General features: G+C 39.0%; 2 protein-coding genes across 10 annotated transcripts in view; both read left to right on the forward strand.

Moving 5' to 3' along the window:
* The first annotated feature begins 11,555 nt into the window (after nucleotides 1-11,555).
* ITGB1 (integrin subunit beta 1) lies at nucleotides 11,556-53,452 on the forward strand. Of its 3 annotated transcripts, none has more exons than XM_058831628.1 (17): nucleotides 11,556-11,765; nucleotides 31,225-31,294; nucleotides 31,554-31,639; nucleotides 33,126-33,348; nucleotides 33,985-34,155; nucleotides 34,462-34,700; nucleotides 35,901-36,056; nucleotides 37,061-37,156; nucleotides 37,968-38,057; nucleotides 38,701-38,841; nucleotides 38,968-39,170; nucleotides 40,161-40,399; nucleotides 41,832-42,054; nucleotides 42,808-43,040; nucleotides 45,157-45,323; nucleotides 46,058-46,138; nucleotides 52,200-53,452. In XM_058831628.1, exons 1-16 carry the CDS (start codon nucleotides 11,757-11,759, stop codon nucleotides 46,130-46,132), a joined length of 2,421 nt encoding a protein of 806 aa, XP_058687611.1. In that variant the 5' UTR covers nucleotides 11,556-11,756; the 3' UTR covers nucleotides 46,133-46,138; nucleotides 52,200-53,452. The 3 variants fall into 3 exon arrangements, with proteins under 3 accessions (XP_058687611.1, XP_058687612.1, XP_058687613.1); XM_058831630.1 differs by lacking the exon at nucleotides 11,556-11,765 and adding an exon at nucleotides 12,290-12,308; XM_058831629.1 differs by lacking the exon at nucleotides 46,058-46,138 and having other exon boundaries at nucleotides 11,559-11,765.
* Nucleotides 53,453-90,952: 37,500 nt separating this feature from the next.
* The window catches only part of EPC1 (enhancer of polycomb homolog 1), a 64,436-nt gene continuing 11,209 nt past the window's right edge, over nucleotides 90,953-144,179 (forward strand). For 2 of the 7 annotated variants that reach the window (XR_009276792.1, XM_058830835.1), the window contains exons 1-10: nucleotides 104,904-105,343; nucleotides 131,720-131,879; nucleotides 133,848-133,993; nucleotides 134,079-134,285; nucleotides 134,673-134,821; nucleotides 136,097-136,253; nucleotides 137,559-137,735; nucleotides 137,847-137,936; nucleotides 138,022-138,170; nucleotides 139,282-139,634. Coding sequence is in view for 5 of the 7 variants with exons in the window: in XM_058830835.1 (XP_058686818.1) it covers nucleotides 105,191-105,343; nucleotides 131,720-131,879; nucleotides 133,848-133,993; nucleotides 134,079-134,285; nucleotides 134,673-134,821; nucleotides 136,097-136,253; nucleotides 137,559-137,735; nucleotides 137,847-137,936; nucleotides 138,022-138,170; nucleotides 139,282-139,634 (1,741 nt within the window). In the remaining 2 variants the exon portion in view is untranslated. Of the gene's footprint in view, nucleotides 91,099-91,840; nucleotides 91,945-104,901; nucleotides 105,344-131,719; nucleotides 131,880-133,847; nucleotides 133,994-134,078; nucleotides 134,286-134,672; nucleotides 134,822-136,096; nucleotides 136,254-137,558; nucleotides 137,736-137,846; nucleotides 137,937-138,021; nucleotides 138,171-139,281; nucleotides 139,635-144,179 lie in introns of those variants that run through there. The other 5 variants (XM_058830838.1, XM_058830837.1, XM_058830840.1 and 2 more) reach the window with 4 other exon arrangements.

Consider the following 144,179-nt stretch of genomic DNA (forward strand, 5'->3'; position numbering starts at 1 on the left):
AGAATAATGTATTTACGGTAGTCGAAAAAAGTCAGGTTTGTCATGTGAAATAGAATTGTTTTAAAGTACTCACATTTCCCTTTTTTTTCTTTATACAGGTATTATATTAAATACATACTCTGACTAAGATACCAAACCTCACAGGCAACTCTAGATTCAGCTCAGAATAAAATGAGCCCATCACTTTCAAAAAGAGCTGCACAGGATATCTTGCAAAAATCAAAACCATGCTTGATTTTGACTTATTTCCCTTTTTAGTATTGCAATTTAAGTGAGCCTATGAGGCCAATGGACTCTAGATTAACAGCTTTACCAAACCATTACAGCCAAATTGGTAATTACTGATGGTCATCCCTTCTGGATAAATTTCATGGACTAGTAAAAGACCTAAAGAAAATTGTCCACAGAGTAGAAATGTGAAGGAAAAGACTTGGAAGTCTGTCAGGGAGGAAACCACAAGATTTACACTTTAATAGATCCACTGGTTACAATGGAGATGTGGATGAGGACAACAGCTGGAAACAGAGCTAACAACCCCACAGTTTCCATGGAGTTTCCACCACATCCTATTATTTATTCAGAAGCTATTTTCCAGGAAAACAGCCAGCCAGCTCGCAAAAGTGTTTTCAAGAAAATAATTTTCAAAGGATGGTGGAACAACAGAATAAGCAGGCCACAAAGAACAGGTGGCTGGGCTTTTCTTTTCGGTTACCCAATTTGCACATTGAATAATAATTTCAAGTGGGTGGTAGTATATTAGAAAGTACCATACATGCAGTATCTCAATTTTGCAAAGCCAGATTACGTTTTTACACTACTGGCTCATTTTTTAGCCCAGTTAACATAGAAACATGAAAGGTTTTTCATCACATCACTAGAAACAGGTGTGTCTATGTGTGCCCCAGAGTGTTTGGACCCCCACTAGTGGATCTCCAGCAAATGCAGAAAGAGATGAGATGTGAATATTTTTGGTTGCCTGGGGAATATTTTTAACAGAAGAATGTATTTCAAACTGGAGTTGGCCAGCAGCCCCAGTAGCCAAAAGTACTGCAGCAGCTGAGCATCTGGAAAAACACTCAAGGACAGGCACAATGTTTAGAGCAGCACCAAGGCTGAGAGCAGCAGCCTGGGATGAGGGTTTGTGGGGAGACTGACCTGGGGTGGGAACTTGGGGCACCCACAGAAAAAGGGTTGTGAAACAAAAAGCTTTGGCAGTTACCATGGGACATTTCCTTGCTAAGGTAACTCAAACCAGGGGCCTAAAATGAAGCAAATGGCATAAGCCCAGGGCTGCTGAGCCATGCCAGCAGCACAGCACCATCCTTCATGCTGTCAGGAACAGGGTGCTGCAACCATAAGTACTGCAGTCTGCATGCTGCTGCCCAAACACCCCACAGGACATGGGAAGAACAGTTTAGTCGCACAATAAATTTTGATATCAAATTGAAATGTTACCATAGCTCACTTAAAAAGCAAGGAAATCATAAATTTACAAGTACTTAGAAGAGGATCCACTAGTTTCTCATGAACTCACGTGCTCACTAAGTTTCATGTTTTCCCTAGAAAAATTGTGAGCAGCAGTAGCATCTCAGTGTCATATAGCAGCAGAAGTTAGAGCAATTACACATCCAAAATAAAGAGCAACAAATCTTACTTATTTCTAGAAGAATAGGTACACCAGTGGGGGAATGAAACATGAGAACTTAAATGCTAATATGAAACTTGTTACTTTTCTCAGAGAATATTGTAATACCACTGCTAAAGAAAGCAAAAGCAGAACTATTTTTATCCTGAATTTAGTCCATACAATTTAGCCTATAAAGTTTTAAGAAATCAGTAAATAGGTACTTCATCTAGATGAGTTATTTAAATGTTCTCATCAGTATTAAGACCAAACAGTATAGAGAGTTGATACATTGATACAGTTTTTTTAAAAGATTTTTAGTGCAGAAGGGAAAAACCTTTATAAATCACATACCCTTGTACACGTACCGGGAATGCATCTGATCATCATACATACACATGTATATGTACCTATGTGTATGCATATATATGTACATAAATACATATATATGTATAAAGACATAAATAGATCAAGATACAGATTCCACTTACACAATAATTAATTTTTCCCTCACTTCAATAAATAAATATATATTTATTTATATATATTATATTATATTATATATATAATATATTATATTATATTTATATATATATAAAACAACATAAATTTTTGTCTTTTATTTACCAGTACTGGAAAGAAAGATGACAGGGGGTGACATCTAAAATTTAAATAGCCAGATACCAGAATTCACCTTCCTTGCTCAGCTAGGAAAGCACTCTGCATCATTGACAGGACACTCTACCACTGGATATAAGTTTAAGGATATGAAACCCTAAATACCACATGAGAGTGCCACGTGAGAAAACTGTCAATGAACTCCTATATGAAATTAACTGCATATTGTGTAGTTGGTGGATGAGATCTCTGTCATACAGCAAGACATTTAATAAAACCATCCTGGGATTTTCTTGTAGATGTAAATTATCTCATAATTGAGTATTTCTTTTACCAGGTGATTCAATGACATCTGTGAGAAGAAAATGTTATTAAAATGACCAAGTGAAAAAAAAAATATCTTTTAAATTAGCTCACTTTTTTGTATCCCAGGAAAAAAGCTTATTTCCAGAAATACCATAGTGCTCTTAAGACAGTAAGTCCAGTAAGATAAAGGGAGCAAGGTGATACAAGTAGTTCCGTATATGGATTTATCAGTGCTGTGTCATTCGGTTTTACTTTAACAACTGAATTAGAGTGAAGGACAATCCTTCCACTGCAGGTGAAATGTCATAAGCAAGTCTGCACCTTTTCCCACAAGTGACTCAAGTTCCTGTTTGCACTTAGAAGTCAAGGCTGAGAGTATGACTAAAGCAAAGATGTCCAGACAACAAGAATGACAACCTTCATTTTCACTTCAGTCCCATCCTTTCCCAACAGAAAATAAAAAAGCCTCCAAACAAAAATGGTACCACTTGTGTTCAGTTTACCTCCAGTAAAAGGATGAGGGGTAGCAGATAAAATTATTACATAAATAGCCAGGGCCTGCCCGGTATAAAATTAAATTTTAAATAAGGAAGAACAAACAAGTCACTTGGAAGCCATAAATAACCAATCTGATGCTATCCAGAATCAGCTGAGCTGTAAGAATCATCTGCCCCAGCCATGAGTCAGCTTGAGTCAGTTCACTGTACTTTTATGGTACTTTCAAAGACAGAAAATACATTTCCCAGCAGCATGAAAGAAATCTCTGCAATGTGAAACAATTATTTGGTGGGAAGGTATTCCCTACTATAAGATGGCAGTGAAATTAGTGGAATAAATAAAATGCCAGTATACTTAATATTTCTGTCTCCCTATTTTTAGCCCAGAGGACTGAAATCAAAGCATGAAATGAAAAGCAAATCATGTGTTCTTGAGGCCAAACAATTTTAAACTCTTTGTGAACTGCTCCCTCTGCACAGCGATTCTCCAACTGTGCAAAGCAGCACTATGGCAATGTGGATTCAGTAAAGAGGGAATGCTTCCAGCTGTTTGCATCCCTCCCACTCCCAGAGTGCATAACATCCTGGCTGGTAGAAGTTATATTAGTGTTTAAACATGATAAGGCTGATTTACATTAGAGGAATGTTTCTGATCAATCATTTGCGCTGAACAGCCAGTGAGTAAGTGGAAATGTTTCACAGAAAGTTCTGCCGAATAAGAACTGAGTAAGAAGTTTATAAAACTTCAGGACGTGGTTACAGTCTCTAATCTACTTAACAGAGAGCTCACAACTTCCTGCAGCTGCTTGCTCTGGGCACACACACATTGCTGCCAGTACTCAGATCCGTTATCCTTAACTGTGGAACGTGAAAGGGAGGGAGGGCTCTCCACACTTCACTTTGCCCATGGAAAGTTAAGTGACAAGTACAAACTGGTTATTACACTCAGGGGAGAGAGATGCAAGACTTTTCAGGCACTCATCTTCAGGCAGCATGAATCACTCTGTCCACTGGCTGGTATCAGTCTAGAATCCAAGGAGCTGCCTCTGGCTGAGACAGATCTCAGGGAAGGTTTGGTGCTGGCTGAGTGCAGGATGGATCATGGGGCTCCTTGTCAAGCTGCCAATAGCGATGGGGCCAGTGGAGCTGTGGAAACCAGCAGAGAAGAAGAGCTGCTCTTGTCTTTACCAAGCTGAGAATCCACTGGCCTGAGTACACCAGATCTGTTCTTCAGGATGCCTTGCAGAATAGTTTTATAGTCCACAAATAGATATTTACACCAGTATAACATTTCTGCTTTGGTATTTGAAAAATAATAAAAGAAAGTAAATTAATTTAAAATAAGGTGTTAGCTTTTCATGATGTTTTCACAAAGAAAAACACTAAAAGGAGGGGGTTGGGACAAAAATGCCACAACTTTTTTTTTTAACAACTTATGCTGTCAAAAGATAAACTATCAAAGTGGATATGTTTCAAAGCTAATTTAATCTATGTTATTAATAATGGCTTTTAAACTTACTCTGTCAGATCTGCTTAGACAAGGAAATGACACAACCAATTTTAATTTAGGATTTACAGGTTATCTCTCAGGTATGTCACCTAAGAGAATATTTAAATTGAACAGCATATTCTTTTTCATTTTACAGCCTTTTACAAATCTCAGTTCTAGGAAATTTATTAATATGACTTCAGCAATGTGTCTGTAAATGTACAAAACTAGTGTGTAAGTATTACTGCCTTCAGTCAAGGCCAAATTTCTGTTTATAACCCCATTTTACCTATTATGCAGCTTTTCTATATTCATGCATCAGGCTGAAGGCATCTAAGAAAATTCTCCTGTAGTTGTGTGCTTTCCTTTGGAAAGTAAAAGCCTGCCACTTTCAATAGTGTAAAACTGAGATACAAAAAATGAAGTTAAAATAATTCCTGCAACCTCCCATCCTCAGGGCAAAGGTTTTAAAACCATTAGAGACATCCCTGGCCTTTCTTATGACAGCTTTGTAAATCAGGCTGCTTTATGAGACTGGACACATAAATTTGATAGAAACTAGAATTTGATATTTTCCAAAGTTCTGTTTATAGTACGCAGACTCCAATCTGGAAAGCAGTTTGGTGGAGTTTTCTTGGAACCTGCAGGTTGATTTTCAGAGGATACTGTGTGTCTCAACAGCTCTTGGAATTCATCTTTTCTGAATGGGACCAGGGACAGATCATTGCAGCAGGAATGTGTAAGCATGAGATTGTACATGCCACTGGCAAAAGGAGCAGCCCAGAGCCCACACTGAAGACCAGAAAAAGAGGACTGTTCAAAGCAGGTGAGGAAATCTGAAGGATCACAGATGAAAATGGGGAGAATAAAAAGGAAGGACAGAGTAAGATGGAGGATGGATCATATAGGGTATAAGATTTTTTGTCATACAGATACCAGACAAGCAAAAGGAGTTAAGACTTATGTTTACTAGTCTGAAGACAGTTTAATTTTAGCTAAACCTCAGCTACAGCAGAAAGCTGATGCCACATACTCAAATATGTGGTTACAGGAAATACCACAAATCCCAAGTAAGCTGTGAAGCAAAAGGCTGAAAGCCAAATGCCTTTCTACCACCTGAGCAATGGGACATCCAGGATGGCCTACATGTGCATTTGAATCATAGTAACTTTAAAATACATTTTAACCTCTACTAGAGTGATCAATTCACCTCTTTGCAGTGTTCAACTTTCTTCTTTTTGTGCTTTTCTCAAAATTGCTTGTGAATCTCTATTGCATATAAGTTCATCAACAACTATCGTTTCACTTTCATTCCTTGTTGGTTCATTACACCCAGCTAAAATCAGGACTTTGCGTTTTTAAATACATCAGCTGTGGCCAGAATATGCTATTGCCAAGGATACTAGCAAACTAAAACACTCCCTACTTGCTGATGAATTTCATTTAAGAGCCTGCACCTGTAGACTGAGAAACTAAGTTCTTTGCTTGATGAGTCCTGTGAGTTACACAGATTACTGCTGCAAAATAACTGCAACTGCTGTCAGAATCATAAAGAAGTCAATAAAAGCTGGGTGAATAGACAACAGAAAGTCAGAATTGCTTTGTACAGACTCTGCTTAGATGACAAGGTAGTGGGATAAATCAATATTCAAGCAAAACTGCTATTAACATCCATGCATAACCTCTTAAGAAAAATAATATTGATGACACTTGTTCCAGAAAGATGACATTGTATGACATTGAGAGTGCACAAGTGAGAGATTCTGGCTGTAAATCTCCAGTATCTTCATCCAAACATCATTACTGCCAAAGCATTTTAGATATGAGCCTTAAAAAAACCCTTTAATTTAATTAATTTATTTGAAGAATCACAATCATGAAAATAACTTTAGGTGTGTAATAATGGGGAGGATAATATGGGAGTTTCAAAACAATTTCAATATAGGACTCTTCTACTTGACAGAAATAGTATTAGAAAAATATTCTGTTCTGCATTTTTGCCATTGTTTTTTACTACAACAGCCAATCACCTTTTACAATAGTGATTCTATTTGACCAAATCTCTTTTCCCAGTGGTATCATTACTATTTCCTTCAGACTATTTCTGTCTTTATTCTTGCCTACTAATCTTGCTTAAAATATTCTGTTTTCCACATGGCTCCTCTAACCCCAATATGTCAATGAAGATGAAATCTGTCCTTACTCCCGCTCTCACGACAGACTCTCAGTACTAACCGACTGCTACCATCTCCTACTTTTCCTGCAGCTGATGATACCAAAATCTTCCTTTCTCATTTCTATCCTTCCTCTCCTCTGCAAAAATCTAAATTTCAGTAATTTTATGCACTAATAAATACTGCATTGAGCTTAAAATATTGCAGGATGTCCCTCTGGGCAAAACCAAAGCAGAAGAGTTCTTCAAGGAAAGCTCTTGTAATCATCCTTGTTCATTTCTTTGGGAGCAATGGAATTCATTTTTCCCCCGAATGAGCATGAGCTGCTTGTCTAAACAGTGGGAATCCCCTGAGAAGGAGGAACAGAATATGTAGGCATTTGATCTCAGAGTCTCACAGAATAAAAGCAGCACATGGTAAGAATTAACTAACTGCTGAATCTCAGAAATTTACTGTGCATTCAGAATTATCATCCTTTGGGGATATTTTTAATCTCCCATAGGCATCTTTTCTTGGGTAATTAAACACTAAAATATCTTCAAAACCAAAGTTTTAAAATCTAGTTCTCTAGAAAACATGCTTCATTTCAAGCAACATAAGGAGTTGGTGCAGAAGTTCTCTGCCCTGTGTTATCATGAGTATCAGTGCTTGAACACAAATCTCAAAGACTTCAGTCTCTTCACTTAACTCCTGCTCACTTCTTTACTTTGGAACACAGGAGGCATCCTTAGGCATGTGGATCATGTGCTTTTCTCAAAATTGAGGCATGTGGATCATGCCTACGGATGAGAAAGGATTCCTGCCTTGCTTATTGAAGATCAAAATATCTTACAGAATTTCTGCATAAAACAAACAATCTTCACAATTACATAGGAATCCCACAAAAGTGCTTTGGAAGATACAAGTCCATGTGACAAACAAAAAGGAATGTGTGTGCTAATGGCAGCAGGGATTTTAACAGCGACAGCTCAGCCTACCCAAACATACGCACAGAGGGGAGAGCCGCTCTTCAGCTGAAAGAAGTACAGAAAACGAGTCAGAGGAAGGATCAGAAGGCACAGTGCAGCTGTAACAAAAGCTGTCCCCCAGCCCTTCTACTCCAACAACCTGCTCTGTGCCAGCAAGGGCGCAGTCCCACCAGAAGGGCCATGTGCTCTGGTGACCTCTCCTTTCTTCTTGCCTGACAGCCACAAGTTGCTTTTTAAATGCTGGAGAGATGAAGGAAGGGCTTGGTGGACTCTGACCTTTTCAGGCTCCTGTTAAACACAGGACTGTTGACTGAACAAAGCAGAGATCTAAGCGTTGATCATAAACCAGGTGTTAATACATCAGTGTTATTGCCCCTAAGTGCTGCCCATTGCTCCTGCGAGCAACAGGCAGACAATCTTGCACAGCAAACCTTTGCCCGCAGGATACAATCTATGGCAGTCTCCTGGCTGAACATTTGTGACTCACTTCACTCCTTGTGTGGGGCAGGAGAACATGGCTCCAGTGTAAACACAGCATTCCATATCCTGGGCACGCTGTACATGGCTGACAGGCTGCCAGACTTGCTCCCTGCCTGCCTCAGAGAAGTGTTGCTCGCTCCTCATGAGGAGTCAAAAAAGAGGCTGTTATCAAAAGCAATGACCACAACCACTTAGCACCATCACTTCCTGTACTAAGTGACCCTTCTAATAATACTTTCTCTATGAATCTTATGTCCAAGCCCTAACACCTCCCCCATCCTCCACACTGGAAGCCAGAGCCCAGTGCTGACCAGCTGCCAGCGAGGTCTCAGTGCTCACTGTGCCCCTTGGTGACTGCACAGCAGCTGCAGCTGGAATAAAACAGCAGCTGCAGCTGCTGCTGCTCTGCTCCAAGGTCAGGCCAGGAAAACTGGGTGCTCCTGCAGCCAGCTCAGCCCAGGTGGCTGCAGTCAGATGTGTTCCCAGGAGACCTGCTTTCTTTTCCTGGCTAAATTGCTATCCTTGGCAAAATTACTTTGACTTTCTGTTTTCTCTCCCACCCTTTACCTATCTTTTGTGATTACAGCATGATTTTTTTACCGCAGGTTTATAATTTGGTCTTCTTTAGTTTGGAAAGAAAAAAATACCTTAAGTAGGGCAGGAGCATTTTGAAAAGTCAGGGAAGGAAAAGAAGAGGGGTGGAAAGGGAAAAAACTCAGTAACAAAGTTTGTTGGGAAAGTGGAGCAGTACAGATAAATTATCACTCCCTGGGGCAGAGGTGAGCAAGATATCTAATACAGTATGAAGAAGTAAAGGTGGAACTGTTAGCAGCTGGTGAAATTATGAAGTTGCCTAATGGGTGCCCTTGACGGGAGGCATTTGCTTTTAGGTATTAATGTGTACTTAACCATGGCACTCCTGTGCTTGTTATCACTGAGGCCCCAGCTGAAAAATATCCCCCTCTAAACCCTTTGGAAGCTGCAGAAGTGGAGTAGATGTCGAAGAACAAGGTGACAGCTCCCTGGCTGTATGGGCTTTAGTAAGACAGAGTTCAGTGGCTTGGCAGCAACGTGTGGCAAACTGGAAACTGCAGCCAAGGAAATACCCTGGTAAGTGGTTAGGAGCTGCTGCAGCTTCTCCTCCCAACCAGTTCCTGCTTCTCTGGAGGCAGTGGCTCCCGAGGCACCCAAGTGACCCCTCACCCCAGAGGTTCCCAGCCAGGTCCTGGGAAGGACTGCAGTAGAGCTGCCTGGCACAGGGATACTCAGCTCCAGCCCTGGAGTAGCAGCTGGGCACCCCTGATTTACAGAGCTAGCTTCTTTACTAAGGCAGCACTGGACACACCAATACTTGGTTTGGGATTCATATTTGTGTAAAAGTTATAATAAAACCTGTATCTGCAAGATAACTTAACAGTGAACCAAACACTTCCCAGCTTCCCGCTCTATCCATGAAATCCCATCTTTTCTTGAGCCCTCCTGTGCAAAACTGTTCACTCACTCTCCCAGATGTCATGTACACTGCAGTACAGAGATGCTACATTAAACATTTTGACATCACCTACAATTGTGTCTCCTGGCTCAGACTCCTGCAGCGCTTTTTTTTTCTCCTGATATCTTTAGTACTTCAGAAGTGTTGGAAAAAAACAAATGATTTTCATACCCATCTGTGCTCTCCAAAGGAGTCCAGAAAGCAGCCAAATAATTCAGTGATTTTTTTTTTTTACATTTTTTTGGTGACACCTTTTCCTGTCAATTTCCTATTGCTCAGCACAGCCAGCCACTGGCTATTTGACACAATAAGATCTGAGCTGAGTATTTGGTAGCACTTGAACCAGTCTGTTGAGCAGTTTTATTTATTCCTCACAGCCCCAGTGATCTTGGTAACACATTTTTGCCACCACTTCTTTGTGATACACTATAGTGGACAGCTGCTCACTGTTTGCATATTCTAGCAAAATCACAGAATCACAGAATATTCTGAGTTAGAGGGAACCCACAAGGATCATTGACTCCATCTTTTAAGTGAATGGCCCATACAAGGATCAAGATCCACAGCCTTGTTGTAATTAGCACCACATGTGCTTTTTTCCCTTGCAAAAAAGAAGCAGAAAAGAATACCTTGGATAAAAGTAATTTTTATCTTCCAATAATTAAATTGCTCACATTTTTGGCAGATCACTATCCTTCCGGCACTTACTTTTACTTTGCATGGCATTAATTTTTACCATTTCTAAAACTGGCTTTTCGGTGGCTTTCTTCTTTCCTGGTAGTATTAATATTATATATTGATTTACCTATTAAAACATATAGTCCCTGCTGTCCTTATCTCTGAATGCAAAAGTTATTTACCTACCATTTCATTTGTCCAGTGTTTGCTTTTGATGGAACTGCTAGGAGCAGCAGTCTGTCATTTCAATCTCATTTTCCAACACCCCTAAAACAGCTTTGCAATTACAGCTGTACCAGCATTAAAAGCTTCCGCTAAAACAGCTGTTATGAGCCTGCACCCTAGACCACTGCACTGCCCAAGTGGAACACAGGGTTCAATCACAGGCCACACTTAGTAAAGCAGAAACATAATTCCTTTCTTATTTCCAAATGCAGCCAGAAAGCAAGCAGGGGAAAACTGATTTAAACTATGAACAAGCTGCAGCACTGCTGGTTAAGTTAACCATACAGAAACAAGAACTGACACAAGCTCCAATAGCCACACATAAAGGCACAGTGCTTCGAGCTCTAAGCTGTGAGTTCATAGCTTAAGTTTCCCAACACCTTACCTTCAAAAAGGTATTGAATGGCACGGTTTTAAATTTTTTTAATCGGTAATTTCCCAAGTACCTACTTTAAGGGGCACTTTAAAATACCAAGGGCGTGCTCCGAACACCAGCAGGCTCCGGCCGAGGGACTTGGAGAAAACCACTTTTTAGCTCGCAGCATGTGTTAGCATCAGACGAGCCCACTTATCGCTTAGTGACTTCCACATCCATCATTCGCTTAGTGACTGCTTTTGGAAACAGCTGCCAGCGAGAGGGACGGGCGATCCCCCTTTGCGCAGATCGCCCGCTGTCTCCGCGCGTGGAGCCAGGCAGGGAGGGGAGCAGAACTCAGGAGAAGGGCTGGGGTTAGATCAGCCTTTCGACACCGGCGGGGGCAGCCCCAGCCCCGTCCGCAGGCACCGGCCCAGCCCAGGGGCTGCAGCGCTGGGGCCGGGCCGCTGGCAGACCCCGCCAAATAAGGCGCTGGCGGGCGGCACGGATGGGAGCGGGAAGGGAGCGGGAAGGAAGCGGGCACCGAGCCCCGCCTCAAGCACGGTTCTCCCGTCCCTGCCCGCCGCGCCGCAGACGCCTCCCCGGCCCGCTTGACGGCAGCGGGGAGGAATGTGTTTCCGGGGCGGGTAAAGCGGAGTGCGGACCTCCCCTCCCCTCCCCCGCGGGCCGGGCTCCCGCAGCAGCTCGGAGCAGGCGGCGGCGGGCAGCCAGCGAGGAGCGAGCCCGGGCGTCCCGCCGCGCCCAGCCCTGCCCAGCCCAGCCCAGGACGCCGGGGCAGAGAGAGCCGCAGCGAGCCGGGCGGGCCGGAGCGCGCCCGCTGCCCAGAGCCATGGCCGAGGTAACGGGAGGACGGCGGGGGTCGCAGCCGGCCGAGAGCGAGAGGAGCGGTGCCTGTGGCCGCCCCGGGGCTCAGCGCCTCGGGCGAGCTGCGGCGGGCGGCGCGGGACTGCGAGCGCCGCTTCCCGCGCCGGGAGCTGCCGCCGCCCCGTGTGCGGGTCGCTCGGCGCCGGTCCCGGGCGGAGGACGGGGCGCCGCCTCCCGCCGTGCCCGCCCGGCGCTGTGGGCGGGAAGGTGTCGGGCCCAGCCTGCGGCTTCCTGTGGCGGCGGGACGGCGGCCTCGGGCCTCCCGTGCCGCCGGGGCCGGCCGGGCCTTTGTCCGCTCGGCGCCGGCCCTACCCTGGCAGCGCCCCGACCCCCGCTCTCCCAAGGGACGGAGCCCGTACCCTGTGCCGTAGCCTGTGCCGGCCGCCGCCTCCCGCCGGTGGTGCCCGGGGAAGGGGCAGCACTCGGCTGGGAAAGTTTCGGGCGGCTTCCCGGCAGTGCGGGCGAGGGCGGGTGTCCGGAGGGGGAAGGTGCCTTCCGCGGGAAGCGAGTGCTGGAGGTACAGGAGTGGGAACGAAAGGAGCGAGGCAGTGCAGGACCTTGAGCACCCAGGGTTTTGACCTGCACGTATCTGCAGAAGGCGAGCGCTGAGAGCGGGCTGTGTGCAGTTTGAATGACGGCATGGTCGCAGTGCAGCGTTTGGCTGCTCCATCCGTCCAAACTGGCTCTGAGCCTCTATAGCTTGCTATAAACTTGTGTCGGGATGTGAAGCCTCTCTGCCATGTCCCACATGGGGATTTCTGAAAAATCTTACAGCAGGAGTGCAGTGCTTTGTCTCCTATTATTGCCTTTATTTACTGGTGGTAAAAAAAGTGATGAGAAATTAATTCTGGCTCACCGTTTAGGCCCGTGTCAGATGTCTTTATGTTATGGACTAAGTATCTGAGTGCCTGTTAAACTCAGTAGATAGTCTTTGTGACTGTTTATGAAAAAACGTTGATCAGCGTTCATGTTTGCTTCTTCATTTGTCCTTGATAGAATACAACAGTCCATTCATGCCAGCACATGTGCACATACTTGTTGGGTGAAAATGTTGATTTTTCTGGTAGATTTGCCATTGCTGCTACAGTCCCGTTCACGCCAAGATACACAAACCTTTAGGAGTAAGGATTGTCTCCATTTAGATTAGTGGAACTCATGGCTAATGCTACTTGTGTGCTAAGGTGTTGAAATGAGGCAGGATTTTATGTTTGTGGAAACAGATTTAAATAACTTGTACTCCTGGCACACAGATAATTTGGTAGGTGATGGTGGTAGTGTGAGAAAAATTAGTTTTGAGAAATGTGACAGCTTGGTAGCAGTGAGGACTCTGTAGTTCCTGGTTGTATGTAGGGTTTTTAAGTAGTATTATACTACTAGAAAGAAGTAAGTTAGGCTAAATTAAACAAAACTAAGAATAGCAAAGACATTCATTGTCCACATCCATTTCAGCGACGAAACCAATGATTCATTCTCCTGTCACAAAAAATATTACTTGCCTCTGGGGAATGATTAAGTAACATTTTGCAAGCTTGCCTAAGGCTCTATTTATAAGGGTTGCAAAAACAGTGAGCCATTGGCAATAGGTTGGCAAGACAAGACAAGTTTAAGATGTGAACACCTTCAACTTTTGTCCTTTTCAAAGATATTTCAGCAGAAAGGTGAAAAGCTGACAGGCATGCATAATATTACCTGAATCAAAGTTGGAGCTGGTAAGTGCTGTATCTGTTTGCCAGCCACATGATAAATGAGCCATATTTATTTCAAAATGAAATGTCAGCAGTTAAAACTGGTGTTCTTTGTGGGTGCAGCCAGGGAGTTCATGCTGCACTCTGTGTTCAGAAGTCTGCTGTCCATGTCCCTAGTAATGCCCACCCTTGTGAAAGACTGATTTGGAGGGATGCTTGTTTCTCTGAGAATATGCATGAATTTCTGATTGGAGTGCAGAATTTTGTCTTGAGTGTTTTAAATGACTCAAGAGGTTAGCCTTACACCACTTCCTTTGGGAAGTGATTCCCAAAGCTGCAAAAAAACTCTCTGAGAACTTTTCCTGTTGTTCTTTCTTCCTGATTCATGATTTCATTCCTCTCTCTAAACCATCCTCTCTATAACTCTCATTGGGTAGCTATGCTGTAGTTCAGATTTGAAAAAAGCTTGTTTGCTATAGCAGCAGCTCAGGAACTAGATAACTTGGGTAGCCGAAAGGCAAACTTGGGGAGAGCCATGCACACATGGGCTGGGCACGAGCTGTGGTCTCCCTTGCCCTGAATCTAATTCCCTTGCTGCTGCTGGTATGAGTGCCCTCAGTTGTTTGTAAATAGTTGTCATGCCTACCTTTCCACCCAGTCTCGATTTAGTTGAGTGATGCACACTTAGCTTGTGGTTCTCCCAGCTTCTCATCTGCTTCAGGCTTCGTGGTTGGCTATGGCTCTTGGTACTGAAACAAGGTACAGCAGCTGTGATTGCTCAACAGGCTGTTGAGTACCTTCTCTTGATGGGACCCTTTTAGTAAGCAAATGCTCTAGTTCTGCATCGGGCTCCCTTTCCTTCTAGTGGACAGCCATGCAGAGTCCCTGTTGTTCCTTGCCTGCACAGGGTCCAGGGGGTTGGGTTTCTTCATTGTGGACCTGCTCATGATGCCTGGTGCAGCCTTTGCTCATGTCACCTGCCACTGCTGCACAGGACATGGATGTGTGAGCTGTGCTGCTTTCTCTGGTAGTTCTCACGTGGTGTGGGGAGTGGGTTTTGTGGAAGAAGGCTGGATGGAACTTGGTGGTCATACCTGACCTTCCTCTTCCTCCTCATTCCTTTACAGATGTGTTTGGTACCCCTTCCACGTAAGACAGACTATTGTAATCAGTGAGACATTGCACAAATGAGGTTCAATCAGTATTAATCACTAGCTTTAAGGTTGCTCATGCCACCTCATGTGACACTTGGAAAAGACATTGATTTGACAGATCCAGAAAAAGACAGAATCCATACTTTACAATAGCAGAGCCTATTCTGCCTCCTTTGGTGCTTTTAGAACATCATGTGATTTATTTTTTCCAACTTTTTTTTTGGATGGCCAATCCCCTTGGCATCCTTTTAATTCTTGGGAGCTGCCGTCAGCCCTCTGAGAGGGAATCCTTGTTGTGAGTGCCTTTTTTCTACTTTTTTTTTGCTTTGCCTTTTAAGCTGCTTGTATTGGTAGAGCTCATAAAACAATTACATAAATTAAATCAATCCTAAAAATGTAATTAAGGCAATATGTAGTTAGATTTATTTTGGAAGTGTCATTAAAAAGTGCTTGCCAGTATATGTACTGTTCCCCCATGACTAGATTTTTAAGTCAGCTGCTATATTCTGTGCCCAGTAGAAAATTTCCGGTCTCCCCGCAGCAGAAAACTCAGAGTTCAGTCTGTGTTTTCCTGCCTCTCGTCTCCCATCTGTCTTTATATTGCTGATTCTACAAATTGTTTCACTCGCCCCACTCACCTTGCTTTGAAGTCATGTTCTAATAGCAGTGTTCTCACTGCCAGTTCTAACATTGCTGGTTTGATACTCAAGGCTTTTCAGGCTTTTACTCCAGTGTAGGAGTGCAGGGACGTTTTTTAGACAAAACACATCTCAAAACTGTACATGACAATAAGTTTTTTTTGTAGGGGAGCATTAGCTGTTTTTTTTCTGAAGAGGAAGTTTGTTTGCTTTTCAAGAGGGAGGGGGTATCACAGATTTGAGAACAAATGAATAGATGAACAAATTCTGCAGTTCTGTCTCCTGGATAGATACTGGCAATATCTGTGTCTGATTTAATTCTCCTTTTGTGTTAGAAAATATAAATCTGTTGGATAGTTCTAATGCTGCTGAATATTGTCATTTATGGTGGCAGATATGTTCTCTTTTTTTCTGTGTAGTTCCTCCTTGCTCTGCTCTGTGGTGTATTGTGTTGCAAATTTTCTAAAAAGGATGCTGTTCCTTGTCATGCGGTAACCAGAGGGGACCACAGTATTGACCAGTATCTGTCAGTTGTTGTGGTTATGGCATTTCTGGGGTAGCCTACAAAGCCATTTTTGTGTTTACCCACAAAGACAAATTCTATTTTTTTTTTTTCTTTTCTAACTTGTCCTGCGTAGGTGTGGTCCAGTAACCTGAACTCCTAAAATTTCAAGTCAGAATAAATTTATGAGAAGACTTTTTCTCTGAACTTTTTTCTCTCCCACCATGTGAATTATTAGTGTATGTACCAGTAAAAAGTATATACAGCTTCATTGTAAGAAATTGTCGTGTGCTTTAGCTGTGTGAGTTTCTAGCCCGGTTTAAGACATGTAAGCTTGCTGAAAAGATTCTCTTGGGAATATTACGCGGAAAACGAAAATTCTAACTTCTGTGAATGAAAAATGAGACACTAGGAACCTCTTTATACATCACTAAATAACATTGTCTTTTTCAGTAGTAAAAGTTCTCTTTAGCAGAACGTTGTTATTAAACACCTTGTATTTTTGTAATAACCACCTTCTCTTAGTTTTCTATTCATAAACTAATCAGAGTGGTTAGTGGACTTCCTGGGCTATTGTATTCTCTCATTAATGGATTGGATATGTTCAGAGAGATGGTAGAGTCTCTAATCTATAACAAAATTTGCATATAACCAAGCACATGGTAGGGGAATTAGCCTCATGACATATTATAATATTGTTTTCTTTTGCAAAAGGTAAACTACTTGTAAGCATCTTTGGGGTGTCACTGAGCAGAGGCTCTTTAATATATCAGTGATTTTTTTTTTGCTATATCTTTCTCATTTCTCTTTACAGTCAGCTGCAAAATGGGTTATGAAACATGCTTTCTATCTTAAAAGCAGTTTCATGTGTTTTTTTTCTTTTCCAACAGCAGCAACAAAATGCCACTATTATTCTTGTGGTTTTATTAGAGGGGAAAGTTTTGAGTAACAGAGCTGAGGCTGGAATCTTAACTTTGTTATTGCTCGTAAGAGCTAAGAAGATACTGATCTTCTCTCACCATCCTTTTCATTCCTTTATATCACAGAAAAATGTTTTGAGAATCTTTGTTAAATTAATGCAGTTCTCACATTTTGTTGGCAAATCATTAGACTATAAAAGTTGCTTTCTCAAATATTCTAATCGGTAAGACCATGTTTAAGTGCAGACTCCTCTTTATAATGCTCATAAACTGCAGCATATACAATATCTAATCCCAGTATTTCTGCCCCTAAAATGATTGTCATATTTGTAGTTCTCTTATTTCTGCTTTGTGTTTTGTATGAGATCACTTACTTATACTTAACTTAGTCCTAGTTTTGACTTACTTAGTTTTAACTTCTGCTCTTCATATATTCTTGTGCAAAAGCAGGAAGAAGGGGTGTTTATGTGAATTCTTGTTGTTTTAAACTGTAAATTTCTCTGTAGCATTTATACTACAAGGAAGTATTTACATGTAGTTAATTTTCTGTTATAGCTATTAATATTTTTTTTAACTTCATAGATAGACAAGTAAAAGCATTTTTTATATGGAAGCTAAACAGAGAGAGAAATCTTTGTTTTCTCATCCTTTGTGGTAGAATGAAAAACAGTAATTATATATTGGGCTGAACTGAAACACTGAACTTACTCTCATTCAAAGATAAGTGATTTGTGGTTATTTAGAAGAGAAGAAAAATAATTGTATTAGATTAATTTAGAAAGAGTTGGTATTTCACTTAGGAAATGGTGATGAGTCAAAGGTGGTATTTTGGATATCGGTGCATACTTGGTCTCTGGAAAACAAACCTGAGACTGGGATGTGTAGTTTGGCATAATCTTGCCCTTGAAGTAAATATTGAGATAAGGATGTGCCCGTTCTGCAGGGGGAAAAGGGAGATAAGCTGTCATTCTGGTGTTTCTTAATTTTCTTTGGTGAAATTGTATTTTAATGTGTCTTAACATGTGATAACCTTGGGCAATGGCACCAAGAGTCACATCTTCCCCCTGTGCAGGAAGCTGCTCTACAAAGCTTGATCTGTCCATCTGGTCTGTCCTCATCTGCTCTGGGTCCTTGTAGGCTGGCAAGACCTGCTGGGAATGATGTTCCACAAAGCAGAGGATGCTCTCCCAGCAGCGGAGTAACCAGAGCATCCTGGTGACCATGGGAGGTCATTTGAAAGACCTGGCATTCTAGTAGCTTGGCGAGCACCCTCCAGAAATCCAGTTGCTTAAGTATTAAATTGGCAACATCCAGCTCTGCCTAGACCCTCAGCTGGCTGGTTTTCCAGCTCTTGGGTAAAGAGGTTTTGTATAACGATGAGTTCACCTAAAAGGAAGGTCTGTTTCTGAGGTGGAGATAAATATGAAAGAACATAATATTTTTTATGTTAAATCAAAGCACTCTTCCAGGTGTCAAAAGATGACACATTTTAGTAGTTCGTTATCGATAAATTTGGAATAAATTTTGTATCGGGATGACGTCTAATATTGCTAACTCATCTTTGGATATGTTAGCAATATTATGTGAGAATGAAGTGGCTGAAGGCTTGTCCAGTCAGCAAGTGAAATGCTCCCTCTTCTGTTAATGAAAAGGAGAAATGAGGAAATCTTTGCTGTCATTGTCTGCAAGGTTGGCTAGGGTGAGCATGGTTGATGTGCTGCCAGTGAGTTCTGGCTGGTCTTTTTTCTTATTACACTGATATTTTATTTTATTTTGTATTAGGAAATTAGTTTTAGTGAGCTGAGGATAAAGTCAAGAATTACCTTCTCAGAGGTTCCTTTTGCGCTTCTGCAAGGTTGTCTTTAGTATGTATTATTGTGCTGACTTTGTGATGCCAGGTGAAGATTGTCCCAAAGCTGAAAGGCATGCTATATCCCATCTGCATAAAATACAAGGTTTGACAGTTTTTGAATTGTCAATTTGCTGCTTTTGTGTCAGAACAGATTAAAAATCTATCTTTCAGTAACATGAATATAATTTATGTGCATTCTCAAAACATCTGAAAGTATAACATTTTAGAAAATAACACTTGTTCTTTGCTTTTACTGTGCAGTTCAAAAATGGGGAGTGATTTTTTGTGTTGTTTTGTCCCTTCTATGCAAATACCAATCAGTGTGAGAAATTAATGTACAAGAACTTCAGTGTAATTTTTTCTGGGTGTGGACTTGAGCATAAGAAAGGAAACAGCAAATTTCCTTTTTTGGAAGAACATGCTGTACATATCAGCTATAGGTTAAATACGCATCATAAAATCAATAAACAGTTTTTTCCTATGTATGTGGTATCTCCCTCCACTACACATGTTGTTTACATAATTTTTCAAAGGCTAGACTAAAATGATACACAGCCATGTTACAGATATCTCACTTCAGTGAAAAACTCAACTTCAGCTTTAAGGAGTAACCATACTGTGTAAGATTGCTGCCAGCATTTTTACCATTGCCAGCTGTCCAGTTTGGGGAGTGTTTGGGTAGTAATAAGAGTTTGCACAGATACTGTCTCTTTTTGGTGCATAAATCACAATGCAGTTTCACTTTCTGAATTAATGTCTGTATTTAATATGATTAACATTTGCTTGTAGCTGGAAGCAATTTTAATGCTGTGTCTCTGCAGAATTAAAAAAAAAAGAGCTCACTCATTAGTAACTCAAAACTCTGCAGCAGATGATTGGTTTTCAAATTTACCTGAATTTCATTGTTTGTAAAATGTTCCAGTGGCTTTTGAACCATGAATTTAACTAAAATTGTGTTTAATTTTCGCAGGAATGTGGTTCTGCAGCAATTTATACCAGCTGTAGGTCTCACCTGTCCCCCCTCCCTGTAGCTGTGCAGTTTTGCCATCTTGCTTGCATCAGCTGTGGAAGTTATAGTGCTATACATTTAATTATTAAAACAACTGTTCTGGTTGAAAAATTGTTTGGCAAAAAAATTAATTTTCAGTTAGATTAGCTGTTGCATCTGGAAGACCACATGCATTGCAACAGATGTGCTTCAGAGTCTGGGGAGGAACGGGAAAACCTGCAACTCATAGCGAGAGCGTGTGGCACTGTGGCACTCCAGAGATAAGTTGGCATAAACTGCTGTGGAACCTCACAGCATCTGCTCAGTGCTCACTGCCTGCTTCAGTGCTCTTCTGACTTGAGTAATCCATCTTAACTTGCTAGATCAGGTGAGAAGTCACTCAGCAGGCTGTTATTGCTCAGCTTGTTCCACTGACACAGCTAAGAGGTGAAAGTATCATCCGCAGTTGGCACCAGAGAGATAAAGGGTGCAAAGTGGGGAATTTTAGGGTCTGGAAGAGTAGAGCTGTTTCCTGGATTTCACTAGTAGCAAACTGGTAGATGTACTTGGCTACTATAAGAAGCCACATCTTTTATTATCTTTTGCAGTGCTCTTATAAGCAGCTTGTGGACTCCAGGCTTAAAATCCTGCTCTGGAAAGCAGCAGAAGTGTATGAATAGGCAGATTGTTCAGGCCAGGACTGCTTTTTATGAAATACTTTCTGATGTGTCTGGGTGGTTTTGGTTTTGATTATTTTTATTAAAAGGTCTTTTAAGGTTGAAGTTATCTTTTTCCTGAGATTGATGAGCTTTTTTGCAAGTGTTCAAATTTGCATTAAAATCTGGATGAAGTCCACTGTTTGTTTCAGTTTGTGCTTCTGCCTAGCCAGTTATCACTGTCATTGAATTAACAGTCACTGTTAGTTATGTACACAAAAATATATAACATATGTATGAAAAATTAAATACATATAGAATCAACTTATATTCAGAATCTCACAGATACAGATTATTAAGTCTGTATGTAGTTCTGTGGGATGACCAGTTTATTATTTCTGCATAATCATTTTTCTGGACACTTACTTGGCATTAAAAGAATGCTGACGACAAGAGTTGTTTCAGTACAAGTCTCATTCTGAATTGTGTTTGAATAGTGAATATATAGTGAATCTTTTAAAAACTTGATGTTAAATATTTGAATATTATCTGGAAATATTATTTTATGTTTTTGCTGTTCAAATTCTGAACTAAAATGTGAACAAACAACTACAACAAACCTAAAATCCTTCAGTATTTTGCTCTTTGCTTGTGTTAATTTTTTCAGCCAACTAATTTATTCTGATAACCTGTAAAAATAAAATCAGAATAGTTCCCCAAACTGGCTGGCTGTGTTACAGAACATTTATAGACAGTTCATCTGAGATCAGCTTAGGATGGTTGGCCTGTGACCGCCTGAATTTAGGCTGGTTTAGCAGCAGAGAGCCCAGTGTAATTTTGAATGGCAGTCAGTCTGACAGCCACCTGCCCCTTCTTACAAGGTGCTTCCTCAGCACTCATCTGTCCATGTGGAGGTCTGGTTTTCACTGAGGCTTACAGAAAATGGCTTTAGACATGGAGAGGAAAGGGATGGCTCAAGATCCAAGTGGACCTGGCTTGGGATAAAGGTGAAGGAGGTCCCAGAGTGCTAATGCAAGGTCAGAGGTTGCTGTTTCGGTGATGCTGCAGCACTGCTGATTCTTTCAGCTGCAGTTAGCTTTCATCTAGGTTTTGGCTGCCGAAACTGTACCCTGTGTTAATGATAGCTCCTGGTGGGTGAGCTCTGCCATGTAACGACAGACAAGTTTCCGCTGAGTTTGCCATGTGCCAGTTGCTGGCTTCCTGCAGTACCCGCAGCAACAGCCAACAACACATTTGCAATTGTTTTTTCTTAAGGAAATAGATGAGTAAGATGTTGCATTTTTTGAAATTCTCTAGCTTTTTACTTAAGAACATACTTGCTCTGTTCTGCTTTTCCTTTAACAGAAAAGCCTGGATTAAAGTAAGGTTAGCCAGATGTTGTGACAGTCATGGAGGCAGTACAGCCTCGGAAGCATCAGTTACAGTCAGCTGTGTAAGAGCTATATTTATATGCTTAACTAAACTTTTCATTTCCCCTTGTGGATAAATGTGAGGTTTAAGTTGCACAAAATTAAATAGTATTTTTATGGGAGTAGTAAGCGGTGCAGAGTGTGCAGGAATATAATACTACCACACGGAACAGACCCCCATGTTTTCTACTAGAATGGATTAAATCATTATGTGGCATTCCTGATTGTAATCTGTCTGATGGAAGTGCTAAACTTAGCCAAGAACTCTTGTAGGCTGGAAAAAACTATGTAATCAAGCTAAATATCCAGTTCACACTTTCTCCCACTGAAAAATGGTGTTACATTTAGACTAGAGAAGAAATTAAGTTATTACAGCGAAAACAACTCATGATTCTAAAAGCATTTGAAAAGTATTGAAACAACAGATTCTTGAAATTCTGTTTTAATCACAGTTGTGTGAAGAGATGCCTGTAATAATGAAAATCCTGAAATATTTGTTACAGAAAAATACCTACTCATAACAGCAAGATTGAGTATGGTGATAATTAAAAATTTCTGAAGAAAACATGCTTTGAGTCAGTAAGTTTGTGATGAGCTCTTAGAAGCTTGTTTGGAAGAGTATGGAAAAGGTATATTTTTGACAGAGAGTTTTAAGGGGAAAAAAAAAACTTATTTTTGTTATTGGAACATGTCCACATTGTATATTTATCCTTAAAGAGGAAGATTTCTAGGTGTTCATGTATGGGGATGTTGTAGATGCAGCCAACACTTTCAACCACAGTATTGATAGCAGTGGGCTTGGTGTGTTTTAGTGGTTTAGGCTTGGAGAGGTGCTGCCTTTGCAGGGTGCTTGCATGTCAGCATAAGCAGCACAGGAACAGGTTCTATTGTTTTGTCCTTTCCTAAAATTCAAAGAGCTTCATAGTATCTTCAAAGGAATCCCTGGGTTCTGTGGGCAGGATGCACCAACATGGGATTTCATAAGCACAGCAGTTTGAGACGTGTAGAGCAAGATGTAGTTGCAAACTGGATTGTCAGAGATGTAAATGTTATAGCTTAAACTGGATATAAGCCATTGGTAATCAACACATAAACACATTGCTGATCTTTTAATGAGGTGTAGCTGCAAGTCTCTGCGTGCTCTGATGGAGAACATGCAGAGTTGTATTTCTCTCCTAATTTAGTGTTGAACATTAAGCATAATACACCTGTTTGTTAGTCTAGTTTTCCAAAATACAGCTGTCAGAGTGCTGTGAATTGCAGTTTGTGGATAACTGCCTGGTAAAAAATATTTAAATAGAAAGAAACATGTTCATGAGAAAGAGTACCTGACTTGAACAGTCTGGTATATGTGGTCATCATGTGCAGGTTGCTTGTTCTTGTGAGCTGTGTCTGTCTTTCAAGCATTGAGATGCTTTCCAAAGCAACTCCTGAACTGTGGAATCTTAGCTTCAAATTATGATTCAATAGGTCAAGAAAGAGTTATACAAATACTGTCTTCATGTGCATAAAAACCAAGCCAGGGACAAGGATGGTTAATGCAGCAAAGTAGTGTTCTTAAATTGGTAATTGATTTGTGGTATGGTAGTACTGTGAAGATCTTGTCAGGAATTACAAGCTGTCTGTGCATGGCAGTGTGTACACACGCTGTTTGAAAAAAAGTCCTTCCTTCAAACATGATGCTGACTAACCAGTGTTAATCCTGCCTGCACTGCAGTGCTCTCCAAAAAGCCTGAGAACAAAGGGAAGAGATCAAGGTTGCACTTGGGGTTTGCTGACTAGAACGATGTAGGCTCTTTGTCAGTAGCTGCATCTTTTTCCAGTTCCTTTAGCTTCTGTCACCATCATCAGCATGAAATTTGGACATGTGTGGGTTCTGAAATAGAAATATTTCTTGAAAAGACAAATCATGGTGTGATTCTTGGGACTGTCCTGTGCAGGGTCAAGAGTTAGACTTCAGTGATCCTTGTGTGTCCCTTTCATCTCAGAATAGTCTGTGAATAAATTGAGTAGGCTTTAGTAGCAGTAGGCTTCTTTACAATTTGCTATGGCACTTGTTTTTCTTGTGATGAGTATTACTTAGGTGTGGAGCCAATCACAGGAGTTTGTCATTAAGAGAAATTATCAACAGATTTTGCTAGTGAAAACACAGAAATACAGTGCAACACACATAGAAATATGTAATTATTATTCACACATAGAATTAAATCAGGCATGGTGTGTAATTTACCCTGTCTTAATAGGTTTACTATGTTCCATAAAAGTCTACATACTGTTGTTTTTTCTGTCTTTCCAGAAACTGTCTTTCCCTCCTTTTGCTTTTAACTTAAGTCCCTAGAGAAGTCCATACAGTTTGGATTGGTCAGGTCTGCAAGTAGAGAGGGATTTCAGCCCAGTGTGCACTGGTCAGAGTGGTCATCCCCAGCACAGGAAGTTTGCAGTTGAGGCTCTTGTATGTGTCTGAATATGAACATACATCTGTTTCCCTTCAGTTTCCTTCAGGGTAGAGCATTTGGTGAGAAAGAAATAAGGTTCATACTCCAAATTATGAACCCAAATCTCTGTTTTTTGTCATGGACAATATGTGTGAATCTCTAAATATTGCAGGGAACAGTAACTGGAACCCCACTTACACCTTTTTATCTACCTCCTGCTATATGAGCCCTTCAGTAGGTAAACTATCGACAAAACTATCAGCTAGTTTTTGTCTCTGTGTCTTTTCTTACATGTAGCAGCTTTGGTTTCACTAAAGCTCTTACTAGTGTGTAGTGTAGGATGATAGAGCATTCCCAGAAAATGGGAATGCAAACCCTTTGGGGCTGAGGAGGGGCTGGAGCCCAGTTACCTTACTTCCTCTGTATGCCACAGTACTGTAAAATATCTGGCATCAGTTACCACCTTCTGTCATGTCCCAACTGGATCTACTGCATTTTATCTTTCTCATTGTAGAGAGATGTCAGATACCAGAAAACTGTATCATTTTCAGTTGTTTTGAAACCCAGTATCTGTATTTTTTCTGATTATAGAGGAAATTTATGTCTTCCATTAAAAAAAATCTTCCCCACTGTAATTCCCTGCAGCCAGACACCTATCTTGGGCAGATTTGTTTCCACTCCATAATTCAAATCAAAACCAAAAAATACTTTGCATAGAAATGCCCAGTTGCTTTTCATTCCATTATTTAGAACCATCAGAAAGTTGAGAGCTCCTGTGAAACCTAGAAACAAATACCAGCAAATTCTATGCAAAAGCAATAATCTGGTCAAACCATGTGAGTGCTTGTGAAGTTAGTGTTGCAGTCTTGAAGCAGCTGTGTCCAGCATAGTCCTATATAAACTAACAAACACCCCATACTCTGGGGACAAGATGATACCATGAATAGCCTTCCAGCTCTGTTCTCATGAGCTGTGGCCTCAGCCTGCTCATACTTGTACATGAACATTTTCATTTATTCTGCAGAAGAGGCCATGTGATGTGAGTGCCCATGCTGGGATTTCAGCAAAAGACAAAAGGTTATTTTAGAATCTAACACCTACTGAATTTTCCCACTGCATTCACTCTTTTTTGGTGAATTTTAAACTACTTGATTTTGTGGGAAAATTTTTAGAGCTGCATGAATAAACTGTGGGTAGTAATGTAGTGTAACTCAGAGTCTTAGCAGTTGCCTTACTCTTCATGTTTGTCTACCTTACTGGGCACAGGAGCGGGGCACAGCAGTTCCGATGTCAAACTTGTGGAATTATGATATCTTTTTTCGTGGTTTGGGCATGCAGAAATGTGTATTTTCATTTGTTTTTGGAATCCCATCCCTGCAGGGGAATCTCCTGAACTGACAGTGATATACACTACTTGTGGGAGGTGACCTTACAGGACCAAACTAGATTAGAGGAGCTAGTCTCCCTAACCTAAGCAGAAAATGAGTTTTCTATAGATTTTAACTCTTGTAATTGAAACTAAAGTCATAACTGGTTTATTATATTTTATTTTAATATATGATGCCCTGCTAAAACAGTGTATATGGAAGTAATTCTCACAAGTATTTTGAGACTTGTTTTATTCCATTAACTTAAAATAGTTGACAGAAGTCCAATGTGAAATACTGTTGATTCTTTTATGCTGTAGGATCACGGTAGCTGAAGTGATTATGCCTTTAACATTTCTCAGGAGACATTTTGAGTAACAGTCCTGATGTGCTGAACTTTTTGTGTAAAAGTTATTTCAGTGCTAAAGAATTTTTTATTTTGCGCTTCAGTCTGGGATAACATCCCATTCTTTCCATATTACTGCAGGCAGTTCAAAACCTGCTGTGTTCATGTCTGAAGTTACCAGGGGCAGAAGGAACACCGTGGCCTTGAGCTGTGCTGTTAGGCTGGTAGATAGATAGGCTGTTGAAGGAAGGCTTACTTCTAGCATTCCCATTTGGATTGGTGTGTTGCAAACTCCTGCTCTTGGGACTGCACTTCTGTTGTCCATCTTGACTTTTCCCATCAAATTCACTTTCCCTACATGGGGGTGCTCTGCTAGCTCATCCCTGATGGTGCAAGGTCAGGAGCTGGGCCTCTGTGAAGGGCAGCCATCACAGGGCTGGTCTGCATCCAGGGAACAAATAGTTTTGCAGGCTGAGTTTAGGATTGGGTTCTTTGATTAAAATTGCTGGCAATTCAAGTGCCAGTGTTTATCCCAAGTCTCTGCTTGTTTAATGAAGAATGCAGCACGTAGTTTCTTAATGGTGGTCCTGGAACTTACTGTGCAGTGTATTCCAAGTATACTCCAGTATCACAGTAACACTGATTAGGTAAATAAGATAGCTGTGAAGGTCATAAATGAAGAATTACCAATTTAAGATTTATGGGGAAATCTGTATAACAGGCTTGAAAGCTTTAATCAAAGGTAGCTCCTTCATGTAAAACCACTTTTTTTTTGTTTTTTTGGTGCCTTACTCAGCAATATGCTTCTCTCAAAACAGAACAGCAAGATACCATTTTACTGCTTTCTTTTATAGTAAATTGCTTCTCTACAGTGAATAGATGTACAAGCAGATATGTTTGAGTTGTTTCATGTGCAGGCAACTTGAGGATTGTAATTAATGACATCTGTTGTGGGAGTTCTGCTTTCAAGAGTATTTGCAGGACATTGCTAGAGGTTTGTAGTGTCTGTGTAAGTGCTGTCCCATGTCACTAAGGTTGTTTGGTTCTTCAGTTCCTTCTTTTATCCCCCCACTTTTTTTTTCAGAAGTGTCAGTGGGATCCATTCTGCCAGTCAGTCAAATTCACACTGAAAAGTATGGCTCTCAGCTAATGCCAGGAGCCCTTCTGGAGGGAGGGAAGAAGGAACTGTTTTAGCAGGGTAGCCATCAAGTTCTGAAACAGGCATCTCCAGAGACTATTTCATTTTGCTTATTTTAGAAAAGTGTCTCTTCCTGCTCCTTTTTTAACCGGAGCCTTCATGCCTGGGGGTGGGGGCTTGGCTGTGTGACCAGTGTAGTCCAGCACACAATCACAGCCTCTGGCTGAGCAGCAGGAGCTTTTACTTCCCCACCCACCCCAAGTGTTCTTTTTCTTCATCCTCATCTCACCACTTCTGCCACACCAGGATAAATGGTTTTTGTACCCAGGTGGAGGAAACAAGACACTTTCTTTGTTGGATTAGTTTCAGACAGATCTTTTCTTGCTCCAGCTCTCCTGTCGGCCACAGTAATGCTGGCACTGATCAAAAAGGAAAGCAGTAAGAATAATCAGCCAGGAGGCTGATTAGCAAGAGTGAATAATCAACAAGGAGGATGGGGCAGCTCTCTTAAGTGACTTTCCATCCTTGCACTACATAAAAATGGCTGTAAATACAACATCATCTCTGGGAGGAATTAATTCTGTGCAGCATTTCTGAACCAGGATTTAAACCCATGAAAATACACCTCATGCTAAGAGGTATTAGGCTGTGAGAAGCATGAAAGCGAGTCCAAAAGTGTGAGTTGTGTATTCATTTCTAGGTTTATAAATGCAATTAGAGCGGGGTGTGGGGATATAAGTTGACTTTGTGGATACTGCCTCAAAAAGGTGGCATCTGCACAACAGCTCAGCCTTTACTGCACACTGAAATGTTTCCCCTGTGGTCTGGTTGCGTGTTTCAATGGAAAGCTTTGCAGTAAGGCACAGTTCAGAATGCAGCAGGGGCAGATGTCATGTGTTGTTTTCCTGTGTTTGCCATCAGCTTGGTGGGTACTGGGTGAGATGAGGAGCAGCTTAGTTGAGGGGAATAATACTGCAGGAACCTAACACATTGTTGTTAATATTGCCTTAATATCTGTATAAACTGTGGCAGTGCTGAGCTGGAGAGTGATGAGAGGAGAGCAGCATAGCCATCAGTATTTAATTTCAAAGGAATAAATGTGTGTATAACTCTTACGTTTCTTCCTCAATCCCATTTGCCCTGTTAATTTTCTGCAGGGATGCTATTGCCATTCTAAGAAATAAATTTTAAAAGGCTTCAGTACTGTGGAGTGGTTAATTTCTAAATATCTTGATGATTAACAGAATGTAAAGGTTCTAAATACTTAATTTACAAATTCAAAGTTCTGTGGTGAAATAATCCTTCCTTCTTTCTGTTGTCACTCAGTGAGTATTTCATTTCAAATTAAAAGCTCCAGAAATTTCCATCAAAGCTGATTTTATAAATTAAAAATTTTCTTCAAGCATTGCTGTTTGTCAAGACAGCAAAAGAAAGCAACTTGGAAAGCATTGGATCTAAACATTTAAGGTTGTGTCCATGTTTGTTTTCCTAAAACATTTAACAAACACAGAATATGGTTCACAAATATGCAGAAATAATTTTAAAATCAGTTTTTCAACAACACGCCATTTGCAGCCTTTTAAAAAGGATCCAAGTGGTGGTACAGTTATTAAAGAGATTTCAATCTCTTGGCTTTGAGTTGCTTTTTCTCAGGAAGAAAAAAACCCCACTTTTTCAAGAATTCTGGAATATTTTTCAAGGATTTAGAAAGGAGAGAAAAAGTATAATAGAAAATAATTAAATGTTGTATCAAATATGAATTTATTTCTTGTAACAATTGGGGTTTTTTTCTGTGTGCAGTCACCTGTGGTCGAATACTGACACAACATTTAGTTGTAGCTCCACACCAAGGGTTTCCAAAGGCTTCCTGTGGCCATTCAGTGGACTTGGGAGTTTTTTGTTTGGATTTATTCCCTCAGTGGAAAAATCTGCAAGAGGGCAGTTCCCAGTGCTGACTGGAGACTTGCAGGGGAGTGCATTTGACGCTGCAGCTGCTGGCAGGAGGGTCGGAGGACGAGGGTGTGCATGGCTTTGCTTGCATGGGACAGCAGTCAGAACTGAATCCAAAGCAGCCGATCTCTGCTCGTGTTTTCCCAGCACTTGGCAGCTGGAAAAGCCATTAAGCTGTGGAGGTAAAGGAAGCGAGCTGCGTGCACCGCTCCGGGAGAGGCATTGGCGCAGCCATATATGGAAAAGGACATTTTCCTTGTTAACTTTACCGGGACTCTGTGCCCAGAACTGCATTCATCATGCAGATGCATTTCCACTGGAACGGTTCTCTTCCAAATGGTCTTAATCATAGCTTTAGCACTGTGTCAGATCTTTGCTGACTTATTTATACGGTCTGTGTGGACTTGCTGTGCACCCACTCATAGTGTGCCCTAAAAAGGTGAACTGTTTATAATTTTCTTGTCTAGGCTGACAGAAAAGATGGTACACACCTGGTGTGCCAGCAAGATTACCTTTTGTCTTACTGAAAAGCCCAGCCCATTCTGGGCTGTACTAAAAGCAAAACTTCTCAAATAACAAAATATCCTTTCACTTGTGGGAAGCAAGATTTGCTGGCTACAACAACATACCTACCATAAAACCAGGAAAGAAGAACCTAAAAGTTGAGCAACCTGGTAAAGACTTGCTGTCCAGACTCCTGCTCTGGTAGGTGAGCTCCTAACCATGTAACCACTGTCTTTCCAAGCTTTGGTTTAGTCCCTTCATCTGTCTTCCACCTGCTCACATTCTTTGGGTCACCATTCCCTTCTGATATAGGTTTGTGGTTGCACATGTTGAATTTAGGTGATTGATTGTGTTCTTGGCCGAAAACTTTTGTGAATGAAGGACTGGGCACTTGCAGCAATGTGCAGAGAGAAATTCTAGTTGCATATATACAGTAAGTAGTGTTGAAAGTTAAGATGTAATTCGCAGTTCAGTTTTTTCCTCTTTTTTGAACCAGTAATTTCTTTTGTGCTTATAATGTCTATCAAAGTAGTTCAACAGGATATTCTCTTAATTCTCCTGTGTCTAAACTCCACTGCCTGTCCTCTCACCATAGCATCCACTGAAAAGCGAGCCAAAATGATTTATCAGAAAAATATGAGCCATCTAATACTGTTGTTGGATACAATTTGTTAGCAAAGGGTTGGCTTCTGTTTGAAACTTTCCCCATCAGATTTTGGAGCAGCCATCCCTTCTCTGATAGGTCTGGATGGATGTGCAAAGTAACAACTGTGTTTCAGCGTGCAAAAACCAAAGCTCAGCTGCTGTGCTAATTTGAGCATTGCTTACTTCATTGCTAATTTGTATGAAAAATAGTACATCTTCTAGAAAAAGTACATGTTCAGTTTAGGAGATTCTGCCAAATTCACTTTCCCTTGGCTGTACTGCAAGATATTTTTTAGAACAAAAAGTTATTAAGAATACTTTTGTTTCCAGGATGACTGGAGAGGCTTTTATTAGCAACAACTTTTTAGGGTGTTCAAAGAAACGCCATTATCATCTAAGTTCTCACAACTCTTAAAACAAATAAAAGATAAATGGAATTTAAAATAGTATCAAAATTAAAAAGACAACTGACCCTGCCTGACTACCTGCTATTAAGGTAGAAAAAAAATGAAAGGCTAATATTTAGCTTTTCATTAATACTTAGAGCACTGAATAAAGTGTTTTTCTTTGATATGGGTGGTATCCATTACTTTTCTGTTGTCTAAAGAAGAAAAAGTGGGTAGAGTTTGTCAGGGATGCTTTATGGTGCATATTTTGAGAGGAAATTTCTAGTTTGTTGTATTAAGTGCTAAGTTAATCTGTAAACTGCCCTGTGAAGATTCCTAAGAAAATGTTTTGTAAAGGGCCTTGGTGTTTATCTTGAAACAGAGATGCGAGTATAGAAGCTCCGTTTCCGTCCTGTATTCATGTGGTAGCTTTATTTAGACATCTCTCTCTGATAATATTCAGAGCATAAATATTTTTTTATGAGGTGTTAAAAGATTGGTCTGGGTTCTTCCCCTCACGTGAACAGTGTTATCAAATTTCTCATTGCTTTCTGGTTTACCTAGCAGAAGAGCATTTCAAAATGGTTTAAGAAGCTATCCTGTTTGATGTCTTCTAAATACAGTGTAGACCACAAATATGGTTTGTATCAGGGCAAAACTGTCTAGCTGGTACAACTAACACAATTAGATTTGCATTTGTTCTGTGTTCCTTGTCTCCTCTCAAACACAGTTACATGTCCACAGCTTTGTGGTGGTTTTGTTTTGTTTTGTTTTGTTTTTTTTTCTCTTACTCATTACAGTAAATCATCCAGTTTGATTTCTGGTTTTGTCTTCCAGACTAGTTTCAAATTGTTCACATGTGCTGGTGTCCTCTGTTGCTTGATATGGAATGGATTTGCCCAGCAAGGTAAGGCACTCGATTGCACTGCAGTAGTTAATTGCTGCTTTAGAACTGTATCTGTTCAGCAGTTATTTATGTGGATAAATACATCCTCACTATGCTAATAGTGAGACAAATGTTAATGGCAGTAGGTCAGTCATATCTCATGTTAATAACCTCTTTGTAGTTGGAACTTAGTTTACAAAACTAGAGTGAGCCAAAGTGAAATGCTGTTGTTGTGAACACCTTTCTATAAGTGAAGTGACGGATTTGTGCTCCTCACTAGGTGGAAGCGACTGTATAAAAGCTAATGCAAAGTCATGTGGGGAATGTATACAAGCAGGACCAAACTGTGGCTGGTGTAAAAAAACAGTAAGTGTTGCAAAAATCTCTTTATGGTTGGCTTTTTCCCTTGGTTTCAAACTTTAGTGAATACCCATTTAGAAATGTCTGTTTTCATTAATAGTAATTTCCTCTAGTGCTTCAATTCAGTACTTAGTTGTACTTAAAAAATCAAATGCTATAATTTTTCTGATTTGAGTATAAATGTTTTTCACAATGTGTTTAGTTCTCCTTTCCTAAATCCTAAGTGTGTACAGACCCTGTAGGCTATCTCATAGTTATTTAAAATTGTTCCAATGTGGACTCAGTCTGAGTATGCGTAATTATATTCTTCCAGTGACATTAGAGTAAGAGCTAATTTTATACAGATGTAGGTGGGGCAGGGAAAGAGATTGAAAGGGTTTTTTTCTTTTGAAAATTCAAAAAAATTTTCAGATTTTTGTTTTCTGTTGTCGGTAGACTTGAGAAGTAGGAGATAGGTTTCTGGGGGTGGGTAGTTTGTTTCATTATGAAACAAAAAGGGTATGTTCTTAGATTAAGAAAAAATTAAGTCAGGAAACTACAAAATATAAGATACAACCAGTGTATGCTGACATATCATCTTCAGGTTAGAAACAGAAGAAAATGTTTTCTATAGCTCTTCTTTGTTTTGTTAATGGATACTGACAAATTTTCCTGTTTCTTGCTAGGAGATAATAATTCATCTTTATTTCTATATATTGCCTACTTACTATTCTCCAAACCAGCTTATAAATTTGCAGCATTTAATTAAACTGACTGATTTTGTAATTTAGCACTGAGCTATCAGATTTCCTGTAGGTCTGTGTCATCAAAAACTGACAGGTTTTAATATACATTTATTTATATGCATATTATGGGGACGGAGGCAGAATCAGAATTGCCAAGTTTCTCAATTAGAAGCCTTATTTATCTAGAGCTTTTTTAAGGTTTGAAGTAATGATAATTTGTTGTTCAGAACAAAGTTAAGGATTGGTTTTGCTTATGGGTATTACTTTCAGGCTGAATTTCCCTAAAATAAAGAGTTGTCTGTCTTTGCCCTGCTCTGTCAGCATATAGCTGTTACTTTGTTGTGGAGTACCAAGGTATACTTATACAATCTTAATTAAAAAGGAAAGAATGTTAAAAGCATGCTGTATAAGTAGGTTCACATTATTGGTAACTGTGTGAAAATGTAAGATTTTTCTACTTGCAGTCATTTTTACAGTAGCCACTTTAAAGAGATGTCCCACTTCTGATGGAGGTGACATTGGGCTTTTTTTTTTTTCCTCATACTTGCATCTTATACACAAATAAGTATTAGTAGATGCAAACTCCTGCAGTAAACAGTAGTCACTGAATGTATGTAGTATCATTTAATATATTTCAAGACCATGTGTTTTATCACTGAACTTTGAGGAAAAAAAGATGTGATCATTGTAGAGAGAATGTTTGTGGGTAGAATATAAAAACTTTCATATAGCTGTGAACTTGATACTCTTTTGCCTGTGTTTTCTAGGACTTTTTGCAAGAAGGAGAGCCAACATCTGCCCGGTGTGATGACTTGGCAGCACTGAAGAGTAAAGGCTGCCCTCTGGAAGATATAGAAAATCCCAGAGGCAACAAACAGCTGCTCGAAAATAGAGAAGTAACAAATCGTAAGAAAGGTGCTGCAGAGAAGCTGAGACCAGAAGCCATTACACAAATTCAGCCACAGAAATTATCACTGCTTCTAAGAGTTGGTAAGCACAGTTTCGTTCCAGTTTTGTGTGGTATGTGTGTGTAATCCTTCTGTCTTTCAGCATCAGAGTGAGACTACATTCTTCTGTAGGTAAAATGCAGGGTCTGGGCTTAAAATCACAGCAAATACAAACTTGCTATTCTCTCACTTCCATTTCTGTGCTCTGAGCTTGGTAGATTCAAAGTAAGCTGCAATATTCCATCCAGAACTCATTTTACTTTTATAAACCTATTTAAAAAATGTGGTTTTATAACTTTTGAGAATTACTGAAGTCATCTTGGATGAAAATAGATGTTGAAAAATTGTGTTATTAGGTCTTACAGGAACCTTGTTAGAATAATTGCAAGTATGAAGACCTGAAACTGCAGCAAGTACAAGAAGCTTGGGTTTTGGCATGCTAATTTTTCTGTGGGGAGATAAGCTACCTTGGAAATATGAAGCTGAACATTTGAAACACTTGTTGACATTTTTTTCATCATAATTTGATGTTAAGCATTTCAGTCAACAGGAGAAAAGAATCACCTGTAATTCAAAACCCTCATAAGGATTTGCCAGCCTTTCCTTAGAAAGGCATTTTTCTTGCCAGTGCAGTTATGGAATTTTTAATGGTTTGTTTGTTATTTAATCTCTGAAACAGGGGAACCCCAGACATTTTCATTAAAATTCAAGAGAGCTGAAGACTACCCCATTGACCTTTATTATCTTATGGACCTCTCCTATTCTATGAAAGATGATTTAGAGAATGTGAAAAGTCTCGGAACCGCTCTGATGTTAGAGATGGAAAAAATAACTTCAGACTTTCGGATTGGTAAGAAAGATTTGCCTATTCAAAAAAAGAAAAATTAAACCCCCCCAAGTTTCCTTCCTGATGTTTTTCACATGATTGTATATGAAGAGTATTTTTTTTTTTTCAATTTAGCAGTATTATGGCAGATGTTCTAATACATAGGACCTGTTGAACAGCATAGAAGTATTTGGCATTGGTGGAGAAGATGGGACATAAATATAAGAACTATTTCTGATTCAGCAATAATGCATTTGAATTCTGTTGTGTGATAATAGAAATGAGACTTCCATTCTTCAACTGACAGGGATTTTATTGTTCTTTTCTTAGGCTTTGGCTCTTTTGTGGAGAAAACTGTGATGCCTTATATAAGTACAACCCCAGCCAAGCTCAGAAATCCTTGCACAGGGGACCAGAACTGTACAAGTCCATTTAGCTATAAAAATGTACTCAGCCTTACCAGTGAAGGAAACAAATTCAATGAACTTGTAGGCAAACAGCACATTTCTGGGAACTTAGATTCTCCTGAAGGTGGATTTGATGCAATAATGCAGGTTGCAGTTTGTGGGGTGAGTGTAATATTTTTTTTTTTTATTGTTCTATTAGATTAAATTGTTTGAATGCAGCATTAGTGTTTTATGGTGGCTGGCATTTGAATATGTCACCTCCTGCAAGCAAGACAGGGTAGGTGAGTAAGAATTCAGTGAGTGAATGAAACTGGGAAATGTGAAAGTGCTGAACAGAGGTTGTGATCACAGCATGTAGAGACAAAGCTTTTAAAGTTGTAATAGAGAAAGAATCAGGTTTGCTTAAAAGTGTCTGAGATCCTGAGTAAGCAATTATTCTCAGATTATTCTAAAGATCTGTAAGTTTCTTGTGGTTGTGGTTGCAGAAATTTGGTGTATTGTGACTTCTACTAGTTTCGCAGAAAGTAGATGGAAAACTAGTTTTTTTACTTATTTTTGTGGGCCTAAGGATTCTTTGTTTCTGTCCTTTTGACAGACTATTCTATGTGCAGAATGGAATCTCAAAAAAGCAATATCTAAGTTTATTGCCTTGTTACCATATTATTTTTGCTGTTGATCAATGGATTCAAGACTTTCTGAAATGATCTGGAGTCTTGGTTTAAAAGTGCAGTGTTAATCATAAGCCTTCTAGGGGTTTTTTGGTGTTAGCTGTTAGTATACGACACTTTTACATGGTCTTCTTTCATTAAATTAGCTAGGGCTTCAGCTCCATGGAAAAATTAAAAAAAAGTAGGAAAGGGCAGTTGAGATAATTAGGCCCTGCAGTTGTGAAGCAGGATGCTCGTGGGCCAGTCCTCTGGCAGGCACTGTGCTGGGTGCAGCACTAGCTTGGCAAAGCCAGGTGATTGTTCAGGGTGTGGTGCTGGGCAGTTCAGCGCTGCACGCCAGCGCCCTGGGGCTGCCTGGTCAGGGCATGGAGTGGAACTGGCACTGAAGAGCCTGATTTCTAAACCCTGTCACTCTTCAGATATTCCAGTGAGAACTGAACAGAGTCTATCTCGAAAAAAATCTTCTTTGCCTTTGATGAAAAACCTGCAGCAGATGTTTTGGAGCAGACATTTAATGGAACATAAATGTTTCCAAGGTTTGCATGAATGAGTGTTTTCCAGGGTGACACTTCTGCAATGTGGCTTCTCCTTAGTCTGTCTACTTTTCCATGCACTTCCCTCTCAAGTGTTGGTCCCAAATGCTTCAAAATAAATTGGTACAAAATACCAAAAATCTGATTGTGTTTTTCCCAAGGAACAAATTGGCTGGAGGAATGTTACAAGACTATTAGTGTTTTCCACGGATGCTGGATTCCACTTCGCAGGAGATGGCAAACTTGGTGGAATTGTTCTGCCAAATGATGGGAAATGTCATCTGGAAAATAACGTGTACACAATGAGCCACTATTATGTAAGTCTTTATATCACCTTCTAGGGAAATGAATATTTTATGATGCTTAAGATCAAAATAACTCATTGGGTTATGTGGTATAGTTTCAGACCACTGTCTTAGAAAATACATCTGTTTACATGAAGTGACTTTAGCTAAATTAAGGCAAATGTGCAAGAATTAATCCAGTCTTAACTGGAGAATTTCAAGAAATGGCAACTTTCGTGCTATGGTTATGTGCTGCTGGATTTTAACCTTTTTGATGACTAATAATCCTGTATGCCACACTGAATCACAGAATATTCAGAGTTGGAAGGGATGTACAAGGGTCATACAGCCCAGCTCCTAAGTGATGGGCTTGTATATCCACTAGAAAGCTGTGATGACTGTTTCATTATTTTTTCATTTCACCATTCTTCATTTTCAGAATAGCTTACTAGTGAAAAATACTGTAAAATATCTGCTTGAATAGTTTTTTAAGACTGAAAATGTATGATGCAAAGTTTATGGTAAGAGTATGGTTTACACTGCCTTTGTGGTTTACTGGAAGGGAGATCAGTCAAAAATGCAAAGAGAAATATTTACCAGATGGGGTAACCACAATAAGCTTTACCAAGTTTGTGTGTTCATATATTCCTAACTTTGAGTGAAAATTGTTCAATAAAGGCCTAAAATTAATTCAGTTTTGTTTCATCATTTCTTTGTGAAACAGTGCAAGAAGTAGTGGTTTTGAGGGACTGAAGATAATTTTTTGAGAATTTAAGGATTTAACCTTTTACATGTCACGGAATGTGATAATGTCCATGTGAAGAAACACTTATCTTCATGAGGCACATATGAGATCCTACCAACGCCTGTTTGTTTTCAGAGGTTGTTTTGCTTTCATACTGTGACATGAGCTGGCTAGTTAGGAGTTGAATGTATGTTTCTAAAGAAGATTTGTATTTATGATGTCAGAGTCTTTTCAATTATTTTCTAGCAACAAGTTTCAAATTTGAATTTAATTTTATGATTGATTTTTTTAGGATTATCCCTCTATTGCTCATCTGGTACAGAAACTCAGTGAGAACAATATTCAGACAATATTTGCTGTTACTGAAGAGTTTCAAGCAGTCTATAAGGTAAAGAAATTACTCTGAAGTCATTAAAATTGACTTATTTGAAATTAAAGTAATTGTGGAAGTAAGTGATCATGGAAGTAATATTTTGCTACCCACATACTTTATTATTAAGCTTTTTTATTTCTTCAAATCAAAAATGACTAATTTCCAGTGAGAAAGTGCCCCTTCTCCTTGCTATTCATTATATAGGTATGAGTGAGTCGAGAACACATCTGCAGTTCTATTTTTTGTGAACATTTTTATAGCAAAATAGCTGAGGGGGGTGTGGACACTGAATCCAGGGGACACAGTTATGAAAGAACATATTTTGTCTCTTGTGCTCTATTTATATACCCCATGTTTAAAATTAACTAAACTACTGGATGTGATTGTGCAATAGGAAATGACTGTGTAAAGGACATGCATATTTTTCCTTCTTTTAACCTGTTTTTTTGGTTTTGGGGTTCTTTTATAAACTGTATTCAAATTTTTTTTTTTTTTTTTTTTTTTTTTTAATTATGCCTATCTATTTTTAATGTATTCCAAGTGTGGTTGAAGAGAGATTGTGGTCAACTGGTACAAGAGAAGGGCTTAGTATTCTGTTACCAAAATCAGAGTTAAAATGCAAAGGAGAAGAAAAGGCTGGGTGTTTGTGCTAGTAGGGCTGTGTATAACCTCAAAAATTGTGTTCATCACTGGCAACACAGCTTTGTTTGCTGAAGTACTTGACTAGTGAATCCACTAACACACTATATCACCATTTAAACTGAAAATTATACTTTGTTTGCCAGTAAGACTGTACTTTTCCTTCTGTTTTTGTCAATATTGAAAGGAACTGAAAAATCTGATACCAAAATCAGCAGTGGGGACATTGTCTTCAAATTCCAGCAATGTGATTCAGCTGATCATTGATGCATACAATGTAAGTTCAGGTTTTATTTATTAATTTATTTTTTTTTCTCCGAAGTTTTTCAAGCAGAGACTCCAAGGTGGACTGGTTAGTATTCTACACTATAACTATACTCCATAGCTGTAAAACCATACTGAACATTCAGACTCTATGGCAATAAGAGGTTAGATGAGTAAAAAGATACCCTCTTAAAGCCATTTAAAATGTCATTACAAAGAAAGCTAACCATCCACATTTTCCCTTTCAAAAGATAAAATTCACAACCAAAACCCACACTGTTTCTTCAACTTCTTCACTTTTACTTTCTTTCCAAGTGTTGGCAAAAAAAGCCATTTTGCTGGGTTTGGCCCCACAATATTTTCTTCATTGCTGCATTGTATGTAAATGAGCTTCACCTCTCTTTTGGAGCACATGGGATAAATGAGTGCCTGTGGAAACCTGTCCTGACCTTGTAACAAGTTCAGACATGAGAAGGGGTAACCACAGCGTGACTTTGGGCAGCCCTGGGCTGGTGTTTCTAAGCACATTGGAACTTAAATAATTCCAGTGTGCCTGTGGGGTTGGTGCTTAGACTGGGCATAGCTGTTTAATGTCTGTTCTTCAACAAAACACTTCTGCAACTCAGTTTGAAGTTAGGTAATAACTGTTGTTTCAGTCTCTTTCTTCAGAGGTTATCCTGGAAAATACTAAGCTACCAAAAGGAGTGACAATCAGTTACAAGTCTTTCTGCAAGAATGGAGTGAATGGCACACAAGAAGAAGGAAGGAAGTGTTCTAACATTTCAATTGGAGATGAGGTAACTCAGAGTATATGGGCTGCTGCTCAAATAAAAAATGCACGTAAAGTGTCCAACACAGCATTTCTTTTTAGTAGTACAGACATGTAGTAACATGACACTCCTTTTTCTTTTTTTTTTTTTCAGGTTATATTTGAGATTAATATAACAGCTAATGAATGTCCAAAGAAAGAGCAAAACGAAACTATTAAGATTAAACCACTGGGATTCACTGAAGAACTGGAAATTAATCTCCAGTTCATCTGTGAGTGTCAGTGTCAAAGTGAAGGAGAACCTAATAGTCCAGCCTGCCATGCAGGAAATGGAACATTTGAATGTGGTGCGTGCAGGTAAACAAACAGACGTTTTCTTTATTTTTGCAAAAGAGAAATATGAGCAAGATCTTTGTTTCCTTAATTAGGATTTACTTGGGTTTATTATTTTTTTTTAGTGAAACAAGAATTGCTGTTGGGGGCCTGTTTCTTTTAGGATACTTTGAAATACTGCCATATCTCTGCAAATAATCCCTATGCTTAAATATTGATCATTAGATCAGCATTATTGTATGAGTCAGAATTCAAATTTGGCCTTGAGTCAGTGCTTTAAAGGATATTGATCCATTTTTTGTGTTCCTTTTTAAATACAGAGAAAAGATTGTTCCCATCTGTGTGTAGAAAAACTTCTTTTACTTGGTGTGACTGCCGCTGGTGTCCACTTGGTTTCACATGGGCAAGAACAGGCCTGTGGATAAGCACAGCCTTTTGTTTTTGTAAATGCAGCAGCTTCCCAATGATCTCTTGTCTGTGATGGACACCACTTAAGTCTGTCGATCACTGATGGGCACAGGAGCAACCTCCATTTGCTCATTGATATCTTACCCTTGATAATGAGAAGTGCTGATCCCTGAAGATCTGAGTTTGGCAGCTCTGCAGATCATCTGCCCTCCTGCTTAATTGCTGATGATTGGAAACCTTTTTATTGAAATACGTCAGCAGCTACAGGGAACGGTTTCTGTCACTTGAGAAATAATTATTGTTGTGTCACGTGAGAGAGGGATTAATAATAATTGTGTGACTATTTAGTTAGAGGGGGTGACACATAGTCTCTCACCTGGAACATCAGGTAAGATAATCAGCATAAAAGCAGCTCAGTCCAGTTTGCTCCAGTGCCTTCAAGAACTGGTACGTAGCTGTCAGCTGGAAACCTCATTTGAAGTTTAAGTTGGAACATCCCTTGAGAGTGTCATCACTTTTACTCCTGTTCTTTGTGCTATTCTTGTGGCCTTCTATTGTGTGACTTTCAATTAAGATTATATTTTCAGTCATGTTTTTACCTTGCAGATGTAATGAAGGACGTATTGGAAGACTATGTGAATGTAGCACAGATGAAGTAAATAGTGAGGATATGGATGCTTACTGCAGGAGGGAGAACAGCACAGAAATCTGCAGTAACAATGGAGAATGCATTTGTGGACAATGCGTGTGCAAGAAAAGGGAAAACACCAATGAGGTGTATTCTGGCAAATACTGTGAATGTGACAACTTCAACTGTGATCGATCAAATGGTTTAATCTGTGGAGGTGAGAGATGCTTCAGCTTTCTGCAGGCACAGCTGGTCAGTAGTTCGCAAGTCTGTCTTCTCTACCCAGCAGAGTAGGGATACTTAGCTAAAAGATCAAAGCCACTCGATAGCAGAGATGAAGATACTCACAGATTTAGTGATTGCAAACACTTGTCTATTAGTAAAACAGCCCTCTGAGCATGTAGTCTGTCAATGCACATTTTACCTTCCTTGAATCACAGCTCCAAGGGTGTAAAGTGAACTTGACTTCTGCTGTTAATTGCAGAATTACCCTCATGTATTACAGTAAAGAGAGCTGAAAAAACTCTTCTGAGATTGTAATGGTATACTGGCTCAGTGTAACCACTGTGTCAATAGAAAGAGAGAATGCCCTCAACTTATTTGTAATAGTGAATTCTTGGCTTTGGTGCTTGACAGCATACCAGTGAATTGCTTGACACTGTTCTGAAAGGTAGATGAAGGCTAGAATGTGCAAGATCTAGAAAAACACCTTAAGCACTTAGAGACTGCTTAAGACTTCAATGATAGTCAATTCCTGAAATCAAAAGCAATTTAAAAAACCTTCAGCAGCCAGTGTCTAAATTATTTTGCTGCTTTGCATGTGGTTGCATGTTGCAAGTATCTGGCAGGAGTATAACTACTACCTCAGTGTTGTCTGTGATGCAAAAACAAAACAGAGAAGCCACTAAGCTCTGAGTGATGAGAATACCTCATTTGTTTGATTTGGTCAGAATCCACTAATGCCCCACAAAGGATGGAAGCAGTGGTGGTGATGTTCCAGAATACATGGTGACAGGGAAGTGTTGACTGAAACACTTTATTCTCTTTGGCCACACCCCTCCTTCTTTAATGATCTTTCCTTGTCTTCCAGATCAGAATAAAGGCATCTTGTTTCTTGTGCAGAGTGTAAGGAGCATGAAGTTGGGTTGGGTGTGTGAGATCAGAAGTACTGCAGCTGAACATTGGTGTTCTGTGGAGCCAAAGCTGTTCCAATTTTCTGTGTTTTGAGTACTCAGTTAGTGCACTCCTCATCTTTTTAAGTCTTTATACATTTGTATAGTGATAGATGTGAAGACAGGAGCAGTCAATTTATCTGTATGCATACAAGATTGAGAACTGAAGCTGTGCTGTAATGCTCGCCACCTGGGGGATATGGTCATCACATTATGCTAGTCTTGATCTGATATTCCCAAGTCATGTTATTCTGCTTATGAAAGGAAATCTGAATGTACAGGAAAATGGGAAAAGGGATGAATGCCTGTAAGTAGTCTTTCAAGGAGCTAAAATTTATTTTGTACCCCTTAATTCATTAGAGTCTTCCATGACTTCTTTTTCTTTTATCTACCCTGAGGTGGTAAACCTTTATTTCTCACTGTCACTGATTTTTTTATATTAACTTGATTTCTTTGCAATACCTTTTCACTGCACAGGAAATGGGATCTGTAAGTGCAGAGTGTGCGAGTGTTTCCCCAACTTCACTGGCAGCGCCTGTGACTGTTCCTTGGATACTGCACCGTGTATGGCATCTAATGGGCAGATTTGCAATGGAAGAGGAACCTGTGAATGTGGCACCTGTAACTGTACAGATCCCAAATTCCAAGGCCCCACATGTGAAATGTGTCAGACTTGCGTCGGTGTCTGTGCAGAGCACAAGTACGTACCCAGAAAAACAAGTCCCAGCTTCTATGTGTTTTGAGTTTGTGATGTGTGAGGATTTTTAAAACAAAGCTTTCAATAGTTAAAATTTCAGCTAAGCTTTTTGCTTAAAAGAAATACTACTGAAATTACTAACTTGACATTCAAAAACTAAACCTAGAACTGTGTGAGCCAGTGAAATTTGCATCTTTCTCTTCAGAAATACGGGTTTTTAGAAGCCTGCATTTTCTTCATGAAAACTTTGAAATAAGTTTAGGATTAATGGCTGAGCAGATTCCTGTGCAACTCACTTTGTGCTGAGAAAAACCTTTGTTATTTTTAGTATAAAAATCCTGTTCAATCTGCTTTTTTCAATGAATTATTCACTGACACCCTGCTGTAAAGCTTGTCACTGAGTTTGTTCTTTATAACCTGTGTTACCCTGTTCTTACAGTGGCTTTTCTTGAGAGTATTCATCTCCCAGGTAGAGGTGTTGAAAAAGTTTGGGGTTTTTTCTTTTCTTGAAGCCTGTGAGTCATTCAGGGAAAGAGGAATTCATGAAAAGGGCTTTTATTAGTCTCAAGGTATATAAATGTTCTGACTGGTACAAAGCCATGTCTTGCTTTATTTTTCCCTAACCGCTGTGGCAAAGGGGTTGGTTTTCTTGGACTTTTTTCCCTGTGTTTTCTCTTTAGCGTATCTTTAGGTTAAATGCTAGATATCTTCCATGAACACATTCAAAAGCACTACTCCTGTTTTGTTCTTGCCCAGGGACTGTGTTCAGTGCAGAGCTTTTGATAAGGGAGAGAAGAAGGAGACGTGTTCCCAGGAATGTATGCATTTCAACATGACGCGCGTGGAGAGCCGGGACAAGCTGCCGCAGCCCGGCCAGCCCGATCCCCTGTCTCACTGCAAAGAGAAGGATGTTGATGACTGCTGGTTCTACTTCACTTACTCTGTCAACTCAAATGGTGAAGCCAATGTCCACGTGGTGGAGACCCCAGGTAGGAGCACACTGTTGCCTGTTCCTCCTTTGTTAATTTGTGCAGTTGTTGGGTGCTACAAAGTACCTGTGGTTCATTTGGGCGAGTTAAATGCATTCAGAAACAGGTGCCTGTTCCCCGAGTGAGAGTTGTGCGTGTCTGAGTGGCTTTAGAAAAACACGTCTCCCTTGGTCTAGATTTTTCAAAAACAAAAGGTAAATCAGATATGTGTATTTGTTGAAACATTTCCTGTTTGCACTTGATGTACTCTCAGGCTTATTTTATCTCTCTTGTAGCAAGTCCTATTTAGATAAATTTTGATAGTTTTTTTTTAATTAAGCTTCTGCTACAGGTTATAAACAATGGTGTCTGAGGGGTTTTGTTCCTGTTTTTCTTTTCCCTTTCTTAATAATTTGGGATCAGTCTACATGAAACTGTGTACTTTGCTGCAAACCACTTGAAGTATTTTATGCTAAGAAGCTTTGCTTTTACTTGACTGTGGTACTTTCAATAATAGATCCCAAAATCATTTATTTAGTTAATCCTTAAGAGATAATCTTCTGATAGAAAAAAGTGAGAACAATTCTATAACTCCATCAGTAATTTGCCATTTATTTACCAGGAGTATTGTTAGTTTGAATCACTGGATATTGCATCTAAAAGTGCAAAATTTATGGTTCTGTACATTAGCAGCTTGTGGTCCCCTGATTTTTAAAAGCCTGATAGAAAATGCACACCTTAGAGATTTAGTGCTGTATTATATACTTGAGGAATTTTCAGAATTGGTTGTTTTGATGATCATGACTTTACACAGTCCAGTGGCGAGTGGCTCATAGAAATAAATACTGCTTCAATTCAGAATGTTTTAAATTCTCTGCAAAAGTAGTCCACAGTATGGAGAAGGAACTTGAGCTCTGTCTCCTGGGCCAAGCCATACATGTCCTACGCTTTTGGGGCCTGACCTTTTCTTCATGTGTGAACTTCTGCTGCCTTAGATCAGAGGTGAATCAAGCCCATCGTGCAGGAGGAGGCACCTTAATTTGTGCCATGCAAGTGCTGATGGAACAAGCTCTGGCCAGTAGAGCTGTGTTCTGTGGAGCAGACACTTGTTCCTTACTGGCTCCCAAGGAATTCCTATCATGTCCCTTCCCAACTCCCTCACTCTTGCAGAGGCAGCTATGAAGATAGGGAGTCTGCAGTGTGGGGGAAGCTCTGTTCTATCCACAGTTGTTCTATTGCACAGGACTTGCATTAATTTGCTTCTGACTCCTTCAGTCTGTGCGCTGAGCTCTGCAAAAGCCTTTCTTCAGTTTGTGATTATTGGGAATGCTACGTTAATAGTGGAGTTAGGTTTTAACTTGGAGGATTATTATTTCTGTGTCAGCCATTTTAAATCACCTTGCATCTCATCACAAGGTGCAAGGAAGTCTACAGCTTCCTTGTGAGGGGAAGAGGAAGGGCAGACCCTGATCTCTGTTGTGACCAGTGACAGGACCTGAGGGAATGGCCTGAAGTTGTGTCTGGGGAGATCTAGGTCGGGTATCAGGAAAAGGTTTTTCAGGGGGTGGTTGGGCACCGGGACAGGCTCCCAGGGAAGTGGTCAGAGCACCAAACCTGACAGAGTTCAAGAAGTTTTTTGACAGTGCTCTCAGGCACAGGGTGTGACTTTTGTTGCTGTCTTGTGTCAGGGCCAGGAGGTGGACTCAATGATCCTTGTGGGTCCCTTCCAACTCAGGATGTTCTGTGTCTGTATGTGGGGCCGGTTTTGCTGCTCAGCATTTGTGCTCCAGCTGCCACAGCTTTGACCTGGAGCTCTTGCATCTTTAAATACAATTGCCAGTTATTTTGCTCTTAATACTGTAAATAAATAGCTTAAGGGGTTAGCAGTGTATACACTTGATCATCAGAACAGGTTGTTCTGTTGCTAAGATCAAACACAAATTAGAAGGATAAAAATAAGCTGGAACATTACAGGATGTACATATTCAAAAAATTATGTTATTTGCAAGAAAAATAGTATTGGCATATCTGATATTCAAAATACTGGCTTCAGTACAAAATGAAACGTTAACAGTTCCTGGATATGCATTACCTTTAGCATTTTGTAAAATCATGTTTCCCTTACTTTGCTCCCCAGAGTGCCCCAGCGGTCCTGACATCATTCCCATTGTAGCCGGTGTGGTTGCTGGAATTGTTCTTATTGGACTTGCATTATTATTGATTTGGAAACTACTAATGATCATTCATGACAGAAGAGAATTTGCTAAATTTGAAAAGGAGAAAATGAATGCCAAGTGGGATACGGTGAGTCAAGAAGCTTTTCTATGTATAAAAGCTGCAGTAGTGGAGGAAAAATTGAAGATTTTCGTTCACGTGCTTTAAAGTGTGACCAGTCCTCTTAGAGAAGTATTTCTTGAGGCAGAAAGGAGAATAGTAACTCAGGTTTAAATAATATTTCAGAGAGAAAATGTGATGGTGACAGAACAGTTCAGCTTTGCAAGTTCTACCACACTTTGCAACATATGATGAGAACGTTTATTATAAAGATGAGTCACTTCTGTAGAAAACAAAGAAGAAAATTTTGCGCTCATTGAGTAAATCTTACAAATACTCATGCAGGGTTAATTGGGAAACTTCCATAAAGTCTCAAAATCATGGCTGGTGCTGGTTTGTTGAAATCTTCCCAGCTCTTTGTCAACAGAGACATGTGCAAGAAAAACAAGTCTATGGTCTATAGGCTTTGCTAGACTACAGAGTTGCTGCCTCTGGGCAGTGTCAGGAGTCTGCTAATCAAGAGCCTCTTCACTACAGTTCTGTAGAAGTCAACGCCCCCATGTGCTTGATAAGAAAATATCTTTGTAAAAAATTCTCCTAGGAAGCCTTTTGTTTTCATTTAATAAAATTGATTAATCTCGTACTGGGGGTAAAAAAATTACTAACACTCAATATATAGCATGATTTTTTTTCAGTGATAGTTGAGAATTTTGCGTTTCTTTTCCTGTTGAATTATTCGACATTGACCATTTCTTTTACTTCAGCAAGAAAATCCAATATACAAGAGCCCTATTAACAATTTCAAGAATCCAAACTATGGACGTAAAGCTGGTCTCTAAGTCTCAGTTTGTATCTCCTTTCATTTTCTTTCCTCTTTTTCCCCTTTGCATGTCACTTCAAACTCATTGTGTGTCACAGTCAGTTAATCACAGTTTGAGTCTTGCTCAGTGTACCTGCTGCTGCTTTGATTGTGGGGTTTTCAAGAATGCAGCTTGAAAATTTTTAACTGGTTTTGACAGCAAGATTGCTTACTTACTAATACTGCCAGTACTGGCTTAAACTATTCTACAAGCGATTTTTAAATTTTTTTGCAGATGTGTTGATACATAATAGAACAGCTCTTAAGATTGAAGAATATTTTTGGATTGTAGAGAGATACACAGGGGATGCTTTGTCTTCTGTTTCTTGAAATCAGCAGTCAGTTTGCTTAAAATCAATATTTTTGCTAAGCTAGATTAGATACTCCTAAAATATCCCAGCCAACAAATATCATTGGTTTTATTAGAATGGTTCTGTGAATATGCAGAGTAGCATTACCTTTTTTTTGTAAACTGCTTTGTCTTATTAACCTAGTATAGACCTAGTCTGTAATTAAGGTATGAAATGCATATACTCTACCATATAATTAAATATGCACCTTATTTTTTTATCCTTATTTCTATTGAAACTGGTAATATCACAGTCCTTGTAACATAGCCAGCTTTAGGGTGTCCATAGAAATGAAACACTAATAGGGCAGGAGGAAATATTCTTGTCCCCTCTAGATACATTTTTCATTCAGTTTCTTACTTCCCCCTAAACTCAGCCTGAGCACCTCATTTGATTGGAATTGCTGATGTCAGTTCTCTTCATACCCAACACACCAGAAGTAGCAGCAGTATCCAGGAGAGGAAGTTGGTGAAGCAGAAGTGATCAGACCTTCTGCAGACTCTCAGGTTGCCCTCCATGGGTGCTCGAGGTGTTCTCCTTCCCTGGGACCCCCAGCTGCTGGGGAAGGAGTGAAAGGGGGGCTGAGATGCAGAAAAGATGCTGGAAGAGCACTAAGAGAAAGTAGTGCAGAGACTAGAGGGAGGGGAATGAAGAAGATGGAAAGGCAGCACATCCATTAAACATCCATGGATTTTTTTTTTTTCTAGAATCCAATGGAAGGGAAGGATCTGTATCTCTAATTTTATACTGTCTGCTGTCTCCTTTTTCAGTGTTGCATTCAAAAGATTTTGTAAAGGAAAAATAAGGGGAGAAAGCAGAAACTGAGACTATTTAAGCTCTTACTTGGTCTCACTGTGACAGAAGTTCCAAATGCTTTGTGTAGCATTCTGATTAAATATAGTTTCCTTTTTCTTTGCAATCATTTCACTTTCCAGTGTGTCCAAAATAGATTGTAAAAAACATTCCTTTTGCCTGCTACATCAACCACATTCATCTCCTTTATGTTTTTCTCCCAGAGCCAATTGTTCTGGGGAGGAAATTGAGTTTTTAGTCCTTTCTAACACCACATACTCCATCTGGTTAAGTCTCTGTTACCTGTTCTTCTGCCATTCACTTAACTGTGTACTTTCTGTTGCATGCAGGACAAGCACCTAACAAACCATACGGTGTGTAACTTCCATTCTGTGCTCTTGTTCTCTGCCCTGTGACTCTTCAGGATGTAATGTCCTTGGTGCTGCCATTTCTCCTCAAAATGTATTTACTGCAAAACTTTCTTCTGGTGTAAATGAAGGAATTGACTTCTGCCTTTTTTGTTTGCTCAGATGTGAAGGTTAAAAGTGTGAAAGGGTGTGGTTTGGGGCTTTTTAAACTTGACTTTATAGTTTTTGATATTCATAGAAATATTAGAAGCCTGGGGAGAGAAGGGAGGTGGGATTATTCTTATGGACCACCGGAAAGGAGGGGGTCAGAATTGTCAGAGTAGGTGAGCCATGAGGTGTAAAACAAGGTTCTGCTTTTCTCTATAGGTAAGATTTTCTGGTGGTTTTAGATAATTGCCATAGCCTCCCATTTAGATGAAAGTTGCTTTGTAATGTCAAGGCAGGAGAGTCATCTGAAATCCCATTATATGAAAATTACACTGTAGTGGATTCCCTCCAGGTGTGTGCATACACAAATTAACTTTGTGCAGTTTTTGACCCTTCCTTTCCTACAGCCTTCATCCACAGATGGGCTGGTGAGGGAACTGCAGCACCATGGAGTTTGTCATGGACCAGGTACTCGGACATTTCCCTGGTGCTGGTCCATGGTGGTGCAGATGATGCCACAGCATCCTGGTGGTCAATGCTCAAGGCCCAGGTTCTACCCCAGTCAGCTATAAATACTTTGGTGGAATCATGCTTGTAGCAAGTCTAAGGATTCATTTTCTTCTGGTCTGAAAAGCTGCATCACAAATTGAAAACACAAAGCTGCTATTTGTAGTGAACGCCATTATCAATCCTGCATGGGGATACCTTGTGCATTGCTAAGCATCTTCAAACAGACTCCAAATTCAGTCATCTTGAATTTCACAAGTGATAAACATGTTTATATTAGACACTAAGTCTGTAGTAATTTGGTTAGCCTTTTTAGCAGCTACTGGTTAAAATGCAAAAAAAACCCACAAACAATTCAAAGTGCTCAAAATTGCAGGGACTTGTTCTTCTCCTGACTTGGATTTTTTGCCTGTGACTCTACCTTGCTGCTGAATGATGAACATGCTCTGGATGTGAGAGCACAGTTGCCATGTTTTCAATCCCTTTCATGTAAATTCCTGTATTCACTGACCACTGTTTGTGGCTCCAAGGGCAGATGGAAATAGTCACAACCAGCTCCTAAACAATGGGTGTGCATGAGTTTTAATTCTGCTTCTAACAGTGACTTAGGTCTTAAACCCACTATGGAGGTAGCTTCAGTGTCTGTTGAAACAGTGAGCCCCTGGAGCAAAAGGAATAAAAGGTTAATTGAACATCCTGTAATAGTTTCATATTTATGCAACAGTGGCCTGAACTGTTGTCCTCTGAACAGCCCAGTCTAGTTGGAAGTGAATATTGTTGTAAGAACATAGCTCTTTATTCTCAGATTAAGGTACTTTTTAAAAGTACCTCCATCTTTATTTCACTCAGTATTTCACTGAGTCTTGTATGTAGCTACTGTTTGTTAATTTAATTTTGGTTTAAGTGCATGGGGTTTTCAGTAGTAGGGGCATGTGGCAAATGTGTTTTCCCTAACTCTGCATGCTTGAAACTGTATTTTCTGCAGTGCATAGAGAAAAGGGGGTATTTAAAACCATACTAGTTGTCTAAGACAGCAAGTGTGAAATCCCACGTTTTAGAAGCCAATTAAAAAACTGGAATGCTTCTAATGTCTGAAAATGTATACCCTCTGCCAGCTGTGAGGGTATGAGGGGAGCATCATGTTAGATTAGTGGAAATTTATTTTAATGAAGAGGTGTCTGCAGGAGACCCTGCTGAGCCAGGCCCAAGACAAGGTTGGGGTGTGGCTGGAACAGCCAGGGAGAAGCAGGGAAGGAACCTGCAGATCCATCAGGTGCCTGCATTGCAGTTATAGGCAGTAGAGCCTCAGGAGCCATTTAGCTGATCAAATGTCAGGTTGGGTTAAGCTGAAGAGTTGTGAATATTGACTAAATCTCCAGTATTTGTAATGGGAGCTGAGACACTGGCCTGGGGAGACAGTGCTTTATCCAGTGACCTAAATCCCACTGTGTGCTTCTGAGAAGTACAAGGGAAGGCAGGACAGAGTTTCAGTATCCTTATAGGTCTTGTGCTAAATCAAGAACATGAAAATTTCAATTCTGACTTTTCTTCAAAAAGCAGTATAGTAAAAAATTTTCTACCCTATTATGCAAATTGTATTTTAAGCCTGATTTCAGGTTCAAATTAGTTGTATGAGTAGCACCTAGCAAATTTCCAAGTTTTAGTCCTTACCTTTAGGCCCATTCCTAGACTATCTGGTAGAAGTTCTGCCCTTTACAACTAGATGTGAGTGTATACCCCCTGTATGTGCTGGGGGGAGTCTGTTCTGTAAAGTGTTGGAGGCTAACAGCACAGTGCAAGAAGTGTTACATAATGCCTTGCCATGGAAGAGTTCTACAATAACTTCTACTTTGCATATGATGCGGCCTCTTATGCTTACAGACTTCCTCTGCATCATGAACTTTATTGGTTTATATTTATATTTTTAAGAATTCTCCATTAAAACTTGTCAAGGAAATAAGCAATGTACATTGCCAAGAACTTTGAGGCATAAAGAGAATACTTCAATACCAGAATAAATCCCTCATCCCTAGATGTTTTCCCCATTTCGTTTGCATATTACTATTGCAAACCTTCTGCTAAAAATATCGTGGAGGGTTATGATTTTGCATTGATTAATTAGTCTATGTGAGAACTAGCCACATCACATGATTGTCCATTATTTAAAATTTTAAAAAACCCAGCCAAATGTTACTCCTCATCCCTTCCCAGACCGGTAGGTGATACATGTTTAGCCAAGACAGCATTTGCCTGGGAACTGACAGAAGGGGGAAGGGACTTTGCTGTTATGCTGTATTTGTGAAGTACAGGCAGCACTGAGCACCCATCTGCTCCTTCACCTCTGTCCAGGTGACACTGACTCAGATCTTGAGAAGACTGAACAGAGAGCTTTTACTGGCAGTCCAGGTTCTGGCTGGACAAGTCTCTTGGATCTAGGCAAGACTGGATGCCCGTCCTTGTTCTTTGTATGTTAGAGAAGCTGGCTCTGAGGAGAAATAACCTTTTCCTGTGAAAGGAACCATGACAGCAGCTGCAGGGTCTCCCTCAGCAGCAGCCACTGTTGTTGGGGTAGAGCAGTCACTTCTCCTATGCTGGGCCTTGCAAACAGAAGGCAGCAAGCTTCCCAGGAACTGTGATGAGAAAACCAATTGAAGTTCTTGCTTGCCTTTGGCACGTTCTGTGGTATTCCTAGCTGATTCTCTGGGTTTATGACCCTGAAAAATAGACACCTGATGTTTGTGTGTCCTTTTATTGAGTGTCGGAAAAATTGGTTTAACCTGAAATATTGTAAATCAAGTTGAATATTAATAGAGTTGAATTAATGTGGTTGTATAGCCCATCTCAGACTGTGTGGGAGGAACTTCAAAGGGACAGAGATTTCCTTACTGCTGCTGAAGGCCAGATACAGCCCTGGCCAGAACAGCACTCGAGCTGACAGCTGCACTGAGATGAATTTTCTCAGGAATCGGTTGTGTATGCACAGAAGAGCTTCATGCTGGCAGACAAGACTCATTTAGGCTGAGGTTCAGGCTGTGATAAGAGCTCAGAGCTGCAGCTCCAGGCCATTCTAGCAGTGGTTCTTGCTCCTGTGAAAATTTATCTGTTAATTTTGAGTTCACACTGTTCATCCAAGGTGTGCAAGGATATCATAAATGGAGTAAGATTTACTGAGATAGAAGGAAACCTGGAAAAAAAGGAAGCTTAAAAACAGCTTAATTTAGGGGGTTTTAAATCTCAGCAAGAGAGATGTAAGCAATTGTTCTGTAGGCTTGTCTCATATCAATAGAAATAATTTTTTATTACAGCATCTGCACCAGTGCAGAAGTTTCTTTGTTTTTTCTGTACATTTTGCCCTTATGGGGGTGGGGAGACCTACAGGAATAAAATGAGAATGATGAGTACTGAATGTTCACTGTAAATATTGACTGTGTATTAGCAAAATACTAGAAGTCTTGCCACATTGTTTCTAGAATTCAATTACAATGTAAGATAAGCTGTTTAAATGTTTATTATAGCAGAATGTGGTCTGTGGTCAGACCTGGTGTCAAACAATGTTGTTTACAATTCTGTTCTTTATAAAATGTCCTGGGCTGAAGAGCTCTGGGTGATAGCTGAGCCCCAAGATGAGCCTGCGAGGTTCAGCCTCCTCCAAGGAATTCTGTGGTGCAAATGGAACAGGATCCTGCTAACCCTTTGCTTTATATATTAGCTGTGCATGCCTTTGTTCAAGTTGCTAGAAGGAAAACTAGTTTGACTTAAGCTGTTTGTGTGTACAAACAAAGCATTAATGGGTAATTTCTCATGCTAATTTTTATGCTTCTTGCAAACACCTATCTTTCTTCATGTCTTCAAATGTTAATTTTTTTTTTTTTTCTTTTTCTAGGGTGAAAATCCTATTTACAAGAGTGCAGTGACAACTGTGGTCAATCCTAAATATGAGGGAAAATGAGCACTGCTTGTATAACTTCACAACACTGTATGCAGCATAGCAACTTTTGTAGTCACAATAAGATAGATTTAGGGCAAACTGCAGTGATTTTACTAATTCATTACATATAGGTTTGTTTTCCTGTGTGAAAATGTACCATATGTAATTTTTTTTTTTAATTTTTTTTACATTTTTTTTTCTTTTGGTTTGTTTTTGTTTTGTGTTTTTTTTTTTGCAAATAAGAGTACTTGGTGCCAGAGGTTGGACAAAAAAACTTGAGACTATGTAGCCTAGTCAGCCCAGGATCACATGGTGCCTTTCTGACCTTTCCCATTCCCATGCTGTGAATCCAGGTCTTGTGCAGGGCGTGATGCTGCATGGCATGACTGGGAGGGAAGGGGTTAAAGCAATCAGCATGAGGGCTCTGCCTAGCCATTTAGTATTAAACTTTTTAGCTTTACAGGGAAATCAGGGCTTGAGTTTGCAGATGTAATTAAACTCATGTAGCATGGAGCTGGTGGTTAATTGGTCTTTGTCGTGCTAGAGGTATGATTAAGTATTTGGTAAGTTGAGCTGGAAGGGAGCAGTGTAAAAGACTGAAAAGCGTGTGCATACTTACCTTTGATTTTTAAGTTGCCTATTGCCAGGTTATGGTTAAAAGGAAAGGTTTTGAGAAGAATGTTGAGAAGGAAAAAATAGCTTTAAAACATGTGCCATTACTGAAGAAGTTGCTGACCAGTAACTTGCTTAGTTTTTCTTTGTAAATTCAAGCCCTGGGTGGCAGTATCATGAAGTACCTTACCAAGACATCCTCAGATCACCTAAGGGCCTTACGTGATGCTGTGTCTTTATTCTGTAATGTTTCTTTGCTTTCAAGCCTGGTGCTTCGTCACCTTCTAATCTTCCTAACGTATTTGGTTGCGATACTTTTTGTAATATTTTTGTATCAACACAAGCTTTTTTTCCTTGTTTGTTTTTTTGAGCAGTCTTAGCTGTAAATTTGCCTTTACCCCGTAGCTAAGATTGCATAGTTTGTCATATGACGAGTCACACATCATTCTTGACATGTGCCATGTATATTTGCCTCTGACCATTCAAACTGCATCATAGTCATATTCTTGTTTTAAGTGCCTTTTTATTTTAACAGATGTTCACTTTTTACAGTGCTATTACTGAAGTTATTTATTAAATAAAAGTACCTTAAAATACTTGATCTTGTCTCTTTATCTTGTAGAAGTTGACACTATTCAAAAACCTGGGAATTGTGTCTCTGCAAGGTAATAATTGTAATAATACCAAATATGCCCTGAAAGGAGTTAAGTTGATCTTGGGTGACAAATATGAGCTGTTGTAAAATGCCCAGGGGTTGGGTGCAGCAACGTGTTATGTGCAGGGGGTGTTGGTGTAAAGCCCTCTGAGCTCATTTGCTTGTGTGCTAGAAAAGTTCTATAGTTTAATAACTGTTCCAGCAAATGGGCTGTTTAGTTAATACTCTTTCACCACAAACAACAAATCAGAAAAATTGCTGCATTTTGTAGGAAAATAAAATCTTCTGAATTTTTTTAAGAGTGTAATGTTGTTAGATTATCACAGACACTTTGTAATTAAATATGAAGTATATTCATGGAATCTGTATGATTCATTGGGGTTTTCTAGCTCTTGGTACTTCGATTGTGCTGAAGCACTGTTGGGATCTGTTCTGAATGTCCCTTTTAGCACCCATCTGAGTGCAGGAGCCTGGTTTCCATGCAGGGGAGTGAGGGGAGGATGGGAGGTCTGTCTGTCTGTCTGTCTCCTGTCTCTGAGGGAAGCAGAGATCCAGGAGCAACTCCTGCCCAGCAACAGGAGGGGTGGGCACTATAGAGGTGCCACCCATGGGGCTTCCTTCTGGTCAGCAGGAGGGGGACAGGGAGGGAGGAGGCTGTTGTCCCTGTGTGTGTGTCCTGTGTGTGCACAGATGTCCCGTGTGTGCACTGCCTGCACAGCCTCGCTGGGAATGCACACTCCTGCTCACCTCGGGACGGACCTGGGGCCGCAGAGCTGCTGCAGTCTGGCTGCCTGTGGGCTCCTGGATTTGGCAGGAGGAGCATTTTTGGATACTTAGTGACAATGAGAGCAGACTCACTGATGGGAAGGTGTGCAGTAATTTAGCCTGTGGTGCCTCATGACAGAGTCCCACCTCAGGGAATCAAAACAGCTTGAGAACCAAGCCACAAGACCAGATACAAGTGGCAGTGGCACCTCAGTGTGCAGATCATGTTGTTTGTTCCTCTTGATACTGACTTTACAGAATCGCCTCCATAATGGATGAGGTTTTATTTGGGACCTTTGAGAACTTGCCTCCCTTCCTAATGCTTTCGCCACTTCCCTAAGAACATTTTGAGGATGTATCTACATAAGATGCAGAAATTTCTTCTAAGCACGTTTTGTATTACTTGTCCACAGTCACTGAGACAAAGCAGTTTGACTAGAAAAGATAGTTTCTGACATTTTTATGGCTGTTGGCTTGTCAGCCTTGTAGAATAGATCAATTTCTGGTTTTGACTGTATCAAAGTTCCCTTCAGATCTGTCTTTTTACCCCCCTATATTTCCCAGACTGCAGAGCTATTCTGAACTATGCAGAATTAATGTGACACAGAACCATTAGGAACACTGACCCCTATACAGCATTACCAGCACTCCCAAATTAGGCAAATATTTCATTACATATGCATCAGCCTGGTTGTGTCCACTCATTGTTACATGTTCTGCAGTTTCCTTAACAAGCCTCGTTTCAAAATGCTTTTGTGGATTGGTAGGCCGCTTTCCTGCAGAGATGCTGAAGGCTTTGAATTTAAGTGGCCCATTAAGAGAGCTTTTCTAAACCCTTGTATGAACTGGGTTTCCAGTAGATGCTTCCAGGCAGATGGAAGCTGCTTAATATCTTCAAGTGAACAATTGCTTAAATGAGAGAGAACAGCTGCCATCCTACAGGATCAAATTCAAGATAAGTGTTACAGATTGTGGGATTTGCTTTAAAGCAGGATTGGATGATCCAGCTAAGAGAGAAGATATAGTTCAGATAGGATAAAATTTAGATGCTGGGAAGCAGAAGTAGTTGTGAATCCTCCTTGGTTTGTAAATAGTGTCCTCAGGTACTTACCTGGATTCTGCCAACTGACAAAGCAGTGAACTCTTACAGTCAATAGCAGTGCATCAACTTAGAAGTATCTGATCCCACACAAGCCACATGTAAGATCCCAGCAGTTTCTCTGTTCTAAAATGATTACAGTTAGTATATCCATAGTCTCATTATCCTTAATCCAGCCATTTCCTCAACTCCTGTCTAGTAACTAAAGAGCAAAGCTAGAATTGTCTGGCAGTTGTAATAATCAGGGTTTCTTATCCTGGACAGAAACTAATGACAAAAATACAAGTCAGCTGAAGAAAATAATTCTCTATAATCATGTGGTTTATTAATGAACTAATTTTGCCCTAGTATTTTGAGCCTTCTGCTTAAAGCTACCTTTGAGTCTGCTTGGAAAGTAGTCTTAGCACAGTCTTGAGAACCCACACATGAGGAATCTGGACTGATAAATTTATGCTCTTGGGGTGCTAATGGGGTTTTTTTTCCTTTTCTGCAAAATCAATAATATGTTGATTTTTTACCGTAACAAGTAAAAATTCATTCTCAGAGGAACATAGAATGCAAGTAGGATAAAAAGGAGAGGCTTTTAGTTAAGTAAAATTCTGATGAAGTAGAGATGGTGAATATGTTCTAGCTACACAATTCTACAATTTGGAGGGTGTTTCTTCAAGCACTTCTGGTTTTCTTTTTGAAAAATCTGTTGCTGCCAAAGCATTTAACTAGCAGAAAGAAAATATTTATTAGCAAGTATGAATACAACTACCAGAACACAGATTGCTGCAGTGTAATTCCAGTGAATGTTCATTAATGATAATAAATACATTAACCCATCTCAATAAAATGGATAAATTGCAGATAAAAAAAAGTAGGACATCATTTTAAAGTACTTGAGAATGTTTTCAATGAGGGTGCTGACATAGTATAGTATCAGAATAGCAATAATACAATCAGAATAATATCAGAAACTCTAAAAATATGGAATTTTTTAGGATATTATCATTGCAAGACTGATAAAATTCAAACCACCTACTACAGTAATGCCTAATTGCAAAATGAGAAAAAATTAACTCAAGGAAGTAATTATTAAGCATGTTGGAATGGAGCCACCAATTTTTTTCTGGGTACCAGAGAACCAGTTCAAGGAAGATTTAGAAAGATTACAGAAACAGAAGTCTGGATTAAACAGGCAGCAAAAGCAACTGATCAAAGTAAGATGTCCTTGAAAAAGCTGAAAATATAAAATAATATAAATTTAAACATTAGAAATATGCTAAAGAGGATTTAGTTCCTTATGAAAGGCACAAGAAATAATAAATACACTGCAACAAGAAGTCTGACACCAAGATTAAGAAGGGCAGTTGAATAAAGGACAGAATATGTCAACTCATTCTTTGCTTATATATTTCCTGTGAAAGTTTCATGAGATAGCCAACCTAACATTCCCCAGCAGAGGGCAAATACCAGAGAAATTATTCAAAATGAAGTGTCAACAAAATATTCTAGAGAGGAATCAACAGAAGGAATAGCAGCAAACTGCCAAAAGCCAATGCTAATCACTTGAGAAGGCTTAAGGATGAGTGCCAGGTCTCATTGCCATATGAATGGGAAATTATTAATATACATAGTCTCAATTTTTAAGAGGCTTTCTGGGACTTAAAATAAAAAATAGTTACCTAGATGTTTCTACCACTATCTGGTATAAATTATAAATGGACACAGGGATATGTGGGACATGCTGTGGAGGAATCAGCATGGGCAAAGGGATGTCGTGTCCCACAAATATGAACTTTGAGGGAATCAGCAGCATGCAGAGAAATCATTTCATACAACTGGACTTTCAAAGCCCTCTGACAATGCTTTGCATCAAGGACCATTGCAGAAACTTCCAGAGGATGTGAAGAAAGTCTTCAAAAGGATAACAGCTATTAAAAAACAGAAGGTTAAAAAACACAGCATAGGAAATCCATTACCAGTTCTCTAATTTGAGAGGTGCCATGGATGAGTCTTTGACCTGCTGACCCCTCTCAGTGCAGTCCAGGACACCACTGGCCACCTTTGCCATGAGGGCACTGAGTCACTGCCCTGTCCTTGTGTTGTCACCAGGACCAGCACGGTCCTTCTGCAGGGCTGCTTTCCACACTCTGGACCCCAGTGTGTGCTGGTGCTTGGAGGTATTCCTCCCCAGTTCTGGCACTTCCCTTTATTGAATGTCACAAGGTTTCTTCTCATTCCCAATTTCTTTCCATTCCCAGTCTGCCCAGGTGCCCCTGCAGCACCAACCCTGCAGTGAACCAGCCACTCCTCCCAGTTTTGTTGGTCTGTGAAGGTGCTGAGGGTTCAGCTCATTCCAGGGGATGTTAAACTGGGAGGGGCCCAATGTCAAGCCCTTGGATACACCACTGGTGACTGGGCTCCAGATTTGTGCCACCAGTCACTCAGCCCTGGCATTTCAGCCACTTTTCAACCCGCCTCACTCTCTGTCATCTGACATGAACTCCATCACCCTGCCTGCAACAATGCTACAGCAAGCAGTGTCAAAAGCTTTACTGAAGGGGAAGTAACATCCACTGCTGTCCCCTTAGAAAACCATATCCATACATTTAAACCAAGCTAAAGGGCACAAATCAGTCGTTACCTGCATGTATTCAGTGACAGCCTGTCAACTACCTGGTGCCTACTCAGGAAATAAGACACAGACCATCAGTTTAATGATCAGTGACAGTCAATAAAACACACAGTATAAGTAGAGATTACTAGAGAAAGAGTAAAAAGCAAAACAGAAAACCACATTTTTTTTTAGTTTTTTTTTAAAGGAACAAGGACTGGTGTAACTAAATCTTGAGTACCACTTCAGTTTCAGCCTTCTCAGCAAAGATAAAGTAAAATGAGAAAAGACACAGGGGAGGATGACACAACAAAAGTTGCATACCAGTTTCTGTGCAGGGAATTACTAAATACAAAGGGATTTTCAGCCTGGAGCAGACAAGAATACCATAGTGACTTTGTGTGAGAGGCAGTGGAAAAGGTGAATAGGGAAAGATCAAGAGTTATCAGATGAAGACAGCCCCAAGAAATAAATGTAAGGTACATCTTCCCATAACCCACAAGTTGTAAAAGATTCTGACATACTGTATGTATGTACTTAAAATAAGCAGATAAATTCACAAAAGAGGAATTTATTATGGGATATTAGCTACAGAACCTAGAAAATATTGCTTAGCTTGAAATTGGAGATTATGCTGGGAAGAATCATATTTTCTTTTCTACACATTTGCTTGTGAACACAGATGGAAAGAGGACACTGGATTATATGAACCCTTAAACTTACCCAGGAAGGTCAGAAACCTTTATATTCTCTGGTATTTACCATTCATGTCCCAACACTGGCCAGCTGTAAGAGCCCCAGCTTCTTGCAGACCTTTCCAGTTTGATTCCAACTATAAACAAAAGCTTTCAGTTACCTTCTGCATTTTCTTTTTTATTACAAGATAAATACTTTGCAATAATTAAAAGCAAATTACACTTACTGTTTTAAAATATGAATCAAAAGAAATAATGGACTTATTTCAGTAAGGCTGTCTGCCCTGCTCCTTTGTGTCACGCTAATGGGCTCATCCAAACATCCCTCCCAGAAACAGAAAACAAATTCTTTCAATTTCCAGACACTCCACTAGATGTACAACTAGAACACTTTCCCATAAATCTCTCAAACAGCAATAGGATGTAGTGTGTATTAAGAGACCTGGGAGCTGTTGCAGAAGAGATTCCTGGCAGTAAGACACTTCACTTTAGTCTGATACATCAGAAAAAAATATCCAGGGTGTTACCAGTACCTGACTGAGGAGACACCACCAATCCACTGCTTCACATTCAGTTTTTCACATGATGCATGAATTCTACTATCAGAACAGAAAGTGCAGCCATTTTGAGGCAGTTTACAGACTCTGGAGTTATCAAAGCCACTTGTAACTTGGCAGCGTGAAAATACATCTACATTTCTGTAAGAATTGGTGTTTTAGTGAAATGACCCAAGCGCAAAATCATTTAATCCCCAAACTGAAATACGATCATTCTCTGCTTCTGTTTGAAATATTATCTACAGTGAGCAAACAGAAAATATTAAAAATGAAATTTTATGTCAATTATTTCCTTTCACTGGCACCTTCATCCAGAGGATCCAGAGCCTTGAGTCCTCCCCAGGTGTGGGCAAATATGATAGAGTTCAGTGGCTGGAAAACACCACAGAGTAAGAGGGTTTTTTTACTCCATTCCTTGTTGAAACTGGATCACTGTGCAGTCAGAAACCTGGAAATCTTTTGGATAGTTGAAAACCAGGAAGGCATGTTACTCTATAAATAGGTAATTTTTTGACATGTTCAGCTTTTGTTGGGCTGCTCTCTTCGACTTGGGCACCTCAGTTTTCAATGGAACATTCTGCCTTAAGTGCCAAAGCAGGTAAGGTCTGACCTTCACACTGAATTCAGGGTCCTGCATAACACTGGCCATCAGGTTTTCCTCAATTAATTCCTTGTGAGATAGAAAATTAAAATGAAAATAAGCTATTTTAATTTTACATTGGTAAGGAACACACCACAAAGCTAACAAATATTCAGCTGGAATTACTTGGCAGAACAGTTAATTCCATAGTTATCTAATTTTGTAGTAAAAATATCTTACTGCAAAACTCTACTAACTTGCAGATCTCAGCTCTTCCTGCATGATAACTGCTATTAATAAATAGGGTAACTTCAACACTGCTCAAAAAGAAAAAAAAAATTAAGTTGGTTTGCTGTTGGATTTTGTGAAAGAGACAGGGCCACTTAAAGACATTTAAAAGTGTGATTTATTATTCTTCTTCCACAATCTCATGAAGGACTGAATACATCTTCACCTTATTCACCAGGTGTTCTTGGTCAGTGGTCACAAGACTACAGATCACAAAGTTTTTTAAAGGCTAATTAGCCAATAAACTTCTGCCACAAAGGAATGTTTCTACTTTCACACCGATACATGATTATTTTGTTTGATATGTCTTTGCCGCAGTGTGGACATTCTTAACCAATCATATAATGACATGCTAAACTATTTGTTGCACTTTAAAACTTCTTATTACCTTTTTAACTACTTCTATATCTTAACCTTAAAACCTTAAAACTTCCTACAACCTAACTTAATGCCTTTCTATTTAAACCCACATTCTTGCTTATGATTTTAAATCCGGAAGCCTTTTCCAAGGCTTCAGGTCAAACCTTGTGTCCATGTCTATGTCTCAGTTTGCATACACAAGACTTTGAGTGCTTTCTGTGCTTGGAATTCCCACAGTTTGCATCTTATCTTCCATGAGACAAGAATGAGTAGTATTAGCTATATTTCCTTCCCTTAGTTTTCTATTAATATTGCCCTGCTAAATTATTCTATTCAATATCAAACTGATACTGTCCCCTACATTCTTTTAAAACAATAGCACAACCATTGGTTTTAAAACACTTGCAAAGCAGTAGCTCCAGCAGCTTTCTGAAAACTTTCCACAGTTTCAAGAATGAGAGTAAATTATCTGTCCAAGCAGCTGCACATGCATGCACTACCTGTGCCCTTGTAATACAACATTCTCAGGATAACAAGGTTAATTTTTTCTGCCATCTGAAACATCCCATCAGTTTCATTAGGGTTTGATAAAACCAGAAAATCAGACAAAATTTAGTATAGTATAATAATTTATACAATTAGTATAAAATGTTTTATGAACAAAGCTTTTCCTGCTCATGGAAAATCTTTCTAAGATTTATTATTTATTTCAGTAATTCCGGAATAGATATTACCAGAATTTATAGTCTATCAACAGTTTTTTACCAAAATGGTTTCTTATAACTACAATATTTTATCATCAAATTTCACATTAAGTTCATATACTAAAATGTCCCTTGCGACATAACAGTTGCAGAGAGTAATATTTAGTTATATTTAGATATAAAGCGTGTCCTAGCCAACACCTGAATCATAGCACAGTTTTTCAGAGGCTTGCAGAGGCAAGGCAGCTGCAGCTGAGCAGAGAAGATGAATATAGCCCATAAGGGTTCTGCATCTTCAGTAGAACTGCAAGGACACAAAATAGCAATGACTGCAGTGAAAAGAACACAAAGAAAACGACTACATAAATTAGCTCTGCCTCCTGTGCCTTAGAACACTGGGCTTCAAAGAACGTGGCTGCAACCTCACAAAATTGTATTTCAAAACTCATTGAGAACTTTCACATAAATTTGATTAATGTTAAAAATACTTCAGTACATATTTGGATCATTAACTTTTTATTTTTTCTGTTTTATTAATTAAGTTCTGAATTAGAAAGGAAGAGACTTAGGCATCTATCAAAAAGGGAATTTAGAATCCCCTGACTTGTCTTCCCATCTTGATAGAGCAAAAGACTCTTGAGGCTAATTATCTTTTATAGATAATTATCTTCATAGATCAGTTTAGTGTATTGACATTTCATCTGACATATGCCAAATCACACACAAGTGTTAATAATATGTATTTTCTGTTAAAATAAAATTCAAAAATAAAGAATACTTTAAGAATCTATCCTAGGACTGTCTACCAAAGCCATAATTTTACTGACTGTACATGCAGCTGAATGCCCATAGAGGATCTCACCCTCTGACCCATGTGCACTTGGCTGATCTGCTACAGAATTCCTCATTTTGCTGCAGGTCTTTCAATTTTTCTTTCAGACATGCAGCTAAAATTCTTTTCAGCTCATATCCTTTCTTCCCTATAGGAAATGAGAGATATATTACCCAATTTAAAGTTTTACAAGCTTTTGTAATTTAAGATTTTAAGATAGAGTGCTTACTGTCAAAAAGTTGCCTTTGCATTCTTACAGTAAATACAGTATACTGAAATTAGACACAGAAAATATTAATATTAATACTAAAAATACTTAAAGTGAAGGTCAAAACAAGTCTACAAACCAAAATGTACTATGGCAACACCCTCTCTCTGTACAGCTTAGACAATGAAAACAAGCAATTCCTACCTGCTGAAATTTATACCTTTGATAATATTTTCCATTTATAGGGACAATCTAGTATTGCAGACACAGATCAGAAGTATATTTTTATGCATCATCAACTAATATGTTCCTAGGCTATCAGTCTTTTAATGTTTTTTCTTTAAAAATTCTGAAGTAGCTCTCAGAAAATTTAAAATATCATTCCCCCATGTCAGAAGTTCAGTCAATGACCATTTTCACCTATGTCAAAACAGATATTCCCTTAAACTTCCTTTTCTTCCTATCTCAAGGGAAAGAATTCTAAACATTAAAAATTGCTAAAAATAATTTCCATGTTTATAAAAAAGCCAGCCTTGCACTCGTACTCCTGAGAGATATGAATGTCTCCATGATTCTACTCCACAGACACACATGGATAAATAATACAGCATCAGACTGCAGCTGTGTGTTACCATTTGTGCTGCCTGCTTGGCTGCCTGCCAGACCCAGGCTTTCCTGCAGGTCTTTCAGATTTCATACCAAAACTGCAAGAAGCCTTCACTGGATTGATAGCTCCTTTAGCTGGAAAACTATACTAATATTTTTCTTTAAAAATTGAATCCTAACAAATGGATCTTGGGCTTAAAATTTATTTTATGTTGGAAATAACATCCATGATAAATTATTAACCTGTGTTGTGAGTGATGTTTAAAAAGATATTTCTAACCCTTGAAAAGAAAGCTCACATTTAAACAATACCAAAATTAAAAAGTGTGAAGGGAATGGAAAACAATAGCATTTCTTTTATCTTGTTAACTCTTCTCTCCTGAATGTGTTGTACTTTATATTTAAGCCCTTCAAAGCACAGATTATCCTCTTGTTTTTATCACAACGCAGCTGTCATTCTCATTCCAGCCTCTAGATCATAATAATTTATTTTCCCACCTTACACATTGCAATAGCAAGAAGGAATTATGGTCAGACAGAGGCCTGGGGATGAGTTCCTGAGTCTAATTAAACCAATCACAAAATTCCCATTAACTGTGCCAGAGTCTACCACAAATCATTGAATACAGTGAATTACCTGAGCACAGCCTGTTCTCTCTGCCAGGGGCTGAGCTGCCTGTGGTCAAGGCTGGCTCTGGAATGATGCAGCTGGGGAGAAAGCTGAGGGAAGAGCTGTGCCAGAGCCAGTGGTGAGAGGATGGTCCCTGCTCTCCACTGTAGGACCTGTGAGTCCCCAGCCCCTGCCCAGGCTCCGCTGTGGGTTTGCCTTTGCCTGGCCATGGCCTCGCTGACCTCGCCCCGCTGAGCTGTTTCCCTGCCATGACTTGGGGCTGCTTTGTCATTACACTTCTGACCATCACCAGACTGTTGATTGAACTTGGCTACTGTCAACACCCCTGAATCTGACTTGACCTCAGACTATGTCTCATCATTTTGGACTTGCCTTGTGATTTGGACTGTTGGGTGACACCAAAAACCATAACCCGATCAGCTCAGCTTGCCTTGCCCAGCTTCTGCAGGATTGTGCCCCTGTCAGTATCTCCCAACAATCTGGCATTGTCATCTCCCAGAGGGCCTCCCCATGTGGGAAAGCCTACTCCTGATGCTCCTTGACTACATAATCTCCCTGTTCTTCAGCCCCATACTTTATTTCTTTTACCTTCTTCCAGTTTTTGATGCCATTTATCATTCTTGCCTTCCTGGCGTTTTACACCCACTAGACTTGAAGATAGGTTTTTTCGCTCCAGTTCTTTTCAAGAATGTTCTTGTAGTTGATCTTTTGATGAGTATTTTTGCTCTTTCCGCACTCTCATTATTCCCCAGGGCAGTATCTATAGTCTCTTGCTCATCTTACATTATGTTCTCTCCAAGCAATTTCATGAGCTGACACATCCGCAGTTATCATCTCCGTGCTGATGACTAACAAATCAAGCTGAGCATCATTAATTGTCTTCTAGCAATATTCTCCATCTGTCCTTCTCTCAAATTATGTCATTTCAATGTTTTATCAGCTTTAACCAAACTTGAGAAAAACAACTAGTACCTTTCTTCCAAAAACTTGCCATACCTTTACTTTCTGCACATTCAGTGCTCTCAGGATACTTTCAAAATTTTTTTCTCACATTGCTCTTAAAAAAGAAAATCCACATGCCATTTTTGGGTCTTCATACTCAATATCGTCCTTCCTTCTTTGTCCAAACAGAAAGGGCTTCTTTTAAGTCCCAATAAGATGTTATAATAAACCTTTTAAAAACCCTTTAAATTTGTTCATGCAACACCCTTGCCTCAAGACTGTACCATCTGAATTCTTCCACCAGGGCCCAGTTCCCATTGATATCAAACTTACATTTTTCAGTATTGTTTTCCAATGTCCATGAGACATACATTTGTGTCTTAAAAAATAATAAATTGAACACTATACAAGATAAACTATATCTAATTGCCAAGTAGAAGAAATATCTGAGCTAGTTTAAAATTAGAACCAGTAAAGTACCCCAACAGTGGTACTGAGCTTCTTGGCAGGATGTATTAGCTCATGCACAACTCTCCATGCATTCATGGGTATTCTTGTTCATGTGTATAGCTCTACAATTCCCTCTTAAGATATTTTCTCATTAAGCTTGGTGCCTATTTATATTTCATACGTTCTGCCAGTATTCCCAGTCTTATGTAATTTGTTTGACAGTCTGTCATCTATGTATCAAATGAAGTGTTTTACCCTATTTAAGTTCCTCTTAAAATAATTCTGCTTTTCACGGCATCTCCAGTAACTTTCACTAGTGTCTGTTACCTCATCCTGAGACTGGGAGTGGCCAGAGCAGTAACATTTCTTGAAAAAGTGCCTGTGAGGTGGTAGAGTAAATTAAACAGGGACCTAAATAATAGAATGCAGACCTCTGTATCTCTGCTACATTTAGCAGTGCTTCTGCCTGTTTAACTGTCTTCAAAAGCTCCTTTGTCTTTCAGATCTTCTGTACCTGGTGACAGCTTAGCAAGTTTTACTGTGCCAAAGCTCCACTGTTTCCTTCCAAGAGATGAAAGCTACTCAGAAAGATGTTCAATAGAGAAAACATCTAAACAGCGTCTGCTTTTCCTCTTGAAACTGGCACATGGTGATTTCTGAAAAGAGCAAAGAAAATTTCTATCACTCTGAAGAACTGGCCTTTCTGGCATTTCTTGCTGCAGGCCCGTGCAGTCTCTGCATTTTCACTCAGTGAGGAAGGCAATGTAAGAACCAGTTCTGACACAGGGATCTGGGCCCATTTTGGAAAGCACTTGCATAGCACAGAGGTTGGGAATTTCATCCCCAGATGAGAATTTCACATTTCACTTCTTTACCTCATCCTTTATTATACCCTTACCTCATCTTTTAGTAACCATTTCATACAGACAGACAAGGAACTGGCACAAACTTAAGATTTTATGGAGTTGGTCAAGTTTCAGTAATAGCAGGGGGAAAAAAAACCATAAGAAGTTAAATAGCACTTCACTGAGGGCAAACTGTCAACATCCTCATGACATGTTTCATGTTCTCTAATCAGGAACCTACACAAGCAGCTTTCCATTTACCAGTTACCAGACCAGCTCCTGTTGCTGCTGCTGCTTGTTGGATTTTATCACTTGATTTATTAATGACAGCCTTCTGCCATTTAGTAGAAGTTCTACTTCCTTGGGAATGATGAAAAAAGCAAAGGTTACATTAGAAAAACATGTAAGCTTTAATCTATGACATTGAGTAACATTTTTTATTTTAAAACTATGTTCTATATTTAATTCTATGATCTTTTTGGACTACAAGATCTTATATGTAAATACATAATACCTCACAGCCTTGATAATAATTTATATTAAAGCTACTACATACTTTCCTGCTAATATAATGATGCTTTAAAATAGCTAAAGCATCATTTAGCACAAAACAATATCAAAAAAGGATTAATATATATCATGTTTCTGTTGTTATATATTTACCTAAAATCAAGACTTCAAGTTTTGATATGTTGTTACAAGCTTATTTGCAAGATGAGAATATGTTCCCAAGCAGGCAAAGCTATCTGCAGACATAAGAATATGTCATTATCTCTTTTTACAGAAGCAAAATCTCAAGGTTCAGGGGACAGGGATGCAAAAGGTTAAGAAATAAGTTAATTGCCAATGTGGAAATATCAGTGCAACATCCAAACAGTACCTTTTTTTACAGTCTGAAAAGACTGAGAACACAGATAAATTCCAGATTTCTTGCCTAACCATTGAACAAAATTATTTCACTAACTTTTAGAATTTTAAAAAGTGCTTATGTTGCCATATTTTTTGTCTATAAACAAGGAGAATGTAAGGCTGACAGTAATTTCAGGAATTGCACCAGAAATTTTAAATGGCCAGGTGTGTCTGATTTTTCCTGATCACCCTGCAGGTTCAAAGAATTTAGCAATTAACGAGACATAATGCAATCATTCAAGGAAAACTGATTGCCGCAGAAAATAACCCTAGTAATTTCTGGAGTCACTTTGAAAGAAATCATTGGCATTGTAGGGAACATACACTATTTCTTGTCTGGACCTAATTTAATTATGTGTATTTTCTGCTTCTGGTGTAGGCTTCTCGTTTGACAGCTATTACAGAAGTATAAGCTTTACTTGCATAAATATTCTCCATACAGCAAAAATATTTTTAATGGCAAGACAAATTAATGCACATAAATTTTCATACAACTTTCATCACATACTATGTTTTACAATTATTTAGCATTCATACTTTCTGTATGTCAGCAAGACTGAATATCTTTTATATATAATCAGCTCAGTTGGAAACACGTTCATTGTTGTAACAAATTCCCAGCCATCAGAGAGAGATGGTCCTCAATATTATTAAAACACTGGGTTTGGGAAAGATATTCCAAGGTCCCTGGTGATTTTTGGCATGATAGCAATAGTTACAATCAGATGATCTTCTTTCTAAAGAAAAGAGAAGATTTATCTTTAACATCTACTACTTCCTTTTAAAATAGTCCATGGAAGATTTTCTTCTTCAGGTACGATGGTTTCCAAAGTTAATTATTTATTAAGTTATTATAACAAGTTCATTATTTCTATAATGAAAAATTATAACATTATATTATATAGTTTATTCTTATTACAACATCAGTCAGCTGATAAATGTTTTCATTTTAACATATCCCAACCCTGAGTAAACTCATTCAAACTACAAATTAATGAGCTACCTTTAAGAACTCAGAACTAGTTAATTAATTTAATAAAACTAATTTCAAAACTGATAAACTGAATAATGTTTCCTTTTTTTTTTCCCCCCTCAATTTTATTTATACAAATTCACAGAACCTTATTCAGAAATTGAGTTCCTTCTTCATTTTTTTCCATCAACTTTTTCAAGATTGAGATGTCTGATATGAAATCAATTAAACACTGGCAGTTGATAACTTAAAAGAAATTCTTCAATATTTGGAAAACTACAGAATATATATTATTGTGGAAGTATTGGTATGTATTTTGAACTGCTGAATATGGGAACAAATATGACAAAGAAGAGAGCTTTCACACAGTAGTGCTGGATGGGTGGTGTCATCTTCCAAAGCTCAGAGGAAAACAGAGATAATAAAGGGTTGCTGTAGGTTAACTCTTCTGCTGTAAACCCCTTTAGAATCATGTTCATTGTTTCCCAATGGCTAGCAACCATGGAAGTATTTTGCTCCAAAACATGTTATGGATTATATTTTAATGTTTTTAAGGACAATCCTATCAATTTGAATTTCTGTGTTAGGTTTTTACGTTTGTCCATCTTGAGATTCATGTAAATGGCTCTGAAATCAAATACTGGAGTATAAGTGCCATGTAACAGTCCAATACATTCCACTACAGTCTCTGTTACTGTCATGTAGAGGAATTTATGAAGTCCAAGACAGAAAGTATTTTCATGAAAAAGTCCCCAAAAGCCAAACATGCTGTGTTCAACTGCTGAAAATTAATTTATGGGAGGCTTATGCAGTTCACTATAGTTTAAGGAAGTAAAACTCATTAATATGTTCAAACATGGGAACTAATACCCAAGAGCAAACAGATTGCTTTGGAAATAGAGGAAATACTTTGATTCACCTTATAAACTAGAATCAGTTCCCTTATATTTGTGTTTTCCTCTCACAAAACAATGAGAAAAGTTAAAGTGAAACATTTTCAATCCTGGGAATTTCACAAAACTGAAAAAATATTAGGGCAGGTAGAATAACAAAAGAATTCCTTCTCCTGTAATCAATTTCTCCAAGTTTAAACAGCTGCAGTTCAGTTTATGAACAAGACAGTTTTCTCACTGAATTAAGCTAAGTGTCAATTGCTAACAGACAGAGAGCACTGACGCAATGATACTGTAGTAATAAAAAATTATTAAATTCAACTGTCCAGTGTATGAGAATATTTAATAACATCTGTACTCATTTGCTTCTGTTTCTTCTGGAATATTTTACTACTATACTAAGTTCACAAAACACACTTCAGTATTGGAATAGACAAAATCCAATGCAAGTTGGCAGGTAATGTGATGATCAACATCTTGGAAAATAAGATCTCCTAACATCTAGTTCCTTTAGACTAAAAGCACCAATAAAATTCATCTTGCTGCAGCTGGACTGAACTCAGTAATTTGATCAGGTTTTCCTGTATTGGGCTTGCCTTAGGTTGCAATGTAACCAAAAGGATGTATTCTGTTATCAGCTGTTAAAACCAGGTGGGGCAGTTCTTTGTCTCTTCCATGACCCATCCTCCCTCCAGGGAGATATCTTCTGTTAAAGGGCCATTGAGTCTCACCGCATGACTGATAAAATTCCATCATCCCATTGGGAGATGTTCCACCCAGGGGGAGGAGCCAAGCATTCCTACCTGGATATAATCTGAGACTTGGAACACCACAGCCTTTCTCCACTGGATCCCCAGAGGAAGACAGGACCCATCCACACCACCACTGGACCTTCAGAGGAAAACTCCACCCTTCTACAGGATCATTGCTTCACCAGAACCACATCTGTCACTCCAGAAGGACTGCAGCCACCACATAATCAGACTGCTACCAACACCCTGACCATTGCTGTATCCTGACTCTGACAGTGTTTTTTGTACTACTGCATTTTAATTTTCCTATAAAGTTGTCAGGGGTTCTTTTTATTTATCCATACTAGTAAAGACCTGTTATTCCTACTTCTATATTTTTGCCTGAGAGTGCCTTAATTTCAAAATTATAATAATTTGGGGGAGGGGGTTTATATTTTCCATTTCAAGGGAGGTTCCAGACTTCCTTAGCAGACACCTGTCTTTTCAAACCAAGACAGGGCTTCTGCCTATTTACAATAAAACAAAGGGAGGTAGTTATCGTGGCTGATTCTTGATACTCTATTAGCCAGAAGGAAAAAAAAAGGGAAATGTATGGCTTCTTTGGAAAATGACAAGCACAAGTATCATATCCTATCCCATCCTCCTTCAAAAGCACCCTTTTTTTTCCAGGAATACGAAGGAAACCTGACTTAAGGCTGGATGAATTTAGAGTTTACATGACTGAAATACAAGGTTTTCTATTCAGATGGAGAGGAAAGAAATAAAATAGCCACTGAACACAGACATAACTCAGCACTATCATTAGAAGTGCTGTAAATTATAGTGACATAAGGTACTTTCATGGCAGAACCTAAAGTATTACCTGTGAGAGCCTGGCAGAATTCTTACCTGTCTGTATCACAGATTTCACCTGCAGCAAGTGGATAAGAATGCTTATCTTTATAAATATTTTTAATAATTTCAGATTAAAATTATTGTATGAATCAGCCCTGTGAATGCCAAAGACCTGCATGCAAAATGCAAAAGCAGCATTTTTTTCTTGTCTGTCTGAGATTAATTAGGGTGCATCTAATTCCTTAGGTTTATCCAGCTCACCTTGCTTCTGAATATGACCTTTTTCTTAACTTGCCTGCTGAACCCACATGATTGCTACATTCCTTTTCTCTGCTAATCATTATTTTCATAATTTAACATCTTTTACTGAGGTGGTACTCCAACTTGTTCAGTTTCTTCCACTCATGTAGGACTTTTTTTTAATAGCTTGTTTTCCTTAATTTACTACTGCAAATTTCTGTACTAATTCATCAGTTTCAGTAAGGAACTTGGAAGATAAGACTGTACTGTTGCCTTCAATTTTAAGTCACTTTTTTGTCCTCTCTCAGATAAACCTTCAGCATATTTTTCATAGTAATGTCAGAAACACCAATGTGATCCTCTTCTACATTTTTGTAACTAATTTTTCTTGAAAAACTTGTGTCTTGAATACAAATAGATTTTGCGAAGTTGCTTGTTGGCCTTTGAAGGTTCCTATTAAAGTATATATTGTAAACATATTTGCATTGAAACTCTGTTGCTCAGGTTCACTTCAATGCATATAAGTACTTCCTAAATCCCTTTTCAGCTGAATAATTCTTTAAATTTTAATATTGTTTAAGCTTCAAGTCAAATATACGCTTAGTATCTGTAGCACAGCTACAGCAAAGCACATTTAAATATGAAAGTAAAAATATAAAAAGTGGTTAAAATATTATGTAAAGCTTTTCAAATAGCATGAATTTAAAATAGAAAAGTTGAATTAAGCTTTTATGAGAAATTACTGAAAACTTTCCCTAATTTTGAGTTTAAAGCTCCTCAATTTTTAAGTTAAAACTTGTTCAATACTTTGAAATAGAGCACTTTCCACAAAAAGAATTATACAAGTTACAAAATGGAAGTTTAAAATGAAAGCTCAGAAAGACAAATGAATATTCCAGTATATATAAAAATTTACCACACTTTTAAAATTGTACATTGTTACATTTACAGAAGACAGTACAGAGGACATGACTGATCGAATTTCCATTTCTTGTCCTTTCTTTTAGACTGCTGCGTTTTAATATTCCATCAATGCTTTTGGTGTATAGGAGATATTTCTCAATGTTCCAGTTAAAAGTATGGGCAAGCTGCAACCTTGTGTAAGATTACAAAGAATCAGTAATTCCTCTCATCCAGTTTACATGTCCACATTTGAATTAGTCTCTAATTAAACCTGTTTGACTTTCTGGCAAGTGGAAGGAAATGGATGTCTCTAGAATGCAATTAACCTTTCCCCAAAATAGATCCTTAAACAGTTCAGATACATTGGTCATTAAAAAATGCCTGATTATCTCTGGTAACTATGGAAAGAGTTTAGTAGACCAGCTCAAACACAAATGTCTGTATGAGAGACCTCCAGTGTTATGAGAAATTAATCTCATGTTACATTTCCCATTTCTTTGAAAGAGAAACAGAAGAGTCCAATTAGGTGATTTTACCACCCTTTTCCAAATTTAAAAATTGTTGCTCCTGTTAATAAAGGTATCAAAACAGTTACAACAACAAAAAAAAATATAATAAGAAAGTAAAAGCAATACGTATATTGATATACTTTTCCAAATTCTGTACTTGTAGTGCTTCTTCAACTTTTCCTCAAGGATTTTTTTCCTCTGATTCAATCATCCTTTGGTGAGTGAAAACTGTGCTGCTGATACACTAATTACAACAATGCCTTGACAAGCCAATTTATTTTGAAACATTTAGATGAAGTTTTACCACAATACAAGCAATAGACAGCTTTGCCTGAAGTAGAAAGGTATTTTAATTTGGCCTGAAATAGTTTTGTAGGTAAATGGATCAGTAGAGATTAATATCTGAACATACACTGACGCTAATCTATAAATGTCTTCATGTAAAAAAACCAGCCATGCTGCTGCAGAGATTAAAGGTGATCCTGTATGAAAGGCCTGCACTGTCTCAGATCTGCTAAGGGATTTTAGGTCATTCAAATAAGCTCTCCATGCCTCAGTTTCCCCATCTGTCATATGAATATGTCTGTCACTTCACGGAGATGTGGCAACATTAATTAATATTTGTAACATATTCAAATACTATATAAGCCATAAATAAAATACACTGCATTCTAGTTGAATATTGTGATGTTCATAAACTGATGTTGGTAATGAGAAATGCATTCACAGAAAAAAGAGCCAGTACCAGTGAATGATGTCTTTACAAGCTCACTGCGAAAAATACTCTGTGCTCCTATACAAAAATAATACAAGTGCACTGCTGTGCACATAAGTCATGACTATAAACATAAATAATACAAATAAAAAGCATATTTAAGGTATAGAGAACATTGACAGAATGAGACATGATCCACTACCTGCGTGAAAATGTTTTTCTAATGGAAGGGAAGTGATCCTGGAAAGAACAGTAGGTGAAGCATCCTCAAGTTGTCCTGTTTATTTCTAAAATGAAATAATGAATGTGTAAATAAAAACATTATACATAGTCTAACCATAGCAGGATTCAGATTATACCAAATTTTTTCTCTTTCTGTGTGTCATATATATAATATAACCTATTCTGAAACACTGATTGGGCAGGTTGTGGGCATGGAGGATGTGATGGTCACAGGAGCAGCCTCCAGCTTTTCAGCAATTTCCTTCCCCAATCTCCTGGTCAGAGACCCCTAGGTCTATTTGTGTAATTTGCGTGCAGAGACCACATTGTCCCAGCATCTGTGCAGCACCAAGAACCACAAAGCTTTCCATGATGAATGTGGAGGAGTCCAATTATTTTATTGTCCACATAATATCTAATGATTAGTGACTAACAACAGGACAAGCTTAAGATACAGCACTATAGTGCAGTAAACTCATTCACTGAAAATTTAAGGAACACTCCTTGACATGCATGTGTCTTTTCTGAGTGCTCAGCTCCAGTGAGAGAGAAATCATCCCTGAATAAACAGAAGCCCCATCCCTCTTACAATGTCCACAATAAAACAGAGTAACATTTGCACAATAAATTGGGTAAAGCAAGAGAAAGCAATCATAGCTAATGATTTTAAAATGCAAAAATATGTAATCTTTGCAACTGCATGTTTATTTCATCCATTCACTCTTCATTATAATGTATCTTTACTAAGATATAAATCATGCAACCAGGCAAAGATATGAATATGATGACTCACTTTACAAAGGTGGTTGCTGAGCAGCCTGTAAGAACACATGGATTAGGTATTCAATTTTCATATTTAATACAACATGGAGCATAATCCTGGAGAGATTACTAAACTGGATTATAAGAATTGGATTTAGAGATATGCTGTGTTTATATATTTATTGTTGTGTGATGTAGGTTAGAAAATGCCATAACTAAAGTTTTCACGTATAACTTCAATTCCTGCCTCTTTGTGCTTGATGTGTCATAGCATCTCAAGGGAAAATTCATATGTCATCATGTACCTGAAACATCTTGACTTTACATAGTGAGTGGGAATCCCTAAACCAATTGCTATTGATAACTTCATTCAAATTGTTAACGTACATTACACAACTTGCAAACAATGCTTTGGAAATGGATTATCACTTTCTGCTGGCTTTTTCCTCTTTCTTTACAAGGCAGGTCACCTCTGGGAGTATTTTAAGAACATTAATTCATGCATTTTCAGAGATACTTCATATGATGGATGAGGTGATGGTGTAATTTTATACACGAGTGTAAAGAGAGCAAAGTCAGTAATGTCAACCTATTCTGAAAGTCTGAGGTGAGCTTTGATTTTTTCCCAGTGTTAACACTTTGTGTGTTCTGGGTTTCTACTGAATTCACTTTTGATATTTCCAAACTGTAGCTTCCACCACTTTTCCAGCTTTTACTAGAGTAACTGAGCCAGAATCATACAGGAAGACAGAATTTCAGTACTACTGGGGGGCTGTGCAGCTGCCTGAACCCTTTCTTTTCTGAGGCATGTTTCTGCCTCATTTACTGCACATTCAGTTTACATATTCTGAAAAGAAATTATCTGGGAATATCAGAGACAAATTCATTCCATGAGGACCAAGTTTCATGCACTGTAGGAAGCAGGGATCTTGTAGAAAAAGTACAAAGTAACCTCCTATTTTCAGTTCTCCAAATGAAGGCTGCACACACAACACTTTCTCAAAGAAGAAATATGCAACTTTAACATGTCTCAAAAACTGGGCTTTGAGCATTGATTTTTATTTTGCTCTCATATGAATCTAAACATCTGAAGAAAAAAAAAGAAAAAAAAGATAAGGAGAAACATTTATTACTTTCTCTGTCCTGCCTTTCCAGAAATTTCTTCATGTCTAAATACAGTTATTTTCATACAATACAATATACAGTATTGTTCAGATACCACATAGGATCTGAACAATACAGAACCATTCAAATTGACAATACAAGGAAACTGCTCAGCAACTTGTTGCTGTCTTCTACACAGAGAAATCAGGAGAGATCACATACCTTTTCATTAATTTCAAAGCTATTTGATGATAGCAGATACACACATTGACTCCAAGAATTACAGATTAATTCTAAGATCCCAGAGGCGTTTCTCCTTCTTCCTTTGCCATTCAGTTTTTGGTTTTTCCTGCTAACCACATTCTCTTTATCTTCTTTTATATGGAGCTGCCCAGCAGACCTGTGTATCCAGTCTGCATCTGCAAGCTCTCCACTTGATAGTGTTTGAACAAGGAAAGCCTGAGACATTACCCACAGTCTCAGTTTTAGCACCACAGTAACTTTCAATACCATGATGGAAATGCTAGGCATTCTGCTGAGCTCTGGAGCCCTCAGACTAAGCCACCTCTTTGCTAAGCCAACAGGGAGGCAGGGATAGAGAAACAGCTGTAGGGAACCAATGACCCCACTTCCTACAAGGCACAGCAGAGTGATTGTCTAATTAATATTTAATATTTATATTATTATATTATTTAATATTTAGGAGCATGTAATGGAGATTGTCACATATAGCTGCAATGTTTCTAAAAATTATATGCCATACACAATTGCCATAAAGAAGTCAAAACAATAAAACTGGATGTCTTATAGTTAAGAAAAATCTATTAGTATTTGCTGAACACATAAGAATTGTTTTCCCAGACTTACTTGACCAAAATTTGATGGCGATCCTAAAATCAGCAAATTTGCATCACAAATATCAGAGAGATTCTGCTGCCAAATTCCAAATCTCTGCTCCAAAATGTGACAATACTAGACGTGATCATTCTAAAATCTCAGTACCAGGGAAACTGAATGTGAGAAACATAATTCCTTCACATGGTATCTATGATCCTGGAAACCCTAAGCTCCCAAGCGTGACCCACCACAGACCTCCATCTTGGGAAAGTTATTATCAGAAACTATTACAGATGTGATGTTGAAGATGGATAAATATAGTATACCTGGGGATAAGTCACCATCACTTCAGTAAATGCACACTGGGAAAATTAAGTGCAATTGCCTGTATATAAGAGGATTCTAAGTTACCTTAATTCCTCTTCACGCTCCTGAAAAAAAAATTGATGTTATTGTAGTAATGAGAAATAACTCTAAGTATTAAGTGAATAAAGTTAAAATCTATTGGATTATTGAAATAAAAATCAGCAGAGAATAATAAGCCAAGAAAACTAAAATTCAGAAGAAAGTATCATTGTCCTGCTGTATGCATGGATGGTATGCCCATGTCTTGACTACTACATCTACCTCTGGCAGTCCTACCTCAGAAAGAATAAAAATGTAGAAAAGGAGAAGAGAAAGGTGACAAAGATAGCAACAGGCATTGAACTGCTTGAGTCAAGAAACTGATTGTAGTTTTCTTCAAAATACAACAGAATCTTTCTTATCTGACATACACAGTAAAGCCATGGAATTAGCAGTGATGGCAGAATGTGAGTTAAAAATTATCACTCTTTCTAAAATCAGGGCAGGTTAGAAAATCAATCAGCCATTTACAAATTAAATCCAAACAGAAATAATTTCTATTATAGAAACTAAAAATATAAACGGCTTTTTAAAATGCTTCACAAATTCATGGAGGGTATGTCTGTTGGTAAATAATGAGCATTGGGAGCCAGATGCAGAAACAACTTCCCTCCCTCAGTACCTGTCAGCAGCTGAGGATGTATTCACCTTGCAAGGATCACCCTGCACATGGCTGCTCCCCATGTCACTCCCCAGGGGTCTGCTGTCCTTCGGAGCTGCCTGGCATTTCACTTCCCTCCCTGGCTATTCTCACTTTCTCGCCTTGCTGGCCAAGCACACACGAGCCCATGCCAGATAAAGTGAGAGCATTCCCAGATCTGTGTGTGGCTGAGATTCCTGTGCTCCTCTCCATGTCTCCGATTGTGTATCAGCTATGTTTGTATCCCAAAGAAAACATTCCACTGGTACCATGAAAACTCTCCTTTTCCCAACAAGCCAGAACTATTGATTCATGGAGATGTCTTCTTCTCCAACAGGTTTAAATCCTAATTTATTATGCTATATTATATAAATATTTAAAATCATATTTAGTGGAACATGTAATACTACCTTTGTCAGAAAACACGTTTTACTTCTCAAACTAATGTAACCAGACATCCCACTGATTTCTCCAATTCCACAAATGGGTTGAAGTGCATAAAAGAAAGCATTTTATTCAAACCCCTCGGTAGCTCAGGACATGATCCTAACTAGGCAAAGAAACAGTTAATGTGGTCCTGTAGCTAGAAGAGTATATATATCACAAAATTGATGACACTTTGTTAAAATACCACTGTAATAAAACTTTAAAAACTATAAAAAATAGTAGAAGGACAGAAGCCAAGTCTCCACTGAAGGACTTCTCTGTGCATTTATTTTCTGTAAAAATTTCTTCAGAGAGGGTATTAATATGGTATCTCTCTGTTTAAATGGAATTAGTAGGAGTTGAATGCATTTACATACATGAATATCACTAGGAGTTCACAAAACTCTGATTGTGGTTACATACTTGAATTATGAACACAAAAAGCACACTGACATAAACACAGTTTCTTCCTTTGTCAGATATAATTGAAACTGGCCAGCAGGTCCAAAAACGTATTAGAGATGGACTGCAATACATGACAGTAAAAACTGAATTTCTCCATGAAACCTGCTGCAAAGCTCTGTTGGAAATTTAAAGGAGAAATCTGTAGAGAAGGAAAGGAATTCTGGGCCCTACAATAATGCAGATGAGCTGAAGTAAAAGCAATAAAAAGACAACATTAACTGAGTAAAGAAAAAGGCCACAGAAGTATTTAAAGCAACTGTTCACTCTAAGGAACATCTCAGAGGGGCCTTACTCTGAATGGAAAGGAAGTTTTGGTAAAATAAGACATTTCTGAAATTCAAAAGAAGTATCAAATGTCAGTGCTCATTTAGCAAACCACATGTAAAATGATTAACTGATAATTTGAAATATTTGTCAGATGCTGTCCAAATATCAGTCAACTTCAAGAAGGCCTATGTAAGCACAGAAAAGAAAAAGAAAGAAAAGAAAAGAATCATCTTGCATTTACCTGTAGCCATCTGGTAATGACACTTCAATACACTTGTACACTGCATTAAACTACTAATTTGACTTTGATCTTCTTGACAAGTTTATCTGAAATTAATGAGATCTTTCATTTTGGCACTGGTCTGGGTGACTGCAAAGGAGCTGACAAATTGCTCTTTAGTTCTGAATTTTATTAAAGAATCCTCCTCTTAAATTGTATCATTAGAGAAAAAAGCATATTCTTAGTAATTTTACATTCAAGTCAACCAATAAAATCAGTATGTCAATGAGAAAATAAGCATAAATTGTGTATTTTAATGTAGGATTGTGCCAATTTGATCTGCAGGCCCTTGATTTCCTACTTACTCAATGAACTTGTTGCACAAAGAGCTTGAGCTGAAAAATGTATTAAGATACATGGAAATTGTGAACAATTATCATGCTATATAAAATTCATGAAATACTTCTAAATATAATTAATCTTTCATGAATTACATAAATATGCAATTTATGTATTTCTAGGATCTAATACTATACTTATGAAAAGTATAGTATTACCTACTACCTAAAATCTTCAAATGTAGCTATACAGAATAAAAGTGTTAATCAACCATCAAGCATTACTAATCTGAAGTGTTAGAAAGGTGGAGCAAAATAGTTTATAAGCAAAGTCACAAGTACCAAAAAAGCCCCAATAATTAAACTGAAATGTTCATGGTTTTTATAATATTTAATCTGATCTGAAATTTTCCAAAAGGATTAGTGCTTTTAAGATCAGTTTTAAGGCTCATGTAAAAGAATATTCCTAACATTTCCAGCCCTCTGGCTAATAATACTTCACAACAGAAACAAACTCCTTACTCACATGCTTTTTAAAGCATTAGATTCTCCTTCCATTTTATATTTTACTCCAGGAGAATTCTTGCTCTGAAACTTACATGTGTTCAGTCTTTTCTTCCTTCCTTTCCAGGATGTTGAGCTTATTAATACTGTAGAAATAAAGTCCATTTGATTTTATGCTCACTCAATAGTCTCCCAACTCCATTTGGTGTGTTGTTTGATAAATGAGGAAACTCAGTGAAGGGTGAGTAGATTAAGTGGTGATTGATCAAAGGATATCCAGTAAGTAAAAAGAAAAATGTGTTAAGAGTGGGGAGAAGGACTTTGGGCTCAGAAAAGAAAATGAGACTAAAGCCAAGTAAACCAATCTAAGCTGTTTTTTTTTTTTTTTCACAGTGACAGAAACATTTATAACTATCCTCTCTGACAAATGTCTTAAGTCTACCTGAAATAAAGGTCTGTACTAAAGCTTTATAAAAAGCAACTAAGACCATGTGGGAGCTCAGCTCTCTCTTGTGTAAAATAATTGAGTTCAGCTCAGTGGCGAGTTCATAGTGCTTGTGAAGTACTTTGCATGAAAGTATTACCAGTCTTATAAAGGACTTCCAAGCAATATGAACTTAGGTCCTAGTTCACTTTAATTCTTTACTAGAATAAAGAGCTATAAATGTTGGTGAAATTACCTGATATTTCTGAGCCCAGCTTCATCATCATCATCATCATCATCATTTCTTCATGTCTGAACAAAAACTGCTGCATCTCTCTTAGCAACAATTCATGTAATTTGTTGGCCAACAGTAGATGCTGGAACCTTACTGCTGAATCTCACAGCACTCCTCTCTACCACACAAGTTACCAGTCTGCACGTGGGTGTTCTGGCATTAGCCCAGATACTCCTTGTGGCATACACACAGAAGGTACTTTGCTGTTTTTAACGTTTTGTTTTCAAGTCAAATAACTGTAGCATGCACCTGATGCCTTCATCTGCTTCCACATAACTGCACAGCTCTAAATATAAAAGTTTTCTTTGTCATTCACATTTGAAATATTGCTACTATGTGCTAAGTACAGGAAGCTGGACATCAGGGCTCACTTTACAATTTGAGTGGCTGAGAAAGCTCCAGTCCAGTTACAATTCAGTGGTCAATATTTTGGTGTAGGGATTGTTTAAGGCAGCCACTGGAAACAGGGATAAGAAAGGAGGTTTCAAAGCTGTTACCCATGATCAATATGTGTGGTTCACACACATTGCATTAGGAAATATTTGCACAGGACATGGGCTGCAGCAGTCCTGACATCATCAGGAAATCAACAGTAATGATGATGTATGTCAAAAGAATACATAAATCAACTCAGAGAAGAGTATTTCACCAGTCAATCATGAAATGAAAAGGTGTGGCATACAATTTCATCGCAAGCTGAGTCAGAAATAATTTTTTGGGGACTGAAGGGATGCCAGCTCCTTATGAAATAAGACCATGCTCTAATGGTCCAGCCATTTTCTCTCACTACACATCCCAGGCATAAAACTGTTCTTCAGCAGCTGTTGTTGGTACTGATGCCAAGCCAGTACTGAAATGTGACAAAACGTGGGACATAACCCAAAGCCAGAGTTCTTATTCTTGAGCTACAAGGTCCTTTTGATACATTTGGCTGGCAAAAAGACTAGAAAATTAGGGTATTTTTAACAGTTTTATCAAGGGAGTTTTCCCATGTGAAACCTATTGATTACACCAGCATACATTTGGGTCAGAAAATGTTGTGTTACAGGTTAGAAAACATACTCAGCAATGGCAGGTTTCTTTGGCTTTTTGGGTTAAGGTGGCACGATATATTCACAGTAAATTAGATATTATTTTCAAAATTTTTTACCAGACAGATACAAAAAAAGACTTAGTACCAGATACTGCTCTATGATCTACAGCCAGTCACTGGCAATGTGAAACCACATGTAGAACAGAATAATGACTTTAATGCTAACAGGCAACATAACAGGCAAAAGTCTATGTAATGCCATATTTATTGTTAAAAAAGTATCATCAGTTTCAGGGCAAAGGTTACTGAGATATGTTTTGGCAAAGATTCTCCAAATAGATGCTTGAGATTGTTTTGTACATTTGTGTACATCTAGAGACATGGAGTGAATTTTAGCTTATTTTTCCCAGGGCTGTTGATTCAAAGATTCAGAAGCAGAATGTACAGAAATACAGCATGGTATGAATTATCCGGGTTATTTTTCAATCTCATTTTTTCAATTCTGATTTTTTTGTCTCAGTATTTTAGATGCTGCTGTTCTTGGGCTCGTGCTTAGATTGCCATCATAATTTCTCAATTTTTGATTTGAACTGCACAAGAAGTTTTATAAGACTTATATTATCGTTTCTTTTTCCTTGCCATAAAACCTAGGAGTCACAAGGAAGATTTTGTCCCTTAGATAAATTAATTTTCCTTGAAGTTTTCACATAGCTATGAAAAGATGGCACTTAAAGGAGTTATAAGACTTGGCCTTTTAAACAACCAGGGCCCAGACGAGACCTACATCATATGAAAGAATAGAAATTTAAATTAAAGACACTATAATTAATTTTTTTCCAAGCTGCTCTCAGAGCAAGACTCAAGGTGAAAGGGGGATATGGCTACTAAGGCCCAAGTCAGTGAAGTGAGTGTGTTAAAGCTTCAGGGCTGCTTGAGCTGTTCCCTGGAGGTTGCTATTATGCCGTGTTGCCATCTAGGGATCACCGGAGTGCAGTACCCAGGGGCATGCTCCAACACATTCAGGGCCTGGAAAAATATGGTTGTATTTTGTATGCATTAATTTCAACTATTACAGTCACATCTGCAATTCTCCCTCCTGCTCTTGCATCATACAAAGAAGGAGTTGAGGCCAAGACTGGCCCAAAAATATGTCATCGGTTTAGAGAACATTAGTTACCACTCAGGAGTGGTAATCTCTGTACTCAAGAACAAATATGAATCCTTCAGAGTTCAACTGAAATAGGACACTAGTATTTATTTCCCTCTCTGTAACCTGAAGTTCTGAACATAACATTATCCCACACTTTAGGTCTGCTAATCTGCCAAATAGAGTTTTAAAATTCTAGTAGGCTTTAAGTTTTACATTTTCAACAGAAGAGAAAGACAAAAAAGTACAGACAGAGTGTTGCAAGAGGTAAGAAACAGAAAAATCTTATGGGGAAAGCACAGAGGAAATGCAGTGCCTGTGGAGCAAGGAGAAAAAGAGCAGTCAAGGTCATGACAGGAAAAGTAAAATAAAGAGTCATGAAAAAGATGAAAAGAATAGCAAAACTTCATACAAGAGCATGCAGGGCACACAGTAGTCCTGAGAGGGACTGAGAACACAAAGAGAGTCTGGCTGGCAACAGAAGGATGTGAGGCACTGTTGGAGAGATAAGGGACATCTCTTGCATCGGGAGGAAAATGTACTACAGAGCCTGGGTATTGCTGGCATGGAAAAAGATGTGGAAGATTTTTGAGATAAATAAATATGAAACTTGGCCAAGTGAGGACTGGAGAGATGTAATCAGTGCTCTGCATGTGCAGTGAGTATACTGAAGCAGGCAAACTTAAAGAAACTTTGCTACAGTAGAGTCAGGAACATGATTACAGTAAAAGTTATCCAGGATTAAAAACCAGTGGATGAACTAGCTTGAAGAGCAAGATAGGTGTGGTTTATGGCAAGACACAAAGCCAGGAAGGAAAGGAGTCCCTACCATAAAGTATAGCAGTGGGACATAACATAAAATCACAGACTAACTCAGGTCAGAAGAGTCATCAAAAGATCACCTGGTCCAACCTTTCATGGGAAGGGGAGTCTAGGTCAGATTACCCAGCATCCTGTCCAATCACATCTTGAAAACCAACAGTGATGGGGACTCTACTACACCCCTGGAGAGGTTGTTCCAGTGAATGTTTGTTCTTAGTGTAAAAAATTTCTTTCTTCTATCATGATGAAACCTCTCCTGGTGCAACTTCTTCCTGTAGCCTCTCATCTTCTCCACGTGGCTTCTTGTGAATTGAGAACATCCATCCTCCTTGCAGCCACTCTTTAAATACTGGAATACTGTGATGAGATGCCCCTCAGCCTTCATCTCCAGGAATAAAAAAACACACTCCTCTTTCCTCACAGGACTGTCTCTCCAGCTTTCTGATCACCTTTGTGGCCCTCCTTTGAACCTTCTCCAGTCTGTCCATGTGTTTCTTGAACTGTGGTGACCAGAACTGGACATTGTACTCCAAGTGTGGCCCAACAAGCATGTGTAGAACGGGATTATCACATCTCTTCTATCTCTGCCAATACCTTCCCTGCAATGCAGCCCAGGATTCAATTTGTTTTTCTTGCTGCAGTGGTGCACTGCTGACTCATATCAGGTCAGGTTAGACAGATCTGTCAAGGAGCAGAAATAAAAATTTGGGAGTGTGTCATAGCCCAGATGGACATTGAACAGTGAAGCACAGATATTGCCTAATGCTGGCTTGGGGACAATGTTGAGTAACTGGACACTTCCTTGTTGGTGGGGCTTGCTGGGCCCTCAGACACTGAAGAGACACTGTAGGTACACTCTTAAAGGTTCTTCCTGGTCAAAGCAAGAGTGGTCAGCTGCATGACTTTCTCATGGTCCATATTTCAAAGTAGCTCAAGTCTCATCTATCAAAGGTTCATTTCCAATGAAGATCTACACACTGCAAATTATAAAAATAGGAATGTTTTGAATACAAGAAGCTTCAATTCCTAAATGAACATGTACCAGAATTGTCACCTTTCACTGATAATCAGCATCTTGTCATTTGCTTCCTTAAAAAATCCAATCACCAAGAACTAAATACAGCTCCCAATAACTTTATGAATGACTGAGACTATTGCAGACATTTTCCAGCTGAACTGCTCTTCCAGGTTTCAATAGTCTTCCATCACAACTAATTAGACTGCTTTCAGAAAAGGCGCTTTCTTAAAAATACTCATTTTGACTCTCCAAAATAAACCAAATATAAACTAAATAATTTTAGGGAAACAAAATCAGGAGGAATGTTAATGACTATTTATAAGGTAAAAGCTAAAGTTCTGTTACCACAAATGAAATCCCATGCTAGTTTTAAAAATTGAGAGGAACCTGAGATGAAATTAGCAGCTAGGAGAATAAAGGAAATATTTATAAACTGTTAAATTCCCATTTCCCCCATTTGTGGACTGATAGAACACCTTTTTTAAGTTGGCCTCTGTGGTTAAGGAAAAACAAAAGTCTTGTTTTGTAATCTTATACTGTGAAGCACATTTCTAAGAGGTTTAATGATCTCTGTTGCAAGTGTAGCTCCCCACTTGCAGATGTGCCATTTACAAACCACTGGGAAACATTAGCATTAAGATTTTTGTGTGGCAGCCTGAGCCTTGGATGCTGTGTGTATTCTGTATCTTCGCTCAGACTCAAAGGGCTCTGGCAATGTTTCGTGGAAATTTACTGTGTAAATAAGGTTGTGTGATCCAGCTGGCAGTACATGTACTAGATCTAGCTTGTAGGCTATTTCCTTTTGGTCAGATATTTCTTCTTTGTGGAAATTACAGAGGATGTTTATAGACAGAAGAGAATAGCTCTTCTAGTCCCTTGCTAAGAGGTCCTGCTATCCTTGGTTCCTGTGAGTGGAAAGAGCAGGACAAGGAGCACGTTTCTTACTGTACATGAACAGTATGGGGATGAAGGCTATTGTTGCCTCTGCAGCACATGTAGGGAGGGCAAAATCATGGCCAGTGTGAGATGAGATATGCAAGACTCTACATGAAAAGGCAGCATGGTACCTTCACTACTGTGTACTTTCTCTTGCCTGATTGCATTTCTAACCAACAAGCAAATAAAGATTGGTCAGCTTAGTCTTCAGAGCTTTTTCTAACATTAATAAAAGAACTAATCGTGAACACATTGTTTAAACTTAAATATGGAAACTTCCAATAAATAAATACTGTTAGTCAGAACCTCTAGAGAACCAACAAGATTGTTAAAAAGCAAAGAATATTTGATCAGCAAAATTAGGATACAAAAAAGACTTTAAAAATAATTAGGTAAAAAAGAGATCACAAGTCTAGTATTTGTCCCTGAGTGGTTTGAAATATTACAGCTGATAATAATAATGCAGAAGAGCAGACCAATATGCAGTTTCATATTTGAGAATATGATGGATGCTATAATAATACCAGAGAATGTATTTGAACCACTTTGCTTTCCAACAGCAATTAATAATGGCGTGAAAAAGCAGCCACTGTATTCTAATGTCTTAAAATGATTAATGCCTTATCATTTGTATCCTAGAATTTCAGATGAGATGACCAATTAATGCCTTGAGCTTGCTGACCAGATTCTAAGTTGCCTGATTTTAGCTCCTCAGTTAAAGGTGCACAAACTGAAACAAAATTATATATAAGGCTAAACTTATTTAAAAACTAGGAGGAGAAATAAAAGCTTTTATGACTGCAGTCTTGCTGAATCTGGAATTGTAAAGGACTTTGGTTCAGACATCTCAGACCTACATATCCCCAAATTTGTATGCAAATACGAGCTTTTCTTAAATTCCCCTTGCTATCCTTCTTCCTATGCTCATCAAGCTTTTGCTGACTAAACTGGCTTCCATTCACTATGTCACCAGCATCAGAACATTTCAGAAAAGAAAACTGAATTGTGACAGTGCTGCCTTTGCCACACAGATGGTGCATTTGTTTGCAGCAGCAGTAAAAGTGAACACCAAGGGTGACTCTGAACAGCTCTGAGATGTTTTCAACAGTGGACCTTTATTCTAAATGACAAATCTGAATTCAGAAAAGGACAGATTAAATCTGCGGAACATATAAACCAGTCAACAGGCAAGTCAACAGGCAGTGGAACACAGATAGATGGTAGCTATTATTCACCTTATCTGAATCCATGGCATTTCAGCTGAAATTCCCTAGATATAATAAATCATATGGGAAAATGGTCTCAAATAGTAGTTCATCTAATAAAATCCATGAGACTCCCTTAATTATCAGAAGGTGAAAGTATGAGAAAACAACAGAGTGTACCAGTAAAGTAGAAGCACCAATTGCACATTCTCTTGTTTTGGCACAGCACACCTTGAACAATCCAACAGTAGCAACAGGTCTGTCCTGCAGTCCAGGAACAATACTCTCACAAGAGCCACTGAGAGCACAGAAGAGGACTGAAAGCCAGTGAAAAAGATGTTTTAACAGTTAGTTCTGCTTGGAAACATAGTGCTGAGTATTTATTCAGGATCAATTTTAACACATGGATGAGGATTCAGTGCTTGGGTTAAAAAGCACGGAATACCTTTCCACATAAAATTACAAGATCTTGACCAAAGCTTATGTGACTCTTGATTCAAATATCAGCACATAACAGGGACAGTGCACAGAACAATACCAATCAAGTAGCTGGCTAAGTTAAAGGAAAGGTTTCACAGTGGGCTTTTCTTTTTTCTTGATTTTTTTTCTGACTTCATTATGAAACCATACGCAGTATTTCCCCACCAGCTTCAACCAGTTAGACAACTAAAGGAGGTGAATTTTTAAAAATGCATCTGTGCCAACACAGTGTGGCTGAATTTTTTTTAGTAAGTATATAACTGTATTGGACTTGTCATATGGACATAGATTTAATTCTGAAAAGACGGCATATTTTCAGTCCTATAGAAATTCAACAGAAGATACATTCCAAAACAAAAGAAGACTGTTAATTAATAAAAAGATGTAGATTATGACCTGACCAGTCCATGCAGGGGATCTGATTAGGTACTTTCAGGCCATCAACAAAGATACAACACAAAAAACAGGAAGGGGAGAAAAGCTATCCTCCAAGATGTGTGGCATACCTTGGCAGCCAACGAGCAACAGATGTTCTGGAGGTTTATTTCCGGGTTTTATTTTCAGAAGACCTACATGCATTTTTGTAACAAATTGCTTTTCCACTTAAATTTATTTAATTCTTTTTCCACATCTTTTGCCACCAAACATCATCCTAAAACCATGAGAACTGCCACTGGCAGGACCTGTGATGCAAGAAGAGTGAATGACATACCAACTTGTGACAACATCGGACTTCAAATTGTCTTGATCCAATCATAAAGCATTTGAAGACAGGGTCCCAGCACAAGGAAACAAATTCAGCAATACAACTTCAGTGTCTGAAGCAAAGCAAACTGCTTAAAATAAGAGTAACATTAAAAGGTATCCTTACTGATTCTCACAGTGCTGCAGAGTTTGAATGAGAGGAAACCAGCAGTGGGCCCAAGCAGAGCAGTCCAGGTATCTGTGCAGGCGCAAAAGTTAAATCCTGAGAGGAGTGTTAAGTCCTATTGAGAGAAGCAGGGAGATGATACGACTGAAAAGAAATTACTGCAAAGGATACAGATATTAATGGGATGATTTGCTGAACCAGGGTATCTGTGCTGGTAATGCTGCAAAAAAGCAAATAAAATTTTGGGATATGCATAAAAATTACAATGAGTTACTTTAGTATTGGCAAGTAGTATAATTTCTGTTGGCATATTGTGCTTATTTCTGATGTGCATGGAATATTAAGCAGGAATATTACTGGTAAATAGAGAAGTACTAAAATCACATAACATCCCTAACAAAGAGTAACATTTTATACATTTTGTTGAAAGAGTCTTATATACTCAAACAAAACCTGGACTTGGACAGAGAAATGGAAAGAGGAGGTTTAATATGTAACAAAGTCTGTGATTTAAAGTTAAATTTCAAGTGAGTCAAGTAATCGTTGTAGCAATTTAGTGGAGATTTTGCGGATTTTTTTTACCACTATGCATTTTCAGTCAAGATTGCATGCTTTTTAAAAATATCTGACCTGGGTCAAACAAAACTTAAGTTAGGGGAGCCTGTGTCCTCCTTTATAATATAGTCAGGCACCAATAATCCATTCTTATAATTTATGAATTTTCCACATTACAGCAAATCAGCTTTTTTGATTCTTCAAGAGTAGTTATGTGAACATCATCTATTGAATAAAAATGCAAACTATTTATGCATTTGGTGATCTTTCAACCAAGAAGCATTCAACGCCACTTTTATGAAAGCAAGCAAATAATCATTTACATAGAAGTTGCAAAAGCACTTTGATATCCTCCAGCTCTTGCTATCTATTTAATGATTTATTGACTTAACAAGACTGGTAATTCACTTCTTAAAGACATCAGGAAAATATTGTCAAAAGGAGATCAGTGTAATTTGTTCATTACAAGTGCAGAGATAGAGCGCTACTTGGAAAATATGGAAATAAAGTTAAATCTTTATGGGTAAGATAAAGACTAATGCAATGAAAGATAAAGAATAACAAAACCAATTATACTGCAAACAAAATGTAAAAAGTAATTTCTTTAATTTCAGTAAGGTACTGTTATTTGAGTTCTATGAGGTTTTAGCCACTTTTTGTGTTAGTCTAAATCCTAAAATGTAGCTAGTTTTTTTCTTTGCTCCTGTACATAATATTCAATTTCCATGTTTTTTAGCAGAATCTCAAGGCAAACATTCACACCAAGCATTGGAAAAAGCTTTTTTAAAAAAAAAAAGTGCAAAATGGGTGATGGCGCTTTTTCAGTTACTCTGAACTGTAAGGATTTTGGGGAAATTTGACATCAAGTCAAGCAGTCAAGTTTATTCTTAAAGACTTAGAACATATGGTTCAACTTTTCTTGGAACACTTTTTCAGATTTTAAAAAAACAGTCACAATGTGTATTTCGATCTCTATCTCAATTCTTAACATTTAGCATTTGATATAAAGTGTTTTCAGTTAAAACTGATGATGAGATTCAACATGAGAGAAAATGACCCAGGCTTAAACAGTTGCCATACATCAGCTTATCTACAGAACTAGTAAGCTTCAAAATTGAAGGAAATCTGGGACAGTTGCAGTTTAGTTCAGCTTGCAACAAAAGAATCCAGCCAAATTCTTTCACATTTGCCACAACACAGTGATTTCACAGACATTCACCAAGGTTTTGCTTAGTTGAGGTTATTTACTGTGCAGCGTTTAACCCCAAGTTATAGCACAACTAGCCAACATACTCAAGAGCCTCACAGTAAATGCAAAGTTATCTAAGGTGTTTTGTGCAAAAGAAGTACAAAGAATTTGAAAAATATGTGTCTGCTACTGCTACAAACGTGGAAAATAAAGAAAAAAGTGCTTAAAAACCTACAGCAACATAGTAAAGGATGCCCTGGGAGGGGTCTGAGCCTACAGACCATACTCCCCCTCCAAAGCATGATTTACTCTCCTGGATGTAGCTATGCCCTAAACTAGACTCCTTTCCCTCCACCATGTGAGGGCTCTGTCAGGCCTGTGCTAGTGTAAGGCATACAGCAACCTATGGGGCACTGCTGGTAGATGAAGATTTCTCCAAAAACAAGTGACGGAAGAAGCAATCTTCCCAGTGTGCAAGGTTAGCTTGGAAACTTTCCTATGTGCTTATCCACCTGTATTAATAACTTTGAGCAGACCATTTAGTAATCAGGTGTTCATATACTAAACACTACCGTCAGGAGGAGGACTTAAGAATTCACTAAATACAAACTAGGAGGAAGATGCAGACAATCAACAGAGTCACCAAACTCATTGTTAAGAGCAACACTTTTTTTCCTAAAACATTGTGCTACATCTCTTCAGGCCTATACAATGCTAACTACTGTCTACTTTTTTTTCCTAGAGCTTGTTTACCGCTAGCAGGCCTGGTTTATGATTTTTCTACCATGCCTTTTGGATCCTTTCTTTGCCTCTTCTGTCTCAAACATAAGCTTTGTGTCTGTATTTTCAATGTTGTCAATAGCCTACTTCCCCCTTATCTATTTTCTGTCATTATACAAAGATTAATGTCTATTTGATTAGGTTTCTGTAGTTCACCCGCTGCTTTTTCAAACATCGTTGTGTTTTCTTCCATGCTGTCCTTCTTGCTAGAGTTTTCTTTCAACAGCCACAAAATCTGATTTTCTTCAGTAAATCCCACCTTATGTCTTCTTCGCCATGAAGAATACACAGTAACAAGAGTTCGACTGATGGTGTGTTGCAAACTGTGCCTTCCCCGCTGATCAATAGTCTCATTGTTTCCCTCATCTGCCCATAGCCATCTGCTGTCTTTTGTCTTATACTTTTGAGTTCTTCAGGGCAGGAATTATCTTTTTGCCCTATATTCCTATACAATATAACATTATAATCACAGATCAGGATTAAGGCTGCTAGATAACACGATAATGCAAACAAATTATAACAACGGAAAATTTGCTCCAAGTTCTTCACAGATTTCTTTTTTTTTTTTTTAATCTAAGACTTTGAAATATGAGGTGGTTCAGGAAAAACATCACCAATTCCACTGTTTCTTCCAATGCATTTGACAAAGGTTTAGAATAGCAGTAGGTGAGAATATTATTTCAAGTCTTTTAATACAGGGTTGGATCAGGCTCGGCAGGTCTGACAGCCTGTCTCCATTGTAACTCCTCCTAAAGGCAGGAAAAGGATTCTCACGGGAAATGAATCAGCCCCTACGGAGCCCACGAGGCAGCGTGCAAGAGGAGCTGTGCTACTGCCTGGCAAGACTGGTGGCTCAGATAGATGACCACATAGTGACATTTTTATCATAATCTCTAATAGAAATATGCTGTATTTCCTTAACTTTTTTCATTATTTTCAAGGTGAATGACACAAAAGTTAAAGGGCTGCAACACTAAATGGGGTCATAATAAGAGAAAATCCAAGATTATTTCCACAGACATCATGATTCAGGCAGACTGCTGTGAACCACAAATGCAAAATTATAAACATTATAAATCGTGTATTTATGTGCAAGAGGCCTAAATTTCAGTTTCCGCTGAGAATCCTCATTCCAGGGGCCTCTCTGTGCCTAAATGCTCACTTACGAGACTGTGATATGTTAGGGAGGTTATTCTATCTTGCACTGAACAGGGAAGGTGTTAGAATTCGCCCGTCTTTTCAGAGCCCAGCTCCAGCAGGCACTACCTGACTCAGCTCACAAACTAGAGCCACAGCATCAAATTTCCCAACCCACTTAATTTGAAAGCCTGCCAAGATAGGTGAAAGACCTTATAAATATGTAAAGCAGGAAGTTCAAATTACACAGTGATGTAAATTCCCAGTGATTTATGCCCTTTTAAAAACAATAAAAATCCTCGAGAAACTACAATGTTGGTGAATATGCTTCCCTCCCGATGGTGTCTGGCGGTGCCGTGCGGAGTTTGGCTGATGTATTGTACTTTTCGTGAGGATTTTATTTTGGATTTCTACCACTTCCTGGAGGCCAGGGGGAGGCACAGTGGGAGGAACCAAAAAACTCGGTGCCACAGCCATTTTGTTTGTGGGCAGCATGGTAGAATTCTGTCAGTCAGTATAAGGAGGGGTTTTTAAAACAGTATTTATGGAAAAACTATTCCTGCCGTAACGGATGTATCTGTTGAATTTAGTGTTAATTTAGTTCTTTCATAAGGTAGGTATTTATAATTGTAAGTAAATTGAGTATTTGTTGGGATTCAAGCCTCCCCACTTTCCAGGAATCATGGATTTTGTTTCAGGCATGACTGGCTCTTTCGGATGCTGCGAAGCTGCCGGAGCCCGGCGGGGCGGGGGTGCCGCGGGGGGAGGCCGAGGGATGCGCCGGGCGGCACAAACTTGCTGCGGGGTTCGGAGTGGGGGCGGGGGCGGGGGGAGGGACGGAGGGAAAACGGCGAAGTCTTGGAATTATTTTCTCCAACTGTCTTTCTTTATTAATTCTCAAGAGGCAGCTGCTCTCTCCGAGGGGAGGATGAGGCGTGGGGTTGCGCGGGGCGAGCCGTAGTTTTGCAGTGTCACCGAAAACCAGCGCTAGACTTTGGTCCTGTGTGCTCCAGAGGCGGGTGTAAAATGGCACACTGCATTTTTCCAGGCGGCGGCGGGGGGAGCGGTGGGGCGGGCGGGGGCACCGCTGCCCGCGGAGCCCATCGAGCCCAACGCCGGCCCCGGCAAAGTTGTGACCCCGGCGGCACCGGGTCCCCCGCCCCGGCTGCGGCCGCCCGCCGGCATCGCCCGCCGACCCTCGGGAAGCCGCCTCCTTCCTCGCCCTGAGATCCTGGCGGGGTGACGGGGAGGGGAAGGAAAGAAGAAAGAGAGGAAGGGAAAAAAAAAAAAAAAAAAAAAAAAAGAAAGAAAAGAAAAGAAAAGTCTCACTTTCTGCATTTGCGAAATATTTTAAGGATGTTCGGGAAGCCCTTTGCAGCATGGAGGTGGCTGGTTGTAGGAGAGCGAGTATGCAGTCCATATTGTTACAGCCCTTTTGCAAGGGCTGCCTTCTTCGAAGGTAAGTTTGTGATTTTAACCAAAAATATTATTTTCTGCGGGTTTTTGGCGTGTATTAGTGCTGTGGAGGATTTTCGTTGTGTTGATGAACAAAACGTAGTCTTGTATTTTTCATAGCTTTGATCTCATGTGAATCCCACCCAACGGTGTCTCCTTAATAGCGACAATTACTGAAGTCAGTTTTGTTTCCTCTTTAAAATTTTATACACGCGAAGATTAAAAACAATTTAACTTCAATTTAGGAGTATAAGAACTCAAATATTTTCCAGATGGACTTGGGTTTTTTTTTGGTTCTGGCTTTTTGTTGGGGCGGGGGGGCAGGGGGGAATTCTTTACCGAGTAATAAACGGATCCAGGACCAAATATGTGACTGTCTATATAAATATAATGCAGCTCTCGTGTATTAAGAAGCATATTATGTTGCTGCTGTATGGTGTGATGGTAGCTAAAAGAGTTTACAATGCCATTTGTGATGGCTCTTGATGGATTACTTTGGTCTAAAGTAAGGGGGAAAACTGCCCTTGGTATGGTGAAGGTGGAGATGGACATAAGAGGGTTCATATTAAGTTATGTCTCTTACTAAACAGTGACCTTTTTATTTACAAATTCCAGCTCTTGTGATAATTAGCTTAAAGCATTAGTTATATAAAGGTTCTTATTTCCCCACACTTCACTTAGATGTCTTGGTGTTGGGTTTGTTGTTTTGGTTTGTTTTTTTTTTTTTGGGGGGGGGGGTGGAGTGGTTTTTTTGATCCTTTCCAAGAAGGTACATTTGGGAGACATCTTGTAATTTTTGGCATTTTTCTAGGCGCTTTCCTTTTTTTTTTTTTTTTTTTTTTTTTTTTTCCACCCGGTGGGAGATCTTTTTTGTTTTGCATTGCTCTGTGCTGGTGGCGCTGTGGGGCTCCGAAACAATTCGTGTCCCTGGCTCTAAAGGGGGAGGGGGCCGGGGGGAGAAAGGTGGGGCACGGGTTGATCCATTGTATTTTTTCCTTTTCTCTGTATCAAAAGTAACCTCAAATTAGTAAGAATGACGATTAAATTGTATCTTTATGAAATTGTAGTGTCGCATGAACTATGGCCCGGCAGAGGCATGACCTCACCCTTTAGCTGGTTTGTGTAATGAAGCAGTTCCTTATTTATTTTTTTTTTTTCAATCCTGTACCTAGAGTCCAGTTTTCCTAAGTGATGACATTTTCGGTCCCACCCCCAAAATGATTTTACAGTGGCTACAGATGAAAGGTTTTTAAATTATTTTTTGCAGCCAATATGGAAGGCTTTGGCACACACTTATTGTGCAACTAGTCCATTGTTTGCTTGTTGTGAAGTTAAAGGTTCCATCCACGGCTGGTTATCAAGCCCTGAGGTCCCCCTTGCTCGAGTGCTTGGATATGCAAATCTCCTGATGAGGTCTATAGGAGTTTGGGTTGTGTATGAAGGCGAGGTTGAAAAGTAGGGGAAACCTAACATAGTCCTCCAGATTGTAAGAGTATGCACCTGAGGTGGGTGGGTTATTTCTTTCCTGTTGCTAAGTGGAGCATGCATTTGACACATCTTTATAAATGAATATATGTTAATGTGTGTTGTTTTGTTTTGTTACAACCTACAGATCACCTCGGTTCTAAGCGCAAAAGGATTAGAAGGCTTTCTGCTAACATCCATATTAGGTGTAAGAAAACAGAAGTGATTAATGTTCTAGGATGGGTGGGAAGACATAGTCAAGCCCATGATCAGAGCATGTATTGGAAACTCAACAGGTTCAGGAACAAATTTGATATTAAATTTAACACATTTCTAAGCAATCAATGTGCCTGTAATTTTGGAGTGATAAGAGCTGATAATTTTAGAGGCCTTTGCATCTATTTTACATTTCAATGTCTTCAGTATTTTCAAAGAATAAATTTGGCAAATACTAGGCAGTTTGAAATGGTCTCTAAACTTCTCATGAGTGTTTAAATCTTAAAAAATGCTTCTAGATTTTGGTTCAAAGAGTCTGCTCATTAAGTTAATTAGTTTTATGGAAACTGATCTACAACTTCAGTAGATCTGTGTAATGGTCTCTTATTCGTTATCCTTTTTTAAAGGAAGGTAAATTTTGTTTCTGTCTTAGGTAAAATACACTTGCAACCTTCTGCCAGTAACAAACATATCCAAGAGAGCAGCCAGCTTTTATCCTTTCCAGTCTGTCAGACATGATCTGCTTTTATGGATTCTTGGCTGGAGCAGAGACATGGTGGCCTGTGACAGTGCAGTATGACCATTACTTCTTTGGTGTTCTGGTACAAATCTTAGATCTTGAGAACAAATATCAAGACATAAACCCTCTTAGAAAGTGTAGATTTTGGCCATCCTCCATTTCAATTTCCATTTCTGAGATCTTATCACTAGGACATAAGGTTGGCATTTTGGGCACAGTTCATGCCAGTAGAAGTAGTGCCAGTTGTTGAATCTATTAAATAATTATCAGTCTTCGAGAAACACTGGGTTGTTTAATTCTGATGCAACTTTTCTTTTTTGACATCATTTAGACCAATGTTCAGTGTGCTCATCCATGAACAACAGTATTGAGCAAATGATAAACTGAGGTGCTTACTGAAGGTATTTTAACGTTCTTCTTCTCATCCTGTGCCATGAAAGCGATGCTTTCTTGTGGCTGCAGTCTGTGCATGAAGGCCATGAACAAAGTGATTGTTGTGATCTTGCTGCTCAGAGTCAGCTCAAGCTCAGTGAAACCAACAAGAACATGAAAACTGAATGGAAACTTGCTTCACACTTGCTCCCATCTCTCCCATTCAACTGAGGCTAGTCTTTAACTTTGGTTGTTGGTTTGGAACTTTGAAGCTTCATCTGATAAAAGTGTCTGGTTTTACTCCTATCAAATCATAAGATGAGAAGAGTGAAATGCTGATCTTCTGCGATTCAGTGGTTTTCACACTTCTCCTTCCTTTTTGAGCATTGTGTTGCCAATTAGGAGTAAGAAGTATTTAAGGCTTTGCATCCTCTCAAAGCTACATAACAACTAATTTACCTTGTGCATCTTCTGCAGAAATGCCTGGAAGAGTAATTTCTGTGGGGTGGTTCAGTCTTTATTGTGTTTTCCCTACCTCCTCCTTCTGAAATATCAGTATGTGGAATTCCAGGACCTAAAGCATACAAACTTTTTTGGTTTTTGGGTAGGTTTCTTAATTTTCTTCCTTACGTATACCTCTATTTCTAAGGTGCCAAAACTAATGTATTTTTCTCCTAATACAGTTTCCCTTTTACCTAGAAAGTCTATGTAAAGTCCAGACACCTTTGAAAGGTATTCGGGTCTCTTGGTTTAAAACTATTTGAAGTATGGCATCATACTATAAGCCATTCTTTTTCAAGAGCTTAATACAACCTGACCAAAATGCTCTTTGTGCCTTTGTGAGATTAGGCTTACTAACGCTACTAGTATCATGTACTCGAGTAAGAGTCATGATAAAAATGTCTAAAAATGTCAATAGTAGTTAGAGCAAGATGTTTAGATTCCAGGCAGATATAATCAGCTTCCAAAGTTAAGCAAAATATGGTGCAAACTGTTCCTCAGAAGGGGTTTGGTGGTGCAGAAGAACGTTTTTGGGGTTCAGTTCAAACAAAAGCCATACCCCTGCTTCACCCACTCATATGTTGTGCTCTCCAGTTTCCTATGCTGATAACATACCTTGGTGCCTGGGACTCCTGTCTGTTACCTCTTAAGGGTCCTAAAGTACTCATTGTGTCCTTGATTCAACAAGGTTTCAAAGGTGGGGGTGCTATTTTTATATTGGACACCTTGTGACATAATCTTGTTTCTCATCTTTCTTACCTCATAACTTTGCTAGCTGTACTTTTCCACATACATGTCAGCATCAACTTGTAGCAATGAATAATTAGTTTAAAACTTACTTCAAGGATCACCTGTTTCCCAGCTGTGAACAAAGGATAATTACATGCCTGCTTCACACTCATCTTCTACAAAATTAGGTCTCTCCACATCTCTTCCTTACTGATATTTGCATGACCTTTCGATGTTATGAAATTGTCTGCACTAACTCCTTCAAGCCAGAGGAACTACTATAGCTGGCACATCCTTCCACCTTTAGCATTCTTCATATTTTTCCTCTCAGTAAATAGCACAAGAAGTTAATTCATGTTACAGTGAAGAGACAATCCTAGATTTTAAATTATTTAGTAAATAGACAGGGTGGGGGAATATCAGTGCTATGAAATATTCTTCCTGCATTGCTGTTGTGAGCAGCAAAATATAACTTGGACAGATATGACCACACATCAGTGGCTTCAGGTCCTGTGGGCTTCTTTAGACCCTTTAGTAAGTCACATTTCCAATTTATTGTGTTACCACTGGACTCTCCAGGCGCAAGATAATACCAATACTATAAACTTCCTTCATAGAAGTTTTGTTCATGAATTCTCTACTAATAGTAGCTAGAGCCTGAAATTGGTGGCCAGAAGGTATTGCAGTGCTTAAAAAGTCAGGACATTTGCAAAAAATTATTTTCTCTGCTTATCTCCCAATATGAACAACAGAGAGATGGGAACTGTCAAATAACATGTGAGTCCTAGTCTTCACTACTTGTGCAGTGAATTGGGATGCTGTTTTGGAGCTCCTGGATGGAAATGGAAAGTTGCTCAGAGCCATCAACACCATACAACAGAAAACATTAGTTACAGATGCAATGTCTATTGCTTTGAGCACCTGTAAAAATAGCAAGGGCTCTAAATGTAGTCCATAACAATTCCAACTTGGAGCAAATTACTGAAAATGGTCAGATGCTGACTCACCATCCTCTGTTGTTGAGCAGAACCTGGATGACTTTTGCTAGGGAATGGGAAAAGTAATAGATTTTACAATGCATTGAGCGCTGGGATTTCCAGAGGAAGAAAGAAAAGGTGGGGTTCGATCTCATCCATGCTCCCAGGACTGCCTCATGGATTTTACTCAATAATGTTTAAATATAATATGTAGGAATTCCAGGGAACAGTGAGTAGATTTGTTCCTCCCAGAGAAGTCTTCCTTTTGTCAGGTTCTGTTTTGGTTTTTTCTTGGATTAAAGATCTGAGAAACAGGCCTGTAAGGTCACATTTCCCTGGATTTACAGAAAGCTGAGCTTGTGAGTGAACCAGAATCCCTGTATCATATACATTCATGTAAAATTTCTTTCACCTGTCTTTAGATAAGTATTGTTAAATCTGTAATCCTCAATGGAAAGAAACAGATCAAGTAAATCATAGTTCTAAAGAATGACAAAAGGATCCCAACAACAGCAAAAAAAACAAGCAAATAAACACAACCAAATTTTGAATGTCTGCTGTGATAAGAACTGCATCTTAAATTTAACTGAGTATCCTGATCAGGTCTCCATCTGCCTCCTGTGAGGCCTCCTAGTTCAGATATGAATGCCCTCACTTAATTAATGCCTGTGAGTTTGCTAATACTGACCTGTGCATGACTTAGGTAATGAAAAGTGAGCTCCTAATCCTCATTCCCTTCAGAGCCTTGAGAAAATCACTAAATGGAAGAAAGACCTTTGGCCTCACAGGGGTGTGCATCTGGAATAGTCATTAACACAAATAAGAATGAGCTTTCTATGTTTGTTCAAACATATTTAAGAATCAGGTGACTCAGATCTGGGGATTTCAGGGCACCCCTTTCTATTTTCTATTTACTTGGTGCTGCCATAACCTGATGACTAAAAGGATAACTTCTTGAAAGGGTCCTTTCACCTGACAGAATTTCATCTGTAATGCCAGGGCGTGTTTTCTGGCTGGATTTATTCAAAAGTTTTTGGGTTTTTTTTCTCAAGAAAATTTAAGAATTAATTTTAAAAGTTATAATGCAGAGCAGCTGTGTTATTTCTGATGGTCTTAAAGGTATCCACACAAGGCTGAACATCTTAATGTCTTTAGACAAAGTGATTGTGTATTCACAATTCAAGAAAAGTGCTGCAATCAGCATCTTTTCAAGGAGAAACCATGCTGGATAATGGAGGGTAAAAACATACCTCTGACAACTCTGCATAGACACTTTCTGTTTAGGCCATGTTCATCTATAAGCACATAATGAATGAAGATTCCATAAGAAAGTATTCTGCTTTCTTTCATCATCTCTGAATCAATTTCCAAGTTAAAAATTGAGTGTTGTGTGAATCTGTGGGATTTGAAAGGTCTAGTCAAGCAGACTTCCAGATGAGCTACTTTAATGTGAGAAACTGTTTTGCTTCCCATCTTTCATATTCCCCCTTGATATATTTTTTTAATTAAGTTGTGTCTCTTTATGCTAACACCCTTTTTGAGTTTCCTCTAAACCAAAAGCTCAGCAGACTTGGCATGTGTGACCAGTGGCAGGCTGGTGCACACTAACCCCAGCGTTAATGACAGGAGTCTGTCGTGTTCTCTTGGTTGGAGGAGCAGAATGTCAAAACAGCCGCAAAACTGACAAACTGTGCAGTAAGAGAATGGAAACAGAGGGTCTTTGTCAGAAATAGATGAGGGGGTTAAAGTCTTACCTGCTTGTAACCTGAATGATCGAGAAAACCACTCTCCATTTGGCTCTGTTTCTCAGGTTGCCCTTACAGCAGATTTGGGGATTTCACAGGCAAGGTGAGATGCAAATGCCAGTGATATCACAGCACCTCTGGTTTCTATATCCGACCTACATTAGGGACAGAGAAAATAAGGTTATGTGATTTCTGTTTTTCTTCTCACGCAACTTCATGTTTACATCTAAACCAAAACACTTCCCTCTCAACACCTGCCCATCTCCCACAAGTTGTTTGCATAGTCTAAATGTTGAAAATCCTCAGAAATTGCATTTTCTTCAGGTTAACCCCATCTGAGTTTTACATTTTTAAGCATCTGCTATTGTTCAAAGATATATAGATAAGGATATCTCAAAACAGTCTCATCTGATCAGTTCTATATTCAGAACTAGCCTCCTCTGCTGGATATTTACAGTCAAGCTTAATTCATTAGGCCTTTTTTTACCACTAATACAGCATTATTTATTTATGCTTTCTTAAGTATATATATAAACATTTGGTTATAAATATGATCATGATTATTTGTATCCCAGAAGACAAGCAATATTTTGTAACATTCACTGATGCTTAATTTAGTATAAATCAAACTACAGTGTGAATAAAATCCATTTCTAAAATTGAAAGAATATTTCTTTCATGCAAGCTAATAACAAGCTTTATAAATCCAAAAGCTGAGTTATTTGTATTTTATTAATTTCTTTGAAGAAATGTATTTCTCTTAAATAAAGATGGTATAGTCTGTATAAGACACTTAAGAACACATTCATATTAATTTGATATGGAATTCAGAGTTCACTCACACTGTAGGTATGTAGGTACTTCCCACTAACATTAAAATTAAAAAAAAATCTAAACATATATGTTAGGAAATGCCTCTTCATTCCAAGATGCATATGTACTTTCCTGCACCAAAAGATTTCTGAAGTCAAGTTAATTCCTGTCTAGGTATATAAGTCACTGTTTTCCTCAATTGTGTGAGGGAAGCAGAAAACCTACTTTCATTCTGATTCAGGAACTGCAAATTAAAGCATTTGGCTTTATATAGTAACTCCACATTAACTTAACGTCATATTATTTAACATCAGCAATGTAATTCTGAAGTTTGAAAATACTTTACCATACTAACCAGAAGCCCTGAGCACTTGTATTCATTTTTCATAAACTGACTTTCAAGACAGGATTTGTATCTTGGAAGTGTAAGGTAAAATCTAAAAATTCAGAGCATGTAATAGTAAGATATTCAGGTCTTAGTACTGAACTGAATTTGCTATTTTATTTGCATTTACACAGAGCCAGAGAACTACTAGGGTATAAGTAAAGTTTCTGAAGTCACAGAGCCTATCCCCTGTTTACCCCTTTATCCCATGTTGGGGTATGAGCACTGGCATTTGAGGTTTATGTAGTGGTGCCATGTGTGTGTTTGTGGTGGGGTTTTTTTTGTGTTGTTTTTAGCATAATGGTCAATTAAAAGATTTGGGACAGTGTGCAGACCCATGTGCAGCTATAATTTCTCTACTTCTGTTTTCCTGTTTTAGTCTTCCACCTTATACTGTGCAGAATATATCAAAGTTAGACATCCTTAACTCTTTGATTGATGAATTAGCAATTGTGTTGGCAAGAGAAGATAGGGCCTTTTTATTTGGTTGGTTGTTGTTGGTTTTGGTTTTTTTTAATTTGGTTGTGGTTTTGCTTGATTTCTTTGGTTTTTTGTTTGTTTGCTTGGGTTTTTTGTTGTTTGTGTTAGGGTTTTTTTTGCAAGAAAAGCATAAGGATTTTGCCCTTCTGCTGGCTCTTCTACTAGAAATAATACAGGATCATGTGATTAAATTTACTTGACTCTGAGATTATTCATGTGTTATAATCCGTGTTTGCAGAAGTCCATGCCTAAGTCAGAGGTGATAGCCAGTCTACCCTGCTCAAATTGTGTTTACCTAATAAATTGTGATTTTAGTATTATTATTGTTTTGTATATCAGAACACAAAATGTTTTGGATAAAGATTTTAAAAAAACAACAACCCAGAGCATAAAATCAGACTTTTTTTTTTTATTTTATTTTGTTCCCTTTTATCTTACTACTTAATCCTAAACTATTAGTTTGTGAAATGACTTGCTACTGAAGATGACTAAGTCAAGAATTCAAAGTGTGTCTAGCATTGTATTTTAGAGGGGATATGTGTTATAGAATGAAAACATGAAGGAGAAGATCATAAATCACTTTTAACCCTTATAATTCCTAGGATACCTGTTCTGAATACATTAAAAATTAAACAGGGAAAGACGTATTTCAAGACGGAAGAGTCTCAGCATAATTTGTGTCTTTTTACCACCACTGCATCTAAGAGAATAACTGCTTCCACTATAACCTGTTTTCCCTAGACACATAAAAACTTAAGTCTTAAAAGCAATCTATATAAAAGAAACTGATTCTTTTCTGACAGTACTAAAAAAAACCTCCATCAAATCCTTTATGCTTTCAGATAGAGCCCATTTTACCATTTTCTTGCTCATCTGTCTAGGTGATGTTGGGACAATGATGAGTCTGTAAAATAATAAGTCAATAATTCTTTTTGAAGTCTTCTTAGTTCTCTTATGGACAACTGCCTTCTCCACCTCTAAGAGTTTAGCTATCACTGGAAAAGTAGAAATCTGTCAATAGCTTTTGCTGCACCTCTCTTAGCTTTGTCTCTTCTCAGTAAGAGAATTGCTATCTAGTGGTTTTTCCTTCTCTTTTGGATATGGCTCCATGACATATCCATTTGAGGATCAGCTTAGTTTTCCTGAGAACACTGGACTCAACCTTTGAGTATTTAAAAAAAAAGCATTAAACCCCACCCCCTCCCCCCAAAAAAAACCAAAACAAACCCCCCCTAAAAAACCCAGGTCAACAAAATTGCTGTATAAATAAAGAGTTATTCGAAGCAGGGTGTAAGGTAGTCACAGGGTGAAAAAAAATTAAAATTGAAAATATTTATGGTACAAAAGTCAGTGTGTAGTTTACTGTAATACAAAATATAAACAAATCCTAATAAAAAAAACACCAAAAGTAATTTAAGAAAGCTTTTTTTTTCCCCCCTAAGTTGAACAACTGTCTCCTAGAATTTTATATCCCTAAAATACAAAATGCTTGAGGTCAAAAGGCAACAAAAATGATGTGGCTTAGCCTATATGCACATCAAGTGTAGTACTTTTGTGATGATTGCTGCTAGAATGGGAGGCAATATTAAACCTATGTACAAAAGGCTCCAATTCATGGTTAAATAAATGACTGGAAGTCTTTCTTGAACTCAGAGAGGTTTTAAGCCATAAAACTAAATAAATACCAACATTTGTAAAAACCTGTCAAACAGTACACAGGATTTGCAAACCAAAATAGAAGTTACGTTTTTGGCTTCACAAACCCAAGTTAGATGACAGCACAAGAGACCCATATCCCTTTATGTAGATGCATAGATCAAGTTGTATCTTTGCCCATAATGCTCATTCTGAATTTAGTACCTTTGAATGTATTTTGAAATGGTTATATTTGCCAGCTGCATAGCTGATACACAAAGTGCTTTCATTTTAGTAAAGCTTGTTCTTTTAGTTGAGATCATATAAAGATAAAACCTTAAAGAAATGCCCCAAATCATTTCAGCAGTTAAAAAAAAATAGCAATTCTAAGTATCTTTTAATTATATTTCAGTTGCTTTACCTTACAATTCTGTTTTTAAAATAGACGCATAGCACTTAGGTTCAACAAATTAACTTATACTTACTGATCTTTTACTGAGAACTTGCAAAGAGTATTTTGGTCACTATACAAAACATACCAATTCTGCATTAGCTACTGTCATAGTGCAGTAGTGATGTCTGCAGATATAAAGTGTGCATTTTGGTAAAAACTGCAAAATGGAAAAACACCTAAAATATACCTGCATTTTCTAACTAAAAGGAAGATAAAATGGACATACCATACTGGTTATGTTCTATACCTTTTCCAGTCACGATCTTTTACAGAACAAACATCAGGGCTGATGCCACATTGTTTTCAATTATCACACTTTCCATCTCACTAACAAATTAATTTAGAGGGTTAATCATCTTCTGCTACAAAATAGTTAAACGCAATCTCTTTTATTGGCAAAAAATTAAAAGCTGATGAGTTCAAGGGTTTCAGGCCAAAACTTTTTCTTAATGCACTATCCTCTTTGTATCCAAATGTTATTGTCCATTCTGCTTGCTCTGCACTTTTCTCAAGCCTGTGGCAGGCTTAGAAATGCAAAGGTCAATTAAGGATAAGTTTGAACTTGATTATTCTTCCTTTGTCGTTCAGGATATTTTAAATACTTTGGTTTTCATGATGTTAATTATGTATTGTTTTCCTTTCATCAGTATAAGTGGAGAGTTATATTTAATGGCTTTTTTTCTGCTTAGCTGCCAGGTGTTTCATTCTCATGTAATTTTTTAAGTCAAAGCTAATCTATGATGGCATATTGTAATTTTTTGGTTGGTGTTTTTTTCAGCACCTTAACTGTCTGCTAATTGGATAAACGAAATTATTCAGTATTTGTGGAAAAAGGTATAGATGTTTTATGGGCAATTTTAAGCTTTAGAATTAGAATACAAAGCAATATGCATGTTTAAACATTTGATTCTGATGTAAGTACTGAAATACAAATGAATTCAATGATACTCCTTAGTTCATGCCACTCCCCTTAAAAAAATAAAAAAACAACAAACAAGTCTCCCTTAAAAAAAAAAAAAAAAAAAGTCTCATTCTCCCTAGCAACTGTCTTCCATTGCATTACCCATTTGCAGTACAGGTAGAAATTAGCATCCCAGAGAAGTTATGAAGCCAAATGAGTTGCAGTTTAAGCAGTTTGGGAAACCCAGAGAGGGTTTTGGGTTCCCAAACACTCATGCAAATTGTTGTCTTGACTCTTCTGTTAACAACTGCATCTAGTAATATTTCATCTAGTGTCTAGTAGTGGTTTAAGGTTGAGGGTGGTATTATTGTTATTATTATTATTATTATTATTATTATTATTATTATTATTATTATTATATTTTTAAAATGGCTTTTGATTCTATTATAGAGATAATTGCTCAAATTGCTAAGCAAACTAAGGCTTTTCTATTTTTTTTTGTTGTAATATCTATGCCGTATTTTTGAAAATTCTGTTTCCCAAGAGTAGTATGTGATAAATAACAAAGTTCTGTCTATCGTGTGACAGTAAAAACTACAGTATTTGTCTTAAAAGTGGAGGGACACTTAAATTCAGCCAACACACAACTATCTTGCATTTTAAATGAAAATAAGCACAACTTCGATAAGATGGATTTCACTACCGAGCTAGAATTACATATAACCTGGTGCGAGAACATAGATGAGCACCTAAGTTCCGCAGCTAGACGGCTGCAGCCCTGGCCTGGCCGGATCGGAGCTTGACGTTCCTGTGGCCGCGCTGGGATGCCCTGGGGCGGCTTGTGCAGAGAGCACCGAGACAGAGCTAACTCTGCATTTCCGATCCCTTGCTTAGAGCCGAATAGTGCATCAATTTAATCGACTCATTGAGATGTAAACGAGCTTCCCTAATCAGACATGCTCAAGTGGGTTCTACCCATTGCCTGGGGTGAGCTCGCTTCAGCGGGTCACTGATAATAACTTAAGTCCGTGCAAAGCTCAAACCAGTTCACATGTCTGCACTTTGCTGCTGAACTGTTTCTGAAAACCTCAGAGAAACGGGGTGGAAATGCCGTTACGGAGGTGCCTGGTTCTTACGGTTCTTCACGTTTTCGGGCAGGTGTCCCTTTATTTAGCACGGACGCGAACTCTGTTCGACGACTCGCTGAGGGACAGCGCCCGACGGGCGGCTGCGGCTGAGGGGCCGCGGCCGGGCCCTGAGGCGAGGGGCCCCGACTACTCGCGGGGCGCCGCTCTGGCCACGGCCGGGAGCACCGCAGTCCTCCCGGGCCGGGGTAAATTCAGAGCCCGGCGCCCCTGTCCCACGGTCTGACCCCCGAGAAGCCGGAAAGGTCGGATCCGGCACCTCCCCGCCCCTCTCGCCCAGGTTTCCCAGAGCTGTCATGGTCAAGCGCGGCTCCAGGGGAGGTTCTCCCCGGGGTGAGGGGTGGGTGGCTGCCCCAACTTCCTCACCCCGGCAGGAGCGGAGCGCGGTTCCGCGGCACAGCTCGCCGGCCGGCGGGCGGAGCGGTGCCGCACACGCTGATTAAACCCCCCTTTGCTCCCCACTGCGCCCCCGATCCGGCACCGGCGGCTCCGAGCCTTCCCGCGCTCCCGAGCCCGCTCGGGCCGCTCGCAGCGTCCCGCGCTCCCGAGCCCGCGCCGCCGTGCCCGCGCCGCGCGCGCTCCCCCCGGGCGGCGCCGTGCCCGCGCCCTGCGCGATGCAGTGTGGGAATGGCTGTGGCGCTGGGGTTGGCTGAAAGAGGCGGCCAGTCGAGGTTTAATGTCCGCCATGTTGGCCGTGGCGTATTGAGCGGAACCGGAGCGGCGGAGGAGCGGAGCCAGCGCCCAGCCCAGCCGCGCCAGCGGGCGCCGCCGGGCCCCGTGTCGGAGTGCGCCCCGCCCCGCCGGGGGAGCCCCGGTCCCTCCATGAGATCGCTCGGCGGGGTCCGGCTCTCAGCTCGGAGCGCGCTTGCTGTCGCCCCCCCCTTCCCAGCCGGAGCCGCCATCGCCGCCTAACATGAGCAAACTGTCGTTCCGGGCCCGGGCGCTGGACGCGTCCAAGCCGCTGCCCGTCTTCCGCTGCGAGGACCTGCCTGACTTGGCCGAATATGCCTCCATTAACCGGGCCGTGCCGCAGATGCCCACGGGCATGGAGAAGGAAGAGGAGTCGGTACGTGAGACCCCCCCCCCCCACTCGGCCGGGTCCCACCATCCCCCCCGCAGCCGGGCCCCCACCTTCGCCTCTGCGCAAGCACAAAATGGCCGCCATCTTCTCCCCACTCTCCCCGCCCGCCGGGAGGGGGGGGACACCTGGGGCGGGAAGGCGTCGAGCCCGGCCGCCCCTCACCGCGCCCGAGCCCAGAGCTCCCTCACGGCCCCTTCGCCCCCCGCTCGTGCCCCGCAGCCACCGGCGGCCTCTCCGCGGGGCCCCGAAAGGCACAAAGGGGGTCACGTGACACCGCGGGGCGGCCGCCATTTTGTGTCTCGGTCCTTGGGCCGGGCCTGGTGCGGCAGCCGCGAGGAGCAGACGGGGCCCGGCGGCGGCGCCGTGCGCGCGCTGCCCCGCCGGGGGGCGCTGCCGAGCCGGACGGCGCCGTGGGGGGCGCGCGGCGGCGGGAGCGCGCGCGGGCCCGGCCGCCCTCAGGGGAGCGGGGCCCGGCGGGGCCCGTGCCTTTTCCTCTTCCCCTGCCGGAGATAGGAAGTGGAAGGGTTTGTGTTTTGGTTTATCTAAGAGCCCTGCAAGTGCCTTCAGACAGGCGCGGTATAACTAAAGTGTGGATAGTCCCCACGAAAGTCAGTGCTGAAGCACTACTCAGAGTGAGGAAATCCGTATTGGAGGCTAAAAGTCTATCACTTCCTGCTCGGTTTTGCTGTCTCAGTGGAGGATGAAACTTTAAACCATTTGAACTTCAGGGTCATTTAATCATTCACTCAGCACTTTCCAAGATAGGTATAACAATCAGTAGCTGTTATTGCTGAAGGTAAAACACTTGGTAACTGTTACTGTTGAAGACTCTGCTCTGAAGTGCGTTCTTTGCAGTGTTGTAAATCTTTAATTATTTCCGTACTATAATCAGTTTTCCCCATCTGTGCATTAAGTACAGCAAATAGGGAAGTACTGTAGAAACACGGTTATGTAAGCAGGTTTTGAAATTTGGTGCTAAGAACAAAGGTGACACTAGCTCAGTTGGTTAGAGCAGTGTGCTAATAATGCCAAGGTTGTGTGTTCCATCCCCGTATGGATCATTCACTTAAGAGTTGGACTCGATGATCCTTGTGGGTCCCTTCCAACTCAGAATATTCAGTGATTCTGTGACAGTTGTAAAATTTTGAATTTTTCTAGTTGTCAGATTTCCATTGTCCTTTGAAGGTGACATACTGTAAAGTTTCTATTTGTAGTTCTAGATGTAGCAAACTAGGAATTAACATTTGTTTTAAGAGAGGTATCATCTTTAACGGAGTTTTCTCTTTGTGGCACTATGGGTCTTAGTTAATGGATTCAGTGAATTTTTATGAAATGTCTTTAGGCAGAAAGATTTCTAGAGAGTAATGCACTTTACATGTTGTTGTCCACTCTCTGAGGCTTTTTTTAGCATAACTCCCTATCATTCTAACATAATTTGATACTTCCAAGTCTTCTGCAAGTTTTAAGTTTCTTTACAGATCTGCTGAAATGTATATTGTGAAGTGTAGTGGTTTTGTGGTTGTTTTTATTTTTCTAATTGGTAGGTTGTATTTCATCGGGTTGTTTTGATGGTGCTTATTTTTGTGAAGATGCTTAAAACTTAATATCGATTGAGGAATATTTAAGTGGTAGGTAACAGTGCTTAGGTTGTTTGTGTTTCTTTTGGGCACAATGGATATATTCTGAATTGATATTTGTAGATTCTGAATATGAGAGAAGGCACCTTAATTTCCTCTTGTACCAGTATTTTAAATTTTGTTGTTTGCTATGATGCTTGCTGAGTTTTTCAGCTCAAGAGAGTGAGAGTGCGTGCATGCATTTATGTAGAAATGTCAGGTTACTGTCTTTCTCTTGTACTGTTTGCCTGGCAGTTATAAGTTTTCAGGCTAGAAAATTACATGGGCTCCCTGTAGTCTCCCTAAACCCAGATGTATATGTCCTAGCTAAGTAAAAGTAGTCATGAGCAAAGAAAATATTTTAAACATTAATTATAAGACTTGTTTTTGTGGTTAATGTGATGCTTTTGTTTCCAAAATTTAGCTTTGAGGGTTAGCTCTAGGAGTAAGTAGACACTTCCCACAGCAGAAGTTTGTTCCTGCATTTGTTTTGAATGTGTTTGTATGCACACAAACACACACCCCCAAAAGAAATTTGTTTGCCATCAGTAAGCACAGGTGTCTTTCTGAATCTTTTTTGGACCTTCTTATGTAAAATACTTGCTATTAAACTTTTGTTCCTTATTGTTTCTGGCAACTTGCTAAATTACTTTCCCTCCCTCTTGTTGCCCTAAAAAGCTTTCTCTTCAGTTTATATTAGTGTTGTCAACAGAGAGCCCAATTCTGTGACTTAAATTGTGGCAAATCTCATAGGTTTCATACCCTACTGTGTTCTGTTTCCCAAACCTCAGGCCATGCAGGATTTTGGTAAGTTGGTAGTTTGTGTTATGTAGCTGAAGACTTGAGTTGGAGGATTTTTTCCCTAATGCTTACAAAAATGATAGATGTTTTTGTTACAAACAGATGGCAAAGTGTCCATAAGATTCTGGAGGAGAGGATGTCTTCAACTAGTGTGGATTAGCATTTTTAACTTTTTATAAATAGAATTCTGACATTGGTTTGAGTTTTGCATAAATGTAATTTTAAATGAACAGATATTTGGAGCTAAGAGCTCTCCTCTTGACTAAATAACTTTCCCTAGGGAAAAATGCAATCAAAGAGATTTAATATTCAGGCATCAAGTCACAAGATATTTAAATGACTAATTACTGTTTTGATGCACAAAAAGGAATCTTATTTTGCTTCCCTTTCATCTTATCTTTCTCCCATCCTGTTCCTAAAAAGAAGTAAATAGCTGAAATAGTGCATCTTTCTTATTACAACTGGAAACTTCAGTTCAGAAGTGATATTCTCTAAGAGTCTTCTGAAGGAAAAAACAACCTTGCTGAGTCAATGGGAGTTGTAAAATATGCAGTTGATTCAGGGATATAGTCTTTTAAAGAAAGTGACAGCTAAGGGCCTTAAGTGGTGTCAATTCTCTTACTAGTGGAGTCTGCCTTGCTTCAAGCCATGGCTTCAGTCAGTGGTTTTGTTTGGAGGTAAAGGACTAATAAAAAAACTCTTTGACATGCAGACTGTGGAGGTTACCAACTGATCCTATGTTCTGACAGTTGGTTTAGCTGCCAGGTTTCTGAGATAAAAACATTGTGGCTGTTGCCAAGTCTGTCGCTACATCTAAGAAACTAAAAAGTATCATGAGACATACAGAGCTGAAAAAAAAAGCCTTCAAAATTTAATGAATCTTCTTATGTAACAGCAAACATCCCCCTATATTATTTCAAAATGATACTTTTGAGCAAAACAGATCCTCAGTGCTGTAATTTTGAGAACCAGTCACCAGACCACTGTTAATAATACAGTAATGTAGGTTTGGCTATCAAGTCCATGGATAATTGTGAGTAAACAGGTAGGTGGAGTAGATTTATATTTTATAAAGGACTTTTAAAAAGGTGTTGCTTTGTGTATCCTGTATTCCTGTTTCTGAGGAGGGTGTTGCTTTTTTTTTTTAACTAGAAATTCAGATTCTAGACTGAAAGGAGACAGCTGGAAAAGCAGAGCAGAGGTAACTTTAGTTAAGCAAGATAAAAAGTGAAAAAATATGACAGACTGAAGCTTTTTGAACATGTTCAGTGACATTTCAGAAAGAAACCATGCATAGCTCTACAGGCAGCCTAGATTTGATGGCCTCCAACCAAACCAAGGTAAACTACAAAATTTGTTTTCCTTGCATTTTTTGAAAGGAAAGTAGAAAGAACACACTCTACATCCCTAGGCTCTAGATTTTCTTTAAAAATAGAGATTTGAGGGGAGTGGAGGAAGGGGTGCTAAAACTTTGTGGATAATTTTAAGAAATAGATCCTTGTGGAAGATTATGAGTATAGTTGGCTGAGTTTTGGGGTTTTTTCAGGACATTTTAAAAAGGAGCAAAGCCATGCATTTGAAGGACACCATGTCAGCATTATAAGGCATTTTTTAAATGTTGAGAAATTAAAATTTCTTAGTTGAAGCATTGCCCTAGCAAAGATTAGCATGACCAGGGATACTTTTAATTAAGTCCCTTAGATCTAAGAAATTAATTACCAAATAGAAAAAATTGTCTGTGTTGGTGACATTTCCAGAGTTAATAACATCCCTAGAGTTGTGGGAATTACAGGTTTGTGGAGGGGGGTTGTTTGACTTTTTCCTTGAGTGAGCTTGTTATACTCATGTAAATTCTGATAGTACTGTGGTATGCCAAGATTTTGGGTGTTAGTTTTGATTTTTTGTCTTGTGTGTGTTCAAGTTTGGATAGGTTAAATGCACCTCCTCCCTCAGGTAAAGTTTTATAAATGCCAGTGTCTTTGGCATTTGGTGTTGAGGCAGGAAAGGAGTGCTGTCGGTTTACTGAATTTTTCCTAACTCCCGCTTCTGACTGGGATCCTGGTCTGGTGATAATCCTTGTCCTCACTTTAGCTCTGGAGTAGCTGCTTGCTTGCTTGTCTTACTAGATTTCTGACAGTGATGCACTACATGGAGTTGTTTTCTTGTGGATCACAGTTTAAATTTAAAGCTTGATTTCTAATTTTAGTTAGTGTTGCTAGTTACAGATAGAAGAATGAAGCACCCAGAGTCCAAAATTATAATCTGTACAGCTGCTCATTCAGTTCTTACTGTTTTCCTTTGTATATGTGTCATGGTATAACTGACAGCTTGCACAGCGGGTGGAATGAAGTCTGTATGTGTAATTATCATTTCTGGATACTGTCATACTTTGTTACCTGGTGTTTGAGCAAACTGTTGAAATAGTTTAAACTGTGCTTTTGATTTCTTTAAATCTACTGTTGTATTATCTTTCTTGCCCTGGCTTGTTTAAGAAAAGCTTATTTGTTAAAATTTCATTACTAGATGTCATTTTCCCCCTTCAGCATGACCTGTCAGTATTTGCTAAATGCTATAGAATACCCAGTGAAGATAAGCTAATGTTCATTCAAATGCTTCAGAACACTTCAAACATACTCTCTAATAGGATGTGTCTTAATTTGACAAAGCACTACATGGTAAATTTTCATTTACGCAGTTTGGATAGGCTCAAGGATCACATCCTTTCCATGGAACTGCCTTGGGCACTGCTAGCACAGGTCTCTGGCAAGCCATATCTGCACAGAAAAATGTCTTTCTCCTCCCAAATCCATACTGCAGGCATTGGGAGGCTACCATATTCAGGGTCTCTTGCTGCTGAAACAGCTGTTTTTAGCTTATCAAGGGGGAAAGTTGGTAAGGAATGTACAAAAAGGCACCTATATGTTACGATCTAAGCCTTAATGAATTCAAAATGTGTGAAGTAAGCATGCAGCTGAGGTGTAGTGAGTCAGTGTATGAACAGTGTTAACTTATATATGGAAGTTTCACTAAGGGTTCTCCAGTCATTTTTATTATATTCTTGCCAGCATATGAATGCCACTGCATTCTGTGACTGCATCCATAAAAGTGTGTATTTCTAATTGTGCGCATGGTGCCTTAATACTCTTAAAATAACCACGGCCTTACTGTTGCATGATTCACAGATATTGAGTATTTTAGAATCTTGTTGGGGCCATCAGAATGATATGAACATAAAATCATAGCAGGTACTGTAACAGAATCATTAGTTTCAAGTCTGGCCTTGGTTTTGTTTTGTTTTTTTCTTTGATGCAGTGTTAGAAAAGTCTATGAAGTTTTTTGCTTACTAACAGAAGAGAATCTGTGCCCCATCTCCAGCCGTGGACGTCCTGAAATCTTAAGCAGGACAACAAATCGGGTCAAATTTCAAGTATAAGAGTAATAGTGATGACTTCCTGCATATTCCATCTTCAGTTACACCAGAGTTTTCTGTTCTATTTGATGTTATTTAAGTTATATTTAAGTTATTCTGTGCACCTGAGCATTCACGCAAGTTAGGAAATCTGGCAGATCATGAGTAGTATCTTCTATAGTGAGCAATTCATGCACTGCCTTCAGCTACTTGAAGAAGGTTGTTAATCCTGTGATGTGAAACCCACCTGTAGTATCAGTGCTCCCTTTAAAGTCAGAGAGATGGTGGTGGCATAGACTTCTATTACAGGTTGGTGCAATTTATTTGAGTCTGGGATAAGTTTGAGTAAATTTTGCTTCTGGTTTCTCACTGGGATGGGCCTTCATTTATGAAGAAGATGCATAGATTATGCCTTTGGGATTTGACAACTTCCTGGATGCTGACAGTTCTGTGTAAAAGTTGAAGAATCATGATATATGCCTGACACCATAGGGAAGTCAGGCACTAACTTGAAATTGTGAGCAGGGGACTGCCATGAAATTGGTTTGATAAAGTGGTGTTCTGCATATGCTGTCAGTTCAGCATGTGATAGTGGGAAAGGTATATATGCTGTGCTCTAAAATAATCCTGAAAATACTTAAACTCTCAGAAAACAGTAGGCGTTGGTTATGCATTTCAGAGGCTTCTCCAGGAAGTTCAGATTCTGTTTTGAAATCAGACGGAATATGAATTGGCAGACTTCAGTTTGATTATTGTCTATAATACTAATATTGAAAGAGGTATTTCCTTTTGGAAGCAGGATAATTAAGACTTTTTCAATAATCTTAATGGCATGAAGCCATGTCAAGTAATGTTTAGGGTGGATATTAGCAAAAGCTTCTACATTCAGAGCACGGTTAGGCACTGGAACAGGTTCCCCATGAAAGTGGTCACAACACCAAATCTGACAACAGTTCAAGAAGCATCAGGACTGCTCTCAGGCACATGGTGTAACTCTTGGGATTGTTCTGGGCAGAGCCAGGAGTTGGATTTGATGATCCCTGTAGGTCTCTTTCAACTCTGGATATTCTGTGACTATTCTGTGTGTTACATATGTATACAAAACCAGAATAGTTCCTCTTAAGAAAGCTGTTGCAGCTTTCTTAAGAGGAAAAAAGAAAAGCTGTATTAGACTGCTTTTACGGAATCCGTTTGTATGCTTTCTCAGCTTATTTTTACCCTATTGTGGACATCCCAATAATGCTGTTACACAGAGAATTTGTGTAACAGCAGTGGCTTTCTGCATAGCAGAGTTAACTACAGTGAGATCAGTTGTGTCCATGTTCGCACTTGAGGTTAAAAAGGTTAGATGTACTTAGTACTTGCCATGAGCATGTTTAACAGTTAGAACAGTTTAAAAATGCGTTTTGAACTGTTTATATTAAGCCAGGGAAAGGAGGATGCCCAGAAATATGTAACTTTGTTAGCAGTATTCTTGAGAGCACAAGAAGTAATACAACTGGTGTGTCTTGGAGAAGAGGAGTTTGTCAGGGTAAACTATAAATCATTTTAGAGTCAGACTAGTATGGAAGGGCTTTACCTTCTGGGAATTTTCTCAGCTTGCCTTAAAGAGTAGCCCCAAAATATTATCTTCCTGACTTTCTCAGCTTTGATCCATCATATAATGTATTTTAGCAAAGGATTGGGTATTAACTGTGTGTAGAAGAATGTGTATAATGGTAGGGACAATAGTTCAGTAATCTCAGTGTTTGAGAAGCATGGCGATGTGTCCTTAGTTTCTTTTCATTTTAATAGTTAACATTCTGTATTCAGTAGAATTTTAGTTATTCATAGGAACTTGTCTAGTATTCATTTGATTCAGGTAGGAAGAATATACAGTGAAGCAAGCCCTTAAATCTGCTAATCTTTTCATTGAGTAGACCACTTCGTTGTAGCCATGACAATGATTGTGCCCTGATTATATTATTTTATTCCTCAGAAATGTATATGCAGTTGTTTATCAATTTGTTAAGGGTATTTAGACTGAACATTTGAATACCTCTAAGTCAATGCATTATTTTTTCAGGTTTTTGTTTTATAGGACCAAGTATGTGTTTATGTGTGGACATCTGCTCTGCTAGAATAGAATGTTGTAATTGGCATGCCGTAGGTGTATGTGATAAGTTACTTGTTCTTTTTCTACGCTTTTCCACATTGTACATACAAGAGGAAACACTTGCTTTTAGTATCAAGGAACATATCAAATGAGTGATGTACCAAGCAGAAGATGCTGGCTGCTGCTTTTGTGTCTGTAGATGTACTCTTCCTGTTTGGTGACTAGCTCTACTCTCCCATCTACTTATGTGTATCTGTGTATTCAGCTTTATGTGCTTTCAAGGACTAACCCTGTTCTGAGTAAACAGATATGTGAAGGTGAATTGCATCAGTTAAGGCTGGAATAAGAGTTTGAAAACTTTCTGCTCTGTCAGTTTCTTCAAGCACAGGTAGATAGTTTGAGTGAGAAAGGAAATGATCCTCTTAATGTTTAAGTACCATACATAAAGATTTGTTTCCTTTATATTTAATCAGGAATTAAGAGATTAATGCTTTCTGAATTGGAAGCTTTCAAGAGGGTGTATTTGGAGAGGATTGCTTTCCAACATCCATTTGAGTTCATACTTTATCTCAATTGCTAGACTTCAAGGTTCCTTCCAAGTTGTAAACAGAAATCACAGATCTTGTAGCCTGCCTGGAAGATTTATGAAGCTTATGTTTGAGGAGAGGGATTGGTAGTAAAGGCTGCCTTATTCACACATCTAGTGCTACTGTTTGTTTTCTGTTATGATTTTAGGATGTCATATTCAGGATTTTTGTTGGTCAGATGTTCAGTTCAGAACATGGCTGCTAGGAAGGTGTTAGCATGCAAAGATGAATTCTTCATAGAATCTTTTTCCAGATTTTCCTTTTCAAAACACAAGGATATTGGGCCAGGTATGTTGTTGTGAAAATGTAATGATTGTGAGTTAAAGTTGTTTAGGAAGGGGAAGAAAGGGTTCCCATTGCTTTTTCTAAACTATTGATCTGTAATTAGTCTCACTGAAAATGCTTTTCTTGGTGGTAGCACTTTGTTACTTGATGTTTTTCTGTTTTCTTTTACTTTCTATGCCATTACCATTCTCCATATTACTCTGTGTAGTATGTAACATTCTCTTCCAGGCATTTCCAAGGATTTAATTATTTGAAATTCCCCATTCTCTTGTATTTCTAAATTCTCTAGTTTTGTTCTCCTTCTTAAGTTTCTTTAAACACTGATGATAAAATTGGATTTCCAGTTTCCCCTGTGCTTTTTTTTTGCTTAAGAAATTAAGCTTTTCACTGTGACATGAGGCTATACCCCCCAGCCCCAATCTTGTATTAGTACTTCAGCAGGACATGTCCCATGTGCCTTTTTGGTGCTTAATTTTTCTCAGTACTTAAATACAAGAAATAATTCTGGAAAGAGAGGCAGAAAATAGGAACTGGCTTCAGAATAAGATTCTGCAATATTGTGATGTGACTTAAAATACTTATTCAGTAACCCAGATCTGATATATCTTGTAAAAAAGCTGAATTCAAGACAACAGGGAGGTTTTATTGGGAGGTTCATGACTAAGGCTACAGGTAAATGCCAGTGGATCTAGGTCCTGCAGGATGTTTTGTATTATGTACAGAATCCTTTAAGTAGGTTACTTACACAGTAGTGTTGGATCTTTCAGATACTTGGAGATGCACTTATGAACTCTTTCCTGGTTCTCAGGGACTTTTTGGTTTTTTTTGCTTTCATGTGTTCCTTGTCAAATATGATGACCTTGCTCGCCCTTCTCTTGCAATTTATGTTGTTCAGTTAGAAGGAAATGATTATTATTACTGGTGTACTTGCTTTGTTTCCTGATGAAGATGCTGTCGTCTTGAAGTAGGCCAGGTACAAAATGAGCCTGTTCATCTCTTAGGATTAAAGGTAGTTTAATATGGTCCCTCTTGGGGAACTAATGTTTTTCATAGTACTTCAAGACAATAGGGAAGAATTTCTGCTGTTGCTGTATGTATGAGGTGAGGGAGCTTGAGCTATTACAACTGAAGTAAAACAGCTTCCCTTTTCTTGTCAATAATGCAAGGTTTGTTCTGTGAGAAGGAGGTATGTGTGGGAAATCAGTGAAACATGCATGTTTACAAAGCACCTTTGTCTAATAAATCTTTACCAGAGCTGTAGGATAAGAATGGTTAACGGAAATTCTGTTGCATGTTCATGCTCTCAGCCTTCCTCTGAAGGAGAATTATTTCCTTTGAGATGTCTTGTCTTGAGAAGAAGTTTAGAAGATTGAAAAAAAATTGTCACATCTTGGACTAGAACAGAAAATAGGAGGTTTGTTGCAGTTAATGCCTAAACCGTTATGTCTGGCCTGGTTTTCCACAGCATCTGTACTTCACTACAGAAGGACCTTGTGCTGATAGTTGAGAAATGTTTTCTTTGAGGGCTTTAGCTGTCTTTAAGTGATTGGAGTGTGGGCTGCAGAATGCCTAGAAATAAAGACAACCTCACTGGGGAAACTGGTGAGGAAAGAGAAGCTCTGCCGTGGTCTTAATAAGTTTCTGTTACTGAGGGGAGTAACCAACATCTACTAGCTTTAACTTTTAAGAATTGCTGTCACAGGTAGGTTCTGGAACAAGTCTCATCAGAAGGTAACAGTTTTGGTATTGTTTGGTAGGATAGTGTGAAATTCTGATGCTATCCTGATGCATTAAGAAAAATACTCATAGGTAGTCTCATTGGTAAATGAGAGCCTATCAAAAAACTGAACCTGTAGAATTAGGTAATCAATCTGTTCATTATTCATGCATTTCATCAGGTAAAAAAGGTCCCTGTGTGGGATTTAGTAACTTGATTATTTTTAAAAGTTGTATCCAGAAGTTGGCTTAACTCAGTAATTTAAAACAAAGTAGGGAAGTATCTGGCATTTTATTTTGGCTTGTATTAAATTGTGATTTCACTGGTGTAATTTTCTGGAAAAATAATAGTTTTAATGTTTTCCGGTGTTGATTTTCTCAGGAAAATCATTGTCCTGTCTCAGCAAAAGAAGTTTGACTTGACCTGCACTCAAGAGGAGCGCTGTATGAGAAACACTTGTTTTAGTTAGTAGAGGGAATGGGAAGATTTAGTGATAATTTTGCTGGAGAGAAGCTTACCCCCTATTGTTTTGCACTGTGGTCAGGTGCGTATGTAGAGTTCACATGTGTTGATACTGGCTGGATGTTTGTTTTGGTTTTGTGGTTTATTCTCTCCATTACCAAGGAGAGTGAGTGTGCACGATTTAGACTGTGGTGTAATTTTCCTTCAGAAGTCCGTAGGGTTAAATAGTGGCTGATAAGTTAACTCTGAATTGTTTCAACACTTTACTTTTGCACATTTGTTAAATATGAATTACACATTCACATTACCTAAGAGTATTAGATGGGGTTTATTGCTGAGAGTTTGAAGGAAGTAAGCCCACCACTTTAGCAGATGGCACTGTCTGCACAGGTGGAATTGGAACTTGGGGTCCTGACTCAGCTTTTGGCAACAGTATCATTTCCAGGGATTGAGGGAACCTCAGTTTACATTGGCTTGCAGTTACTGTAAACCAAAGTAAGCCATTTAATGTGGTAAGTGGTATGAAACTGAAGCTGCAGTTGATAATTCAAAAGCATAACATTAGGTACCCCTCTGAATTTTATTCTCTAGGAATGTATGCAGTGTCAAGTTGATCTTTTTCTAAACACAATGTGCTAAATAATCCTTTATAAATACACTCATTAGTAGTACTATAGCTAAAATAATCATTGCACAGAAGGGATGTAATGAATTAATGGCAAGTACAAATACCTCACAGCCCCTGGTAATTTGCATGGCACCAAGTGGTGAGAGAGACGGGTAAGCATGTCGGGCATAAGGATATTTCTGGGAGTCCTCTATGTTTCTCTGCACATGCATAGGCTGTATTCTCAGACTCAGTGTTTGGGAAGGGAACAAAGCAGTCTCTGAAGTGTCTGTTGTGCTTGATATGTTTATATATTTTGTAGATAAATTTATGTATCTTGTGTAGACACATCAAATCACAGATATTCATACCATTGTAACTCGATTCCCCTGCAGCTAGGAATGGCCCATTGAGCAGCTGCACATGCAGTGGCAAAGCAGAGACTGTGTTGGGACTGGAACAATGGGATTTGGCTGACTCTCCTTGTACATGACATTGGGCAGTCCTGTTTTATCCCACTCAGACACTCAACTCTCACTGGGTACACAGAGAGAATAACAATGTCGCTTAAAGTACACTGAGTTTACAAGTGTTACAGAAATACTTGTCCTCAGAGGAAACCTTTCCCATTCACTTCTGTTCTTATTTCTTTCCTGCCCTCCTATTTAGGACTTTACTTTGTTGCTGAGTGTTTTTACCTTGAAAACAGGTTTTATGATAATTGCAGGTAGAAGGTCATGAATTTTAAATGCTAGTATGCCTTGCATTTTTAAAGTCAGTCTAAATAAACTTGGTGATTACAAAGCGCAATGAGTAGCTGGTGTCTGACTCACAGGAGTTCATAATTCAAAATGTACATTACTGATCAGGAAATTTTTAAGCCGGTATTTTGTCTAAGCTTTTCAGCCTCATACAGGCCTCTGCTCTAGGTAGCATCTTTGCACTGAGATGTAGCAATGTTTATTCTAAGTCAGGCAAAGTGTCTACATGTGCAGATTAACAAACTGAAGACCGACAGCTATAGCAGGAAATATACAGATTCATTGGAAAGTCTGTTTTAAGTTATTCAGTATTGCACCTGTCACTGTTGGAGAAGCACTTTCCCACCTTGGAGGCATCAGGCCTGAAATGCTGATATGTTGCCGTTGCAAATACGGAAGCTCAGAATATTTAGTTGAAAAGTATGGGTAGGTTTTACTTGCATTTTAATGAATGTACTTTGACAAAATTTATTTGGCTAGAGCAATTCTAAGTCATTGCTAAGCAAGTTTCTTCTTTACTAGATACCTTATATAGTAAAATTTAATTATGTCTCTGCTGGCGTTTGTACTTGTTGAGGTCTTACTTAATTTTCTCAAATGTCTTTATCAGCTCTCTTGAGATCTTGCTGTCTTGGTACATTAAAAAGCTCCTTCTACTAAGTTACGAACTGCAATGTTTTTGGTTGTTTTTTTTTCTTGTAACAAGTATTGTTATTTGGAGAAGTACGAGATAGGAACTTTGATACCATTGGCACTGACAGTTATTCAAACACAAGGGTAGGTGTACTCTGCCATCCTGTGTATGCTTATGCAGCTTACATTTCTGCTCAGCACTATATAGCAATTTATTTCCATTGTGTGATATACAGAGCAGTAAACTAGTTAAATGAAGATATTGTGAAGTCTGCAAAAGGGCTTGTTTAAAAGATTAGCTTTTACTTATGACTGTGGTACACTGTATGCTTTTTCTGCAGACTTTTCTTCCCCATAGCACTGAAGTGGTTAATGTTAAAAAGGTTTATTTGTTTATTTTTGAAATCATAAATAAACTTGATAGTTTAAGACAATGCTGTGGAAACTTCTTTACTTTGATTTTTTTTTTTAATGGAACTGCTATGTTTGAATTTTTTGTGTGGAATGCACGTGACTTCTTAAAAGGTGCTTAGATTGATTAAGTTTTACGGCAGATTTCTTTTTTGCTTATCTGACATGAGGTGCTGAGTCTCACCTCATGAATGAATGAGCTTAGACAAATGTTGATACTTGGTTTTCTTCTTAATGGTTTTAATGGATTTCTGTCCCCATATTATTGTATAATGTTCAGTAGAAAGACCAATTAGATTCTATTACTTTTTAATGTGAATGACTGTTTGAGGTAATGAAACTGTACTTTACAGAAGTGGTAGTTAAGCCTGACAGGCATGTTGTAAATGTAGTAGTCTTAGGGGAGGTACAGCTGGTTTAGTTTTGTGTGTTAGAGATCCTGTGTAAACCCTATTCACTCACTGATTTTTATTCTTTTTAATTGCTGTTTTTGGTTGAAGGGAATGGTAAATGAACAAAATATAAAGTTGCAAATACTGAGTTTCCTTCAAGCCTCTTTAACATTGAAGTTGAATAGAGCATACTTGCCTAAAAAAGTCATAAAGCAAAGAAATTACTGGACTGCTAAACACAAAGACTAAAATGAGACTCCCAGCTTCTGATACATTGTGGCTCAGAGGGAACAGCTGTGGAAGTATGCCTGTGAGTTTTGTGCTTTTTTATTCTCCTTGATAACGATGCACTTGGGCACCTTTTTGAGATGGTGTTAGGCAAAGTGGTACCCTGCTACAATGCACACTTGTCTTGCAGTTAGCGTCCAAAAATTTTTCTCATTCTGTAAAGAGTTTGCTTCCTGATGATGCCTGGCATTTAGGCTGCCCCAGTCAACCAGATTGGACATTTGCTTGTGTGACATCCTTGGGTAGTTGTGCAGTTTGGTGTTCAGAAATGTGACAGTTAAGCTGTAGGTAATGTTGAGTTTTAGAGTCTTACTGCAAATTCTGAGGGGAAAAATCGTAGGTCTAGGTAGGTAGAGTTTTCAGGATCTGTTTCTAATACTTCTAAGAAAATCCCTAAACCAACTGGATACTGTTCTTAGACTTGTTTTTTCTTCAGACTCTTTGATCATATGTAGATCTGGGAAACTGTTGATTTTTGCAGTTTGTGATGTGTGGCCTGTGAAAGGGAATGCTTCTGAGCCCTTAGCAGACAATGCTGGGGAAATAGGGCTGCTGCTCAAACTCTTACGGCTTTGTTCATTTGTCTTACCTGTCTTGATTGTACTGTGTACTGCTGCCAGGTTCATAGGTGGATTCAGATTAAGAAGTGTCTGAACTGCAAGGGAGAAGAGGGTTGGTTAATGAGGGTTATTTGAAAACCTGGTCTGAAGAACAAAGCCTATGGAAGCAGTGATAAGCATACTGGTTTATATAGTTCATGTAAAAAACTTTGAGAAAAATGTAAAGAATTTCATTCTGCTGTCTGTTGAAATGCCCTTTTACTTCACCCAGTGCTAGGTATAGTATTCGATGATAGTTTAAAACCAGAGCAGTTGATGCTCATGTCTATGTTGGAATGCACAATCCTGTGTGTCTCTGCACGTGGAAGAATAGTGAAACAGTATAGAAATTTTTGTGGCAAAGTTGGGTTACCATGTTGCTTGTTAATTAGATGACTCTGCTCTTTTATCAGTGCTGAACACCCTTAACAGTAGTATCAACTCCCGGTGACTAATGAAAATGCTGGAATCTAGGTGTAAGCTTTTGCCATGCAAAATGATCTGAGTTACAAAGTATTGCTAATGCACAGAAATGTTTTAAGCTAGTAGCAAGATGCAGTCTATCTTTTAACTTGGGAACTTGATGCAATTATTAGCCAACTGATGAAATTTTTTCAAGTTCCACTTCCATAGTCCATATGAGGGGAGAATAATTTTGCTATAAACCTTTATTCAAGCTGTTCTAAATGGCATTACAGCTGAAAACTCTGAAAAGGAAAGGTTAAGTTACAAGAGCTGTTCTCATTCAGTTGTGGACTGTATCCTGACAGATATATTCTTGTGAACTGTATAAAATCTCAGGTCGCTTTGTGTTACAGTCTGATTTTAGTGTGGAGGTCATGTCCTGGACATGTATTTTCATAATACCTTAAAAGCATCTTAATGTGTTCTTTAGAATCCTTTAATTAAGGGAAAATTACTTTGTTTACTGTAGATGGCTGAAATAATTTTCATTCATTGCAGTCTCAAGTGAGCATACAGCTGAAACAGCAGGCTGAGGTAGGGAAGGGGCTCTTGGACAAGTCTGGTGTGGCAAAGTTGTGTGAGATGAGCTGAGTTGGTTTAAATGTTTCTAGTGAGAAGAGGCAGTTGAGTGTTTTCCTAGAGTTTGTCCTGGTCCTTGCATTACCGGTGAACTGATTTAGCTTATGAGACGGAGACTCACCTAAGAGTAACTCCGCTTCCCTCTGTGGTCTGTGGCTTACACGGCTGCCTAGGTTGAGGAGTTCATGACCGCCAAAGTGATTACAGAAGAGTGGATGGGCATGGCCATTACCAACACTGAGGAGATGGTTTAGTGCCTTCTGCCAATTTTGATCTTTTGCAATTCCTAAACTAAATATTTCAAATTGAAATATACCGAGGCCTGTGCTTCTGAATGTATGTTGGGCAGTGGCAATTTGGCAGGTAGACAAGTCTTTTTAGGTGATCTAAATGAGACCTGTGCCTGGAAAGATAGAGGTGCTAAATTGTGTTTGCCTAGTTAATGTGTTAAATACTTGATTTTTTTCTAATTCCTAGGTTGTGTTTCTTATCCTCTCTGGCGTGTTTTGTGCCAGTCTCATTCACGTCTTTATCTCTGTCTTTCTGTTTTGCACAGTAATTTAAAACATGAAACTGATTTCAGTCTTCTGGTAACAGGATAACAAATCACTATATCTTTTAGTGTTGTCATGAGCTCTAGTACTAATGTTAGATTCCTGGGTCAAATGTCCTGTGTGCCCTCCACCTGTCTACCACTATTCACTGAAGAATAGCAAGTGAAAATTTTCTGTAAGTTGTAAGTAATTTGCTGCAGAGTCCACAAATACAGAAACAAGATTTCTTCCAGTGAAAGGACAGACTCCTTCCGTGCTCTTAGAAATGTCTGATTTGAACATGGGGAAGGTAATCTACTACAATGCTCAAGATGATGTGGCTGATCTCATTTTTGACCAGTGTTCTAGAGAAAAGTAATAATTACCAAGGTTTTTTTCATACTTTGTTAATTACAAACCCATGCATTTTTAGAAGTAAATTAGATCCCATTTTCACTATGCAATGATTTTAAGTTGGAATTTTTAGCAGAGGTCTAATTATTACGGTGATTACAGTAGTATCTTTCTTAACTGACTACTCGAGAGTGACATCAGTTGATAAACAGAAGTGGCCTCCATAGTTTTCTTCTATGGAGGGACAGTTTTAGACTCTGCTGTAGCAAGAAAACACTTTCTCTACTGTGTAGAATGATTCAGGCCATTGAGAGATCTTGGCAGAAGAGCTTTGGAAGGGAGGATCTAAAGCCATGTGGTCTGGGTGAATCTGCAGGGAGCTTCAGTCAATACTGAGGTGTTCACTGTGTTTCCATATCTACTGAGGGTCATAATACATGGAGGGCTACAATGGCTTGTGGACCAGATGAGGGATGGAAGTGATCTGCTGTCTTCTTTCAGACCCATCATAGGTAGAGCAGGGAAGGCTGCTTTGCTACCCACCATTTCTGTCCTTTTTCTGATCCTGTGTGCTTCTTGTGACCAAATTTAGACTATTACTGGCACTTACATGACATTCATGTACTGGAGTTAAGAGGGTCAGAGCTGCAGTTACGTTTACCAAACTAGCTATTGCCTTGCCATTATCAAAGGCCAGATCTATCAGCTGTTATTCAGGAGTTTGGTTCTGGGTCTCAGTCAAGGATCAGTGTACCTCAGGGACTGATCTTGTCCCAGAATACATATTGAAGATTTCTGTGCATGGCAAGGCAGACTCAGATTGCCCTCATCAGTACAACTTCAGTCAGGTTTAGAACTTTTCAGCAGCAGTTGTTTGGAAAGAAGTGCTGTAATAAACTTGTCAGAGTGTCTTTGTTTTGCAGGTAGTTAGGTGTGACTGCATATGTGTGTGAGGAACTAAAGGCAGAAGTGTGTGGTAGTGCTTCTGTAATAACCTGTGGAGCTGCTCTTCAGGAATAGCTGAGCATTTTTGCTTTCAGACATACTAGAAGCCACTAGAGCCACTTTCTGTCCTGAATGTAAGAGTAATGCAAAGGAAGTATTTCTGAACAGTTTGCCTTGATCTAAAACGGCTTCTGTGTTCTGGCTGTGCGTCCCATACATGCTCTTGCAGCCTTGCTGGTGCTTGCCTGTCCCTGGGTAAGCTCACTCTATTATTGTGCCATTTAACTGCCCCTGAGTCCCACAGAAACATATTTCCAGTGCCTGAACTGGTTCTAGGAAGGGAGGAGGAATTGAGTTCAGAACAAGGAATGGCATTAAAATATACAGACCTCTTTGTTTTGCACATAATTCTCTGATACTATTCTTCATGTTTCTCCTAATCTTGGATATAAATTGTGTCTGATTTGTAAGTTACAGGACAGCTAAGATTGATAACAGGAGGAGAAGGTGAAGAGAATGAGCCATTTCAGGTGTTTTTTTGACAGATTTATTGGATTGAATCTGTAGACAAATTTTCTCTGTTGTAACTTCATGTGTGATGGTGACCATCACGCTTCCAAGAGGCCGTCTTCCCTGATCATGCAGGTTACTGAGATCCTTATATGGCTGAGACAGGATGTGTATCCTGTAGCTCACTGAACAAGCAAAGATGGAGGTTGGAGAGTGACTTGTGTGCAGTAGGTCACAGAAGTGCTTCAGCAGTCCCTACTGTATGTTTTAGAGTTGAGTTAGCCAGAAAGGTCTTGGTCTGCAGCTGGGTCTCCAAGCAACTTTGGTGTCTTTTCCTCTACTGCCCTACCAGTAAATATTGCTGATGTGAGAACCTTCATCATCTCTGTGGATTTAGCAGCCAAAAATCTTTACCTTATAAGCCTGAAATGTTGCGCGTGCACCAGTTTATGACTGCTTGGTGACACGATGAGCAAATTCTGATTTTTTCAGTTCCTAATGTTTGCTTATTTGATCTTAATTATAGAGTAATGTGTGTTTCAAATGAGCTGCAATTTTGTTGATTTTTTTTTTGTGTGTGTTTAGAGGTTTTTTGGGACCATAAGCTGTTAGGACATAAAGTGTCTATCAAAAGAGATGGGTCTAGGAGTTTGTATGGCCTTGATTGTGTGTCAGCTGCAATCTGTTTCAGTGTAACTGTTGTGAACCTAATGCTTCTTGACAGCTGTCTGTGGGAACTGGTATGCCTTTCAGTTCTTACACCTTTAACATTGTGAGTGCTGTGAAGTGGGTGGTAGCCTTAGGAAAGCACTTCTGTCAGGGATGGATGTGAGAGGATTTTGCCCAGTCATACTGATGTAAATGGGTAGTGGTTTGCCTTCCGAGTAAAGACACAATTAGTTGTAGTGTGTTTTTGTATAGGTTTTGTTTCAGAGGCAAAGATGTGATTCTGATCTGCACAGGCTTGACCTCAGTCCTGCGTGCTTTTTAGAAGTACCACTGCTTTAAAAAACTTTCTACTTGTCCACCCCACCGTTTACTTCCCCCAGCAAAGACACCGCTCCCTTGCTTAGGGTAGGCTTGGAGTATTGGGAGACTTTCTGTTCTGGACACTGGACTTGAGAGCTGCCTCTTGGTAATTTCCATAAGCAAGTGTGCCTTAAATTATTATTTCTAAGAGCTCTGAAATAATTGGAGAAATTATTGGGGAAACAATCAAATAAAAAAAACTGGATTTTTCCTTTATTTCTTGGGAAGATGATTTCTTGAGAAGTAGTTCTTTGCTACTGCAGTAAAATTTTTTCAGTTGTTTTTTTTTTTTTTGAAAGGATAATATGCATTCTGTCCCTTTGGTTTGTTCAACTGTAATTATGGCTTATGTTAGTTAGCCTTTTAATTCCTTGTGCTGTGGTTATCTTCCTTGGAATATGGTCTTCAGAGTGTACTGCAGAGTAGATACTTTGTCAAAGAAACTTCTGTGCTCTCTCTAAGTGCCATTATTCTTTTAGAAACTGTAACTAAATTAAAATCTCACAGTCACGTTGCCAAAAATTTTTAAAGTATTCACACCAAAATGTGAAAAGGCAAATACTACTTGCTCTCAGTTGCAGAGCTTCTGCTTGTTTCTGCTTGAAGTCAGGAGTACCTGCTGGTAGTCAGGTTGAGCCACAATCACAGAACACGCTTTCTTGTGTGTTCTAATTATTGTAATTCACATTTTTTCAATGTACTGCACTAGAAATGCATCAAACATGCAAATACTGAGCTTGTGACAAAGAATTAGCCCTATATCCTTGCACTATTACTTGAGAGGTCCTACTGCCCCATGACAAAGCAGCACTGACCACAGGTTCTGGTTCCTTCAGGCTGTAATGAGAGCTGCTCTGCTGTGTTTTGTCTTCCCTCGTGCCTTTGTTGCTGTCAACTTGCTTTAGATTGTCCTTTTCCTCCTTTTACTTTTATGTTTTGGAGCATGATGTTTTGGTGATGCTAGTGTGCAGTAAGAGTGGACACAAGGGGCAAACTGGCTGTCCTAAAATTAATAGGAAGGAAGACCATAGAATGACAAATTGTGCCAATGCATAACTTTGCTTACGAAATTGTGTCATATTTTGTTACATTCTACATAGAGTTGCTGTTTTGGTGGGCTTTTCCTGTAGACTTTCTTAATTAGAGGAAAACTAAGGGAAGACGGTGGTTATCAAGATTTTGGTTATTTAAACAACTAACAGTGTAAACTGGTAGTATTGGTGTTTTAACTGTCCAAATTTTCTGGACAGGAATATAGTGTGGAGAATAAGGTGCAGTTCATAGAATCATGGAATATCCAGAGTTGGAAGGGACCCACAAGGATCATCAAGTCCCGTTCCTGACCCTGCACAGCACAAGCCCAACAGTCACACCGTGTGCCCAAGAGTGTTGTCCATACACTTCTTGAACCTCTGTCAGGCTGGTGCTGTGACTGCTTTCCTGGGGAGACTGTTCTGGATGAAGAACTTTTCTCTAATAGCCAAGCTAAACCTCTCTTGACACAGCTTCTAGCTGTTCCCTCAGGTCCTGTCAGTTGTCACAAGAGAAAGACATCAGTGCCTGCCCCTCGGTTCCTGTTTCTGGCTGAGTGTTACAGAAAGTGATGAAGCTGCTCCTTTCCTGAGACACCCTCTGTCTCTGAGCTGAGTGCTCCCACTGCATCCCTTTTTTGTTGGGATTGTCAGACCATGTGGTAAGCCAGTACAGGATGCTAACCTGATGGAAAACTAACTTGGGAGCTGGGAAGAGTGAGCAGATTTGTAGAGTTTTCTTGTATGAGCTCTTTAATTATCTTCTGATGCAAATTTGGCTCAGCATTAGTAAAATGTAAAAGGAATGAAGCTTGAGGAACAGTACCATTGTTCTGAAATGACTGAATCAAATTAGCATTACAGCACTCCTAAAGTTGTAATTACAATAGCATTCTATGCCAGGCAGAGAAAGCAACTGAAAATGGAAGGTTTTCTGGATATAATCACAAAGAATAGGTTGAAAATAGTTAAATGTAAAGGTGCAAAGCAGTTTCAGGGAGAATAAACTACCTTCAATAAGTACATGTTGTGAAGTGGTATGTGTGAAAGATCCAAGGGAAGCAAGGTGGGGCAGAAAGGGAAGAAATTTCGAAGCAGCCTGCTGTGGTGTTAAGCAGTTCAGGCTGAGTGCTTTTGTAAAACAAATGCAGGTATATCAATGTTGTTTCAATCAGAAGGGTACATTGAGAAAGAAATGTGACTACACTGAAAGTGGAAGCTCATTAATAGGGAGAAATAATATGTGAACAATTGGTATTTACATGAAAGGTAGATCTTGAAAGAAGAAGCAAGGTGAGATCCATCTAGAAGGTGTAGAATAAGATGAGAATATTCCAGGAATGTTTGAAGTAAGGAAGTTTTTCTTGATTGTACTTGATACTGAGACAGTTGAAATGTTTCATGAGTTTTAGTGGGGGGGAGTTTTGCCCTTGGTATTCATTTTAAAAAGACTTTTTAAATTCAGTGAAGCAATTAAGCCAGTGTAATGGCTAACTGCTGCCAAAGGGAATCATCTTTCTCTCTTCTGCATTTCCCCACTGCTTTGCATACACACACCCTGGCAGTTCAGGGAGCCAATTTTTCAGACAACTAATTGTTTCTAATTGTTTTCAGGGGAAATAACAGGACAGTGATGGCTTTTTGTGGATTTGGTTCCCTAAGCTGTCATCATAGATTCAGTCTGATAAAAGGCTGTGGTAATATGGAGAATGACAACAAGAGGCACAAGACTGAACCTTGTGGTGGTGGCTGTTAGATAAGTTTCATTCTAACATGACAAATTTTAGCCTTTGAGCTTAACTAACCATCTAAAATTCATGACAGGAATTTAAAGAAACAGTCTGGAATAATTTTACATGTATTTGAGAGCTTCAGATGATGTTAGAGCAGAAAGAAAAGGCACTAAACCATGTTTTTTTAAGAAAGAATACCTCAAAACATAAAATCCTTTTGAAAATTGCAACCCAAAACCTCATAACAGTCAACAGACCGTTGAAAAGCTGGAAGCTAGAGGGTTACAAATAAGTTACCTTACCCACAGTTCCTGGAGTAATATGGATAATGTAAATTATTTGGCCCTGGTGATGACCAGAAAGATAGTAATCTCAGTGAATACTTAATAAGAGGTTTTCAGGAACAAACCCCAGTTAACCCAGTTGAGTTTCTTTTTGTGTCAGGGCACAGGACCTAATGGATAGTGGTGTAAAAAAGATACTAGTACTGATCTGTTATGCAATGAATGGAAACAGTTGTGTAGTAGAACTAAATCTGCTTGGAAAACTGTATCTAGAAATAGATGGACAGGCCAAATGAAAGCATTTGTTGAATTTCCTAGTTGGTCTGTCTTTAAATGCCAGGTGGTGTTTTCAGGAGTGACTGGGACTGCAGTATCTACATACAAATCTTCCTGTATGATGAAGAGCAGCCAGAAAGTTTGATTAGGATTTGAATTTAAAATCATTCTGACAAATTGAGGAAACCACTGCATTTTTAAGTGGAAGGCTATGGATTCAAATGAATGAGGTGTTGCATTTTGGTGGGAGTAATCAGCTGTGCAATCACAGTAGAGAATGACTGAAGAATAGAAACTGGAAGCTCTACTGTGTTAGTTAATAGTAGATATTTAACATGCTTTCTTGTTAAAAATTACTGCTTACAGAGTTAACAATTGCATCTGATTTATATGTATTACTGTCATGGTTTAACATAGCTTGATTTTTAGTTGAAGAGAAAATCCATCAGTTGCAGAAGTGATTCTCTGTGAGGACTGCTAACAGCTTCCTGACCCAACAGCACCAGTCTGCTGGTTAGTTTTGAATATTGACACCTTGTTAAACCACTTAAGCTGAACTTGCCTCTGTGAAATCACATTTTAAAACTAACAAACCCCAGGAAAAGTTCTCATGCTTCCAGCTTTTGAACAGGTAACTGGATGCTGGCTGGAGCAGGCTCTGCTCCACTACAGGGTCTGGCCAGCTCAGCCCGTGGCATGGCTCAACCGAGATTCTGCCACCACTGAATTCCAATCACGACCGGCAGTCTGGGCCAGCTCTGGCCCAGCTTCGGGCTGAGCTGGGTTCTGCTCCGGCCGTGAGCTGCTGAGCCGTCCTGCCAGCACCACGGAAAAATCATGTGGCTGAGAACAGAGGCAGCCCTGCAGCCCCGTGGCTGGAATTGACCATGGCAGGGGCTGGAAAAACAGCCATGCAGCCAGAGTGGCCACAACCTGGCAGAGGTCACATGGCCATTCTCAGGCCTGGGGCAGATATTAACCTTTTCAGTGCACAGATGCAACAACTTGCAGTCAATCCTCTCTCGAGTAAGAGAAAAGGAAAGGGTGAAGACATGTAAAGAAAACAATGTGGAGACACTGGGGTCAGTGAAGGAGGAGTCAAATCCCAGATGGGAGGAGAATGAGGAGATACATTAGTCTGGGGCTGAAATTCTCTTGCAAGGCTATGGTGAAGAGTAATTGATACTTCAGCCTTTTCTTTCCCTGTAACTCGTGGAATGCATTGGGAGGATGTGGCGTTCTAACCACAGCCATGAGCAGAAGCACCCTGTGCTGAAGCAAGCAGATGTTGAAGTAGGTGTGATCCAGTGAGAAGCTTGAACAGAGAGAGATGTGAAACCTTGCCCCAGGGATGGAAGAAGAAAAGCCTCTGTTCCCAGAGATAAAAGAAGAGAACTTTTGTTTCTGTACTAGAACAGCTCATCCTTAAAACTGCATGCACCCAAATAAGCTGAGATGACCCATGGTGGTAGTTGTGGGAAGTTGTGTACCAAACAGTGGGAAGATCTTCACAATTCAGATTTCCAGGCAGCTGCTATTCATGAAAATTAAAACCACGAGAGAACTGTTTCTTTTGGAAAAGTCTACATGGCATAGCAGGAGAGACTCCTTTCCCTAAGTGAATTGAAGAAGGATTATTTTAGAAGTGGTAAACTGACTGAAAATACCAAATTTTGTCTCTTTACTTTGTCAGTAGGAAAGGAAAGAAGAGCTGGGGGGAAGAAGTGTTCTGAAGGTTTATTCTGGTACTTATTATTCTTCTTTTAGTTCTGTTAATAAAGTTTTCTTTATACTCTTTAAAATTTTGAGCCTGCTTTTGCCTTTCTAATCCTTATCTCGCGGTAGAAATTGAGTAAATAATTCTAGTGAGTGCACTGGTGTTGGGCCAGCACTCAACCCACCTCAGTTACCAGGATATAGAGAGAGATATTCTGAGATACTGAAGTTGGGGGTAAAGTTGCTGTTGTGGGTTTGTCCAGATACGTGGAAACTTTGATGTGTGGAGGTGTAAGGAGAAGTTGCCTTGTCTGCTTAGTTTTTTCTGTTTAGTGGAGTGTCTCTTGAGGTGAATTGAAATCTATATGAACAGCAGGTTAACTTCTTTCAGTGGGGGAAATTTTATCCAGTTGCTTTTCATAATATGTGGCTCTGCTAAGACTCTCTGCTCACATACTGAGTATTTTTGTATTTGGGATGAAAGGCAAAGCCGTGATTTGTGCTTCTGTTTTAAGAATGCTGTTAAGATTTCTTTAAATACAGATAATTTAAACCTGTTAGTAAAGAAGCATAGGCTGCTGGTGCTTATTAGTTGTGTCCATATCAGAGGTGGATCAGAGAAATTGGAATCCTAATTTAGTGTATGATATCCTTTTCTTCTCTGAAATGAAGCAATTTTTTTGATGTTTAGAAACACAGGCTGGCATAAATACACTAGGAACCCTTCATACTATTATAAAACCAGTAAGAGTTTGCTTAACTAAAAGAACATTGGCTACTATTCTGCTTTTGATGCAGAATCCTACTGGGCTGTATGAAGATAAAGCTTAATTCCCTGTTAGGCAACAAGTTGTAGCTGTGTAGTCCTGAAGAATTATTACAGTTTACAAAATACTGACATGTCTGACAGCAGTGGTTCAGTAAAAAGTAGAAAATAAATTACTTTATCCATACCCAGGAAAGAATGCTGCTATACCTCCTAGGTGACGTGTGCCTGGACTTAACAAATGCTGCAGGTCAAAACCAGTGCAGAGAGTTCTACCTGCAACTCTGTTATGCCTTATTCTCTTGTTTAGTCTCTAAGAAGCTTTTTAACCAGGAGATGTGAAATAATGTCTGCAGTTTGTGTGAAGATAGGCTCAAATCCTGTGAATTCTTTTAGCAGAATTACATGTTAGAACACGGTTGAATTTCAGGTTGGGTCAACTTTGCAATTTACAGTAAAGCCTGGTTTATTATCTTCTTGATTATTTCTCCTTTTTTAAAGTTTAGACAGAAGTTCTTAATTGCCCTTATTGTACCAAAGTAATTAAATTGAAGTCAGACAGCCAAAGATATAATAAGATCATATGGATGAACATTATCTATTCAACATTAAAACCAACTATTGGTGCTGCCCTTTTGCTGCAGTTCCTGCTTTCGAGTATTTCAGTAATGTGGTTTATAGCATCTCACTGAGAGATGTATTGGCATAACTATTGTAGCACTGGTTTACTGACCACCTGGGAAGGAACAGAATAGAAACTTAAGAAACCAGCACTGCTAATAAGGAAAAAATACTTGTGTTGTCAGTAAACCACTTAAAGGCATGCACACATCTAGCTGTGTGGGTTTCTGTTAGTTACTGTATGAACCCTGCTGATACTACTCGCAGTCTTGACAGAACTGTGGGGAGAATGGATTGCATTTTTTTACTGGTTTTAGATGGATTAGGAGAAGGAAAAGGAGGATAATGGGAAGCATTTAAACGAATGATTCTTGAGGAATCATTCACTAGGTAAAAATAGTTGCTGTTCATTGTCAATGAACGATGGCGATGCCTCCTGTCTGGTTTTCTGACATTACTGACAATAAATGGCCAGGGCAAATACAGAATAGTACTGGAGTCAGTATCTGTCTGCAACTACTTGTCATAATCTGTATGTCTAATCAGTCTTAAGTGTCCCTCCATACCCCGGCAACACGGGTACGGGTTTGTGTGTCCCTCCATACCCCCGTAACACGGGTACGGGTTTGTGTCTCGGTGTGCCAGGAGCGCCGACGCGCCTGGAGGAGTTGGGAAGGAGGGGTTGTGCTAGGGGACAGCGACACCTGCCGGGGAGCCCTCCGGCCCAGGCAGCGCGCTCTTAAACTCGGGGCTTTACAGCGAGAGCAGTTGAAGAGAAATACGCCTCCTTCAGCCTAAGCAAGGCTGAATTCTCTAAATATTTTCTCAGGTTTTCATTTCACTTTTTTATTTATAGGAACATCATTTGCAGCGGGCTATCTCAGCACAACAAGTCTATGGAGAGAAGAGGGATAACATGGTTATACCAGTTCCAGAAGCAGAAAGTAATATTGCATACTATGAATCTATATATCCCGGAGAATTTAAAATGCCAAAGCAGCTGATTCACATACAGCGTAAGTAAAGTAACTAATTCATTGGGATCTACATTGAGTCTACTTTGTCCAAGCAGCAACTGACAGAACAAAAGGACACAGTTTTAAGCTGCACCAGGGGAAATACAGGTTGGATATTAAGTTTTTTACAGAAAGAGTGATAAAGTGCTGGAATGGTCTGCCTGGGGAGATGGTTACCATTTCTGGGTGTATTTAAAAAAAGATTGGATGTGGCACTCAGTGCCATGGTTTAGTTGAGCTGTTAGGGTGTGGGTTGGAGTTGGCGATCTTGAAGGTCTCTTCCAACTTGGTGATTCTGTGAGAATTTAATTTTGCTAGTAGTCAAGACACTATTCATAAATATCCGTTGAGCTCCCATCAAGACTGACTTCTGAGTATTAACTTTTTCAACATTTTGAAAAATACTACTTGCTAAAGAAGTACATTTAATTCTTATTCTGTAATAATGATTTGGAGGGAAATTTAGATTTGGTAGCAAGCACAGACACAAATCTGTTTAGAGGAAAATATGTAATGCATAGCTAAGAAACAGAATATCTGTTCTCAAAGCATCACCAGGATAAAATGGCAGTGGAATGGATTGGGAAGCCAACCAGAAATGGCAGTAGCAGTAGAAGTATTTGCCTATGCCTGGTGCAAGTATTCTACATCTTAAAGCATATGGGGCTTGATATCACTGGTGACTTGCAAATTTGTTGTGGTTTTGTTTTTGTTGGAAGATAGCAGTTATTTGCTGTGGATATGACCCTTCACGTGAGCACCACATTACTTCAGATAACTTTGGAAAAAAATTTCAAAAACAGTGTCTGTTGCAGAATTTTGTTGTATAGTGTAATAAGCAGAATTTAAAAAGTAGTATCTGTGCTGTGTAAATATCTCATGCCTAATTAACTTTGGTTAAATGTTAGACTTCTGTGTCATTCTGAGCCTCAGTAATGGCTTAAAATATTTGAACTGTAGAATAGTGTGGGTTGGAAGGGACCTTTAAAGATCATCTAGGTCCAAGCTCCCTGCAATGAGGCGTGGTTCAGCTTGATCAAGTTGCTCAGAGCCTGGTCCAGCCTGACTGTGAATGTTCCCAGGTGTGAGCATCCACCAGTTTTCTGGGCAACCTGTTCTAGTATTTCACCACACTCACTGTAAAAAGTTCTTCCTGCCTACTAGCAGCCTTCCATGCTGATATTAAGGTTATACTTTTCCGTCTCACTTTCCTTATCTAGCTGTTCTAACAGCTGGAATTTTGAGTTGTCAGGTGCATTGTATTCTACCTATTTGTTTATTAAAAATAGATATGTATTTTCATATCTGCACTAGGAAAGAAATTTGTGTCTCTTACCAACCACAGCAATTTGAATGAGGCATGAGAATTAGGGAGTTTCAAATGCAGAATGATGCATTTTCCTAGGATACTGTGGGGAACAGTTGTTTGCATTCTGCAAGACATTACTTGTATTTGAAGATGCTTTGCTACATAGGGTAGATCATGCTGGGCCAGTGTAGTCTGACTCAAATACGTCACAAAAATCATTGATGAGAATATGTTAAGATCATTGTACTATAGTCTGAACATCCTTTGCTAGGAGTACCTTTGATGTGTGCTCAGGCTGAAATCTAACTGCTGGTTGTACAGTACACAAAACTCCAGAATGCTTTGCAGCATTGAAAATTTTAATGCATCTAAAAATGTCTTACTGAAGCATTAAGCTGTTAGCTTGTTTGACAACTAAAAAGTTTTCATTGGTTAACAAAATCATAACAAGATGTCAACTTTTACACCTAATTTTTAACAGGGTAATTTTTTTCAAGAAAAAACCCTTGATGTTTACATTCATGTGGAAGTAGCATTATTACAACATTCAAACAAGCAGTTTTGGTTTTCTCTTGGGAAGTGTAGTATGTGCTCTGGACACTATTAGAGCAAAACATTTTTTTAGTAAAACTAACTTTAACTTTCACTGTATCATTTAGCTTTTAGTTTGGATGCTGAGCAGCCAGATTATGACTTGGATTCAGAAGATGAGATCTTTGTGAATAAGTTGAAGAAAAGAATGGACATCTCTCCTTTGCAATTTGAGGAGATGATAGACAGACTGGAAAAGGGCAGCGGTCAGCAGGTACAACGGGACTTTGAATAAAGAATTTGAAATACAGGCTCTGTGCATTACTGTATGAAAGTGACATGCTGGGTTTTACATTTAGCCAGTTAGCCTGCAAGAGGCCAAGCTGTTGCTGAAGGAAGATGATGAATTGATCAGAGAAGTGTATGAGTACTGGATTAAAAAGAGGAAAAACTGTCGAGGTCCTTCACTTATCCCAGCAGTAAAGCAGGAAAAACGAGATGGTTCCAGCACAAATGACCCTTATGTTGCTTTTAGAAGACGAACAGAAAAGATGCAGACACGAAAAGTAAGTATATCAGTGCCTCCCTTAACTTTCCTTTCTTTTCCTTCTCCCTCTTTGAAAAAGTTGCTTATATAAAAAACAATTTGCAATGGTACTGCAACAGAATAAAAAAAATGGAATGTTCTTTTTAATTTGCAAGGACAAAAAACATAAAGCATCTCTAGTCCCATTATTAAATGAAGGCTTATATTCACTTTTTCACTAAATTTACTGTTAAAACTACCTAGGGTGTTGGCAAGCTGTGTATCATTGATAACATGCACATGCCTCTCTTCAGTTTAGCATGTGACTTACCTTTTTTTTTAATATACCTAAATATTTAGAACTTACTTTGATTCAGGTTATTGAACTTAAATGATGTGGGGAAACACGTATTTTATGTATCTGCAGAATCGAAAAAATGATGAAGCTTCTTATGAGAAAATGCTGAAGCTGCGTCGAGATCTGAGTCGTGCAGTAACCATCCTGGAGATGATAAAAAGGAGGGAAAAAAGCAAGAGAGAGTTGCTGCATTTAACACTGGAAATAATGGAAAAGAGGTAATATTTATTGAAAATTTGCTGCAGAAAGCTTTGGAAACTTCTTTATAATTGGATAGCTGCAAATATTTGAGCAGTGGGAGATGTTTAAAGTAAGTTCAGACTGTTTCACTTCTACAGGATAGCATATTCATATTTGCCTATGGAGAAAAAAAATAAAACTTTAGGAAGTTGCCTATTATGGGAATACATTGTTTTATTGTGTGTGTAGATACTTTCAAATGTATGCATCTATTCTGTATATTCTACCAGAAGAGAGACCAGAGTTTCAAGCAAAGTCATTTGAAATTGTGTGATAAGTATTAAGGAAATCCCAGCTATTTTTAAGACCAATTTTAATCATTAACATTCTTCTTTGACTTCATGATCTACATTCTTTGCTAAAAAAGCTTGATCTAATATTCTCTTGAGGAAAACGAGCATTTCATACAGTATTAAATGTGAGAGTCATCTCCAGCTAGTGCTTCTTTTGCCATTGATTATCTGTGCTGTGGGCCGAATGCTCTGGCAAGTGTCATTTCCCCAGTTGACTGAGGATCACATTTTTTATGTGGAGTTGTCCTTTTGGTTGATACTTAGAATCTGAATAAACTTTTCTAGCCTAAGTATCCATGTTTGAAAGCAAATGTTCCTAGTCAGTACCTTAAATCTGCAGAACTGACCTTTTAGTCTGGGTTTTTAGGGAAACAAGCTGAACTGGCTCTACCAGGGCACTTCTTTTAAGCCCTGAGTATTTTCAGCAGAAACAGAGGGGAGAGAAGTCATGAAGATTTTTCCAATTGCTTTTTAAAGAAAATAAGTCATTGGATAGAGGAAAGACTCTAATACCTCACTCAGATAAGAGAGCTGCACTTCAGCTCAGCATTTGTCACAGGACTTGAAATGTAATGTTTCATGGATGTAATTATTGAAAATACTCCATAACACAAAAGGAGGATTCGTGAATAAAGCATTCTGCTTCACACTGTAAAACTTAGAGTGATAAATTCTTTAAATTTTACCAGTCCCCAGGGAAGGGGGTGAGTAACCCTCTCCTCTTCTTTTGTTTACAGTATTACCTTTTGGAGATGCTTTACAGAATAGTTGTCTTTTTTTATCTGGCATCATTATTCATTGCAGTGATTTTTCTGTGTTATTAGTCTCCTTCTCTGGACTGATACTTTTTGTACTTATTGCTGATGTACTGGATATCCCTTGCAAGCATTAATTAGCGTTTTTCAGTTTTTTACCAGATGGACACTGTATTCCAACGAATAAAATTTATTCTGTTTTCAGGTATAATTTGGGTGACTACAGTGGAGAGATCATGTCTGAAGTCATGGCACAGCGGCAGCCACTTAAACCCACCTATGCTATTCCCATCATTCCTGTGACTAATAGCAGTTCTTTTAAACAGCAAGAGGCTATGGAACTGAAAGAATATAAAGTTAAAGTAAGTAATGTCAATAACCAAGTTACTATTCATGCTGTGAAGTATACAAAATGCACCATTTTAGGATTGGAGGAGAGAGGAAGCTTTTTGTAACTGGCAATAGGGTAGCAAAGCTGCAAGTGAAATAAAATGGTTTTGTTCCATACGAAGTTTCAAGGATAACAGATGACCAGTATTCTTCAAGACAGAAGTAAAGGAAGTACAGACAAACTACAGATAAAAGGACACGTGCAATTGTGTTCTTATTCAGGAGGATGGAAACATTTTTCTTTACTACTGTCCATAAGGTTGGGATGTCCTGAACAGAACTCTGTTTATTATCGTTAGACATTATACAAAAATGGAACTAACGATGTAAATGTCATGTATTGTTCTAAGCTGTGTAGTTAATTTAATATGGAGAGTCGGGGTTTGTTTTGTTTCTAAAAGATGGTGCATTGATAATTCTCTCCCTGCTGCATATCTTTGCTTTCGTATTTAAGTAAAGTATCAAATAATCTTGTTTGATTTAGACAGCTGAAAAGTACTTTTCTCCCTGCAGGCTTTAATTTTGTGTCATAGAAACCATAGCTACAGTGCGAACAGCTGAGCATGTTAAATAGGTCAGGTAACACAGGATAATTGCTGAGGTATAATTTGAATTTTAAACCAAGGCAACTTGTAACTGAAGAATATCCAGAAGCTGTTCTGAATTTGACATGGTGGTTTGAACCAGTGAAGTTTTCCATGGGTAGTAAATAACTGTTCTTGTGATTGCTTATCAGTGATGTTGGATCAGTGAAGTGCCTCACAGCTTGGAAACTTGGGAAATACTCTTCAACTTGACTTTGCGTAGTATGGGGAAACATCTTTAATTTTTAGACTCTTGTAAAATTACAAGTACCTTTGAGAAGTCTTTTTGCCTTCAGAGCGTTGCTTGGTAGTTAGTAATACCCTGACACTACATAAATGAATATCAATTAAAAATGCTAGGAAATGAAAAAGATGCCTCATGGAGATCATGATAAATATTTTGGTCTCCTTGTCCAAAGTAGTACTGTTACCTTAACTGCTGGTGAGTTACCTAGCACAGATTGAGCAAACAGTGCTTGATTCCATGTTGTTTGTTCAGTGTTTCAGCTTCTGGACATGAAATAACAGACATTCTGAAATAACTGCATGTTTTACTGTGAACGTGGTAGAGAGATGAGTTCATCTCATTAGCTTACTTACATGGGAGTTTACTTAAAGTCCTTTAAATTAATTAAAGTTTTAATGTAATTTTCTTCTGCATGTAATTTTACACTGCTTTTATTTTTCTTGCAGCAAGATAAACCTGATGTTATTAGACCCAAAAGAAAGTATGAGAAGAAGCCAAAAGTCTTACCTTCGTCGGCTGCTGCTACTCCTCAACAGACAAGTCCTGCTGCACTGCCAGTCTTTAATGCTAAAGATTTGAATCAGTATGATTTTCCTAGCTCAGATGATGAACCTCTTTCCCAGGTAGGACCTCTAGTGTTCTGTGCTGCTCTTTGGGAAAGAGCAGAAGTAAAACTCAGGAATTTTCTAATGGCCTTTCTCATACACCACTCTCGCCCCATCTCCTCTTTGTAGGTTTTGTCTGGTTCTTCGGAGGCTGAGGAAGAAAATGATCCCGATGGTCCTTTTGCCTTCCGTAGGAAAGCAGGCTGTCAGTACTATGCTGTAAGTAGAATTTCCTTGTGCATTGTAAGACAGAGTGTTATTGTGTGGAAACATCTTGTGTTTAATTGTTTAAAATTATTTTAAGCCTCATTTAGACCAACCTGGCAACTGGCCATGGAGTAGCCCTAAGGAGGGAAGATTAGGAGATGTGCGTTACAGATACTGCTTAACCACCCTCACTGTACCCCAGAGGTGTATTGGGTTTGCACGAAGACGGGTTGGCCGTGGTGGAAGGTAAGTGATGTGTAACTGTTGCTGTTTATAAAAATAAAATTAAGTCAGCAACATGTAAAGAAGACAAGATACTTCTAAAAAAATAAATAAATAACAAAATGGTGAGGTCACAGGGAGATTAGCTGTCTAACGTCTCCGTATTTTTTTGCACAAGTGGAAGCTGTTTTAGTAATGTTTTCTTTATTAGTTCTGGAGATTTTTTGCTCACACTCCCATTTTTTGGCATGAAAATCCATGTATATCTTTAGTTATGATTGGCTTGTTTTTAAATTATTTGTGTAGCTATCTTCAAATAGTAGCATTTCAAGATAGCAAAAATCATATTTTGCAAAAAATTATTCAGAATTTAGACAGTATTTGGTGATTTGGAGAGAGAGGCTTAGAAATTATAACTGCTAAATTTCAAATGTGAAAAATATCAAATAAGTAATTATTTCAGGCACTTTGCTTTTAGGAATCTTGACTGAAAACAATTTTTAAATGGTTAAGTGTATATGTGATGTCCTCAAGAAAGTAGTACTTTTGTATTAAATTTGTATTTAAAACTAAGGATGTGATTTGCCTTTCAAATTTAGCTTAGCACCTCTTCACATATTAGTAAGCCAACTTGGCTAATTAGCAAAGTTAGAAGGAGATCTTTTGGCTCTTATAGGGATGTATGCAAGGGGATTTGGAAGTTAATGTGTGGCATCCCTACTGCTTTGGGATGATTTTAGGTAGTCAGTATATATGGGAGTAAGGCTTTGGAAATTAATCTATTTTAGGAGGACACATGAATCACTTTTTACTTAAGCAGTGTTACTCTCTGGGTCTTCTTGTTTTGTTTTAATTCTGTGTTGTTGAAGTGTCTTTAATATATATGTGATGTTGTACCTCAGCTCTTCCTAGGGCAGTAGAAGCTAGCATATACCTAAATGTACCACTTACTGTGAAATAATAGATGTCCATACATCGTGTCGGGGGAGTGTGTATGTGTGTGTTGGCTTGTTCTAAAACGCTTTTGTGTAGCTTTTTTTATCCCCATCTCATCCACAAGCACATGTGTCAAACTGATGATTTTCTTGGTATTTTCTTGCCACTGTTTAATTGTGCATTGTTTTCCTGGCTTTAGGGTGCTACTAGACAGAGCGCATTCGGACTACGATAATGCATTTCATCATCTGGATTTGGAAAGGTTTTCCTCATCGCAACACTCTTCAATCAGTCAATTTGCCAATACCTCAGAAACAAATACCTCGGACAAATCTTTCTCAAAAGACCTCAGTCAGATATTAGTCAATATCAAATCATGTAGATGGCGGCATTTTAGGCCTCGGACACCATCCCTACATGACAGTGACAATGATGAACTCTCCTGTAGGAAATTATACAGGGGTTTAAATCGAACAGGCACAGCACAACCCGGGACCCAGACATGCAGTACCTCTATACAAAGTAAAAGTAGCAGTGGTTCAGCACATATTGGTATGTCTATTTTAACAAACTTGCTTCTAGAAGTTTTGAACTTATGTGAGAAAATCCAGAATATCATTAGGTCACCCATACTTTACATTGTGGTCGATTTTGATGGTAACAGCCCATCTTCACGTGTATCTTTTTTTTGCTACGTTGAATTTATTTGATTTATTGCTAACAGTAGTGTACTGCATCTGAGATTTATACAAATGCTACAGTGGTATGTAATTACAATTTTAGAAATACAAAAGTTGAAAAAACAGTATTGTGTAGGGTTTAAGTTGACTGAAAATCTGGGTTTTTTTAAATTAAAAATATATTAATTGAAATGTCCATATAAATATTATGTATCAATTTTTTCCTAGTACAAGGTATGGCAGTGATGGGAAATGTTCAGGTAAAATGTTTGCACTTAAAATCCCAACATGCTGTGAATTCTTACTTGAACTTAAATGAACTTAAATGCCATTTCCCAGCCAAGAAGTAGAAGTATCCACCCACCTCCACTGATGCATCTGCTTATGCTTAGCAAAACTCTTGGACTAATCACCTCTGCATCTTGTCAGCAAGTGGCAGATTACATCTTATAGAACCTAATTACAGATTTGAGGATCTGACTCTGAAAAAATGTGATGTGGTAGTGATTTTTAATTGGAACACTATTGGATAGCATCACTCTTGCTTCTTCTCACTGGAAGACTGCTATTTACATGGTTAGAATGGAACTTACCAACTCATCAAAATTCATGAGTTATTTACTGTAAATGTCATCTTTTTATAGACATAATAGTCATCTTTTTAAGTGACATAATCATTTATTTAAAAAAAAAAAACCTTAGAAGTTCACCATGGTTTTGTAGGAGTCTCTGGAAACGTATTTTCCATGCCATTTTGAATTATGGCTTTGGAAATCAATCAGAAAACCTGGGTGTAATGTAGGAGTGCAGTGAGCAGATGCATGTACCTAATAAACTATTCAAGTTGTGGGTTGTTTTGGTGATTTGCTTTTAAGACTCTTATCCTGGTGTCAAATAACTTTAATCTTCTGCTTGCCACTATATTATGTCTTCCCTCCTGTATCATGTTTTGAGGGTTTTTTTCCCTGAAAATTCTTTCTCCTTTCATTTGTAGAGTTAGTGAGCAGCTTTGTTTGCTGCTTTATTTTGTGCTTTCTCTCTATGCTGTCCTAGATTAAGTCCTTGCCTTTCTTCTTTCATCATGATTCCTGCTAGAAATGTACTAGGGCTAAAACTGATGCTTCTTCTGGTTTATGATTTTAGTGTGGCTTTTGGTGTTTAAATTCTGATCTTTCCCTGGTTCAGATCAGTAAACGAAGTCCAGAACTGAATGAGTTCATTCTCTGCCTAGTGGCCAGGCTGAACTGTGATAAATGGTAGCCAGATGACGAGTGTGAAAACAAAACTAATGTGTGTTGAATAGACTAAAAATACGCTGCAGAGTATTAATGGGCAGTGCTTTACATTTGAAAATCATGTAGATTTGAAAAATTGGCTGATGGAGTTTTAAAGCTCACATCTGTGTGTGTCTGTATAAATAAACACACACATCCTTTTAGAATGTTTTTTCTCTGAAATAGATGGTACGGGTATTTTTCTAAATCATTTAGGAATTAAATGGAATTATTTATGTTGATGAGTCCCATAGAAGATTTAATTGTGAGGTTACATATTGAAGTCTGTGGGAAGGTAATACATACTAGTTTAAGTACCTGGTATATTACATTCATTTGTACTTGGAATTCTGTGGAGATGATTTAGTATCTGTGAGAAATATTTAAATATTCTAAGCTTTTCAAAATACAGATGTGGAGTTCAGTTTCATAATTTTGGTAGGATTTGATACAGAAATTAAACGTTCAGTAAAAAAATATAGGTGTCTGAGTTCATAGATGTACTGAAAGTTGGTTACCAGAGTCTTTGGATAGTCACTTGTTATTAACATAGCCAGGTAGATTGTATCCATATAATTATTTATTATCTTAACTGTGATTCTTGTGGCATTGGAGTATATATGAGTCTTTGTGTATGTGGTGTACCGCTGATCACCTGTTCAGGTGTAGGTGTTTGTAAGGAGAACAACCTGCTCCATCTCAGTACCAGTGTGGTTTTAGTGGTTTTTGGGGTTTTTTTCATTCACTAAAAGGATTCTGTGAGATACAGATTCTGTGTTGTTTATACAGATCACAGGGGTATTCGCATGTCTCATGTATGAGTCTGATTTCTTCAAAGGTGTCTGTTAGTGGGGGCTGCAGCTGCTGAGTTCTCTTTTTTCTTTCTGTAGCAAATACTGTAAAGAACCTCAGGTATCTAACAGCTATACTGACATTTTTGTAGTAGTTACTGTTCCAGCTTAACAACCCTGTAGGGTTTTCCTGTTCCCTTTTCTGAGTTGTTTTTAAAGCTGGGAGTTTGTTGTGAGTGTGGATGTTTTAGGTTTGTTTCTCTTTGTCTTTTAGGTTTTTGAAGTGGCAGTTGGTCTTAGAAAACACTTATTAGTACATCTGTATTTTTTAAGTCATATTACCTTTCATTGCTACTGTGAGTTGTGGTCAAACTGTATTGTTTACTTTCAAGATGTTCATCCTGGGATTCTGTAGTGACCAGCAGAGGTGGTCATATTGCCGTGTTTATTTTGTGTCATCACATGAGGTTATTTTGTTTCCCTACTAAGAAAGTCTTGAGCTTTTTCTGTCTTGCCATGATGTAGACATGCTGCTGACAAGGAACATGCTGTGGAAAATGCTTTTCTTGGGTCTGTTATACATGGTCAGTAGAGTCATGAGGTTGAGGTGGTATCTCAGGTCTTCTGTTCGTGAGAGGACATAGTACAAAAGCTGTGCTGTAACATACCATTCTCTGGCTACAGGGAGCATTGATTTTCATCCTGAAGATCAGAGAGAAGTTTCCCCAGAGCTGGGCATTTTCTAAACGTTTTGAAGAGCCTTTGATCCTGAAGAAATGTAATTTATTCTGATTCTGGCTTTCAGAGTGCTCAGTATTAAAGATCTGTGGAAGTTGTTGCATTGAGATTTTGTGTGTAAACCAAGAAGAGGGTGTCTTAAAATCCCTTACGAGTACCTGAACACTTGTGGTGTGCTGAAGACTAGACTTTGACAGCAGGAGCAAGTGGCCAAGTAGCATCATTTGTCTAGAGTATGGTTCCTTCTGATCTTACTGAAGAATTATGGAAAAGTATCCTTTGCCTTTTTGCAAGAAGAGCTGATTAAAAGGTCTTAATACATGTTATTCAGAACACTGCTAAAAAGGAAGCAAGAATATTAAAGCATTATTTTTGTGGAGAATTAACTTGGTTCAGAAGCAGAATTAGTCCAGTGAAGGAGCCTGTATTGCTGGCAATGTCAGGTTTCTCAGCCATAATCTTCAGAGATGGAGTGTACGGTAGGCATGAGTATGGAACTGAAGTGTTCATGTTCCCTGTTGATTTGGTTCTGCCAGACAAATAGCAATCTTTGACCTGCATCTCTTTAGAGACTGAGCTCTCTGCTGGAGACTTTCTACTGGATACGTTGCATTCACATTTTTGAATGCTTGGATCTCATGAACAAAAGTTGGAGACACTTAAAACTGTACACATGTATCATTCCTTTTCAGCCTTGTGTTTAGGAAGTGGAGCAGAGATACCTATCACTAGTGAAATATTGGAGCACTGGTTCCCAGGCTCTACTAAGAGCAGGCACAACAGTCTTGCATGCTATTCCTTTCTGCCTTCATCATCCAGAAGCTGGATCCCTTTAAAAGCAGTGTCTAAAAGCTGGCAGGGCTGAAGAGGCTGACAGTTAACTGGAGCCTGCTCAGCTGAGTTGAGAAGAAGCCTAACTGCAAATTGTTAGGTTTTCTGTTTGGGATTGTAGACATTGCTGTATATGAAAAGCTGTGGGTACCCACAGTATAGTCAAATGCCTTGTTACAAATGTAACTTTACAAATGTCTTGTAAACTAGACATTTAGGTCATGATACAAATCGTGCATTGCTGTTCAGTAACTTCTACTGTGGGAATTCCATAGAAATAACATTTTCCCTTGCATGCTTTTTTTTGGACCTCTTAATCTGCTTTTTAAAAGCAATTTTGTATGCTTGGGGATCTAGCAGGGTAGTGAGCTGTGCTTCCATTTCCCAAATATGTAAGGTTGCTTGATGGATCTGTACTTGTTCTGCCTGGAAAAGAGAAGGCTTTGAGGTGACGTAGTTGGCACCTTCCAGTATCTGAAAGGAGCCTACAAGAAAGATGGAGAGGGACTTTTTGCAAGAGCATGTAGTGCCAGGGCAAGAGGGAATTGATTAAAACTGAAAGAGAGTAGCTTTAGATTAGAAGAAATTCTTTACTGTGAAGATGATGAGGCACTGGAACAGGTTGCTGAGAGAAGTTGCGGAACCCCATCCCTGGAAGTGTTCAAGGCCAGGTTGGATGGGGCTTTGAACCTGCTCCAGAGGAAGGTGTCCTTCCCCATGGAAGAGGATTTGAACTAGATGATCTTCAAGGTCCCTTCCAACCCAAACCATTCTGTGATTTTA

Source organism: Poecile atricapillus, chromosome 2 (assembly GCF_030490865.1).
Source record: "Poecile atricapillus isolate bPoeAtr1 chromosome 2, bPoeAtr1.hap1, whole genome shotgun sequence".
NCBI classification, from domain to species: domain Eukaryota; kingdom Metazoa; phylum Chordata; class Aves; order Passeriformes; family Paridae; genus Poecile; species Poecile atricapillus.

Excerpts from the sequence above, each read along its gene's own strand:
- ITGB1 (XM_058831628.1), top strand. Across the intron at positions 33,349-33,984 it reads ATCACTGCTTCTAAGAGTTG|GGGAACCCCAGACATTTTCA; the intron begins GTAAGCACAGTT and ends TCTCTGAAACAG. Across the intron at positions 38,058-38,700 it reads TGATCATTGATGCATACAAT|TCTCTTTCTTCAGAGGTTAT; the intron begins GTAAGTTCAGGT and ends CTGTTGTTTCAG.